The following is a 141,315-nucleotide window of genomic DNA, read 5'->3' as shown; positions in this document are numbered from 1 at the left end:
ACGAGACCACATGAGACCATTGTGGCGTGTTTTTAATCGGCCAATGGGATCCTTTGGTTTTTCTTCACAGTGCATTATGTAATCTTGAGAGTTTTGGTCATCCGTCGTTCTGCGACGACCAACTAGCTACTAACTATAGCATGTGATTACTGAACTACATCTGAGTGGGTTTTTAAAGCGATATGCGAACAAAAGTATTTTCATTCAGAGACATGTGCCGAACCGTGAAACACTCACTTCATTAAGCAAATAATGACAAAGGAAATGTAGACTGAATCTATTTCATATTGTTTTCAGATCTAATATGTTTCAAGTCTAGCTGAAAAGTTGATCAGAAGCACGCATTCGACACCGACCACGACAGGAGTTTTGTTTTCCACCATGAGTTTGATATATACACTGTTGATGGCAGCCCTTGATTTGGCAGGAATCATTTTCAACATGCGAATGCTACGGAGCTGCTTCAAGGACAAAACAAAGTACACGTTTCTTCAAAAATACAGAGCATTAGCAATTTGTCAGTGTGCTTGCCAAGTTGTCATTCTCGTGGCGGATGCTGTAGAGTCGTGGAAAGGATTGGAAACTCAACCCAGAGAATCCTGCAATATCTTCAGAGTTCTATCAAGTTCTGCGCTGTTTTTCCAGGGCTGCAACTTAATAGCGATTTTGATCATTTATTTTGATCAACCCACAGCGCATGGAGCTTCCGAGTTATGCTTTAAACTCAAGATTTCAGTAGCGTTGTCTCTGGGATTCACTGGCTCCGCAATGATTTGGTGGTACACTTGTTCTTCTCAAGAGTTCCTTTTCCAAATGGCGCTCAGAGTTATCTTTGTTGTGAGCGTAACGTTTGTCGTTCTCCTGTTCGCGTGGGACGCGAGGAATAACATTCAAGACCAACTCGACGATGACACGCAGCAAGCTTCAATGAATACATGTTCATTGTTGTGGAAAGTTTTGAAAGAACATCGCAGATCTGTCCTTTTCATAACTTTGTTACTTGTGTGTTTATTGGTAATCTTGAGCGGTTACCCTCGTTCTGCCGAAAACGAGGCCCTAAAGGATGCTCTTTATTCTGTAATCACCAGGTTTGTTGTTGGAATCGTTCTACCAGTAACGTTCACTGACTTGATTGAATCAAGCAAGCAGGACGAAAACGGAATGAAAACTGCATATATTTAGAGTAGGACTGAATTGACTTTCTTCGTATTGTTATGTTCCTTTAATTTGATGTTAAAGCGTTTGTTCCAAAATCAATTTGTTCGCATACTGTAGAAATTCAAAACTTTATTTGTGGGAAATTGTACATTGTAAAGTTTAGAAAACTTGAACCAACCCTAGTTTACAAACATGATAAGTTAAACAAAAAACCAACCATTGAGTGGTACAGTCGAACCAGCTACCTCGATCTCTTAACGCTGGTTTTCACTTCACGCATATAAACATAATAATCAGCAACATATCAAAAGCAGTAACGTGCTGCTAAGTAACACCTCCTGTTAGGAAAGTTTCTGAACAAAAGGCGCCATTAATTATCAGCATGTATTTTTACTGAGCCAAGTGTGTTGCTTGTGCTTTTACATGCGTTGGTGAAACGAAAAATTGTTCGATATGAGGGGAGCTACTTCGAGATAGCCGATAGCAACTGAAAAAACACAACCAAGAGGAAATGATTTGTGTTCGAGATAGCTAGTGAGCTTCTGTCATGGCCAAACGTGAGGTATATTAGATATTGGCCGATTAATGCTCAAATCTGGTTTTTCTTGTTTAAAGAAGCTCAGTCAAGGCATTTTGAGTTATTTTGGCCACGTACATTAGTACCTTTAAATTGAAGGAAAACTGAAAATAGTGGTTTACTAAGATAGAAAAACACCAAAGAGCTATATAATAATAAACCATAAAGGAACAACGATAGTTACCCATGGAGAAGATTAACAGGCGTTAAAACGACGAACTTACAAAATTTAAGCTGAACTTTTTAAGATGCGCAAACCACATCGCCGCTCCTTTTATGGAGCGAGAAAAGAGTCGAGCGCCACATGAAACATGCAAAAAGGGATTAACGACAACACACATATAAGTGTGTTCGTGTATTACATGTATTGTGGTACTGGTTGCTTAACTAGGGTAGATCCAGAAGTGTTTAGCACTGCCGTATATTTATTTAAGACACTGAAATAAGCGAACAAATACAGTAAATTGAACAGAAACTCTTTGAATATTAAATCTACAGTTTAGTTGCAAAACTGACCTGCTGGCTATTTACAAAGCGTGTAGGAGTTAAATTTGGAATGGTTCTTCATTGAAAAATTTTCAGAAGCGAATGCAACAGCATTTCCCAGACTGACTTCTCGAAAAAGAGGGTGGCCTCGCGAGGTATACCTGAAGTTTCGAAAATGTCTCTCCGGGAATTTCCATTCGATTTCATTTTCCTCTCGGAGTTTGGGGAAGTTTTGGATCATCGGAAAACTTCCCAAGGTAATTTCCATACCATTTGTCATTTGGTTGAAAAGAAAGCGCCCAGTGGTACCACCAAACACAAATCAACCTAGGGGCAGGGAGGAGGATTTCAACCTGAGATCTCCAGACCCGGTCTCCAGATTACAAATCCCCTGTCCTAATTTTTGGCACTGGTGGAGTGGGCAGTGAAGCTGTTCTTGCAGCTGGCAGCAGAGGGAAGGGGCGGGGGGGGGGGGAGGGGGAGGGGGAGGGAAGGTGGCTGGGACATGAGTAGCAGCTGGACCAGGTGCTGGTGGAGTGGGGACTGAATAGTGCTGGGTTTTCTACTGACTTTTCGACTAAGATCATCCAACAACGAAAAAATAGTACTGTAATGCTATTGGTAGTTCTTCTTAGCTTGCTTATAAGCAAAACTGATTTGCCAGGAATTGAAAGGTTTGGGCTAGTTTTATAGTACAGGAACAGGTATATTAACCGTGCTAAGTTTCTCGACAGTTTCGAAGGGAAGCTGCATTCTAATTTTATGACATCACTTTTAGCGGACGCGAAGGTATCAGTCGCATCACGTAGAAACTAAACTTTTCGCAAGGAGCTGAATATATACAGTAAAAATCTGCGTGGAAGGACCTAGTGGTTTAAGAACCTCCTGGGAAATTTGCCATTTTAAAAATCCCAAAATATAAGAACTTGTTTAGCCAAGAAAGATCAAGCAGGTTCTTATATGTGGGTTACAGTTAAATTTTGATTAAGATTTTAACCTAGGAGTGTGACATTGAGATTGCAAATTTACATTACGTACAGGAAATAAAAATACAGTTGTGATTAAATAAGTGTATCAGTTCAAGAACCAAACGGTGTGAAACCCAAGTTTATTCATTTTTCTGGTAACAGGAACTATATCTCCTTCATAGAAATAAAAAACCTAGTTAAGAACCTACTTAGCCTAAATTGCCAATAACTACCCCAAAATACAAGAACCTATTTTGCAAAGACTTCAATAAATGTAATTTCTTTCGCGCGGATTTTAATGTATTATTTATTAGTTATTCAGAAGATATCACAGATCTTCTACAGGTGTAACAATTAGGTTGAAAGAAATATCTGATGCGTGGATTCGTATTTGATCATCGCTTGAGCAATGAACGAAGGAAATTGACATGCCGTGACTTCTGGCTGGTTCGTTTGATGTTTTTACTAGTCATAGCTGCTAGGTTGAGTGGTTAGTTCCTAGTTATGGTCATTCCATCACACTGTGCGTGATCAAATTTGCCATTCGAAGCGAAAACGGGTACATTGAAAGGGTTGTAACTTGAAATCGGAGAAGAAGCCAGCGCCATCTTGTTGCTATCATAGCTACTTACCGTCCACGATAATACCAGTCAAACCAATTCGGATTAAAACGGGCTAGTGCAGAATTGACCGACAAATGATAGAGGAAACACCACAAATTTTCTTTATTTTAGGAAAAATTCGCTAACAAAAACAACAAGTGGCTCAAAACAGTTTCCAGTAGTAAGATTTTGATGGGTCATTATAACCACTCTTTATCACATAACGGTATCAAAAAACTGCCTAATCATTAGTGAACACGTTGTCATCATTTTCGTGACGCAAAAAAGGCTACCATAGCAACAGTATAACCTGCAAAAACACCCTTAATTACAGCTTTAAGCGGTTATAATTCAAAAAAAGGTACGGTGTAATGTTTTGATATTATCAAGTTTTGATCAACATGATAAGACGCAACTTTTGGCAAAGTTTAAAAAGATCAGTTCATAGGGTTCAGAGCCACCTTAATTGAAGGTTTGAAAATTGAAGGTGGCTCTGTATAACTTGTCAGCCCAGGAACTTGACCCTGCCTGCTAAACCATTAACCAAGGACATCCAAAACAGAAACGGCGCACAATATTTCAATTCTTACAAGCTAGGCGCACATACCTTTTGTCTTATGGTTATCTGTGTGCTCTTACAGCCTTCGATGTTGCTGAGTCGTCATCCCTAACCTCCCAGCGATTTCAATCCATTTTCGATTGAGAGTTTGTGCATTGTTGTGACGCCTTTCAAAGAAAGAAGTTATTTTTGGTACTTAGGCTTCTGGAAAGTTAGCCTCCTGCTTACATGCCGTTTAGACCCGTCATGCAATCTTCCTCTTCATCTGAAGAGAGGAAGATTGCGTGACGGGCCCAAAGAGCGTCTGCGTATAAGGCTACTAGAAAGTCAGCGTTGTGAGAGCACAAGCGTTAAAGACGTTCAATAAAAGCGTGAAAACTGACTGGGGGAGGGGCGGGGTAAGCTTTCGTTGCCATGACCGAAGATGTAATGAATGGTGATGTAGGTCGTTTTGGGTATCGGTGGCTTTGTAGTGAATGCACAGTACGAGCGGCAGTCCAAACCGAGCTTTCTTTCCAAAACGACACGATAACAGTCTTTTTCTTCGCAGCTAACAAACCTAAAGATAATGCTTGTTATGCTTAATTGGAGCTTTCTGGGATTAATTTGACGAGGAACAACATATTTTGTTCAGAAAAACAAAACTGTTATCCTACTATACCTGGCAACACTCGACGAACTCAGAGCGAGATGCCGAACGTCGGTGAACCATTTTTGTCGCTAAAACACAAAATATTAACAATAACAATAATAATAACATTTATTATTTGTATTGCGCCTTTTCTATAAAATATTCAAAAGCGCATCACAACAGTAATTAATAACTAAAATTTTACAAATCTTTCTATCAAAATCATAAAAAAATATTTACATTAAATGGGTAAAAGATAATTACAAATAAAGATATAGATATGCTAAGATAACAGAAATGATTCCTTAAATAAAAATGTCTTAATTAAAGTCTTAAAAAATTCTAAGTTCGTTGCTTCGCGCGCGGACCTTGGCAGCTTATTCCATAGGAAAGGAGCAGCTATCTGGAAAGCTCTGTCTCCCAATGTTTTCTTGGCTTTCACACTTGGTCTTTCCAACAAACGACCATTGTCGTTGCGCCTCAAATGGTAGGACGAAGGCTGTTGAATACTAATTAAATCTGAAAGGTACTTAGGTGATAGGCCATGCAAAATTTTAAAAGTTATCAAGAGTATCTTATAATGTATCCTGGCGCGCACTGGTAACCAATGTAATTCTGCGAGTAGAGGTGTTATATGACAGAACTTGTGCGCACGATATAGAAGTCTTGCACTCGCATTCATAACACGTTGCAATTTCATAGTCTGATATTCCGGGATTCCATACAGAAGGCTATTACAATAATCCAATCTACTACTGATAAAAGTATGAACTAATTTCTCAGTTGATTCTCTGGATAAATATTTCCTAATATGACGTATATTGTATAAATAATAGAAAGCGCTGCTACAAGTCTTTGTAATGTGAGTTCCCATATCTAGATGCGTATCGAACCATGTGCCTAAATTGCGCGCAGAGGCTACAGGAGAGACTTCAGTCTGCCCAATCTTGATGCTTTGGATTGAAACTTTTGAGAGCTGCTGACGAGTACCTATAATCAGGAACTCAGTCTTGTCATCATTGAGCATCAACTGATCCTCCCTCATCCATGCTCGGAGATCGCAGATGCACTTCTGCATGGCTGATACAGCTTCCACTTCACTGGAAGAGTCAGAGGGCTTAAATGACAAATACAACTGAGTATCGTCAGCATAAGTATGAACGGAGGGCAGATGGTGTTTTAGAATCTGGAACAGCTTACTCACGTAGATGGTAAATAAAAGCGGGCCCAGGCACGATCCTTGAGGAACTCCACACTTCAAATCAAACGGCTTTGAGAGAGTTCCGTTGATAGACACTTGCTGCGATCTGCCCTTAAGGTAACTCTCAAACCATGAAAGTACTTTCCCCCGCAATCCAATTGTTGACCTCAATCGTTCCAGAAGGATCTCATGTTCGACGGTGTCGAATGCAGAGCTTAAGTGGAGAAGCACCAGCAGCGTAACTTGACCTTTATCCATCGCCATTAGGAGATCGTTCTTCACCTTGAGTAGTGCGGTCTCAGTGCTATTATGTTGGCGGTAAGCACTTTGCAATTCTGGAAACAAGCCATCGACTAGCATGTGCTCTTGTAATTGTACTGCAACCGCTTTCTCTGTGAGTTTGGACGTGAACTGTAAATTACTCATAGGCCGAAAGTTCTTGTTTATCAATTGAAGACCAGATTTTTTGAGCAGAGGATGTACTACTGCCCTTTTCCAGTCATCTGCAAAGTAGCCATACTCTAGTGATACGTTCACCATCCTACTAATCACTGGAAGTAACTCCTCTATGCAAACCAACAAGATGGATGATGGAAGAGGGTCCAGAGTACATGTCTTCATAGAAACCACAGCCATCTTCCTTACAGCCTCTTCGGAGAGAGGCTGAAACTCTGATAGCGTGACAAGGTCATCACTATTCGATGAACCGTGAGGCGCCCGCTCAGTAACCGCAGGAGAGACCGTGTCACCAGCTAGCTTTGATCTAATAGCCACTATTTTATGGATGAAGTATTCACCCATCTCATTTGCAAGAACAGATGCGTCAGTGTGAGGTGGGAGAGACTTCTCCGCTTGCGGATTTAGTAGGCTCTTGCTAGCCCGGAACAGCTTTGATTGGTCCGAACTGTTCTCGTCAATGAATTCCTTGTAATAAGTACATCTAGCTTCATTCATCAAATGTATGACATAATTTCGCTTAGCTTTAAATACTACAAGATCTGCTTGTAGACCACTTGCCCTCCATCTTCTCTCGGCCTTCCTCCTGTCCCTACGAGCCTGAATGATGTCTTCATTGAACCATGGGGGCCTGGGTTGAGTGGAGACATGACGAGAACAAACGGGCGCGTGATCATCTAATAGCGATCTTAAAGTCGTGTTATAACAGTCGAGCAGCATGTTCAAATCATTAGGCGGGTCTTGATATAGCTGAGAATTGCGGATATCTTCTTTCAGTTTAGTTATATCAATTGATTTGAGTTTCCTGTATTCAGCATGTTTAATTCTTAGCGGAGGCTTCGCCACACTTAGCTTAAAATATTTTATACCTTTTACTTTTTGCAATGAATTTGCGGGAGATATGGTGTCCTCTTAATTTTTGGCCTAAATATCTCGTATTCCGTTAATTCCAATTTCAAAACTTAATTATTTTCCTACTCGATATCCCAGAATATCTGTTCTTAATGTGTCATATACCATGTCGCATTAATTTCCCCCCAAATATCCCGTATCACGTTCATTTTTTTTAACCTAAATATCCCGAATCCGGCAAAACCTTGACAGAGCCTCTCGCGTTAAAATTAGGAATTGAATTTGAAACATTTTTTTTACTTCCACTTGGGATGGCCTATAGATGAAGTAATTCTTTCTGTATAAGGTGCAGCCATGGTTATGAAGCTCGGTAAACATCAAAGGAGCAAAGAAAGATGCCAAGATTTATGATTGCGTTCATACACTATGTATATGAATTACGTGAACAGCACGTCTCCATTGATTGGTTTCTCAGTACGGAGTAAACAACTATTGTGTTTTGTGCGCGGTCAAGGCCAAAAAAGCGATCAAAAACGTACAAGTAAGTTTGTCAGGTTTCAGAGCTATTCCCCTCTATTAATTATGGTACAACTCAGACTGTTTTCTTTGTGTGTCAAAAGAGACGGACTCGTCAATCAAATGTCCAGTTCACCTTATTTATATGCAACTTCCAAGTATAATACCCATGACATCAAGGTCAACAACGCTGCTGTCTGAATGAATAAATTAATTCGCCACTTGTTTCGAGAGAGTTCAGTTGACGTCATTTTACATTGGCCGGTACGAGTGCAATACACCTCTCTTTGAATATCGGCTTGCGGCAGCACCACAGTGCTATATTCGGCAGTCAATAGCAGTCAGGTAAGTCAGTTGAGGTGTTCTTAAGCTTACAGTGGCTTTTTGAAATCACTATCCTACCGGAGTGGTTGAGTTCTTTACATACAGCGTTAAATCTCCACGCACGAGGTTGTCCAGTCATATCAACTACTCTTTAAACACGTTAAATACGGTCGATAGAAATTGTACTATTGACTTAAGTGCTTCTTACACTATCAAAAATGCAATTTTGATTTTCAGTTGATAGCCACGAGTGACCTCTTTCTGGCGTTTGGAACGTCCATGCAGATATGGCTCATATCTCTCAGATATACGATCTATATATGATCAGTCATATATAGCTCGCTCGCTGGTCTTATTTTCCAATTGAAGACTTACTGAACCACCATAATATATATACGCAAGGCCGCACAGTTCCACTTAGCTACATTTTCATTTTTATTAACTCAAAGAAGCGAAAATTTCATTGAAAATTTCAGAGAAACGAGCCAAAAGAAGCTTTCTCGCTCAAACGAGACCACATGAGACCATTGTGGCGTGTTTTTAATCGGCCAGTAGGATCCTTTGTTTTTTCTTCACCGTGCATTATGGGAAGTACTTTAGCAGAGTAATATAAGGCCAACATAATACACATAATATAATATTTTATTTAAAGACGGAGGTATGAACTTTTTACAGTTATAGTGTTTCAAAGAATAACTAATTTCCCACCTAAAAATAAATTTTCTATCGTAAACTAAGAAGCAAAAGATACAAGGAATAATATCCAGTTGAAATGGCAGAAGACAATCTTCGCAGGAATTTTCACATACTATCTCCGAGACGCAGCTTTCAATCCCCGTGGTAGGTGAAGTTGTTCTACGAGTCATACCCGAGAAACTCGAGTAATACTCTTTAACACGTTAAACACAGTCGATGTAAATTGTTCAGACTGACCGAAGTGCGGCAGAATTCAGGAAAATAGTCGATCAAGTGCGACAGCAAGTTACTGAGGCCCTATTAGGGGTTTTCGGGATGCAGATACTTAGAACCCCTCCCTCCCCCAGTGGGACTGGCTAGTTATTGCAAAATATCGTAAGTCCTTATATTGATCGCTAAAATCTCATATAGTGCGGCATAATTTTTTGCACCAAAACATCCAAAATTTCAGTGGCTTTTTTGCGGGAAATTCTTCTAGCAGAACTTACCTAAAGGCATCAGTTTTCTCGCATAGATAAATGATAATTTACGTTATTATAATCAAATTTTTTTCTTTCGTAGCAATTATTAAAGCTCAAGCCAGCTTTGTAAACAATAAGGTTACGTTGTCATCTAAGCTTCGTGGCAAGACTTCATCTCTACGTGTGTCTTCACTGTCACGCAATAAAAAAATAAATCGAAAACCATCCAGTGGAAAAAGCTAAGAAATTTTGATGTTCAGAGAAGACAGCTAAATAAGATACTTCTCCAAGGCTTAGGCCTCTGCGTTTCCCGCGGCAAACTTCAGAAAACGCCATGTTGGTGTACATCCGTGGACACCAATGTGACGGCCGGAAAATAGCGTAAACATCTGGAACTTACTTTGGCTATCTAGGCGACTGATTATTAGTACTTAAAAAACAAGTATTTACATAAGCTGTTTTCCTAATGCTCTAACTTTTAAAAAGGCTCAAAATCATGAGCCTTGTGTCACGCAACCTCTGGTTTCCAAACGAAGCACGCTATTGAGCTGTAAAATTGTAAACAAATATGAATATATCGCCTCTTATGCCTGATGAGGATAAAAACTTTGGTGGCTCTTTAGTTTTGGATATTAGACAGTGATGGCGTGATGTGAAAACCATCTATAGTGAGCGTCATGGAATTCTCAAATGGAACTACCTGCATTCGTCTTTGCAGATTTTTCTCATCAAGCCTAGCTCAAATTTAAGTTTGTTATCTCCATTTTTTCATGTTCTCAAATTGTGTCGTAAATTCTGTTTGTTGATGAAACCATTCTGTTCAATTAAAGAGAGAAATTACTGCACTAGTTTTGTTTGTTTCTATAATTTACTTGTGTCGACATCGGCAACATTTCTACCGGAATTTAAAATGGTTTCCTATGACAAAGTGTTGCATCTTTAGTGCTTTTCGGTATCGTATTCTCTTTGTCATGACATTTATTCTAGTTAAATTGTATTTTAATTTTAAAGTTATATCAACGCAGAACTTATAAGCGATAATCAAGATTTAGTTTATTTTCTTTACTATTAATTGGTGGAAGACAAACTTCTAAAGCAATTGAACACATTACAGGAAATCCGAGGGGTACAGTGAACAGCCGCATATAAGAACAGACGATTTCGGAGGTCAGGCTGATTGAGTTCTTATTTATCGGGTGCTTAGTGACAAATCAGGTTCAAAATGTTCTTAAAGTGTTTCTAAATTTTTATTTAGTAATATTATCCAAACAATGGTGCTAGAGGTACAATTAGCATATTTTAGGAAAATGAAATAAATAATTATTCTGTAATTTTATTATATGGCTGTGTCTCACAAGGACTGGGAACTACCGAATTCACGAATTTGATTGCCTGAAATCGATATTGACCGCGGTCTAGATTTTCCCATCTAGACCGGCATCTGTAGACCGGTTTCATTTTGCGTTGAAAAAGTAGCAAACTAAAATACAAAAATGTTCAACATTTTCTTTTATTTTCTTCTCAATCATTTATGGAAGTGCCAAAAAGCCTGATGACAAAAAAAGAAGTAAAGAGGATGAGCAAATTTCGGTAGGTTTAAGTTAAGCTCAACGCCGTTCGCTAGCAAAATGTCAGCAAACCAGTTACATTAAAAGAATTAAAGTTTTCTTCTTTGCCATATAATAAACATCTTATTAACCGAGCTAAGGCGGTCTGTATGGGAGAATCTTGACCTCGGTCGTGTGTACAGACCTCACTGCGTTCGGTCTGTACTCACGACCTCGGTCAAGATTCTCCCATACAGACCCCCTGCTCGGTTAATAAGAGCTAAATATTAACAAATGAACGCAATCAATAGATGTATTGTATGTAGTTATCTGACAGCAAACATAAACTTACATGTTTTGTAATTATGACACTTTTTCCATTTTATAAGAACATGTTACAATTTTCAGGCTGATCTTGTTCTTATAAAAATGGGGCTTTATTGGCCAAATTTCAGCCTGGTGTTCTTAATCCATTTGTTCTTATATGCAGGTGTTCACTGTACTCCCCTATATTGGCTATATAGGTATGTGTGGCCCCAAAGAGTATGGTATTTTAGCCTTTTTTGGTCAGAAATAGGGTCGATTTTGACCATTTCGGTCTCAAATAGATAATGGGTTTTGCACTCCAGTCTTGAATTGGTTATGTGTAATAGAAAAAGCTATCCTACCTAAAAAAAGCCTATAAACATTGCTGAACTGGGGAAGTAATTATAAAGCAGGCCTTAAACAGGGTATGAATTTAAGGGTCAGGTCTTAAATAGGGCAGGAAAAATCGACGATTTTTGTCTTCAATAAGTTATAGGTTTTGGGAAGCCTGCCGCACACCCCTACACGATTTTTCTTGGAGTATCCCCTCTGGAAATGAAGAAACAACCCTGAGTATGGTGAACAAGTATACATCTATCTGAACATAACCTTTCCCTGTGTATTTCCGCTGGTGAAGAGCCGAGAAAAACGCAGAAACTGGTGAAAGATTGACACGGCAGTCTTAAATACAACAAGCCGGTTTTCCAAAACATCCACTCACATGGTTAGCAATATCCACTATGATATTTGAACGAAATATTAAATTCTTTTGTAACGCGCGTGTAATTTTATTCTTGTCGATCGCGCATAAGTAACTAAGCAACCATCAAGCGCATACACATTGTCTTCTGCAAAAGATGATTGACAGAATATTCGTTTCTGAAGAATACTGCAAACATCGTGAAAACCGGCGTACCATTTAACAGATCTCATGTCTATCAATCTCTCTTATGATGCCTCATATCAATAAATCTAGAATTTGAAAAAAATCATGTTGAGGTGCAGCACAATATCAGAAAAAAAGAAATATCGTTAAACTATTTTTGGCTTCGTTGTCACAATATTATGTGTCCTCACGCGAGCTATGAAAAGTGGATTTATTATATGGCTAGCTCCGTAAGCGGGCAAGACTCTGAATCAAATCCTGCGCTGTGATTGGCTACCCGAACGGGCAAGATGGAGCTATCTTGCCCGCTCTGGACTCGTAAGAAAAACGTCCCGCAAGAAAAATGTCCGCGAAAGCCATATAATAAATCCTTTATTGACCAAGCTTGCTCAAGATGGCTTGATATTGGCCTCGTTCTTTTTTGTGCGAGCTTATGAACCTCGACTCCGTCTCGGTCCGTACTGACACGCAAAAGAAGAACTTGGCCAATATCCAGCCATCTTGACCTTACACTTGGTCAATAACCCATACTTATCTCACTGATTTCAAGATGGTACGTTTTATGCACAAAAAGTGTTTCAGACTGGCAGTTTTGATGAAATGCTTGCGACGTCAGGTCGTTACTGATGCTTGAAATATTTCATTGTTATGCATCATGCACACAATTAAGCTTAATTAGCTAGCCAGGTGTGTATACTGAATATATTTGATTTTGTTTTTTGTCAGATTTAATGTTTCAAGTTTAGCTGAAACCTTGGACAGAAGCAAGGATTCTACACCGATTACGACACGAGTTTTGTTTTCCACCATGAGTTTGATATATACACTGTTGATGGCAGCCCTTGATTTGGCAGGAATCATCTTCAACATGCAAATGCTACGGAGCTGCTTCAAGGACAAAACAAAGTACACGTTTCTTCAAAAATGCAGAGCATTAACAATTTGTCAGTGTGCTTGCCAAGTTACCATTCTCGTGGCGGATGCTGCAGAGTCGTGGAAAGGATTGGAAACTCAACCCAGAGAATCCTGCAATGTCTTCAGAGCTCTGTCAAGTTCTACGCTGTTTTTCCAGGGCTGCAACTTAATAGCGATTTTGATCATTTATTTCGACCAACCTACATCGCATGGAACCTCCGAGTTATGCTCTAAACTCAAGATTTCAGCAGCATTGTCTCTGGGTTTGATTGGCTCTGCGATCATTTGGTGGAACAGCTATTTTTGCCAAGACTTACATATTTTTCAAATGGCCGCATTGCCGGTTCTGTTTGTTGTAAGCGTAGCGTTTACTCTTCTCCTGTGGGATGCGAAGAATTTTATTCACGAACAAGCGGAGCCGGATGACCCGCAGGAAGCGTCAATGGAAACATGTTCTCTGCTGTGGAAAGTTCTCCAAGAATACCGCAGACCGGTGCTTTTCATATTCTTATTACTGGTGTGTTTATTAGTAATCTTAAGCGGTTCACCTCGTTCTGCCGAATACGAGGCCCTGAAGGATGCTCTTTATTCAATCATAAGCAGGTTTGTTGTTGGAATCGTTCTACCAGTAACGTTCACTGACTTGATTGAATCAAGCAAGCAAGACGAAAACGGATTAAAAACTGTAGTCATTTAGAGTAGGACTGAATCCTGAAATGGGAAAACAAAATTCCTCGATCGATTATTTTCCGGGTTAGGTTTTGGGATCGATTTCAGTGAGATGCATGCAGCTCCTTTAATTTGAATAATAAGCACTTAATGACGGGCCCCAAGGGAAACAGTGAGTTTTGTTTCTCGAGACTTCGCATTGAGGTCGAGGAAAACAAAACTCACTGTTTCCCTTGAGCCAGTTATTAAGTGTTTTGTTACGTTATACCTCCCAACTCAAAAATAGAAAAAAACTGCGAAGAAATCGATTGCTTGACGCGGGCTGGTTCACAAATTTGCCGCGGTTTCAACATAGTTAGTAGAGTTACATAGTTACTAACTATGGTTTCAAGGAGCATGTCCTGATCACGTGCGAGTCGAAAGTTCATATTGTTGTTTCCCTAGGGAGTTAGTGAGTTTTGTTCGCGCTAGGGAGTCAGTGAGTTTTGACTCACGACACGTGACATGTTCTCCTCTAATCGGAAAACGTATTTGAGTTGGGAGGCATAACAATACTATTTGAAAATACCCATTTTGCTAATGCCAGCTCCAGTCCCTTGTGGGGACAAAATTTGATCTATTTAATGAATTAATGAGACCATTTTTGGCCGAGTGATCACTTCTTGTCCCCCGGCAAGGGAATGGAACTGGGAAATATTTACATTAGCAAAATGGCCTCTATTTGAAAGCGAGAATTATTCTCAAGAGTATCGGCACATGGTCAGCAACAAACCGCCCAAGCCAAAAAGGTCGATATCTAAAGTAAGTCAGTTAACAGGAAATCAACCATTCGGTTGTTATTAGGCTCTGGTATTGGCTAAGTTTACCTATTGTTATTGTTTTTGACCAAGTGTGACTCAGTTAAATGTTGGCTGGATTTGTTGGCGGATCAAGATCTTACGTCTACACTACGCCAGAGAAATTTGATAACGGCGTTTTTCACTCCAAAAACGCATCAAATGTTTTCTATCCACTACGCCGGAGAAATGTGAAAACGCAGCCATCACCGTCGGCAGCCGGAAAAGCTTGAGTGCACTCTTGAGGGTGAGGATGATTATCAAGACGTCATCGCTTTGGAAAACCTCCGTTTTTAAAATGGTTTCTGCGGTCTGCACTAAAACACAAGGCTGGCATTTTCAAATTCCTCCGGTTTGAAGAGTTTTTTCGAAATGCTCCGTTTTCTGTCCGGATTAGTGTGGACTGTTGGCCTAACCGTAGAAATAAAGTGGCATTTTCGAATTTCTCCGGCGTAGTGTGGACAAGACCTCAGTGTTTTTGCTCGGACCGAGAAAACAGTCGAGGCCCGGTATACAAGTTCACGGACGGAGAGCGAGTCCAGTATTTTCCGAAACGGAAATGGAGAAAGTTTATTTATCATTTGATGGGTCTTTTAAAAGTCTGTTGATAAATTGTATAGTTCGAACTCGCGATCCATTCTCAGTAAACGGGCGCGCCAAATTTTAGAATCAATTTTCGAAATCGTTCTCTAAAATGAAATTGCCCGCCAAACACGGAGAAAAAAGATTTTTACTTAACAACATTTTTTCTTGTTCAAGTTATAGGTCAGTTATAGATACAAGTTTAGGTAGATAAATTCAAGTTTCTCACGGCTTGTGTAAATACGCTTAGCTATAAGACAGTGAGCTGCCAAACCCGAGACTTGAGGTGTCAGTCTGTGACAGCTCGCTGCTTGTTTGCAGATATTACACATATAAAAACACAAATATTATACAGCAAAACCCTCGTGTAAGAGCCTACATTTTATGAAGTCTGGCAAAGTAGGTTCTTGTATTTTGAGGTAGTTAGTGGCAATTTGGGCTAAGCGGGATAACTTTACGAAATAAATTACATTGAAAAACTACAAAATAGAGCAGCCCGTGTTTTGACCTACTCAAACTAGTAGATGCTGGTCACCTGTTCAAACTTTTCGGGTGGAGAAATCTAACAAGCCAGCCGCAAATTCAGAACGCTACGATGGCCTATAAGTCTCTGCTCGGGTTGGCTTCAGAAGATCTAAGTTCTAAATTCGAGAGGCGAGAAACCACATATAATCCGAGGGACTCTGAGAATAAACTAAATGTTCCATTGCCGCGCACAAACTATTATAAAAATAGCTTTAGCTATGGTGGCGCCATTCTTTGGAACAGTCTTCCCTGTGACTTAAGGGAAGAAGAGTCCCTGAGGCAGTTTAAACGCCTACTCAAAAGAGATGTACAAGGCGCGGCATTCGTGGAAAGCAGCTTTTTTCAGGATTTAATTTTTTTTATTTTTATTATTAGCTATTAGTAGTTTTAGCTGACGAAATTTTAACCGTGTTTAAGTAAAGATTAACTATCTTATCTGGTAGGTGCTTATTAGGTTCAATCCTCGGCTATAAAGGAGATATAGTCGCTGATTACCAGAAAAATAAATGAACTTGAGTACGGTCCTCAAATATACAGTGTTTGTTAACAACTGTCAGATTATGATAAGCCTAACACCAACTGACTACAGAATGCGGTCTATGTAGCGTTGCCTCTATAACAAGAGTTCAGAATTTAATTGTACCCCGCATGTAAAAACCTGCCTTATCTTACTTTTTGGGGTGTCAAATTGGCAAATTTCTGCCAGCAGGTTCTTAAACCACTAGGTTTTTACAAGCGGGTTTTTACTGCATAGGTAAATTAACATCATATCAGTGTGAAAATTTTATGAATAATAAACTCCTGTGCTGTCGTGAAAAGTAATTGTGAGTTACAAGGACAGAATATAGCAGGCCAAAAATCCAAGTAATCACATGCGTAGAGCAGTGCGTAGTGTTAAAACGAACTCGACAAGAACTTCTGACTACGATGTAAACAGAGTATAATTGACGGATACAAACTCAAATGAAACGAATCACGTGCCAAGACGAAGGTAGAATTAAACCACGTGCCGTAAGCTTAGCCGTAAGTCGTATGATGTAAACCGTATGCCGGTTCGAACTGAAATACAATAACGAAAATAGAAGCTAACGTAACTAATATACCGAAGTATAAAGATAAAATAACACAAATGAAGAAACTATTGCTAACATTCTCAATAACGTCCGTAACATGGAAGTGTAACATAATCGGCACTTATACTGATCGTACGAAGGCTGGAAAACGATTAATAGGCTACACGGTGTGTAACTTGGACGGTACTTTTATGGCAAAATAACCCTATATTGGAGATATGGACCTAATCAAGCGCGATTCCGAGCATACAGAACTAACTAACCGATTTAGTAACGATAAAAGGAAACTCAACCGAAACAAATAACAATAGAAAACCTAAGAACTAACCCTAAAGAACAAGGAATAGATTACTCACTTTGGTTTGCACACGCACTGAACTTGACTTGATAGAATAGACGAGTAACAGTGTATAGAGAAACTATGGCCCAATGCCGAGTAGAAGTTGACGCAGTGAAATCTGCACTTGAACTGACCTAACCGAGGAAAACCTCGTGGATATATCTAACCGGAGAACACGTACGCAAAACCTAGCGGTTATGACTATTTCCCTAACGGACATAGCAGCTGAAGGCTGGTCAACCACAGTAGATTAAGTAAGTAAGTAAGGCCTTGTTTGAAAGTGACAATTACTTGATAACATCTACGGTAAAGTAAGTTCCTGCGACCAAAAAACGAATTAACATCACGTTTCAAAACCAACAGTAATAACGTCGTGACTTGCAATAACTGTTGTGAATTTTAACCTGACGTGTCGCGTATTGTAACAACTCACCTATTGTAAATGGCTATAACAAGTTGTCGTAATTTGTAATAATCCGAGCTGTCGTAAGCTGTAATAACCCATTGCCGTGTTTCGTAAAAAAGTCTTTTAAATGACAACGAGTAGTTATCCAAATGTTGCATTTACCCTTAACTGGGAAAAACAGTATGCTATTTTTCAAGCTGTAGGTGTTGGGCGAAATTCACTCCTTCACGGCAGCCTCGCATTCTGTAAAACATTTCGTACATCTGCTGACCAGTGTATAAGGTTCGGCACGCTAGCTTGCGCTCTGAGCCGTCAGTCCTGAAGATTAGGGTGTTCGAGATGGTTTCGAGGTTTCGAGGCAGCGGTGAAATGATTCCCTCTGCGAGTGTTGGCAATGTTTCTCATTTGCTCTTTGCTTTTCTGAGGCAAGTACCCAATATCAGACCACAGAAATAATCCACATGAAAACATTTACAGACGGACGTCTCAATAGAGCATCCTGAAGTTGTCAGCTTACAGGTTAGTCTCCACACTGACTGTACTCGATTTCCAAAACAGAAGAGATTAATAATGAATATAATAGTGACCGCCTTAATCACGAGACGTTTTAGAGGCCATAAAGGGGTGTTAAGGCCGTTGTTGTACTTTGTGCTGTGTGTGGGTTACCACCAAGAGGAAAAGGACTTAAACAAATGCTCATGCCCCAATCTTCAAAAAGGCCCAATTCGCAAGGTAGTCCGTCTCAAGTTATTCTTATGGTATGCAGAACTCCGACAAATATTGTTAATTGCCATTCGCGTTGCATTAAAGTTTTCGCGGAGGATGAAAGTGCTTGTAAAGCCGACATCGGGCTGTGTACATGTGTGTCAGGATCAGTTATTTCTAGACCCGTCTGGGATTTCTGAGGGCAGCAGTGGGTATTTAGACACCCATATCTTAGCGAGTTTGTGAAATAACTTAGTAAATTAAGAGATGACGCTGGCTTCTTCTCCGATTTCAAATTACGACCTTTTCAATGTACCCGCTTTTGCTTCGAATGGCTTATTGGAGCACGCACAGTGTGATAGAATGACCATAACTAGGAACTAACCACTCAAACTAGCAGATTTGACTAGAAAAAATATCAAACGAACCAGCCAGAAGTCACGGCATGTCAATTTCCTTCGCTCATTGCTCACGCGATGATTCAGTAAGAAACCACCCATCACATGTTTATTTCAACCTAATTTTTACGCTTGCCTTAAAAATTGTACAAGATATGTGCAAATCCATTGTTGCCAATATATCTTGTGAATAAATAATAAATGATATAAATTCAGCTCCTTGCGAAAATTTTAGTTTCTACGTAATGGGACTGATACCTTCGCGTCCGCTAAAGGTGATGTAAAGAAATTAGAATGAAGCTTCCCCTCGAAACTGTCGAGAAACTTAGCCTTAAAACTAGCCAAAACCTTGCAGGCTTCTGGAAAGTTAGCCTCCTGCTTACACGCTGTTTAGACCCGTCATGCAATCTTCCTCTTCAACTGGGGAGAGCAAGATTGCGTGACGGGCCCAAAGAGCGTCTGCGTATAAGGCTACTAGAAAGTCAGCATTGTGAGAGCACAAGCGTTAAAGACGTTAATTTAAAGGCGTGAAAACTGACTGGGGTAGGGGACGGGGTAAGCTTTCGTTGCCATGATCGAGGATGTAATGAATAGTGATGTAGGTCGTTTTGGGTATCGGTGACTTTGTAGTGAATGCACAGTACGAGCGGCAGTCCAAACCGAGCTTTCTTTCCAAAACGACACGATAACAGTCTTTTTCTTCGCAGCCAACAAACCTAAAGATAATGCTTGTTATGCTTAATTGGAGAATTGTGGGATTAATTTGACGAGGAACAACATATTTTGTTCAGGAGAACAAAACTGTTATCCTACTATACCTGGCGACACTCGACGAACTCAGAGCGAGATGCAGAACGTCAGTGAACCATTTTTGTCGCTAAAACACAAAATATTTTATACAGTTCACTTTTTGCAATGAATCTGCAGGAGATATGGTGTCCTGTTAATTTTTGGCCTAAATATCTCGTATTCCGTTTATTCCAATTTCAAAACTTAATTATTTTCCTACTCGATATCCCAGAATATCTGTTCTTAATGTGTCATATACCATGTCGCATTAATTTCCCCCCAAAAATCCCATATCCCGTTGATTTTTTTTACCTAAATATCCCGAAGCCCGCAAAACCTTGACAGAGCCTCTCGCGTTAAAATTAGGAAGTGAATGTGAAATATTTTTTTTACTTCCACTTGGGATGGCCTATAGATGAAGTAATTCTTTCTGTATAAGGTGCAGCCATGGTTACGAAGCCCGGTAAACATCAAAGGAGCAAGGAAAGATGCCAAGATTTATGATTGCGTTCATACACTATGTATATGAATTACGTAAACAGCACGTCTCCATTGGTTGGTTTCTCAGTACGGAGTAAACAACTATTGTGTTTTGTGCGCGGTCAAGGCCAAAAAAGCGAACAAAAACGTACAACAAGTAAGTTTGTCAGGTTTCAGAACTATTCCCCTCTATTAATTATGGTACAACTCAGACTGTTTTCTTTGTGTGTCAAAAGAGGCGGACTCGTCAATCAAATGTCCACTTCCACCTTATTTATACGCAATTTCCAAGTATAACGCCTATGACATCAAGGTCAACAACACTGCTGTCTGAATGAATGAATTAATTCGCCGCTTGTTTCAAGAGAGTTCAGTTGCCGTCATTTTACATTGGCCGGTACGAGTGCGATACACCTCTCTCTGAATATCGGCTTGCGGCAGCACCACAGTGCTATATTCGGCAGTCAATAGCAGTCAGGTAAGTCAGTTGAGGTGTTCTTAAGCTTGCAGTGGCTTTTTGAGATCAATGTCCTACCGGCATGGTTGAGTTCTTTACATACAGCGTTAAATCTCCACGCATGAGGTTGTCCAGTCATATCAACTACTCTTTAAACACGTTAAATACGGTCGATAGAAATTGTACTATTGACTTAAGTGCTTCTTACACTATCAAAAATGCAATTTTGATTTTTCAGTTGATAGCCACGAGTGACCTCTTTCTGGCGTTTGGAACGTCCATGCAGATATGGCTCATATCTGTCAGATAAACGATCTATATATGATCATATATAGCTCGCTCGCTGGTCTTATTTTCCAATTGAAGACTTACCGAACCACCATAATATATATACGCTAGGCCGTACAGTTGCACTTAGCTACATTTTCATTTTTATTAACGCAAAGAAGCGAAAATTTCATTGAAAATTTCAGAGAAACGAGCCAAAAGAAGCTTTCTCGCTCAAACGAGACCACATGAGACCATTGTGGTGTGTTTTTAATCGGCCAATAGGATCCTTTGTTTTTTCTTCACCGTGCATTATGGGAAGTACTTTAGCAGAGCAATATAAGGCCAACATAATACACATAATATAATATTTTATTTAAAGACGGAGGTATGAGTGTTTCAAAGAATAACTAATTTCCCACCTAAAAAATAAATTTTTTATCGTAAACTAAGAAGCAAAAGATACAAGGAATAATATCCAGTTGAAATGGCAGAAGACAATCTTCGCAGGAATTTTCACATACTATTTCCGAGACGCAGCTTTCAATCCCCATGGTAGGTGAAGTTGTTCTACGAGTCATACCCGAGAAACTCAAGTAATACTCTTTAACACGTTAAACACAGTCGATGTAAATTGTTCAGACTGACCGAAGTGCGGCAGAATTCAGGAAAATCGTCGATCAAGTACGACAGCAAGTTATTGAGGCCCTATTAGGGGTTTTCGGGATGCAGATACTTAGAACCCCTCCCTCCCCCAGTGGGACTGGCTGGTTACTGCAAAATATCGTAAGTCCTTATATTGATCGCTAAAATCTCATATAGTGCGGCATAATTTTTTGCACCAAAACATCCAAAATTTCAGTGGCTTTTTTGCGGGAAATTCTTCTAGCAGAACTTACCTAAAGGCATCAGTTTTCTCGCATAGATAAATGATAATTTACGTTATTATAATCAAATTTTTTTCTTTCGTAGCAATTATTAAAGCTCAAGCCAGCTTTGTAAACAATAAGGTTACGTTGTCATCTAAGCTTCGTGGCAAGACTTCATCTCCATGTGTGTCTTCACTGTCACGCAATAAAAAAATAAATCGAAAACCATCCAGTGGAAAAAGCTAAGAAATTTTGATGTTCAGAGAAGACAGCTAAATAAGATACTTCTCCAAGGCTTAGGCCTCTGCGTTTCCCGCGGCAAACTTCAGAAAACGCCATGTTGGTGTACATCCGTGGACACCAATGTGACGGCCGGAAAATAGCGTAAACATCTGGAACTTACTTTGGCTATCTAGGCGACTGATTATTAGTACTTAAAAAACAAGTATTTACATAAGCTGTTTTCCTAATGCTCTAACTTTTAAAAAGGCTCAAAATCATGAGATAAGTATATTTTTCAACAAACTCGATCGTAGCCTCGTGTCACGCAACCTCTGGTTTCCAAACGAAGCACGCTAATGAGCTGTAAAATTGTAAACAAATATGAATATATCGCCTCTTATACCTGATGAGGATAAAAACTTTGGTGGCTCTTTAGTTTTGGATATTAGAGAGTGATGGCGTGATGTGAAAACGATCTATAGTGAGCGTCATGGAATTCTCAAATGGAACTACCTACATTCGTCTTTGCAGATTTTTCTCATCAAGCCTAGCTCAAATTTAAGTTTGTTATCTCGATTTTTTCATGTTCTCAAATTGTGTCGTAAATTCTGTTTGTTGATGAAACCATTCTGTTCAATTAAAGAGAGAAATTACTGCACTAGTTTTGTTTGTTTCTATAATTTACTCGTGTCGACATCGGCAACATTTCTACCGGAATTTAAAATGGTTTCCTATGACAAAGTGTTGCATCTTTAGTGCTTTTCGGTATCGTATTCTCTTTGTCATGACATTTATTTTAGTTAAATTGTATTTTAATTTTAAAGTTATATCAACGCAGAACTTATAAGCGATAATCAAGATTTAGTTTACTTTCTTTACTATTAATTGGTGGAAGACAAACTTCTAAAGCAATTGAACACATTACAGGAAATCCGAGGGGTACAGTAAACAGCCGCATATAAGAACAGACGATTTCGGAGGTCAGGCTGATTGAGTTCTTATTTATCGGGTGCTTAGTGACAAATCAGGTTCAAAATGTTCTTAAAATGTTCCTAAATTTTTATTTAGTAATACTATCCAAAACATGGAGCTAGAGGTATAATTAGCATATTTTAGGAAAATGAAATAAATAATTATTCTGTAATTTTATTATATGGCTGTGTCTCACAAGGACTGGGAACTACCGAATTCACGAATTTGATTGCCTGAAATCGATATTGACCGCGGTCTAGATTTTCCCATCTAGACCGGCATCTGTAGACCGGTTTCATTTTGCGTTGAAAAAGTAGCAAACTAAAATACAAAAATGTTCAACATTTTCTTTTATTTTCTTCTCAATCATTTATGGAAGTGCCAAAAAGCCTGATGACAAAAAAAGAAGTAAAGAGGATGAGCAAATTTCGGTAGGTTTAAGTTAAGCTCAACGCCGTTCGCTAGCAAAATGTCAGCAAACCAGTTACATTAAAAGAATTAAAGTTTTCTTCTTTGCCATATAATAAACATCTTATTAACCGAGCTAAGGCGGTCTGTATGGGAGAATCTTGACCTCGGTCGTGTGTACAGACCTCACTGCGTTCGGTCTGTACTCACGACCTCGGTCAAGATTCTCCCATACAGACCCCCTGCTCGGTTAATAAGAGCTAAATATTAACAAATGAACGCAATCAATAGATGTATTGTATGTAGTTATCTGACAGCAAACATAAACTTACATGTTTTGTAATTATGACACTTTTTCCATTTTATAAGAACATGTTACAATTTTCAGGCTGATCTTGTTCTTATAAAAATGGGGCTTTATTGACCAAATTTCAGCCTGGTGTTCTTAATCCATTTGTTTTTATATGCAGGTGTTCACTGTACTCCCCTATATTGGCTATATAGGTATGTGTGGCCCCAAAGAGTATGGTATTTTAGCCTTTTTTGGTCAGAAATAGGGTCGATTTTGACCATTTCGGTCTCAAATAGATAATGGGTTTTGCACTCCAGTCTTGAATTGGTTATGTGTAATAGAAAAAGCTATCCTACCTAAAAAAAGCCTATAAACATTGCTGAACTGGGGAAGTAATTATAAAGCAGGCCTTAAACAGGGTATGAATTTAAGGGTCAGGTCTTAAATAGGGCAGGAAAAATCGACGATTTTTGTCTTCAATAAGTTATAGGTTTTGGGAAGCCTGCCGCACACCCCTACACGATTTTTCTTGGAGTATCCCCTCTGGAAATGAAGAAACAACCCTGAGTATGGTGAACAAGTATACATCTATCTGAACATAACCTTTCCCTGTGTATTTCCGCTGGTGAAGAGCTGAGAAAAACGCAGAAACTGGTGAAAGATTGACACGGCAGTCTTAAATACAACAAGCCGGTTTTCCAAAACATCCACTCACATGGTTAGCAATATCCACTATGATATTTGAACGAAATATTAAATTCTTTTGTAACGCGCGTGTAATTTTATTCTTGTCGATCGCGCATAAGTAACTAAGCAACCATCAAGCGCATACACATTGTCTTCTGCAAAAGATGATTGACAGAATATTCGTTTCTGAAGAATACTGCAAACATCGTGAAAACCGGCGTACCATTTAACAGATCTCATGTCTATCAATCTCTCTTATGATGCCTCATATCAATAAATCTAGAATTTGAAAAAAATCATGTTGAGGTGCAGCACAATATCAGAAAAAAAGAAATATCGTTAAACTATTTTTGGCTTCGTTGTCACAATATTATGTGTCCTCACGCGAGCTATGAAAAGTGGATTTATTATATGGCTAGCTCCGTAAGCGGGCAAGACTCTGAATCAAATCCTGCGCTGTGATTGGCTACCCGAACGGGCAGGATGGAGCTATCTTGCCCGCTCTGGACTCGTAAGAAAAACGTCCCGCAAGAAAAATGTCCGCGAAAGCCATATAATAAATCCTTTATTGACCAAGCTTGCTCAAGATGGCTTGATATTGGCCTCGTTCTTTTTTGTGCGAGCTTATGAACCTCGACTCCGTCTCGGTCCGTACTGACACGCAAAAGAAGAACTTGGCCAATATCCAGCCATCTTGACCTTACACTTGGTCAATAACCCATACTTATCTCACTGATTTCAAGATGGTACGTTTTATGCACAAAAAGTGTTTCAGACTGGCAGTTTTGATGAAATGCTTGCGACGTCAGGTCGTTACTGATGCTTGAAATATTTCATTGTTATGCATCATGCACACAATTAAGCTTAATTAGCTAGCCAGGTGTGTATACTGAATATATTTGATTTTGTTTTTTGTCAGATTTAATGTTTCAAGTTTAGCTGAAACCTTGGACAGAAGCAAGGATTCTACACCGATTACGACACGAGTTTTGTTTTCCACCATGAGTTTGATATATACACTGTTGATGGCAGCCCTTGATTTGGCAGGAATCATCTTCAACATGCAAATGCTACGGAGCTGCTTCAAGGACAAAACAAAGTACACGTTTCTTCAAAAATGCAGAGCATTAACAATTTGTCAGTGTGCTTGCCAAGTTACCATTCTCGTGGCGGATGCTGCAGAGTCGTGGAAAGGATTGGAAACTCAACCCAGAGAATCCTGCAATGTCTTCAGAGCTCTGTCAAGTTCTACGCTGTTTTTCCAGGGCTGCAACTTAATAGCGATTTTGATCATTTATTTCGACCAACCTACATCGCATGGAACCTCCGAGTTATGCTCTAAACTCAAGATTTCAGCAGCATTGTCTCTGGGTTTGATTGGCTCTGCGATCATTTGGTGGAACAGCTATTTTTGCCAAGACTTACATATTTTTCAAATGGCCGCATTGCCGGTTCTGTTTGTTGTAAGCGTAGCGTTTACTCTTCTCCTGTGGGATGCGAAGAATTTTATTCACGAACAAGCGGAGCCGGATGACCCGCAGGAAGCGTCAATGGAAACATGTTCTCTGCTGTGGAAAGTTCTCCAAGAATACCGCAGACCGGTGCTTTTCATATTCTTATTACTGGTGTGTTTATTAGTAATCTTAAGCGGTTCACCTCGTTCTGCCGAATACGAGGCCCTGAAGGATGCTCTTTATTCAATCATAAGCAGGTTTGTTGTTGGAATCGTTCTACCAGTAACGTTCACTGACTTGATTGAATCAAGCAAGCAAGACGAAAACGGATTAAAAACTGTAGTCATTTAGAGTAGGACTGAATCCTGAAATGGGAAAACAAAATTCCTCGATCGATTATTTTCCGGGTTAGGTTTTGGGATCGATTTCAGTGAGATGCATGCAGCTCCTTTAATTTGAATAATAAGCACTTAATGACGGGCCCCAAGGGAAACAGTGAGTTTTGTTTCTCGAGGCTTCGCATTGAGGTCGAGGAAAACAAAACTCACTGTTTCCCTTGGAGCCAGTTATTAAGTGTTTTGTTACGTTATACCTCCCAACTCAAAAATAGAAAAAAACTGCGAAGAAATCGATTGCTTGACGCGGGCTGGTTCACAAATTTGCCGCGGTTTCAACATAGTTAGTAGAGTTACATAGTTACTAACTATGGTTTCAAGGAGCATGTCCTGATCACGTGCGAGTCGAAAGTTCATATTGTTGTTTCCCGAGGGAGTTAGTGAGTTTTGTTCGCGCTAGGGAGTCAGTGAGTTTTGACTCACGACACGGACATGTTCTCCTCTAATCGGAAAACGTATTTGAGTTGGGAGGCATAACAATACTATTTGAAAATACCCATTTTGCTAATGCCAGCTCCAGTCCCTTGTGGGGACAAAATTTGATCTATTTAATGAATTAATGAGACCATTTTTGGCCGAGTGATCACTTCTTGTCCCCCGGCAAGGGAATGGAACTGGGAAATATTTACATTAGCAAAATGGCCTCTATTTGAAAGCGAGAATTATTCTCAAGAGTATCGGCACATGGTCAGCAACAAACCGCCCAAGCCAAAAAGGTCGATATCTAAAGTAAGTCAGTTAACAGGAAATCAACCATTCGGTTGTTATTAGGCTCTGGTATTGGCTAAGTTTACCTATTGTTATTGTTTTTGACCAAGTGTGACTCAGTTAAATGTTGGCTGGATTTGTTGGCGGATCAAGATCTTACGTCTACACTACGCCAGAGAAATTTGAAAATGGCGTTTTTCACTCCAAAAACGCATCAAATGTTTTCCATCCACTACGCCGGAGAAATGTGAAAACGCAGCCATCACCGTCGGCAGCCGGAAAAGCTTGAGTGCACTCTTGAGGGTAAGGATGATTATCAAGACGTCATCGCTTTGGAAAACCTCCGTTTTTAAAATGGTTTCTGCGGTCTGCACTAAAACACAGGGCCGGCATTTTCAAATCCCTCCGGTTTGAAGAGTTTTTTCGAAATGCTCCGTTTTCTGTCCGGATTAGTGTGGACTGTTGGCCTAACCGTAGAAATAAAGTGGCATTTTCGAATTTCTCCGGCGTAGTGTGGACAAGACCTCAGTGTTTTTGCTCGGACCGAGAAAACAGTCGAGGCCCGGTATACAAGTTCACGGACGGAGAGCGAGTCCAGTATTTTCTGAAACGGAAATGGAGAAAGTTTATTTATCATTTGATGGGTCTTTTAAAAGTCTGTTGATAAATTGTATAGTTCGAACTCGCGATCCATTCTCAGTAAACGGGCGCACCAAATTTTAGAATCAATTTTCAAAATCGTTCCCTAAAATGAAATTGCCCGCCAAACACGGAGAAAAAAGATTTTTACTTAACAACATTTTTTCTTGTTCAAGTTATAGGTCAGTTATAGATACAAGTTTAGGTAGATAAATTCAAGTTTCTCACGGCTTGTGTAAATACGCTTAGCTATAAGACAGTGAACTGCCAAACCCGAGACTTGAGGTGTCACAGTCTGTGACAGCTCGCTGCTTGTTTGCAGATATTACACATATAAAAATACAAATATTATACAGCAAAACCCTCGTGTAAGAGCCTACATTTTATGAAGTTTGGCAAAGTAGGTTCTTATATGTTGAGGTAGTTAGTGGCAATTTAGGCTAAGCGGGATAACTTTACGAAATAAATTACATTGAAAAACTACAAAATAGAGCAGCCCGTGTTTTGACCTACTCAAACTAGTAGATGCTGGTCACCTGTTCAAACTTCTCGGGTGGAGAAATCTAACAAGCCAGCCGCAAATTCAGAACGCTACGATGGTCTATAAGTCTCTGCTCGGGTTGGCTTCAGAAGATCTAAGTTCTAAATTTGAGAGGCGAGAAACCACATATAATCCGAGGGACTCTGAGAATAAACTAAATGTTCCATTGCCGCGCACAAACTATTATAAAAATAGCTTTAGCTATAGTGGCGCCATTCTTTGGAACAGTCTTCCCTGTGACTTAAAGGAAGAAGAGTCCCTGAGGCAGTTTAAACGCCTACTCAAAAGAGATGTACAAGGCGCGGCATTCGTGGAAAGCAGCCTTTTTCAGGATTTAATTTTTTTTATTTTTATTATTAGCTATTAGTAGTTTAAGCTGACGAAATTTTAACCGTGTTTAAGTAAAGATTAACTATCTTATCTAGTAGGTGCTTATTAGGTTCAATCCTCGGCTATAAAGGAGATATAGTCGCTGATTACCAGAAAAAATAAATAAACTTGAGTACGGTCCTTAAATATACAGTGTTTGTTAACAACTGTCAGATTATGATAAGCCTAACACCGACTGACTACAGAATGCGGTCTATGTAGCGTTGCCTCTATAACAAGAGTTCAGAATTTAATTGTACCCCGCATGTAAAAACCTGCCTTATCTTATTGTTTGGGGTGTTAAATTGGCAAATTTCTGCCAGCAGGTTCTCAAACCACTAGGTTTTTACACGCTGGTTTTTACTGCATAGCTAAATCAACATCATATCAGTGTGAAAATTTTATGAATAATAAACTCCTGTGCTGTCGTGAAAAGTAATAACGTCGTGACTTGCAATAACTGTTGTGAATTTTAATCTGACGTGTCGCGTAATGTAACAACTCACCTATTGTAAATGGCTATAACAAGTTGTCGTAATTTGTAATAATCCGAGCTGTCGTAAGCTGTAATAACCCGTTGTCGTGTTTTGTAAAAAAGTCTTTTAAATGACAAAGAGTAGTTATCCAAATGTTGCATTTATCCTTAACTGGGAAAAACAGTATGCTATTTTTCGAGCTGTAGTTGTTGGGCGAAATTCACTCCTTCACGGCACCCTCACCTTCTGTAAAACATTTCGTACATCTGCTGACCAGTGTATAAGGTTCCGCACGCTAGCTTGCGCTCTGAGCCGTCCTGAAGATTAGGGTGTTCGAGATGGTTTCGAGGCAGCGGTGAAATGATTCCCTCTGCGAGTGTTGGCAATGTTTCTCATTTTTTCTTTGCTTTTCGGAAGCAAGTACCGAATATCAGACCACAGAAATTATCCACATGAAAAAATCTACAGACAGACGTCTCAACAGAGCATTCTCCTGAAGGTGTCAACTTAGATATACAGATTAGTCTCTACACTGACTGTACTCGAGGTCCGAAAAGGAAGAGGTTAATAATGAGTATGATACTGACCACCTTAATCACGAGACGTTTTAGAGGCCACAAAGGGGTGTTAAGGCCGTTGTTGTACTTTGTGCTGTGTGTGGGTTACCACCAAGACGAAAAGGACTTAAACAAATGCTCATGCCCCAATCTTCAAAAAGGCCCAATTCGCAAGGTAGTCCGTCTCAAGTTATTCTTATGGTATGCAGAACTCCGATGAATATTGTTAATTGCCATTCGCGTTGCATTGAAGTTTTCGCGGAGGATGAAAGCGCTTGTAAAGCCGACATCGGACTGTGTGCATGTGTGTCAGGATCAGTTATTTCTAGACCCGTCTGGGGTTTCTGAGGGCAGCAGTGGGTATTTAGACACCCATATCTTAGCGAGTTTGTGAAATAACTTGGTAAATTAAGAGATGACGCTGGCTTCTTCTCCGATTTCAAATTACGACCCTTTCAATGTACCCGTTTTTGCTTCGAATGGTAAATTTGAGCACGCACAGTGTGATAGAATGACCATAACTAGGAACTAACCACTCAAACTAGCAGATTTGCCTAGAAAAAATATCAAACGAACCAGCCAGAAGTCACGGCATGTCAATTTCCTTCGCACATTGCTCACGCGATGATTCAGTAAGAAACCACCCATCACATGTTTATTTCAACCCAGCTAATTTTTACGCTTGCCTTGAAAGTTGTACAAGATATGTACAAATCCATTGTTGCCAATATATCTTGTGAATAAATAATAAATGATATAAATTCAGCGCCTTGCGAAAATTTTAGTTTCTACGTAATGGGACTGATACCTTCGCGTCCGCTAAAGGTGATGTAAAGAAATTAGAATGAAGCTTCCCCTCGAAACTGTCGAGAAACTTAGCCTTAAAACTAGCCAAAACCTTGCAGGCTTCTGGAAAGTTAGCCTCCTGGTTAGACGCTGTTTAGACCCGTCATGCAATCTTCCTCTTCAACTGGGGAGAGCAAGATTGCGTGACGGGCCCAAAGAGCGTCTGCGTATAAGGCTACTAGAAAGTCAGCGTTGTGAGAGCACAAGCGTTAAAGACGTAAAAGGCGTGATAACTGACTCGGGGAGGGGGCGGGGTAAGCTTTCGTTGCCATGACCGAAGATGTAATGAATGGTGATGTAGGTCGTTTTGGGTATCGGTGGCTTTGTAGTGAGTGCACAGTACGAGCGGCAGTCCAAACCGAGCTTTCTTTCCAAAACGACACGATAACAGTCTTTTTCTTCGCAGCCAAGAAACCTAAAGATAATGCTTGTTATGCTTAATTGGAGCTTTCTGGGATTAATTTGACGAGGAACAACATATTTTGTTCAGAAGAACAAAACTGTTATCCTACTATACCTGGCAACACTCGACGAACTCAGAGCGAGATGCAGAACGTCGGTGAACCATTTTTGTCGCTAAAACACAAAATATTTTATACCTTTTACTTTTTGCAATGAATTTGCGGGAGATATGGTGTCCTGTTAATTTTTGGCCTAAATATCTCGTATTCCGTTAATTCCAGTTTCAGAACTTAATTATTTTCCTACTCGATATCCCAGAATATCTGTTCTTAATGTGTCATATACCATGTCGCATTAATTTCCCCCCAAATATCCCGTATCCCGTTCATTTTTTTTTTACCTAAATATCCCGAATCCGGCAAAACCTTGACAGAGCCTCTCGCATTAAAATTAGGAATTGAATGTGAAACATTTTTTTTACTTCCACTTGGGATGGCCTATAGATGAAGTAATTCTTTCTGTATAAGGTGTAGCCATGGTTACGAAGCCCGGTAAACATCAAAGGAGCAAAGAAAGATGCCAAGATTTATGATTGCGTTCATACACTATGTATATGAATTACGTAAACAGCGCGTCTCCATTGGTTGGTTCCTCAGTACGGAGTAAACAATTATTGTGTTTTGTGCGCGGTCAAGGCCAAAAAAGCGAACGAAAACGTACAACAGGTAAGTTTGTCAGGTTTCAGAACTACTCCCCTCTATTAATTATGGTACAACTCAGACTGTTTTCTTTGTGTGTCAAAAGAGGCGGACTCGTCAATCAAATGTCCACTTCCACCTTATTTATAAGCAATTTCCAAGTATAATACCTATGACATCAAGGTCAACAACGCTGCTGTCTGAATGAATAAATTAATTCGCCGCCTGTTTCGAGAGAGTTCATTTGCCGGCATTTTACATTGGCCGGTACGAGTGCCATACACCTCTCTCTGAATATCGGCTTGCGGCAGCACCACAGTGCTATATTCGACAGTCAATGGCAGTCAGGTAAGTCAGTTGAGGTGTTCTTAAGCTTGCAGTGGCTTTTTGAGATCAGTATCCTACCGGCATGGTTGAGTTCTTTACACACAGCGTTAAGTCTCCACGCATGAGGCTGTCCAGTCATATCAACTACTCTTTAAACACGTTAAATACGGTCGATAGAAATTGTACTGTTGACTTAAGTGCTTCTTACACTATCAAAAATGCAATTTTGATTTTCAGTTGATAGCCACGAGTGACCTCTTTCTGGCGTTTGGAACGTCCATGCAGATATGGCTCATATCTCTCAGATATACGATCTATATATGGTCAGTCATATATAGCTCGCCCGCTGGTCTTATTTTCCAATTGAAGACTTACCGAACCACCATAATATATATACGCTAGGCCGTACAGTTGCACTTAGCTACATTTTCATTTTTATTAACGCAAAGAAGCGAAAATTTCATTGAAAATTTCAGAGAAACGAGCCAAAAGAAGCTTTCTCGCTCAAACGAGACCACATGAGACCATTGTGGCGTGTTTTTAATCGGCCAATAGGATCCTTTGTTTTTTCTTCATCGTGCATTATGGGAAGTACTTTAGCAGAGTAATATAAGGCCAACATATACACATAATATAATATTTTATTTAAAGACGGAAGTATGAACTTTTTACAGTTATAGTGCTTCAAAGAATAAATAATTTCCCACCTAAAAATAACTTTTTTATCGTAAACTAAGAAGCAAAGGATACAAGGAATAATATCCAGTTGAAATGGCAGAAGACAATCTTCGCAGCAATTTTCAAATACTATCCCCGAGACGCAGCCTTCAATCCCCATGGTAGGTGAAGTTGTTTTACGAGTTATACCGAGAAACTCGAGTAATACTCTTTAACACGTTAAACACAGTCGGTATAAATTGTTCTGACTGACCGAAGTGCGGCAGAATTCAGGAAAATCGTCGATCAAGTACGACAGCAAGTTATTGAGGCCAAAATTTCAGTGGCTTTTTTGCCGGAAATTCTTCTAGAAGAACTTGCCTAAAGGCATCAGTTTTATCACATAGATAAATGATAATTTACGTTATTATAATCAATTTTTTTTCTTTCGTAGCAATTATTAAAGCTCAAGCCAGCTTTGTAAACAATAAGGTTACGTTGTCATCTAAGCTTCGTGGCAAGACTTCATCTCCATGTTTCTTCACTGTGACGCAATGAAAAAATAAATCGAAAACCATCCAGTGGAAAAAGCTAAGAAATTTTGATGTTCAGAGAAGACAGCTAAATAAGATACTTCTCCAAGGCTTAGGCCTCTGCGTTTCCCGCGGCAAACTTCAGAAAACGCCATGTTGGTGTACATCCGTGGACACCAATATGACGGCCGGAAAATAGCGTAAACATCTGGAAATCTGGAACTTACTTTGGCTATCTAGGCGACTAATTTCTAGTACTTAAAAAACAAGTATTTACATAAGCTTTTTTCCTAATGCTCTGACTTTTAAAAAGGCTTAAAATCATGAGATAAGTATATTTTTCAACAAACTTGATCGTAGCCTTGTGTCACGCAACCTCAGTCCATAGCCCTGAAATTCAAAATGCGCTGGTTTCCAAACGAAGCACGCTATTGAGCTGTAAAATTGTAAACAAATATGAATATATCGCCTCTTATACCTGATGAGGATAAAAACTTTGGTGGCTCTCTAGTTTTGGATTTTAGACAGTGATGGCGTGACGTGGAAACGATCTATAGTGAGCGTCATGGAATTCTCAAATGGAACTACCTACATTCGTCTTTGCAGATTTTTCTCATCAAGCCTAGCTCAAATTTAGTTTGTTATCTCGATTTTTTCATGTTGTCAAGTTCTGTTGTAAATTCTGTTTGTTGTTGAAACCATTCTGTTCAATTAACGAGAGAAATTACTGCACTAGTTTTGTTTGTTTCTATAATTTACTTGTGTCGACATCGGCAACATTTCTACCGGAATTTAAAATGGTTTCCTATGACAAAGTGTTGCATCTTTAGTGCTTTTCAGTATTGTATTCTCTTTGTCATGACATTTATTTTAGTTAAATTGTATTTAATTTTAAAGTGCCCTAACCCCACCAAATTTTTTTCGCTAATATAAATTTCCTTTTTCTCCTGATCACCACTGCGAAAAAATTATTGTTGTAGCTATTTTCGTTAATTTTCTATGAATTTTTGAAGTTTGTAAATTTGCCCTTGTCCATGTTCACGACCGAGGAATAGCGGAGAATGGGACGAGTTGGCTTTTGACGTCACTTCGGGAATAACAATATTTTGTTTCTAAGAAGAATGTATGCGCACATGCGATAGTGTGTGTCAAAATCGTTGCAGAATGCAAGGAAGATATGTTGTTGGAGGCTGTAGCAATACAGGATGCGTAGAATAGAGTATTCCTCTTCATTTAATACCTCTATGTCGATGAAACTCTACCAGAAACGAGAAAAAGACCAAAGAAGTGGGCTGCTCTGTGCGAAGCTAAAGGCGAGGAGCCATTGAGGATTTCTTCGATCTCGGGTTCGCCGCTACTGTAAAAACGTAGAGATTTTCATGGCCTGTATATTCTTCTCTACCTCTAGTGGAAAGCTTGAAATTGTCAAGGTACTGCATAAGATATGAATTTGGGATAAGCTGGAAGCCATCTGACTATTTCGAGCGCAAACGATCCTCCGACGCGAGTCCCAGACGAAACTATATATAGGTGACGAAATTACACTCTAAATTAAACGCATCGCGTTTCGAAATAGAGACTTGTCTAAACGAATAGTAAACTAGACCTACGTTCTACAACGACGCGAAGAAGATTGTCGACGCTTCGAACTGGTGAACTAGCTATGTATTTGTGGATTTTGATGAAAACACACGCACGCCGGATCGCCGGAGGTCGCCTGTCATGTAATCTGGCCGTGTTTCTCAATGGCCATTCCGAATACAAACTTGTTTTGTTCTTTGAGTTTCGTCTTTGAGGAACGAAATACATCTAAATTACAAACTTAGAATGGATCAAGCATTTATAAATATATGAGGAAAGTGAAACAAACGATTAAGATTCGACCTTATCGCTACCGACGGAGATTGTTGTGCTGAAAGAAGAATGCGCTTGTCCACCGAAACGCAAACAATTAAGTCGAGGACTCCCAGGTTATTAGCGTGCGTAAAATGGACATTTCATTCAAAATAACAGTGAAGTAGAAATGTATTCATTTAACTGAAAGTATACTGAACCTCTTTTCAAGATCTTGTCAAAGGATTTTCCATGATTTCACTAGTACGGAAAATGCAAATTTGCGTAGCTTCTGTTCGTACACAGTACAGTGGAACCTCGATTTAACGAACCTCTATTTAACGAAGTCCTCGATATAACGAACGATATTCTATGTCCCGGCCAAAGTTACAGTAAAATGTATGGAATAGAACCTCGATATAACGACCCTCGATATAACGAATTCTTCGATATAACGAATATAATCCGGAAGCCCAAACGTAAAATCTACCTCGATATAACGAATTACAATGTCAACACGCGACAGAAGATAAACGCTGAACAGATCAACAGTCAACAAATCCGTGTAATCCTTATGGTAAAGAGACAGCAATCTTTCAGTCAACGGCTTATTATATGTCATAGACATTGGCACTATAGTATTTCGATATCAATTAACTTCTGCTCTATCTTCTTTGAAATCCGGAAATGTTGGGTAGTGCAACCTAACAACACTAAAGCCCGTTTCCTTGTTTACATAGACAATTTTCTGTATAACCTCTATGTTGCAACATTTTAAATCGCTACTCTGAAAGTGTCGTTTTTTTGTAAACAAAAGCTGCGCGCCTGCTCAAAAGTGAAAATAATTGATACTGAAAGCCACCATGCTTAATGAATTGCATCTCAAAACGCGGCACTTCTGGATGACGAAAATTGCTTTGAATTGCGTGACAGAAGTCACCTGTGTTACAAATCAATCATTAACTATGACCTCGATATAACGAACATTTTGATCGTTTCCCCTGAAATTCGTTATATCGAGGTTTTCGATATAACGAACCCTCGATTTAACGAACAAATTTGGCCGGTCCCCAGCGACTTCGTTAAATCGAGGTTCCACTGTAATTGAATATGCATATACTACGGTCGGTCGACAATAACGAAGCGAAAAGTTATCTCACCTTCGAATATTGTTTGCCAACATCTCTGCCTATCTCTTATGTTAAAACTATTTTCAATCATTGATCTGGAGAAGTAGGCAGGAGTGGAGTGCGACTGCATCGCATTTTAACTTGTATTTCGGGGGGAAATTAATATTTGAATGTAAAAGTGTTTTGTCACTCCGAAATTTGCACGTTCCGTAAAGTCAAATTACCAACTCTTCGTGTTCATTGACATCCTTATAACTCTTTAAGAGCTGTAAGCTAACTCTTCAGTCATTGTTTGTACCTTTATAACCCAAATGGATCGGCAAATCGTCGATCCCGGCCTAAATAAAATATAATTATACAACGCGACGATCTCGACTGGCGACCGGCACTTCGAAATGGAAAAAAAATATGTACTTCGCAGCTGTCGAAATCGTAGCTAGACTCCGAATTGTAATGCTAGATGATACAGTTCTTTCACTTAAAGTTCTTGTCCAGTTTTGATAAAATATGAATCACAAATAACCCGAAAATGTTTTGACTACCCTCGAAACTCAGTCAAAAGTCTCTTGAGTGCTTTAGCCCGGTTCCCGAAGTGACGTCACTAGTAGCCCGACCCAGATCCCACTTTGCGCGGTCGTCAACATAGAAATTACATGTTTAAACGCCTGTAGAAACGCAGGCATTTTATCAATCGAGATAATTTTTTCGCTGAAATAATCAGGGAAACTAGTAGATTTTATTAAATGAAAAACTTTTGGGGTTAGTGGCACTTTAAAGTTATATCAACGCAGAACTTATAAGCGATAATCAAGATTTAGTTTACTTTCTTTACTATTAATTGGTGGAAGACAAACTTCCAAAGGGAATTGAACACATTACAGGAAATCCGAGGGGTACAGTAAACACCTGCATATAAGAACAGACGATTTCGGAGGTCAGGCTGATTGAGTTCTTATTTATCGGGTGCTTAGTGACAAATCAGGTTCAAAATGTTCTTAAAGTGTTCTTAAATTTTTATTTAGTAATACTATCCAAAACATGGTGCTAGAGGTATAATTAGCATATTTTAGGAAAATAAAATAAATAATTATTCCGTAATTATATTAACAAATGAACACAGTCAATAGATGTATTGTATGTGGTTATCTGACAGCAAACATTAACTTACATGTTTTGTAATTATGACACTTTTTCCATTTTATAAGAACATGTTACAATTTTCAGGCTGATCTTGTTCTTATAAAAATGGGGCTTTATTGGCCAAATTTCAGCCTGGTGTTCTTAATCCATTTGTTCTTATATGCAGGTGTTCACTGTACTCCCCTATATTGGCTATATAGGTACGTGTGGCCCCAAAGAGTATGGTATTTTAGCCTTTTTTGGTCAGAAATAAGATCGATTTTGACCATTTCGGTCTCAAATAGCTAATGGGTTTTGCACTCCAGTCTTGAATTGGTTATAGTGTAATAGAAGAAGCTATCCTACCTAAAAAAAGCCTATAAACATTGCTGAACTGGGGAAGTAATTATAAAGCAGGCCTTAAACAGGGTATGGATTCAAGGGTCAGGTCTTAAGTAGGGCAGGGAAAATCGACGACTTTTGTCTTCAATAAGTTATAGGTTTTGGGAAGCCTGCCGCACACCCTTACACGATTTTTCTTGGAGTATCCCCTCTGGAAATCAAGAAACAACCCTGAGTATGGTGAACAAGTATACATGTATCTCAACATAACCTTTCCCTCTGCATTTCCGCTAATGAAGAGCCGAGAAAAAAGCAGAAACTGGTGAAAGATTGACACAGCAGTTTTAAATACAACAACCCGGTTTTCCAAAACATTCACTCACATGGTTAGCAATTTCCACTATGTTTGAAAGAAATATTAAATTCTTTTGTAACGCGCGTGTAATTTTATTCTTGTCGATCGCGCATAAGTAACTAAGCAACCATCAAGCGCATATATATTGCCTTCTGCAAAAGATGATTGACAGAATATTCGTTTCTGAAGAATACTGCAAACATCGTGAAAACCATTTAATAGATCTCATGTCTATCAATCTCTTTTATGATGCCTCATATCAGTAAATCTAGAATTTTGATGTTGTCACGTGAAAATGATCATGTTGAGGCGCAGCACAAAATCAAAATAAATAAATAAAGAAACAAATCGTTAAAATATTTTTGGCTTCGTTGTCACATGTTCAATATTATGTGTCCTCACGCGAGCTATAAAAAGTGGATTTATCTCACTGATTTCAAGATGGTACGTTTTTTGCACAAAAAGTGTTTCAGACTGGCAGTTTTGATGAAATGCTTGCGACTTCAGGTCGTTACTAATGCTTGAAATATTTCATTGTCATGATCATGCACACAATTAAGCTTAATTAGCTAGCCAGATGTGTATACTGAATATATTTCGTTTTATGTTTTGTCAGATTTAATATTTCAAGTTTAGCTGAAACCTTGGTCAGAAGCAAGGATTCTACACTGATCACGACACGAGTTTTGTTTTCCACCATGAGTTTGATATATACACTGTTGATGGCAGCCCTTGATTTGGCAGGAATCATCTTCAACCTGCAAATGCTACGTAGCTGCTTCAAGGACAAAACAAAGTACACGTTTCTTCAAAAGTGCAGAGCATTAGCAATTTGCCAGTGTGCTTGCCAAGTTACCATTCTCGTGGCGGATGCTGTAGAGTCGTGGAAAGGATTGGAAACTCAACCCAGAGAATCCTGCAATGTCTTCAGAGCTCTGTCAAGTTCTACGCTGTTTTTCCAGGGCTGCAACTTAATAGCGATTTTGATCATTTATTTGGACCAACCCACAGCGCATGGAACCCTCGAGTTATGCTCTAAACTCAAGATTTCAGCAGCGTCGACTCTGGGTTTGATTGGCTCTGCGATCATTTGGTGGAACAGCTATTTTTCCCAAGACTTCCATATTTTTCAAATGGCCCCATTGCCGGTTCTGTTTGTTGTAAGCGTAGCGTTTACCCTTCTCCTGTTCGCGTGGGATGCGAAGAATTTCATTCACGAACAAGTCGAGGATGACACGCAGGAAACATGTTCTTTGCTGTGGAAAGTTCTCCAAGAATACCGCACTCCGGTGCTTTTCATCTTCTTATTACTTGTGTGTTTATTAGTAATCTTAAGCTGGTCACTTCGTTCAGCCGAAAACGAGGCCCTGAAGGATGCTCTTTATTCAGTCATCACCAGGTTTGTTGTTGGAATCGTTTTACCAGTAACGTTCACTGATTTGATTAAATCGAGCAAGCAAGACGAAAGCGGATTAAAAACTGTAGTCATTTAGAGTGGGACTGAATCCTGAAATGGGAAAACAAAATTCCTCGATCGATTATTTTCCGGGTTAGTTTTTGGGATCGATTTCAGTGAGATGCATGCAGCTCCTTTAATTTGAATAATAAGCACTTAATGACGGGCCCCAAGGGAAACAGTGAGTTTTGTTTCCCCGAGGCTTCGCATTGAGGGTCTCGGGGAAACAAAACTCACCGTTTCCCTTGGGGCCCGTCATTAAGTGTTTTGTTATACCTCCCAAATCAAAACTAGAAAAAAACTGCGAAGAAATCGTTTGCTTGCCGCGGGCTGGCTCACAAATTTGCCGCGGTTTCAAGGAGCATGTCCTGATCACGTGCGAGTCGAAAGTTCATGTTGTTGTTTCCCGAGGGAGTTAGTGAGTTTTGTTCGCGCTAGGGAGTCAGTGAGTTTTGACTCACGACAAGTGACATGTTCTCCTCTAATCGGAAAACGTATTTGAGTTGGGAGGCATAACAATACTATTTGAAAATACCCATTTTGCTAATGCCAGCTCCAGTCCCTTGTGGGGACAAAATTTGATCTATTTAATGAATTAATGAGACCATTTTTGGCCGAGTGATCACTTCTTGTCCCCCGGCAAGGGAATGGAACTGGGAAATATTTACATTAGCAAAATGGCCTCTATTTGAAAGCAAGAATTATTCTCAAGAGTATCGGCACATGGTCAGCAACAAACCGCCCAAGCCAAAAAGGTCGATATCTAAAGTAAGTCTGTTAACAGGAAATCAACCATTCGGTTGTTGTTAGGCTTAGGCCGAAACGGAAATGGAGAAAGTTTATTTATCATTTGATGGGTCTTTTAAAAGTCTGTTGATAAATTGTATAGTTCGAACTCGCGATCCATTCTCAGTAAACGGGCCCACCAAATTTTAGAATCAATTTTCAAAATCTTTCCCTAAAATGAAATTGCCCGCCAAACACGGAGAAAAAAGATTGTTACTTAACAACATTTTTGCTTGTTCAAGTTATAGGTCAGTTATAGATACAAGTTTAGGTAGATAAATTCAAGTTTCTCACGGCTTGTGTAAATACGCTTAGCTATAAGACAGTGAGCTGCCAAACCCGAGACTTGAGATGCTTGTTTGCAGATATTACACATATAAAAATACAAATATTATACAGCAAAACCGTCGTGTAAGAGCCTACATTTTATGAAGTCTGGCAAAGTAGGTTCTTGTATTTTGAGGTAGTTAGTGGCAATTTAGGCTAAGCGGGATAACTTTACGAAATAAATTACATTGAAAAACTACAAAATAGAGCAGCCCGTGTTTTGACCTACTCAAACTAGTAGATGCTGGTCACCTGTTCAAACTTCTCGGGTGGAAAAATCTAACAAGCCAGCCGCAAATTCAGAACGCTACGATGGTCTATAAGTCTCTGCTCGGGTTGGCTTCGGAATGTCTAAGTTCTAAATTCGAGAGGCGAGAAACCACATATAATCCGAGGGACTCTGACAATAAGCTAAATGCTCCATTGCCGCGCACAAACTATTTAACAATTAGACCCGTAGCCCGCAAGGGCTACAGGTAAGTAGCCCATGAGGCGAAGCCGAATGGGCTATTGACCCGTGGTCCTTGAGGGCGAAGGGTCTAATTGGTTTAGTATCACCCAACTAGTCGGACAGAAAAGGTAATGATAAAGTTAGCAAATGCAAGTTGAAGAAATATTTATTTGGGAAGAAAACGAAAGAAAGCGTCACGCTCGATGGCGCCAATTTCGCTACTCGATAACTATTACTAATAGTCCCCTAGTAGCGTAGCCAATCAAAATGCAGGATTTGCATTAGTCCACTAATTGGGTGATACTAATATAAAAATAGCTTTAGCTATAGTGGCGCCATTCTTTGGAACAGTCTTCCTTGTGACTTAAGGGAAGTGGATTATGATAAGCCTAACACAACTGAATACAGAATGTATATTTAGTGTTGCCTCTATAACAAGAGTTCAGAATTTCATTGTAACCCGCATGTAAAAACCTGCCTTATCTTACTTTTTGGGGTGTCAAATTGGCAAATTTCTGCCAGCAGGTTCTCAAACCACTAGGTTTTTACAAGCGGGTTTTTACTGCATAGCTAAATTAACATCATATCAGTGTGAGAATTTTATGAATAATAAACTCCTGTGCTGTCGTGAAAAGTAATAACGTCGTGACTTGCAATAACTGTTGTGAATTTTAACCTGACGTGTCGCGTATTGTAACAACTCACCTATTGTAAATGGCTATAACAAGCTGTCGTAATTTGTAATAATCCGAGCTTTCGTAAGCTGTAATAACCCATTGTCGTGTTTTGTAAAAAAGTCTTTTAAATGACAAAGAGTAGTTATCCAAATGTTGCATTTATCCTTAACTGGGAAAAACAGTATGCTATTTTTCAAGCTGTAGTTGTTGGGCGAAATTCACTCCTTCACGGCACCCTCACCTTCTGTAAAACATTTCGTACATCTGCTGACCAGTGTACAAGGTTCCGCACGTTAGCTTGCGCTCTGAGCCGTCCTGAAGATTAGGGTGTTCGAGATGGTTTCGAGGCACCGGTGAAATGATTCCCTCTGCGAGTGTTGGCAATGTTTCTCATTTGTTCTTTGCTTTTCTGAGGCAAGTACCCAATATCAGACCACAGAAATAATCCACATGAAAAAATCTACAGACAGACATCTCAACAGAGCGTTCTCCTGAAGGTGTCAGCTTAGATATACAGGTTAGTCTCTACACTGACTGTACTCGAGGTCCGAAAAAGAAGAGATTAATAATGAGTATAATAGTGACCGCCTTAATCACGAGACGTTTTAGAGGCCACAAAGGGGTGTTAAGGCCGTTGTTGTACTTTGTGCTGTGTGTGGGTTACCACCAAGACGAAAAGGACTTAAACAAATGCTCATGCCCCAATCTTCAAAAAGGCCCAATTCGCAAGGTAGTCCGTCTCAAGTTATTCTTATGGTATGCAGAACTCCGATGAATATTGTTAATTGCCATTCGCGTTGCATTGAAGTTTTCGCGGAGGATGAAAGTGCTTGTAAAGCCGACATCGGACTGTGTGCATGTGTGTCAGGATCAGTTATTTCTAGACCGGTCTGGGGTTTCTGAGGGCAGCAGTGGGTATTTAGACACCCATATCTTAGCGAGTTTGTGAAATAACTTGGTAAATTAAGAGATGACGCTGGCTTCTTCTCCGATTTCAAATTACGACCCTTTCAATGTACCCGTTTTTGCTTCGAATGGCAAATTTGAGCACGCACAGTGTGACAGAATGACCATAACTAGGAACTAACCACTCAAACTAGCAGATTTGACTAGAAAAAATATCAAACGAACCAGCCAGAAGTCGCGGCATGTCAGTTTCCTTCGCTCATTGCTCACGCGATGATTCAGTAAGAAACCACCCATCACATGTTTATTTCAACCTAATTTTTACGCTTGCCTTAAAAATTGTACAAGATATGTGCAAATCCATTGTTGCCAATATATCTTGTAAATAAATAATAAATGATATAAATTCAGCTCCTTTCGAAAATTTTACTTTCTACGTGATGCAACTGATACCTTCGCGTCCGCTAAAGGTGATGTAAAGAAATTAGATCATTTTCCCAAAACTGACTAGTTTGTTGAAGATTTTATCTAGACTAAGGAAACCAGGAATTGCCACTCAAAAATATAAAAAAATCAAATAGGCGAGTTTAAATTTACGCAGATCAGCCGCAATAGTGTCGATAGATGGGGGGATTTGGGGAGTTTACTCTAGTATAGGGTAGCAAAATTCAGCTGAACTAGCTCTGGTGTAGGCTAAGGGTTCCAGGGTCCCAGCGGCACATCCCCACCCAGAAATTCCCAAAGTACCCCCCCCGGGCTTCCCCTCGAAACTGTCGAGAAACTTAGCCTTAAAACTAGTCAAAACCTTGCAATTTCCGACAAATAAGTTTTGCTCATGGGCAAGCTAAGAAGAACTACTAATACAGTGGTAACTACAGTACTTTTAAAGGAGCTACGTCACGACCCGCGCATGTGCGAAATTTGGCTCCGTTCTCATTGAGATTCAAATGCATCCGCCATCTTGAATTTATCGGAATTGGTAAATTTTGCGCGAATTTAGCCGTGCTTGGTTAAAATTGTTACGTCTTTTTGTCGTGTGTGTGGATTTCTTCTCGTCGATCTACTTATTTTATCGCAAAGGTAAAATTATGGACGCAGAAGAGGCAAGAAAGGCTATGGTGGTGAGTTTCCTTCGACTCATTACGTGACAGATTTGAATGTGTGAACTGTTTCGTAGTTTCTGGGAATATGCTCCAACGCAACGTTAATTTTCTCTTTCTTCTGTTCTTATCCTGTTAGGAAAATCGCATCTCCTGTCCGTGCGAAAGCGCTTGTTCCACGAAACAGAAAACAAATGCAAATCGTGGCTGCCCTTGCAAGATGTGGAAGTGAGTGCACGTGTGGTTCGACAGCAAATCCGTGTCCAAAACACGGTGAGATTCCTTGTTTATGCACTTAGCTTTGATGTAACATTGTTTGTAAGTAGGTATTGAAAGCTGCACGTGAATGGATCAACTAGATTTCTGGCTATTTTTGGTTCTGTTAGTGTTCAAGACTTCATATGTACTTAAATATAGTCATGTGTACAGCAGGTCTTTTTCATTTAGGCCAAACATTTCACCAAGCATAGAGCAGTTTCGAGTTTTTGCAGTTTGAATTGTCTTTCCCTTGAGCTGAGAAGGTTTCTAGGAGAGTTTGATTTTTCATATACAAAGTACAACAGCTTTGACATGACTCTTTTTTCCTTATCAAGGCTGGTGCAAGGACAACTTCATTTGTGGCTGAAGAACACAGCCATACCAGAATGACAGCAGGCAAAGTGAAGAGCAGGAGAGGATAAAATAAAATAGAGATGTGAGGGTCTGCTTGTATAGAAATATATTTTTATTTATTTTTTTGTTATTATTCCAAGAACAAAACTATGCCTAAAAGACCACAAAAATCAAACCTTGAATACCAGTTCAAATGCATAAAGTTTAGCAAGGCAAGATTTGTTTTGTTCCTACACTTGATTTTTCAGATTTCTAGGCCCACTTGGCAAAAACTCTGTGCTTGCTAGCAAACTGTCAAACTTGGATCTTTGACACAGTTGTTGGCTCTACCTAAAATAAACTTTAAAATACTTTAAAATACAGTACTGTAAAATACTTTACAGTACTGTACTTTATTGGTGATTACCTCTATAATGTTCTTTTAGGAATTCATTCAAATGCTTGATGAAGCAATGTGTGCAAGCTGTGTGCCAGAAGCCTGCCTAGAAGAATTGACAATTTAGATGAGACCATCGGTGAAAGCGACATTTCTCAACCCACCACTGGCACATCCACAGGGGGACAGATGACAAGTGTGGATGGAATGCCTAACCCTGCACCTCCTTCTAGCAACTCGGCAATGCCATGGTGCAAGTGTGGCATGTACCAAATTATGCCACAAGAAATATACTGCAATGACAATAGCACGCATGTCTTCATGAAGGCAGCCTATTGGCAAAATGTTCTCCATAGATACGGTTATCTGGGGAAAGGAAATCAGGTGTGCCCTTCCTGTGTAGTAACATTGGCAATATCCCTCACACTAGAGTTTATATTGGACCAGGGCTGATTAAACCAAAACAAGTGAAACTAACAAGTTCTTTTCCCCTGAAGAAAAGCCCACAAAGAAAGCATTTATAGTAATAGTGGAAGAGGCATTTGTTTTGTTAATTTAAATCACCTCCATACCTGGTTTTCATCTTCATCATTGCACATTCAGGATGGGTGTTGGTTCATTATTCCGAAATAAAATTCATGCTCAATACATGGTTCTGAGTTGAAAATTCACCAACAGCTAGTTCATAAATTTGTTACTTTTATAACAAGGCCAATGTTTATTACTGGAAAAAAAAACAATACAGAAAAAAGATCAATAAGTTCAAGATATAGACAAGAAAACAATCAATAAAAACAAGGTATAGACTAGAAGAGCACACTGGGATTTTTAATGAACCAGATTTTCAAGCTACATCTCTAGGCAGGCTTGTGCAATTTTAACAATATTTCCCTGCAACTGATGGCAGTGCCAAAACCAAAAACGAAACCACTGAAATGAAACTCCTCACAACTGTCAACAGCCAACTGTAACCTGAGTGTTATTCAGGCTAACCAGAGTTTTATAGGGCTAACCTGAGTGCTATCTTGTTGTTTCATTTTGTTTGCAGGGCTGCAAATGACAGTCGGTCATTGGTCATTGGCCTACCAAAATTTGCTCATGTCCAATGAAATCCCAACTGTGGGTGGACATGATGTCTAGACAATTTTTTATCGTAAATTACTTTGTGGTAAGGGTGAAAAAAGATCTACTGTGAGTAAATCTTCCTTTTTTTGGTGATGCCCGACCACAATTTGTTTTGTCTGACCAAGATGGTGTTTTAGTAGGACATATGTCCTGTAGAGAGAAAAATATTATTTGCAGCCCTGGTTGGTTATTTTGTTTCTGGTTTTGGTACCTGACCTATACAATTTTTCCATTTTTGCTGGCAATGTCTCATAATATCCAGTAGTTCCAAAAGACTTTGCTTTCATCAAACACCCTGGGACATACTGTATTCAATAACTAGTCATGGTCAGCACAGTCACCAAATGGTAATCAATAAATTTTATTGACTATGTACATGTACTTTAGTGGAAATGCAATTTATTTTAGTGTGGGAGAGAAGTAAAAATTAGCTTGATCATGTCATTGAAATGAAAGAATATTGGTACACATTGTAAAAAAATAAACACTTTGTATGTTTGAGGACAATTTGGATACACTTTGTATGTTTGAGGACAATTTGGATTTGAAGCATCTACACTGTATTAGAAAAATAATTTATTTGACAGTATTGCAAGACAACTGTTCCCATGGAGATGCTCTAAAGGAGGCCATATCTTGTAAACAGGACTTCCTTATTAATTTCAATAAGATGCTGATATACCTGTAATATCAACATTGGTAGAACTCGCTGTAACATCAATATCCTCTCTGCAACAAAGACATTGAACACAACACATATTAATCGCACATTCAGGACATATATGCATAAGTGAAGCCATGGAGCTGATGGCTCAAAACTGCCGGAGCTTATCCCGGTTTCTGTAGCATGAAGCAGCTAGGAGTATTTCTACTTCCCCTGGACGGGATGCTAGTCCATCGCAGGTCACTCCCCCGCAATATGTTAGGTTTCCCCAAAAATTCGCCAGTACCCATTTACACTCCTGGGATGAGAGAGGCACTGTGAGAGTTAAGTGTCTTGCCCAAGAACACAACACCGTGTCCCTGGCCAGGGCTCGAACCTGGACCGCTTGCTCCAGGGACGAGCACACTAACCATACATGCATACATATACTCTATTGGCTCAGCCACCTTTAGTCAATGTTTGAATGCAACAAACAAAATAGTACAAATATAAACAAAAAAAATATCAAAATAAATGCAAAGTCACGCCAAATAAAATTTTGAGTATTGCTGACAAGGATGCAGAGCACAAAGGGAATTTTGTATATTTGGATAATAAATGTAACATGTGGAGGGCAGGATGACTGAAAAAACATCAGTTACTTGACTGGGCCTTTATGATCATGACTGATCATCCACCCACTAAATAACACACTTGTAAACTATACAGGATAGCAAGGCATACTAAATGTAAGTGACAAACTATTTGTTTTGAAAGGGGAAATTTCACTTGTAGAAAAATCTAGTTCATATGCCCAGTTAGACTACATTAAAATAAGTAAACAGGTTGTATCGACTACGAAGGAAAAATATAAGAAGAAAATGGCGAAATGAATTAAATGAAACGACTACACATAGTTATTCCTCCTGTAATAAAAGTCAAAGTTGCGAGTGGTAACCTGTTTACAGTTGTACATATCAGCTCACCTTCGACATGGCGCCGTCATTTTGGGGAAGGGCTATCTTTCCGTATCTTCTCTCGTCTCGTATTTTCCTCTACTGACTTACTTTCCTTTATTTGAGAGGCAAAATACTAGGAAACATGTAAAATGACCAGATAAACGGTACAAGCAAAGTGGCAAACTACACGTGAAAGATAAGCGAAAGGTACTTGCCTTCGTCGTTCCAGGGAAAGAAGGTGGCCGGCAAACGCTGAATCACTTCGATATTCGCCATAAATCATTGCAGATACTGACGAAGAATAAAAGCGGCAGTCTAGCAAAATCCTTCGAAGGCCTTTTTACCAAAACGTTACTCCCTCAGAAACTGAAGTGTAAATCCTCTTTCGACCACTTGCAGATGACTGACCGCCGTGAGAAGACATCACACTACATCACAACATCCACGAAAATTCACTCACAAAACATCGAACACGAACCAAAATCTACATGTAAATACTCTACAACAATCAATTGACTTATAACCGCTATCAAAAGAATAGACCACTCAAGGATGGCAAAGATATTTTCCGATAAAGTTACGAATACGTCCTCGCCGACGATTTTGAAAGTTTGAGGCTAAAACTTTCAAACTGTTTCGTGACCGCACGCGCATGCGCGACCGTGACACAGCTCCTTTAAGGAATATTCTGATGGCCAACTCAAATACTCTTACTCATTGACTCCCTTGCCGCCCGTAACCGGCCGTGACGAGCGTTGGCCTTTGTTCCACTTCTGGCGTCGTCACCTTTGACCAAAATTGGTATCATCTGTACTCAAGTTCTGCAGGAGGAAAAGATCTTTCCAATGAAATATACACGAAAATGCTCAGAAATGCGAGTGAAAAACTCGCAGCAAAATTTCGTGCGACTACGCTGAGCTGACTCCATGGTTAAAATTGCCGACGACCGTTTCTCACAAATGCTTCAACTGGAAACAATTAAGCCCAGTTGAAGGTCAATCACCGCAGCAAAAAGATGAGAAAAGGAGAAAAACGGAAGGCGAAAAAAAAAAAAATCAAAAAAACGAAACTCTAAAGACGTAGGTCACTTTCTCGTCCAAATCGTCCTCCCTGCCGCTAGATGGATTTGTGTTTGGTGGTACCACAGGGCGCTTTTTATTCAACCAAATGACAAATGGTGTGGAAATTACCTTGGAAAGTTTTCGGATGATCCGAAAATGAATCAATTTCCAAAACTTCCCCAGAATCCAAGAGGAAAATGAAATCAAATGGAAAGTCCCGGAGAGACATTTTCTACATATATACCGCCATTAAGGGTCTTTTTACCAATATTTTTAACATTTACCTGTAGACATTTTCTACAACCTAGGTATCCTCTCGAGGTCACCCTTTTTTCTGAGAATTCTGGGAAATGCTGTTCCATTCTGAAGTGGAAATTTTCCAATGGAAAGCCATTCCAAACTTAAGTCCTCAATGCATTGTAAATAGCCAACTGGTCAGCCTCACAACTAAACTGTAGATTTAATACGCAACAAGTTTCTGTTCAATTTACAATCATATTTCTTTGCGTATTTCAGTGTCCTCAATAAATACGACAGTGCTAAACACTTTTGGTTCGACCCTAGCTAAGCAACCAGTACCACAATTCATGTGGTACACGAACGCACGGATTTGTAGGGGTATCGAATGGTCTTTGCGAGCATTTGCGAGCATGCGGGCAGTGCGATAGATTTGCGAGCACGAGCAGTGATCAAATTTGTCTTGCGAGCATCGAGCACTTTAGAAAATGCAGATGGCGAGCAACGAGCACTTCGTAAATTTTCCGCTAGCTGGAATCTCTCTTTTATTGAAAGGAAACGTTGTTTTGCCTCCAAAACAGGACACGTTAAGATCTTATCGCGGTTCAACCGATCCCAGCAGCTTACAGACAATTATTATGTAATTATGCATTGTTTTATGCCACGTAGCTTCACGTGAGTCAGTGGCTTTCTAACCCGACGTTGTGAACACACCACGAGAAGAAATTAAAAGCTACTAGATCCCAACTCTTACTTAAGGATTCACCTTAATTTCCAACGATCGAGCACATTTTAGCGAGAATGCGAGCGTCCTAGCAGTTGCAAAAATTTTGCGAGAACGAGCAAGCGAGCACTCATCTAATTTTTGGGAGCAATTCGAGCAAAGGCCAAATTTTGCGAGTAATTTTAAATTAAATGAGACCAATCAATACCCCTATATGTGTGTTGGCATTAATCCTTTTTTGCGTGTTTTATGTGGCCCTCGACTGTTTCAGTTCTCGCTCCAAAAACAGATCTCGGCCAATATCATATCTAGCTTTCTTACAACCTGACGCTTGGTCAATAACTCATGATAAATTTCCACCTATGAATATCCTTATCAAAGAGAATTACAGTAGAAACTCCCTATCTCGAACTCCCTGCATATCGAACTACTTTTCGTTTCACGAACGCATATTTAACAGATTTTAAAAGCACAAGCAACATACTCGGCTCAGTAAAAATACATGCCGATAATTAATCGCGCCTTTTCAGTGTTCAGAAACTTTCCGAGAGGTGTTACTTAGCAGCACGTTACTGCTTTAAGATATGTTGCTGATTATTATGTTTATGCGCTAAGTGAAAACCAGCGCACGGTTAAGAGATCGAGTTAGCTGGTTCGACTGTATCATTAAATGGTTGGCTTTCTGTTTAACTTATTTTGTAAACTAGAGTTGGTTCAACTTTTCTAAACTCAACAATGTATAATTTCCTCAAATACATTTTTGACATTCTACAGTATGCGAACAAATTGATATTGCAACACGTTCTAACATCAAATTAACATCATCCCGATATTTTTGAAGGAACAAAACAATACGAAGAAGGTCAGTTCAGTCCTACTCTAAATGTATGCAGTTTTCAATCCGTTTTCGTCGTGCTTGCTTGATTCAATCAAGTCAGTGAACGTTACTGGTAGAACGATTCCAACAACAAACCTGGTGATGACTGAATAAAAAGCATCCTTCAGGACCTCGTTTTCGGCTGAACGAAGTGACCAGCTTAAGATTACTATTAAACACACAAGTAATAAGAAAATGATAAGCACTGGTCTGCGGTATTCTTGGAGAACTTTCCACAGCAAAGAACATGTTTCCATCGACGCTTCCCCCGTGTCATCCTCGACTTGTCCGTGAATAAAATTCTTCGCATCCCAAGCGAACAGGAGAAGAGTAAACGCTACGCTTATAACAAACAGAACCGGCAATGCGGCCATTTGAAAAATATGCATGTCTTGGGAAAAATAGCTGTTCCACCAAATGATCGCAGAGCCAATCAAACCCAGAGTCGACGCTGCTGAAATCTTGAGTTTAGAGCATAACTCGGAGGTTCCATGCGATGTAGGTTGGTCTGACTCAATATAAATGATAAAAATCGCTATTAAGTTGCAGCCCTGGAAAAACAGCGTAGAACTTGACAGAGCTCTGAAGACATTGCAGGATTCTCTGGGTTGAGTTTCCAATCCTTTCCACGACTCTACAGCATTCGCCACGAGAATGGTAACTTGGCAAGCACACTGACAAATTGTTAATGTTCTGCATTTTTGAAGAAACGTGTACTTTGTTTTGTCCTTGAAGCAGCTCCGTAACATTCGCATGTTGAAGATGATTCCTGCCAAATCAAGGGCTGCCATCAACATCGTATATATCAAACTCATGGTGGAAAACAAAACTCCTGTCGTGACCGATGTAGAATCCGTGCTTCTGAGCAAGTGCTCAGCTAGACTCGAAACACATAAATTTTTCAAACAATGGAATTAATTCAAAATAAAAGGTTGCCATGCCATCATACGCCTAATTAAGCATAATTGATACGCAAGAATTTGTTTTGATCATTATTTAGCGACGGAAATAACGAACATTTCATCAAAACAATCAGTTCAAATAGCGTTTTTGCCAAAAAAATGTATCATCCAGAAAAGAGGTCGGACAAATCCACTTTTTAGAGCTACTCGAGATATTTTACCAATTACAAATTTTACGATATTGTGCAACGGCCCCTTAGGCACTCAGCTGTATCAGGTAATTTCTCGTGATGTGATATCAGGCGACTCGGACTCCATTGATGAAAGTGACAGCGCGGAACTATTAAAATCATGCAAATTACTTATCAGGTTTTTCAAATTACACGCGAACCTCCACAACGGCCACCAGTCGACAACGGCCTCTTTTTTAGTCCCGACGGACAGTCCATACAGTCGAAAGTGACGTCAATAATTTTAATCTGGTGTGCTTGCTATTGTAAAAGGTCCAGCCTCGTACCCAGAGTCCTCGTTCCCCTTGATCAGTGGTCTGGAAACGAGCTATATCCAACAAAAAGGTCCGAATTTTGAAGTCCGAAAATAGCGCACTTCCGAGTCACCAAACTTGATCCATACCGGGCAACGTTAGTCTGTTTCTGGTTTTATTCTTATTTATTTTTTTATTTTATTGCGAATATATATGCTACAATGAGCATTTCTTTAAATAAAAATGTTAAACTCTTCCCTCGAAAAACAGGTGCCATGGTGCCATATTACACCCCTACCTGCCCGCCATAACGGTCACCTCTGTTCAACAGCCACTTTCCTCCGTCCCCAAGGTGGCCGTTGTGAGGAGGTTCGACTGTATCGTGCTGGTCCCTGTGTGGAGGGGGTGGCTCCCATGTGAGAAGGAAGAAGTTGCTTATCGGAACATTTAATTTCAATCTCTAAAGGAGAACAATCTGGCCGCGGGTAGAGCTTTATTTGATACCACCAGGAGCCATAATCGGGGACAGAGACCGTAAATCTTAGGATCCGCGCGCACCTATGATATGGGACAATTTTTCTATTTTTAGAACAAATTGCGCCATCCTGACGTCATATATCCGCGCGGATCCACGCACATGTCGGGGGCTCTCGCGTGGATGCTGTCACGTTGCGTGATCAAATGGTGAGAGTTGCGAGATTCTCTTGCGTATTTTTCACCGTGATGCCAGGGAATAAGGCAGGGAATACGAATCAGGGCGCTTATATGTAGTTTTATGCTCTGAGCTAACGGAAAGGTGGGTTTCTCAGGGTCGAAAACAAGACTTCAATCTCGCGCTGGGAATGAATAATAAGGTCTGCTCGCGCTTGTTGTAAGCTTACGCGTATGTTTTTGCGTTTGTTCTGACTTAAGAATATAGCAAGAAAACTCTATACTCTGGTATCGAGTTAATTTGTGAGTTTCTCAGACAATGGTCAATCATAACCAAAACCTGTTTTGATGGTTTCTTATTGCTTCTGCTTGTTTGGTGAGTTTCAGGGTGAGTTCGTAAAAGTTTTTGAAAGGAAAGTCTGACGCGTACAATTAGCTCAGTCCGAGTCGGTGTTTTCAATTGTCAACAAATCTTGACAAAGATTTCTTTCGTTATGTTTTCTGCTGAGATGCTGCAACAAATTTCACGAACGCAGAAAAGGCTACTAACATCATGTGTGTTTCTTCAACATAAGCATAGTAAAGTTTTACACTGCGAAAATGAAAATAGACAAGGAATTTTGATAACTCGATCAACAAAATCGAAATCGTTATTCGAAGTTGATTAAAGAAAGTGTAATTGTAACTTTGCTGATTATTTCTGTTTTATTCACATATTTCCAGCTTAGCTTTTAATATGTTCTCAAATATTTATCAATCTTAAACATATTTAAAAAACTATAGAGTTATTGCTTGAGTTCGATGTACGCTTTCACACGAAAGTGCGGCGGAAGTCCAATTTATCATGTTTACTGACTGTACAAAACACGCATCGGCGGGCGCTCTCATTCATCGACAACAGAGAATTTACTGGATTTTTACACAAATAAAACTGAGCAGTATCTACGGACGTAAAGTTATTGGGCCTTGATGAAACATCAAGCGTTGCTTATAATTCAGGCGAAACAAAAACTAGCAATTATTTTGTTTTACTTTTCGGTCGCGATAGACTGGCAAATTCCTCGCAAGCGTGTGGCAAGAGGAGCTAGGAAACCATGAAGTCCTGAAGCTCTGCTATATCTAAATATATCCAGCTAGTTTTTTGCTGTGTAATGGAAAAGCTGTGAATCTTCAACATATGTGAAATTTAAAGTGGGGTAATGTATAGCTCATGTAAAAAAGCATCCGTCGGAGCACAACTTGGTCAGCGATATATATATAAGCTTAAAGCGGAACATACCTAAATTCGACACGGTCTTACTTCACTCAAACTGGACCAACTTACGACGAAAATACTTAATTAAGCAAAATTCCAACAGACGTAAACGCGTTGAGTTGTGGGCCAAAAACATGAAAAATTTCGGGAATTTCGGACGCCATTTCCCCCGCGCGACATCCGCAGAAATCCTCGCAGCAGGCGCAATTTGGCGCAATTTTTGGCGCAATGGCGCAATTTGTTCTAAAAATAGAATTATTGTCCCATATCATGGGGACAGCCCCAATACTTGAAATGGCGCGCGCTTACGGTCTCCGTCCCCGATTATGGCTCCTGATACCACTCGTTTTTGTATATTATTTCTTTGAGTAAGTTCTTGATGATACTTTCATGGTTACATTGAGTAACAGCGACCTTTCGACTGAGCACACGTAAAACCAAAATCCGTGATTTACAGCCCTAATTGAGACGACGTACGTATGGGAGTCTTCCTCTCCCCCGCCCCCCCTCCCCCCCGGGGGAAGGATGTACGATCAGACGTCATCGTCTATAAGTCCCCAGGTGTCACCAGGACTTTGCCGCCCACTTCGGTGGACAGCTTCTGCACCTTCTCCCAACTCTTCCATCCCAACACTTCTCCTACTCATTGAAGCCAGTTCAATGCATCCTCAAAACAAGGCTAATATATTCATTGCCTCTTCTTTACTTCCTTGCTGACTGAGGGAACTCCAGACCTCCCGTATAGCCCTTCCTTTGTGAAACACTCTGGCCACATCACTTCCAAGATCCATATCAGACACCTGTTCTGAAATATGTCCAAGATCGTTTTCTCCTTCTCGTTTATTTCCTAGAATACTTACAAAAAATTTCAAACGGTTTATTTTCGGACACTTCTTATCGCCTGATTTCGGACAAGTTTCAGAATAAAAATTTCGGACACATTGCTAGACTAAATTTACGCCTATACAAAACACGAATTAGACTGAAACAACATCTGTGATAATGATAGTTTTACTGCACCCTCAAGGTTTTTCAGATACATGCACCGACGAGAAAATAACACGTACAAACAACAAGTCATTAAGTACCTCAAGCAGTGCCTCAAATGGAGTTCGCTTCTTTAAGGAAACTAAGAACTTTTGAGCTACGCAAAAGTTCTATGCTATACTAGTATGTTCATAGTTGTTCCTCTGATAGCTAGTTAATTGTTCTTTGTAATTTTACATTACGCCATCTTGTGCAATAGGAAATTCTATTAAAATAGATAATTAAAACCCAGCTAAAACTCACCTTTTCCGTCATGCATTTTTATCATAGTTGTTTTTATCATTGTAAGTTTACTTTTAGTTGTAATTTAATCTTTTTAAAATCATTGTAAGTTTACTTTTAATTGTAATTTTAGCTTTTTAGCCTTTTTATTCTGTTTTTAATCTTGTCATACGCCTCTGAACATTTTATGAAATTTGCGCATTATAAATGCTATTATTATTGTTATTATTACTATTATTATTATTATTATTATTATTAAACACCATGCCACAACATGATGTTAAATTTGTTTTCTTTTCTAGATGCATTGTAATATTTTCTATTTAACAATTTGATTATGAGCTCGAGATTTCTCGCCCTCGTCAACTATTACGCATAAAAATCGAGAGCGAATAATCTAATTGTTTTAGTATAAATCTAGTAGGCGTTCAAAACTTTATCTAAATCCTCTTTACAGACACCTCGAAAACGCAAAGAAGCGGCCGTCATTTTCGTTAACAGGCAGACACTGCTACGCTACTCACTATCTACAACAGAATAGATAGTGAGTGGTGTAGCCAATCAGAGAACGGAGTTCGGGATAGATCGCTAAGTAGATTTATACTAATTAATATTTTCAGCAGATTTCTAAAGAACAGTCTTAGCCAATCTCAGGAACTATACTACTTCTACACAGAAACCGAGCTTATGTGACCTTCATTTGAAGGCTCTCTTCTAATTAAACAACTACCTTTTCTTGTAATTCTCTTTCGTTTTCATAGCTCGAGTCAATCAAATCACTGAAGGTTACAGGTAAAACGATTCCAAAGACAAACCTCGAGATAAATGAATAAATAACCTCCTTAAAGACCTCGGTTAATGAGCAGCTTAAAATGACTAAACACATTAGTAATAAAGTTATAAAGAATGCAAGTTTCTTATTTTGTATGAAAACTTCGCGCAGCAAAGAAAATTTGTTCGTCGAAGCTTCTGCAATAGTGTCCTCGAGTTCGACTTGATTGTTGTTCCACGCGTCGGCGGCAAACATGAGAACAACAAACGCTACGGTCACGATAAACATAACCATAACGATAATTATGAGCGCTATATAGTGAGAATACAACTCCTGTGAAAAACAAGTGTACCACCAAATCATAGCGGAACCAATGAATCCCAGAGATAATGCTGCTGAAACCTTGAGTTTAGAAAACAACCCGCGAGTTCCACGCGAAGTAGGTTGGTCAAAATAAGTCATCAAAATCGCCACCAAGTTGCAGCCCTGGAAAAACAGCGTAGAATTTGACAGAATTCTGAAAACATTGCAGGATTCTCTGGGTTGAGTTTCCAATCCTTTGCACGATTCTACAGCATCTACCACGAGAATGGTAACTTGGCAAACACACTGACAAACGGTTAATGTTCTGCATTTTTGAAGAAACGTGTTCTTCGTTTTGTCTTTGAAGCAGCTTCGCAGCATTCGCAAGTTAAATAGGAACCCTGCCATCAAAAGCACAAATATCCAACTCATGATAAAAGATAGGGTTGATTTAAATATTTTTTCGTTGTAACGAGACCGTTAGCAAAGCTTGGTGTATCTTACTCTTTGCGCTTTTGATGGTTTTGTGTGTGAGAAAACCCCACCTGTTCAGCTGGTGTAACTCGCCCAGTTTCTGTTTGATGTATAAATTGACTTCAACTGAATAGAAACTTCAGAAACAGAAGTTTATTTACGTGCACAAAGACAAGAGACGATGACAAAGACAACACATAGAGACTATACTAAAATAAAACACATGTAGTTACGCGTTAGCCGTTGAAAAGGAGAATGTCATTAAAAATTGAATGCTGGCTTAAAATTGTAAAGAATTTGTTAATTAGCTCTTATTGGCGCTTCCATTTTTTTTTAGCGGGGGGTTGGTAAGTGGATAGAGTAGCTGTAAAGTGACCGAGACAGGTTTGGGTGCGTTTGTTTGAGATCCGGGTCAGGATCAGTGATCCAAGATCACTCGGATCATGGTACATCAAAGGAACCGATGGTCATGGATTTATCGGTTTCTTTGATGCACCATGATCTGAGTGATCTTGGATCACTGAACCTGATTCAGATCATCCCAAAGAAACGCACCGTAGGTGTCAAACAGATGATAATTACAATATTTTTAGCTTATATACTCAAAGCCTGCTCAAAGACGCCTTGCAAACAATTTTTTTCTGGAGCCTTACGTAATAAGAAAGTCACGCAAATCTATGAGAAGAGACTGGACAACTGAATAGTCAGCAATAAATAAGTTCAGTGGAAATATGCTCCATCAGTGACCGGATTTAGACGCTATACCTTTCTCGCATGGGCAAAGTTTAGTCTAGTTCGTCATGAAGTGTTTTGTGTCTCAGTTCAACCTACATCTTACTACTTGCTTCGTAGGTCACGTGTTATTCACAGAAAATACTTGCGGGCTCTTTCCCCGAACTCGACCAATATTTCATAATCCGTATTGTTTTTTCTCCGTTTGGGAATTATACCCACGGGGGCACAAGCACTTTCCCTATAGACCCATTGCATAAATTTAAATAACAATACTTTGTGCATCGTTAGCCTCGTACTCATGTTTCCAGACAAAGGATTTTTAACGTGAATGTGAGTCTTAGGACGTATAAGTATTGTTATTCAACTATCGGCGCATTTATGCAAAGGATCTATTGTTGGATTTTATTTATTTCTAGTTGTCATTCCTACTTTTGACTTGATAAGGACTTGATAAAGACCCTGCTGAAACGTAGCTGAAGTAAATTTACGGCCTACAAAACACAAATTTCTATCTCTCAAGCAGAGTCTCATCTAGAGTTGGCTCCATAACGGAGACTAACAAGAAGTTAGGGTAACCCTAGTACTATAGGGTTGCCCTCGAAAGAGGGTCAAAGACAGCCCGCGTTTACTAGTAAAATTTTTCAGGTAGGGTTACCCTACTACCCGGGACAACTCTGGCCAGTCACGCTTTATTTAACCTGATAAATAAAACACGCAATGGATAATAATTTTATTACCAAAACCTATTTTCACTTGAATTACAAACATTATTTCGAAACTTTCCTCACTAAAACGCTAAAAATCGTCACAAATTGTCACGATGTTAATACGATGTTTCTTAATAAGTCACAATTCGTTTGTTTTAGCGGGATTTTTTTTTAATCATATTTTGATTCTTGAAGCCAAAATAAAGTTTCCTGGGTAGGCGCGAAGGTGAGTTGTCCCTAGCAGAGCGTTTACAAGTCGGGTAGGGTAACCCTGGCCCTTGGATAACCCTGGTGCTCAGCTAGGGTTACCCTAGTGTCAGGGTAACCCTAACTACTTTGTAAATACGTCTGTGAAAAGAAGAATTTCGGAAGTGCCCCTGAGGGTAACCCTATAAATAAGAAAAAAAAAAGAGGAAATGTGGGAGTGCTAGGATAACCCTGATCATGAGGGCTAGGGAAACCCTAGCACTAGGGTAACTCTACTTACACAGGGCCTAAGAGTTTTAGAGCTACTTAAAAATTTTTGCACTGTTAATGTTCTGTAAATATTTTGGACAGTTTGATTTTCGGATGCGTCCGCGTACCCTGTCGGCCCTGGGAACGAGAAAAGTTTGTGACGTCACGGATTTTGCTTCCTTCGACCTTTGTCGGAGAGTTCAAGGAAAAGTCATTGTACGAGGTCATGAGTCTGACATATTGGCTTGTCATAGCAGCTCTTGATTTGGCAGGGGTCATCTTCAGTGCTCGAATGTTACGGAGATGCTTCCAAGACAAAATGAAGAACACGTTTCTTTACAAATATAGAACATTAGCCATTTGTCAGTGTGCTTGCCAAGCTACGTTTGTCGTTACTGATGCTGTGCAATCATGGAAAGGATTTGAAATTCAAGCCAGGGAATCTTGCAATGTGTTTAGAGTACTGTCGATTTCTACGCTGTTTTTTCAAGCTTGCAACATAACGGCTATGATGATAGTCTATTCTGATCACGGTAGCCCGGCGAATCAAGATACATCCTCTAAACGTAAAATAACAGCAGCTTTGTCTCTAGGATTGATTGGTTCAGCAGTGATTTGGTGGTACAGTTGTTTTTCTCAAGAGCTTCTCTCTCAGATGACTCTCGTAATTTTGTTAGTTGCCGCGGCAGCTCTTGTTGTTCTTTTTGCTATTGATATTCGTCACCGACTGGTGAACACCATTCCAGACCTTCCAGAAGCACCGATAAAGACACCTTCTTTGGCTTGGAACGTTTGTAAAGAAAATAAGAGAGCGGTGGCTTTCATCATTTTGTTGCTAATGTGTTTGGTAGTGGTTTTAAGCAACGTGCCTCGTTCAACGCTTCATTTTAATGCGAGTGTGTATTTGATAATAATGATCTTTCAGAGATCTGGTGTTGGAATCGGTCTGCCATTAACTATCACTGATTTCATCGATTCAAGTAATGAACAAGACCGTGAACAAGAGAAATTTATGGTTATTTAGTGAAGAATATTCAAATCAGGACTTACACTTTTGTGTGACATGCCATCACTAAAGATTAGAACGTTTTTTAACATTCGCATATGACTTGCAGACCATTCAATGTACATGTGTCGGTGTGCAGACCATTCATGTACATGTGTCAATAGTTGCTATTGTCCTTCAATAGGCATGAGATGCAAATGGCTGGGCCGGGAATTCTGCAGTTAAGCCCTAATAATGATGCATATTTCCACATTCACGTTCAACGTGGTTTGGACTGAAAGTCACTGAATAAAAAGACATTACTTATAATGCCGTAGTTCTTCATTTTGTCTTTTCGTTTCAGCCGTATGACTCTTGGAGTAGTTTTTTGATGGTTACGAAGAAAGTTCTGCAAAAAAAAAAAAAAGCCAAAAAAAAAAAAAAAAAACCCAACAACACAGGTTATTCACGCTCGAATTGCTCGCAGGAATCAATCAGACTAATAAGGCCCTCTTTACACGACCCCGGGTTGCTTTTTACCCCGGGTTGAATCACGGCGGGTAACCTTTTTGCAGTCGAATGTTATAAGCGTTTACATGAAAACAGTTGTCAAGCCGGGTCAGCCCCCCCCCCCCCCCCCCCTGCCGGGTAACCCTTGTCGAGACGCGGGTTGATCCGGCGGGAAGGATTGAAATTTCTTCAATTCTTACATGTAAACAGTAGGCCAAAAGCTAACCTGGGTTGGTACTTTTAGTCAAATAACCATGTTGTTTGTTTTTTTTTGGGTTTGTGCATCAGGACCTCCCACCATTCCGTTATACTTTGTAGGTTTTTTGTTTGTCCTCTTTCTAGCCCATGATTTCAGTTTTTGATCGGTAGAAAGGCTGGCCCGGGTGAGGCTCGAAGCAAACCACACGCTATGGCAAACTGACAACCCAGGTTGGTGTGAAGTGTTTATTTTTAGCACTCTCTGCGGTGATTCAACCCCGTCGTGTAAAGAGGGTCTAGGTTTACACTTGAGGAGATTTTTCCGCATTCGTAAATGTTTTCGGATTCATCAATATTAGAGTACACGGATTCGTAGGCGTTAACACTGTAAGGATATTCGGATTCCTAACCGTTTACACACGACGACAACTCCGGGAATATTCTAATCTCCTTCGCAGCCGTTATTAGGGTCGTCACGCAACGCTTCTCCCGCAAGTGTTGCGTGACGATCCTAATAACGGCTGCGAACGAGCACAGGAACATTCATGATGGAGTGGTTAACAAGCTGTTTTTTGCCTCGACAACGAGAAGCAAACTGCCGCCAAAATGTACCCGTCTAGATTTTGTTCCAACCAGCTTTGCTGGGGCAAAAAGTCTGGTTTCATTATATTCAACATTACAACTAAATACATTCAAAGGCTAAGCAAGAAATACAAATAATTTACTAATAATCTACATGGCGTTCACACTAATAGGTAAGCGTACTGAAAGTTTTGTCAATTCCACCTCGAGACTGTTCAGTACATTTGCTTTTTACTTCAGTTTTGTCTGTCTTTATTCTTAACTCCAACTCTTTCTTTACTTTCCTTTGTAACTAGCTACGTGTTTTCCTTTTCTTTAGTTGTTTCATTTTTTCCAGTTTTTGTTTTGTTTTCTTCTTGGGTGTCTGGTTTTTTTTTCTTCTTTGTGTCAGTGGTTTGTTTGTTGTCGTCTTCGAATGTGTTTCATGTTTTAAACTTTTGCCTTTTCTTGTCTTGCTAACTTCGCTTCGTTTCTTTTTGGTTTCATCCTTCCTAAATTTTTGTTTTCTTTTCTTCTTTGTCTTTGCTTCATCTTTAGAGGAGTTTTCTTTTCGTTTCTTCTTTGTCTTTGCTTCATCTTTACTAGAGATTTCTTTTCTTTTCTTCCCTGTCTTTGCTTCATCTTTACTAGAGTTTTCTTTTCTTTTCTTCTTTGTCGTCATTTCATCTTTACAAGGTTTTTCTCTCCTTTTCTTATTTGTTTTTGTAGCAAATTTACCACTTTCTTTAATTTTCTTTGGTTTGTTTGTTAAATCTCTACTAGTTTCTTCCTTTCGTTTCTTCTTTGCGGGTATCTCATCTTTATCAGCTTTTCTGAGTTTTCTTTTCTCTTTTGTGCATGTTTCACCAGTTTTAGGTTTTTCCTTCCTTGTCTTCTTTGCGTGGGTGGAATCTCTACTTTTCTCTTCCTTTCTCTTCTTCTTTGTCTTTGCTGCATCTCTGCTACTTTTCTTTATTGCCTTCTTCTTTGAGTGTGTTTTCTCGTCACCAGTTGCTATTCTTTTCTTCTTTGTGAATACACTCTCTCTGCTGAACATTTTCCTTTGTTTCTTCTTTGTGAATGAAGCGTCTATGCTTGCTTCTTGCCTTCTTTGTGTTTTCTTCAGCGCTCGTTGTGCGAGCTTCTTACGCAATTTTCTTTCAATGGAAAGCTTCCATGTCTTATTGCCGAAAATGTGTATTGTTGTACACGAATGTCTGCAAAGGCCGCCCCTGATCAGAAACCGTTTTAACTCCGTAACTAATTTCTTTGTGGGTGTACTCGAAAGCTCACCATCTAAGACCTTTGTCGCTTTTCTCTTCTTTGGGCTCGTGGAATCATTGCTGTTAACTTGTGGAGAACGCTCTTGATTGTGCAGCTCTACAGGATTCTCTGCAAACAATTTCGTTTTGAAGTTGGAGATGTCGTCTGCAATCAGCGCACCCGAGGACTTGAGGAAAGAGAGAAAAATTGAATGTCAATGAAATTCTGTCTCGGTTAACTATGATTTACAAGCCTCTGCTTTCCCTATATTTGCCTTAATGTTTTCACCATGCATGACCTATGATCATGCATTCATACAGAGAAATATGCTACCAAAGCAAGAACTCAATATACCACCGGAAGGTTGTAAAGAAAGCAGTGCGGATGATGCTATCAAAACGTTTAAGAACAACCATCCGCATCTTACGAGGGGCCTGATAATCAGTCACCAGCAACCTAGTTTGTACATGCTCTAAGTAAAAAAAAATTCCCTGTTTACTTCGAAAATCGTTTACAGTCACTATAGTAAAGTCCTTTTAGTTCCCTGAGCGGTCCGAATTTTGCAATTTTTTCTTTTACGGACCGCTAAGATGGACCGCTCACGAATTGATTTCGACAAATTGCCTTTTCAATTCATCGCATATTACAAACAGGTTTTTCGAGTCTGGAGTAGAAATCTTTTTACCTTCATGTTTGGAGGACAATTTCAGTTAAATGTTCACAAAAGTGAAGTGAGAAACATAAATAAATGCGTTTAACGAGAATGGCTCGCGGAGACTTAGCAGATCAAAAGCAGATCAAAAAGAGCCATTATAATAAATACTTTATTGAACTAACTTGTTCGGTCCGTATTGGAGAATATTGGTCGAGCTGCATTTTTTTCAGGCTGATGGACCTCGCCTGAGGCCAGGTCCATAAACCTGAAAAACTAGAACCCGACCAATATTCTCCAAAACGGACCGAACGAGCTTGTTCAATAACATACATATATCTCACCTGCGATGGTCTGTTGATATCATCACGCACAAACGATTCTCCAAGGTCACAAGGTTCCGTCAAAGATTCGGCGTTTGTTGGTAAAAACCTTGGTGAAGTGTCTGAAAAATTATGAGTAAAGAAACCTTTAGTCACTCAGACAGGCAGCCTAGCTGTCTGAAACTACAACTCTACCATAGAACTTAGTGCAAACCCCCAAACTAGTCTTGAAAGTCAGGGATATTGTCTGCATGTAGCACTTAGTTCTACTTGTTCAACAAAAGGTAATGTCGAACTTCAGACGCAATAACATTGAGATATTTAACGTTCCATCTTTGAAACAAACGCTACAGTACCTTCAGGTTTTTGTCTTGGTGTGGATGCAAACAATTTATCCAAAGTTCCCGGTGTTAACGTCCTTGCAGGAGTCACAGATGCGCTGCACAGACACAGGAGAAATGTTAGGATGTCCTTAAACCCTATCCTTTTCCAGAGTGGTTTGTTTTGGTAGTGGCTGCACAATTGCATTGATCTGATAGAGGGCCGGGAATGGACCACTCCTGTGTAAGGAGACGCTTACCAAGGGAAAGGCCCTTAAACCGGTCTGGCGTCAGGCTAGATCCATTTCGGGCCAGTGCGATCAAAAACTATCATAGGGGTGAAAGTTACATGCAAATGGAAATCTAAAACCGATGAACAACCAATCAAATAACTCTACTCAAATTTCTGTGCAGTGACTGTAATGACATCATTATGAACCAGTTCAGTCCAGTCTCTTGGGGAGGCTGTGAATTGTGAGGAGAAACGTCCGTTCACTCCTTAACAAACCTAAGAAACCAATGAATAAGTATTTATTTCAGCACTGATCAACTGTACCTGTTAGAGGTTTTGTTAAAGTCTTCATTATTTAATGGTTTAAGCCAAATTTGGAGACTTTTAGGAAGATCCTTTGCCTCAGTATTTTCCATCTGAAAAACAATTAAAGCAATGATTACTACAATGTAATGTTGGCAGCGAAAAGTGCGTTGTGAGGCAGGTCACTTATTCAACATGCATGGCTCATTTTTGTTTTCCTTTCCCACACTACAAGTACAAACTTGAAATTTAGTTTGAAATTTTATCTTTGCAAACGAAACTGAGGTTTTGCAATTGTGTTCGGAAAAAATCTTAAGACCATAAGGCCCATGAAATTTGACACAAATCCTGAGAGACACACCATTTGCTACTTCTAATTCATTCTCAAATCCAAACTAAACTTCACTTAATTCCTTGTTCTGTTCTTGAAAATGTGTGAAAGGCATTAGCAACACTCCAAGTTGGGCCATAATTTGGACACTGGAATTAGACACTGGCTTGAGGAACCTGTAATAAAAAGAGTAATAGTAACCTTCTGCGTATCCTCTAATAGATTCAACCATGGAAAAATGATGTCATAGCATTCTCCTACAGCGTACAAAAAGTCCTTTAAAAACACCCTGAAATGTAGAAATGAAATGACAAAAATTACATTGCAGGTGATGGTATAGACCTTCCAGCTGGTAGAGAGTGTATAGCTTCTCATTATCGTAGAGTATTGCATTGATACACTACTTACTACTTTTACTCTATTATTTTGGTTGGCCTTGACTTACAACATGCACTCAGAATATCAACGGAACTGTCTGTATGTGCATGTTGAACAAAGTGACCCAGCATGTTCATGTGGTAGCAGACAATTAAAAGCCCACAGTTAATAATGGCAGTTATGTCAACATGCAGCAATAATGGACAATCAATACATCATGATGACTGGTAATGTAGTTTACAGAATTTACTACTCCAGATAACATATATGTAACCATCAACAAATTAAACCCGCGATATATGGTTTATTTCTGTCACTAATACTTTGAGACATGAGTCAAGCAACAAGCTTCTTATTTTTTGTCTCAGGAGTGCAGTTTTGATAGTGTTGAGAAGAGTGTTGTAACAAGGATGATGCAAGGCAACTTAACAATCAAACTGAGGGGTTCAACTCAAGAGACAATTTTAAGTGCCAGTGAAAGTTTGCACTTGGCTCTAATATACCGTGGAGTCCGCCTTATTGCTATCCCGTTAATAAGGCCACCCCGTTAATATGGCCACCCCGTTAATATGGCCACCCCGTTAATATGGCCACCCCGTTAATATGGCCACCCCGTTAATATGGCCACCCCGTTAATATGGCCACCCCGTTAATATGGCCACCCCGTTAATATGGCCACCCCGTTAATATGGCCACCCCGTTAATATGGCCACCCCGTTAATATGGCCACCCTGTTAATATGGCCACCTCCTTATTACGGCCACTTTATTCTGGTGCATACAAATGCTAAGTTGGTTATGTTCTTATTTAAAGCACCCGTTCAATACAGCCAACCATTAATACAACCAGATTTTTATGGCTTATTGGTGACCGGATTGACGGGTTCCACTGTGCTCAAATGACTGATAGATGATGACGATCATGTGATGTGTAATGATGATTATGATGATGATGATGAATAAATATTATAATAAATAATAGTAATAAGTCTGTATGTGAGTGTTCTCCACTGAGCCAGGTCTTTTAAAAAGAAATTTATGTAAGAAATTTCTCCTCTTGTAATTGACATCATACTTACCACACCCTGCTCAAACTTGACACAAGAGTCAAATGAAATGTCAAGAAATATCCACTAACCAACTCTGAACATGAAAATCTGAGAACAGTTAAGGGCTTGTTTGTTTACAGCTGCTGGTATGGTGCATGACTAACATGCTATATTACTACATGTAGGTAAGGATTACCAGATGTCAGCTACATGTACATTCATGAATGATCAACTGTAGGAGATGATGATGAGCTGAGTGAGACAGTAGGAGTGAAGAGCACGTACTAGACAGATCAACCACTTGTAAATGATTCAAGTTGAAAAGGATACTTAAATGTTTCTTGGCAAAAAGATAACACCTGTGGAAGGAGACCAGTTACAATAATTGTACAATCCATATTTTGAAAATAAAAAAGCATGCAACATACAGTGTAATTTACTGTGAAATATTGTCTATAACTTATTGTCTGTCACAGTAAGGGGTCTACAATACCTGTAGTATAATCTGAGCTGCTACTGTCAGACATCCAAGAATATTGACAATCAGTCCAACTGAAGGATAGTTTGGTGGTATTTCAGCAATGAGTCCATGCTTGGGCAAGCTGCCAAAAATAAGCGGAATTAAGTCAATCTAATGAAAGACATTCTGTGTTTGCACCTTACATGTGTTTATTGGTCATTTCCATTCTGTTGCTGGTTTTCAGTGTCACACCATTCAAAATAGATCAAAATAAAAATCAAAACCGTTCAATAGATAAAGTCCAGAATCTAGAAAATAAAAGAAGGTAAATATGCAAAGACTCTCGCCAAGATTCTGGTCACAGCAATAATATTTTTCTTATGCAAGATATGCGAAAATTTTTTTTACCCAAATTTAGAGATTTGTAGAGCTTTGTATGGAGACGCCCTGCTGGTGCCCATCCGTATGGGCACCAACATGGCGGCCAGAAACCAACAGAAACAAAACTGAGTTTTGCTACAAAAGTGTGAATTTATCCCTCGAGGAACTCTAAAACATTAAAATAATACTTTTTTTGAACTGTTCAGATAGCCAAATTCCCCAAATAAGTCACTTTTTTAATCATCATGTACATGCCACGTCACACAAAAGCTTAGAAATTCAAGCGTAGTGTATCACAAAACCAAGAACCCATTCGGAACAAAAATTTGTATGAATATTAGTTTTCAGCTGCTCTTATATATCATTAAAGTAAAATCTCAAGATCAATAGTTTTGTAGTTTGCATTTTAGTGACGTCATGTGGAAACCAGCTATATCGTTCTAATAATTATAAAGACATTACTGTTCATTGGGTTTCTTGACCATGGTTTTTGGCAGGATTTGAAAAGTGGCCAGATCTCTCAGCTGGAATCAGCAGACACAAGACCACATGTACATACCTGGGAAAGCTATTTCTTACATCAGCCAACTTTTTAGAAATTCCTATTTCTTGTAGTCTATTTAGATTCTTGACAATCTGAAAAAAATTACACGCATTTACATGTACCATTTACAAGGGGTAAAAAGTAAAAACCTTCTTAAAGTCACAACATTATATTTTGTATGAAATGTTTATCTCTAAAATCTATTAGTAAAATTTCTTGTTACTACATTTACAATGTAGGAAAGTTTGGCTAAAGAAGGAAATTTTGGTACTCATTTAACAGTGTCTGATCTAGAGCGCGCCATTGTGGGATTGGCGCAGTTCGATGGAAGATGTCCCCCAAATATTCGTCACATGGGTCACTTGGCGCAGCAAACATCTGCAGCTACTGACTTGTAATTTTCCTTCATTTCCTAAGTTTTTTTTTTAAAAAACAACAACATAGAATTGACAATATAAAACAGCGTAAGTTTTACAAATGTTTACGACACAGACGAATAAAAATGGCTGCCAGAAGCTGAGATGAGATTCCTGGGAACAAGTAGAATAATTCTTATGGACGGGTCAATTTATAAAAATGCACGTGCTCATTGCAAACCCCTTTCTTTTCACGCTTGATTGATGAAACACGACGTGTTATTTCGGTTATTTTCTTTGTCATTCTGCTATATTATTGTCATGTCAAAGCAGAAACGAATATTATCATTCTTTGGTCGAGAAAAGAAAAGAGAACAACACAGACCGCAAATGGAAACCAGCAGAATCGACAACGTTGATGAAGATAAATTGAGTGATACTAATGCACATGAACCTTTTGTCGAACCGAAAGCCAAAGCAGCAAGGAGAAACTTGGTTGCTATACAAAAAGCAGTGTGTCCCCCAAAAAACTGGAATGTCCGCTAGAAAATTGTTGACTGGGACAGAATGTCCCCCTAAAGTGAAATCCTAGATCAGACACTGTTTAATCAGCACTTTGTTCCATGAGAAGAACATGTTAAAATGTTCAGTGCCTACCTTGGGTAAATAAGCATTTCTCTTTTATTGTCACTAACAATAGCGGAAATTTTTAGGCTTTTGTTTTAAAAACCTTTTCAGACATTATGAAACCTTTTCACACATATACCAGAAATTAATAACATAATGTCATCGAGTCTGAAGAGTAGAGCTTTGATTTGAAGTTAGAGCTAGTGACTTTCAAGGTCAAATTTGTAGTTTTTGGATGTCGTTTATGCAAGCAAACGGGTTTTGTGACATTCATGAAAACCACCAAGAATTCTGCTCTATTTTGAAAACCATCAATGGTTATGATTGATTTAACGCGTCATACCCTTCTTAGTCCATGAAAATAAAACTGCTTTCTGTGCTGATTTCCATTTTTGTAGATAATTCTCTTGATGATGGCAATTTCTGACCAAAGTTGAGTCTGTCTCAGTTTAATGTGAAGTAAGGCAAGGCTGTTAACGGTGTCTTTTAGGACATCTGCAAATGAAAACCGTGCAAGAAAATCGATTTAATACCTTAATTTTTAAGTAGCCTGTTCGGGACAAAATCATTTCAATCAAAGCAGAATGAGAGAGAATACCTTCATCCACTCTCTGTTTATAAATATCTGTCTTTGGACATGCCTGCCACGATGTCAAAAGTCCTCTGTGATTCCAAAATCCAAAAGCAGCCTCCGCAGACGCCATCTTGTTTTGATTCTTCTTCATCAAGTTACCGCTGGTCAACGGCAGACCCTAGTGGTCCCCAGTCTCCGGTCGTTTCCGCGGTCTCAGTGTAAGAAACGCAGTACTCGCACTGTACACGACCACGGAGAGTAGAAGTGAAGCGCGAGTCTAGAGAGGGCGTTAGAAATCGAGAGCTCTAAAACGTTTTTCATTACCCAATGGGGAATCTATTTTGAGATGCTACTTCTTCCCAAAGCCGCGCACGCGCTCTTCAAAGTCTATCTGTTCTTCCAAGGAGACCACATATTGCGGGATTGCCAAAGCCAGTTAGTTGTTTTTACCAAAACTCCATAGAATATTATACAATCGAAACACAGAAGATCTTTTTACATATTTGCTGTTGGTGTTACAGGTTCGAATGTTTAATTTGCTCTCGCGGAATGACGACATTCTCTGGAGCCGGATTGATGACTCTTTAATTTGACGTCACGTGTCACAAACACGCGTGCTGAGCAGCTCCTGGCATAATAAACCAGCTGATGTTTTGATAAATTTCCGGGGAATGCCAAGATACCGAATTTTGCTGCGTTAAAAGTTTTCAATGGTGAAGGCAGAGCTCTGCCCTAATGGTGAGCGGTGGATGTGATTCTTAATTCAGAGATAAATTACATGAATAGGCCGATTACTGATAATATTCTTGTTTACGCATATGTTTTGCAGTTTAACTTCCGAGGGATTCAACTCCACAGAAAAGAACTTTACCCTTTGTTATCACTACTTTTGGGCACATTTCTTTTCGGTGCATTAGTTAACGACTTTGTTTCAATTATCAACGTGGAGATGCCTGAGAATTCGACTCACGAATTCACGTTTACCGTCCTGGTTAGTACAATATATGCTATATGTATCTGATAGAATGCGCACAAATAGCGATATTTTGATGGCTGTTGCTATTTCATTTGAGAACGGAAAATATGTCAGTTACTGTGTTAGCTTAAGTTCCTATTCACCAGTGGTGTGACACGCTCCGCTCTCGAAATCGATTTCGAGAAATGTTTTCGAGAAACTTTTCGACCAGGGAAAGAAAATCGATTGCTTCCAGTACAAAACCTGATGAATAAGAGAAGCCGTAACTATTCCCAACAGCTGGGACTTTGCAACAGATAGATCCAATTTAGTTTCTTTTCAGTGACTATTTTCCCGTTGTCTGGGACATACACTTTGTGGTTTTCTCGTTTGCGTTCTTTTTTTCGGCCCTTCTCAAACTCCAGTGTCAACTGCACTGAATTATGTTATGACAAGAGAATAGGATCACAATCTCTTGGTTATGATTTAGATGGAAAGAAAGATCACATCGGTCGCAATAAAATAATTGATTTAAATCGCAAATTTTGTCTGTTGTCTTTCTAGTTACTCCACTGTGCATCCTTCGTACTGGCTATCCTTGGATTTATATACAACAGTCTGGCAGAAAAGGAAATTGGGACTGGATTAGGAAAAGTTTCAGCAGGTAAGTGCGACTTGTCATTCAAAGATGGCATCACTATGGAAACAACACTTGATATCGCTTCATTCAGTTCTTTGTGCGAAACGTTTTCTTTCTCCGTTTCTTTTCAGCTTTTAACATGGGTTTATTTATTTCACGAATAATTCTCGAATTAGCCTTCATCGAATTCCGACCAGAAGAAATGCCAACAACAACGTGATGTGGACAGCAATGAATAATCATCGTTAGGTATGAAGAGTCACCTATTTTTTGTTGTTGGTTTTTTGTGGTTTTGGCATCTGTCACACCTATTGAATACACTGAAGCAAGCGCTGCTCAACTGCTTTCAGAAGAAGGGAAAAACTGATCGAAGCCATTTTTTAGTACACCTTCCATCCTCGGCAAAATCTGCACAAGGAGAACTTTTCTGTCAACTTAATTGGCGTGCTCATTTTGCTGCTCTGTTAACTCCCTCTCGAACCGTGCACAGGGACTTCTCGATGCTACAGGCGGTACCTCATCACCCGCCTTTTAGATTTTTTTTTGTTTTTTTGCTGAAATTTCTTGAGCCAGTACACTTACCTGTACTGTTCAAAGAGTGTTTCAAAGTGGGTACTGTCGCATTCGTCGTTTCCCATTAAAACGTGGACAATGATAATCATGTATTTTGAAAACTCTAACGTCGCGATGATCACGTGTATCGCGGACTTGAAAACTCTGTGCATATCAAATACGGACGCATTATATGCGTTTATCTTTCGTTTTAGAGGTTTCGCGCGGGACAGTATTAAAAAAAAAATTGAAAATCTAAGACCTAAGTGTAGACGGAGGGACAATGAATTGGCACTTAGCTTCCAAGTGCTATTATTTAATGAGAAAAATATTCCCTTGAACTTTTAACAACTTCTGTGGTTATAATTTTGCCAGGTTCAGTGCTAAGCTCTTTGAGCTTCCTGTTTAAAACCCAGCAAATCGCGAGTGTATGTAATTAATAACCTATGCTTCTTTCCCTACAGGTTAAAACAAGTAGTTAGCAATTATTTTAAGTGGTAAAAAATGTCAATCAACACAAGAACCCCCTGGTTGCAGGAATTTGAAGGAGATTAACATGACAATATGTCTGGTTCACCGTGATTCAAGTGGACGACTCAAACGCAACATAGCAAATGTCAATGAGTGCGTTTATTATGAATGATTTATCATCACGTGATCATGCTCAAGCGAAATTACGACGCAATGTGTCTGAGAAAGTAAAAGCCCAGATAAAATTTATGGTTTACTGAGGACGCGAATTCATTCTTTGCTACTGCTTGTTCACATGAATGTTGTCTTGTATTTGAGTTTTATGAGTAGAAATAGTTAGAAATTAAAGATTTATACAACCATTAAAGGAAAAAAAAAACTGGAATTGGTCCACAGAATCAAGTGCGTGTTGACTGATAGTTTAAACTAATCTCGTTCAGTATCACTTGGCGAGTTCACTGTCATGCAGATCTCACCAAACAAAAGCTGACGTGAAGCTAGAGGTGTGAAAGCTGGTGCGCCTGATTCCCTAAAGGAGCTCAGTCAACTTATTTTGAGTTATTTTGGCCACGTACAAAAGGAAAACTGAAAATAGTAGTTTACTAAGATAAAAAGACACCAAAGAGATAATAATAACCATAAAGGAACAAGGATGGCTAAGGATGGAAAAGATTGACACGGATTGCAAACAACACCTTGATAAATTTAGGCTAAACTTTTCAAAATGTGCAAACCGTGACGCAGCTTTGACCACGTAAGGTCGGTAACAACGGCGTCATCAATGATGACAACCTAGAGACGGCCGTTCACACTGGTGCACCATGATCGCCAGTAGTCACTAGTGTGAACGCAGAAATTGCTTAATATTTGAAAGCGAAAATTTGCTATGCAATCCTGAGGGAGCAGAGGGTGCATTGGCTTGATGGTCAGTGCGCAGGACTCCGAATCAAGGGGTCTTGGATCGAGTCCTGGCCGGGATCATTGTGTTCGCGGGCAACTGCACTTTAGAGCCTCTCTCCACCACCCAAGAATATAAATGGGTACCAGCGAATTGGCCACAGTTGGGGTAACAGCTACTGTTTTTAGAAACTTCGTCGAAGACCTCGTCGTCAACGAGTTGGGTGGAAGTAAGTTGCTAACCAACTGAAGTTTGGAAAGTGAGTTTGGAAACTCCAGTTTAACAACTTCGATGCCAAAACCTTGGGATGTCGGAGACAGGAATTCCCTAATTTAATCGAGTATAGCTTAGACTAAAAATGATAAAAAAGGCAACTCTTGTACTTGTTTTTAATCTTGGGGGTGTGGAGGGGGGTGCTATACAACTGCCCAAAACAGGCCTTTGAAAGACTATCAGGAGCCCTCCTGAGACTATCCATCTTTCCAGTTGAAAAAACTTAAGAACATTTTCCGCCACCTCTCAATGTTAAAAACGTAAGGCTTTCCGTTAATATTGAGAACCAATCAATGTTTTTAGTAGAGCTTGGAGCCTTTCAATGTACAGTTGAACCCCGCTATTTCGAACAGGGGAGGCGAAAAATAGTTCGAAATATATAGCGGGTATTCCAAATAGCCGATAGTAACTTACTGAAGGGAAATGGTATTGAGTTCGGAATAACGGGGAATTCGAAATAACCGAGTTCGAATTAGCGGGGTCCAATTGTATAAAGTTCATCGCAGTTACGTTCCTACCTTAAAAAGTACATCTATGAAAACAAGTTTTAAAATTCACAATATTAAGGTGGCCTCCAATGGTTTCCAGCAGGTAAATTTTGACGCATCAATTCTACCACTCTTAATCAAGTGATGTTTACAATATTATCATCACACAAAAGCCCAATCATTGGTCAACAAGTTGTGGTCGTTATGGCATAATAGGTTACCATAGAAACAATACAACCTGGTAAAAAAGCCCATAATTTTGACGATGATTGATGATGGTACAGATGGAAACAGATCACAATTGGGGATCACATTGGGGATGGGAACGGATATGTATAAGTTCCACCCTATGGAAAAATCCTGTCTGCAAACAACATCAGCCGGATCACACGGTTTCGGCAACAACGGCGATTTCCTAAAAGCAGCACCTGTTTCCAGACTAAATAGCAAAAGTAAAAATACTGAAAACGCTGGGCTGCGATACGTTTCCAAGCTTGGCTAAGATTCCTTAATTTTTTCAATTTGGTAGCCTGCACGCCGATCGTCTGACTACTTGCTGTTTCACTCGTAGACGAAGACATTTCTTTAGAGTTACACCACGTGACATTTCTTCCGGCCTTTAATGTTATGTATTGCTTTTGTTTTACATGTAAATCTTACACTATATCCGAGGGATAGTTCATCTGTTCATTTCTAGTTCTTTAAAAGATTCTCATTTTCCTAAAAGGGAGGGGAATGGGAGGAGGGGAGGGGTGAGTGAGGGGGGGGGGGGTGAGTGAGCAGGAGGTTTTTAAAATAAGTTCTAAATCCCTGCGAAACTCTCTTCAACAAGGACCGTACGACATACGAAGTTACAATATTTACGGATCGCAATTTCCTCTTGCGCAAATATACAAAATCAAAAGTAGTCTGAGTATTCTATTGTGAAGAGACGGAAAGCGAAATAAAACTCTTCCATTTCTGGGTGTGCTGGTTTTTGTTCATTCTTGAAGTCCTTTGATATCGATTCAAGCGTTAGCGATGCTGTAGATTCACGCGTTGTCCATTTTTCCACCTCTGACTCTTATATTGGGATTCGCCATGGGATCCAGAAAAGGGTCTTTATCGGCGATTCCTCGTCCAACACGCGTAAATAGAACGACTATGGTGGTAAAGGCGAGGACGAGCAGAATCAACATGACGGTTGTCCGTTTTAAGGAGGCGTTGGGATCCTCGGGTCCAGGCTTTTTTGGTCTTCGAGACCTGAAGCAAAAATAATAACAATCCATGATGGTGTTAATTACAGTCTCTATCCAAAGAAAACAACTACTAGGGTTGGGCAGGACAGCGCAGAGTAGGGCAGCGTAGGAGAGGGTAGGGTAGGGTGGGGCAAGGTAGGTAAAGTCTGCATACCAGCCAAGTGGCCATCAGGTCGGTGCTTTCCCGGTTTTTGAATCATGAAGCGACTAGGAGTATTTCTACTCCACCCTGGATGGGATGCTAGTAGCAGAGTTACCCCTCGTCATTAAATTCGCTGGTACCCATTTATACACCTGGGTGGAGAGAGGCACTGTGAGAGTAAAGTGCCTTGCCCAAGAACACAACACAATGCCCCCAGTCAAGGCTTGAGCCCGGACCGCTCGCTCCTGAGGCGAGCGTACTAACCATGAGGCCAGTGCGCCTCCACATATCTATTGTGAAGATTGTCAATTGAACCACAACCAGTCAGTTTGCCTGGTTCCTGGTCCTTAACTGCTGAGAATATAAAGCACTTGGTAGAGCTGGGTAGGGTTAGTTAGGAGTGTCCCAAAGCATGCCACTGTAACCTCAGCCTGTGCTGTTGAACTGAATTCTAGTTCTTTTAACAGTACACCAAGATCTAATCTTGTGTTAAAAGATCCAATTAACAAAGTCAGCCATACCGATTATCAACATTTTTTGACGCTGATCAATAAGGCATGCCCTAAAAGTCTCCAAGCCAGTTCAACAGGCCCAAATAAGAATACCAGTAAGGAGTAAATGTGTGTTGCTCACCAGAACCATCTTGTGAACCAGTCTATAGCACCTCTTCTTTGGTATTTATTCTCATCATGGTCATAAGGAATACTGTCCACAGCCTCCCGAGTGTTGAATATCTTCCTTGAAACTGTGCCTGGATGATAAACAAACAAACAAATGAATGACACATGTAAAAACAAAAAAATTCCCATTTAGATAAAAAACAGCAACAAAACAAATACAAAGTGCTAACAATCTATGCTCAACAGACCAGCAAAACCATTTGCTTTCATTTTGTATTGACTTTGAAAGTCGGCTTGGGGCTTTAACCCCTAATAAAAACCTGGACCAACTATTACTCTGGCCCTAGTTGTTCAAAGGCTGGATAACACTATCCACTGGATAAATTCCTTTCCAGTGGACAAGTGTTAACAAAACAAACCACGCTATCAGTTGGATAATGATTTATCCAGTGGATAGAGTTATCCACCTTTCAAACAACCCCGGCCTGAATCACATTGTTAAATGTCACTGATATCTTGAAGGTCTCAAACTTACTTGGTTTGTCTGAGCGAGCATGAGCCTGCTGCGGGGGTGGTACCACCGTATTCTGTTGTCGCACGTCCACTACGTGGTCTCTGGCTGATCTGAGCTCTGTTTTGGTACTTAGTGGGGTGGACATATAAGGAGGGGGTTGACTAGAAGCCTGGGTGACTGAGTATGAGTCACTGTGTCCGTTTGTAGCTGTTTTCCTGTGACTGTCTGCCACTTGAGAGACTGATGAGAAAACATACGTGTAACAATAATTGAAAATTTCTCGAGGAAAAATGCAGCTGACCATTTTTCACCTGCTAGTTTCTGACAGGTGCAGTGGTCAATGGTTAGCGTGTTTGCCTCTAGATTAAGGAGCCTGGGTGTTCAAGCCTTGGTTTGCTTTGTGTTGTGTTTTAGGCAATAAATATACAGTACAAATGTACATGTACGCTTCAGAGCCTGCAATAAGCCCTGCCTCATTGGTAGACTTAAATTGTTAGGTAACTTTTGCATATTTTGTAACCCAAGGTTTAAAATCAATACTTGCATACCTGTATACACGAGGCAACTTGCGTACATACACTTGCAACTTGTGTAAAACATTTTCATGCGGAGTTGTATGATACCAATACTTCAGTTTCAACAGCTTACAAAATGCAGTAATTTTATGTTCACATGCTTACCAACATCAGCTTCATGTCTAGACACACTGCTTTCAGATACTGCTGAGCTGGACGAGCTTGAGGCTGACACCTGACAAATGAAAACTGAATTTAATCACAATTCCTAGTCAGCAGTGATCCAAAACACTTTTTGCAAGACCTTCTTTAAACAACAACAACCATTTTATTTTGTATAATACAGAGAAAATCATACAGCAAAAGAATACATTAAACTTAAATAAGCAAAAAAACTACTCTTTAAAGCATTTTTACAACATAGCAGACAAAGTCATGCTATCAATCTCAGTATCAGGGTTGTCTCTAAGTGCCAGCTGAAGCTGGATTTTGGTTGACAATCACATTACTACTGTGGGTCAATAAGCTGCAAATACTCCCCTTCTTTAAGATAGCTAAATGAAAATCTCAGACACATAGCATTTTCTTAGCTACCACCCAGCAGTATACATACGCACACATCATAATCCAATTATTTCCAGGCCTGTGGCAAGAGCAAAGATCAATTCGAAACTTCCTTTTGCCATGTCTATTGGCAATGTTATAAAACAATTATTGACTCAGACTTTTAGCAGTGCATCATCAAGTTATGATGTCCTTGGAAAGCTTGGAGAGCACTACAGAAGCTACATGTAGAGTTGCTCTTGGCTGAACCTCAAACAATTCCTACGATTCCCTCCCTTCTTTTATGCTCCCTTTGTGCATCATAACTTGATGGTGGATTCTAAAGTATGAATAAATTGTTAAGTAGCAGCTGTAACATACTCACCACTGGGAGCCCAAGACCCACACGGGCCCATGGTGCACTGGCTAGCATCTGTCTCAATTGGTCTGCAACAGGAGAAACTTGCTTCTCTGGAGGAAACACTGGTGACTAAAAATACCAACAAATTGAAGTTAACCCCATTTCCAAATCACTAACTTCACCAGTTTTCTTACATTCTAAGTAGCCCAAGACAAAATAAGATGGCTCTTGTGAAACCAGTTACATGTACATCCATCCAGTCTCAATTTTCCCTTTTAGGGAACGTGAAGTTCACCAAAGGAAGTTGATGAAATTAGAGTTGAGAAAAAGATAAGAAAGACCTGTACTACTCAATATATTATTTCTATTTTAACTTTGTACATGTATGTCACACTACATTGCAACTCCTTTACAAGAGGAAGCTCTCAGGATGGTCACAGAGCAAATTGACCAGTTGTGAGCATGACTTTGTTTCTTGCTTCAAGCACATCAACATGTACCACAGGGATTTTTTTCAGTATAAAGCTGTATTCAAAATTATTGCCTGTCTTTGGGAACTAATATTGCCTTCCTGCTCAGTGACAACCTAAATAAACTGATCCCATTACATCTAAAGACAAATAAGATTTAATCACACACCTTGCAGTTGGGACAAGTGTAACCTGCAGGAGCTGTGTTAGTTGGAAGACTTGCTGCATAACTGTTTAGACAACCCCAATGAAATACATCTGAAAAAAAAAAAAAAAAAAAAAAAAAAAACGGAAAAAAGATAATATATTCTTTGCACAGGATTTTTGCAAAAACAGTGGGACTTGAGTTATTGTTAGTCCAACTGACATGATCCTGGGTAGAAATAACCTGCCATTGACTAAATGGGGAGTATGGGGAGTGCCTGCTGACTCAGCAAGCCGTTTAATAAACTACAGTATCATTTGATCAATTTTTTCCTTCCTTTTCATTGGCCGAGAGCCCACATGTGACCTGCAAATAACTGCCCACAAATAATGGTCAGTTCACCTGTAGCACCATTTAAGGTAATTCCCCTGAAATAAAACTGCCAATAGATTTTTGTTCAAACTTTGTCCACTGAATATTTATCATATGAGAACTTTAATTATAAAATAAAAAAGGGGGTGCCCATGCTTGTTAAGGAGCAGTGAGGCATTAAAAATGTCCCATTTTAGCATTATTTAATGCTTATTACAAGAACATTTTCCAAGTTATTGTAATGCAAATGTGAGGAATCACCTTAAATGTGTTTCGCTCCAAATACTATTCTCCTCATGCGTAATTGTAACCATGCTCTTGTATGGAAAATAACAGATCGATTCCCTGAGCTGACAGAGAGTGATTTAAATACTTATGAAAACTAACTTGGCTATCGAATGAAAACAGAAATGTCATGATTTGTCAGTATTTCACAGATCAATTATTTGCCACAGCATTTGACTTCGACAGATAATTGATCTCCTCACCACTAACAAATCACAATAATTTGCTCAACCTTGTCCACTAATTGTTAATTATTCGACCACAAATTATTCCACAAAGACGCACATATCAATGTTACAAGAAATTTTAGCAAATTAATGCACAGAAAACTGGTACCTTACCGAAGCAAATTAGCCTGACAACATCTCCTTCAGCTAAACTTCCATTACATAAAGTACAAACTGGATTGTAGTCACTGTCTTGAAGCCAGTGTAGATAAGATTTAACTATACACTAAAGAAAAGAATGAAAGTTATTAATATTATTATACTTACATCAGTATACTTACAGCATGTAACCAAGGATTTACAAAATGCAGTTACCTGCACAATGTGTTGCTTGTGCCTGCATTTAGCAAAACATTGTCATGAACAGCTCTTGCATGAACTCTTAGATCTCATAATGTACTCAACTAATACATGAAGAAAAGTATATGTAGAAAGAATTATTTTTCAAAATTTAAACTTTTACTTTCTCCTCCACAACATGTCAATTTCAATACCTGAATTAGGTTTCTTTTTGGTTTTACTTTTTTGTCTTCCTTCAACTAAACTGTAAACTGTATATATCTTCCCTGTCCTTCAAATTAACATAACTAGGCTGGAGGCTAACTCGAAAACCTAATGGTACATTGAACCTCCAGACAGATTAAAATTCAGCCTAAAACAATAGACCTCAGTGCAAGGCTCTAACTACAGAGTTTGTGGGGTTTATTCCCCAGAGCCTCGTGCTGAGGGCTATTGTGTTAGGCTGAATTTTAATATATCGAAATTGGTCTATTGTCACCTAACTGTAACGTGCTAAATTCATTAAATGCTAAATATAAAAAAAAATATATATATATAAATAAATGAATGAAGATAAATAAAGATGAATAAAGATGTTGTTGTCGTTCGGAGAGCAGACCAGATGAGCAGGTTTTGTTTAACATTCCCTGTGGTTTTTTAAAATTCTTCGATTTGCTGCAGTGTTTACATGTTTGTAATGTTTACTTAAAGGGAATCTACGCCTCCATTCTTGAACACTGATCTCCCGGTTTGGATTGAAAATTTCTAGGCCTTAACTTTGTGCAGGATTACAGGTCTACAGCCAATACCATTTAAAAACACCAATATTTAAAAACGATTCTAACCGCCTCACAAACAAGTACATGTACATGTAATCTTTCAAAACGCAAATAGCCTGGACAGTTTATCATTAAAAGTAAAATCATTGGTTTATAAACCAGTTTCATGAACATTTCATTCCAAAGAGATTAAAGAGTAAAATATAACGAAGTAATAGTTTCAGATCACTTACTTTTGGGTGGTTTGAAACCAGGCAGTGTTCACAAACATTCACACGATGTTCGAAGCAAAACTGTGTAGTGACCTTCTTCTTAGGACATTTACACAATCCCATGATTGTTCTCCTTCAATGAAACGCTTACATGTACCCTGAAAAAGATCAGAATCGGACAAATTTTTCATTCGATTTCCTTCTGTCTTCTTGCCACGTCGCCATAGTTTACGACCGACTCGGTACTCGGTCAGATAGTATAGCTTTGTAACCTGGCCTTTCAAACTTTACTCTTTTCAGTCTTAAATTTAATTAGTCGCAGGTCCTGGAATTCTCGCGATATTCTGTGTGCCCTGAACGCAACGTATTTATTTATTTATTTATTTATTTATTTATTTAAAAATCGTGATGCATGAAAATTATTCCAGGCTTTAATTGAATAAATAGTTCTTTCAGAGGGTAGTAATAGCGCTCCGCACCCGATAAATTAATTTTAACACTGGTAGTGAGTACGTAGTCAAAAAATGTAATGCTTCAGGATTAACTACACCACAGCCAGAGGACACAATCTTGTTGAGTAGGAAGGGAGTAAATAAAGGAATGAAAAGAATGAATAGTTTACCTTTGTCTCCTGTCATCTATTACGCGACGTTACAGGCAAAACCGCTACCTAAAATTCCTGTGAAACACTGTAGCGCTAAACTCGTACCTAGTCCTTTTCGCGCTGTGAAATGTTTTTTTTTTGGGTTTACATGAAGTTTACCAAGAGAATTTGATAATAATCTCTTGGGTTACCATATAATATTGACAAGGGAGGCAACTCTTTACCCAAAAATTTTGAACGCAATCTGAAAATTCACTCGAATCTCTAAATTTCGTTGCTTCCACGAAACCAATCAAACACAACACAATGTCGCAACTGATTTTTTACAACTTAACCGAATTTGTTTTCGAATGCTTTTACGACAGTTGGAGAATTTTAGCGTCTTTTCGGCAAAATTTTTCCTTAAATTGTTTTTCGCAACATGATCGTTCCGCTATACTGGTATCAAACGCGTCATCCAGCGCGCACTCGAGCTCCCCTCCATTTCCCACACATGTTTTTTGACACGACAAATCTTCACAAAATCCTTCCCCAGCTCCCAAATTGTAATCGTGGAATCTCGCTAAAACACTTCAGGTATTAACTCGCGACATCTTGTTTCTGTGCGGAGATCGGGCGACTTCGGACGCGCAAAAAGTTAAACTGCGAACCGGGGGATTGTAAAATATTGTAAAGTGTAAGCAAACATAATAACTATGTTAACAAAAGTCATCTTGGACTCGGTATTTGTTTTTAATTTATTGAATACAACTAGGATACCATGATTCACTGCTGGCGTGTCTCGTAGAGGGAATTGAGATCTACTAACCATGAGACGCGATGGACTCATGGTTAGTGCACTCGTCTCCGGATCAAGCGGTTCGGGTTGGAGCCCTGGCCAGCGACATTGTTTTGTGTTCCTGGGCAAGACACTTTGCTCTTAGAGTGTCTCTTTCCATCAAGGTGTATAAATCGGTACCGGCAAATTTAATGCGATGGACTAGCATCCCATCCAGGTGGGAGTAGAAATACTCCTATTGTCGCTTCATGCTAGGCAAACCCGGCGGGTAAGCTCCGGCCTTATGGGCCACTTGGCTGGTATTCAGACTTACTTTACTTTACCAGCTACAAACCCATGCCGTCAATTAGCAGGAAAAAGACTTTGGTCCCGCTCAGAAAGTGCATGTCTATAGATCAACCTCGTTCCAGGGCGCTTTTCTCATCAAGTCGTTTGAGATCGAGGGTTAAGATCCCTAGTTAGAATTCAGGTTTTCACTGAGCTGAAGTTTGCTAAGTCTTGATGAGAGCTCTATCATGAAGAGAAATTAATGGCTTTAGGGGTTCCGAGAGACATAACTATAAGGATCCAGCAGGAGTTAATTCGGCATCTGAAAACGAGAATTTACTTTTTTGTCTGAGTCACGGTTCAATAAGGCAAAAATTAGGATCCAAGATCCAAAGTAACAATATCAAGGTCACAGGACTCCACTGAAATATATCTGTGGGTCTTGCACCTTTTTGCTCCCCGTTACAAATGCACAAACTGCAGTTCGGCTTAAAACTTCTCACCATGCTAATTCACCAATCCCACATTCAGACAAAACACCACATGAAATTGTATTTTTGAAAGATAATAAATATTTATTTTCTTTGAGCTGTGACAGCCCTTTCGAGCATTCGCCTCGATATTAATAATATTTGCAATGTAATAAGTTATTAATATTCACATCAATAAATAAATATTTTATATATAACTGTACAATATAATTGTTCCACTGGGAACTGACTCGACTGTGTACACGGCACTTTAATTTATACACTTCATGTTTGTGTCCACAAAGCGTTCTTGTTCGTGCTTTATAAGCTGCAATTTAAAACTTAATTCCGTCTGTGGCAATATATATAAGTGTTTCAGGCTAATCTGTCCTTTTAGCTACAGGCGTTTAAAACAGCCACGTGATAAAGAAACATGCAATGAAGACGAGCAGGTTTGGTAGTAAGCCATAAGCTGATCCCACCGGCTTTATCTCAACATCTGGGTTGGAACAGCCCATCCAGTAGGATGCTACATCTCTTGGGTATGGATTCACACTGTCTTCAAGGACCTTCACGTTGTCATCATCGAAAGCGTAGTATTTGCTTCCCTTGAAGAAGTAAGACCTGCCATTTTTCCATTGAAACACTGCATCGATATCATTGGGAATTCCCTTCCAAACTGATATAGACCTGGGATATCCATCATCGATCTTGCCCCGCGTTCTGTCGTACCGCCAATAATAGGAACCTTTAAAGAAGTAAGTTTTTCCATTTCGTTTCCATTCCAGCGCAGCGTCAATATTGGCGAGCTCCTCGGGCAGTCCGAGTTGCGAGATGTCAGCGGGACCATACTGTTTTTCTTTGTTGTGGTACACCCAGAACCTGATCAACAAAAAGAAAAGTTCGATTAGAAACGTCGACGTGCAATGATCTTTAACTTTTGAGGATGCGATTTCGTTTGCGATTTAATTACAAGTCCTGTAAAACTGGATAGTATCTTACCTATTTCCTTTATGGAATAACGTCTGTCCAAAGGACCTGATTGTGTATGCAGCATCCATGTTCTCTTCTAAGTCAGGCCAGTAATCTTTGATCTCATATGGACCTGAGGCGCCGCCCGTGTCCTTGATTTCCCAGAAATGCTTGCCACTAAAGGCGTATGTTTTCTGGTCGGCGGTTGTGACCACTGCGTCCGGTTTGACGTCACTGCAAGTCTTGGGGGTGGGGTTGGGCGATGGAGTCTCTGGTTCGACACCTGGAAGACCTGTGTAATTAAAGACGAAAATTGTTTATTAGTCATTGATGGATGAACTGAGAAAGAAATGCAGCTTATTATAATTAAAAAGTAAAGTGGTTGCAACGAATGGAAATTCGGTACACATGCAAAATTAATGACAAGATCCTTTCTACAGAAGCTGATATTTTTGTGATCATGATAGAGGCAAGACTTGGGACTCCGTTTACCCAAGCGTGTCTATTCAGTCGGGTGTAAGGATACTAATAGGAATGCTAATCTTACCGTATAAGCGTTGCACTCCTTGTATATCGTCACTATCCAGCTTCAAGTCGGGTTTATATCCCGTGTAATAAGCAAACATAACCGAATCAGGGTGATATGTGTGGTCAAGACCAAGACTGTGTCCCAGTTCATGCACGGCCAGCCACAGCAGGTCAATACCACTCCCGCCATTAACAGCAAACGTGTCGTCATCGTCAATATGTACGTCACCAGCTAGGTCTTCATCATCGGCCCCAGGGAAGAAAGCATGTGCTAGTTCGGCGCCAGGACCGTCCGCTGGTCTGGTGTCGCCATGGAAACCTCTCACGAAGTGAATTCTGATGTCCGCGTGCATGTCTGGGTTGTCCTCCCGCTTGATAGTGAGACCGCTGGCGCTCGACCACATATCAATGGCTTTTGCGATTGTATTGTCCACTTCTTCCGCTGGGATATCGTGTGTGTAGTTTTCGATTCTGTAAGTGAGTTCCTGCGAAAATTGAAAGTAGAAATCATTGTTAATTGGTTCGTATATGACTGAAAGTTCCCTGAGTAGAATTTACGGAATTCCCCTCAGATCTTAGTGAGGAAGAGAGCAGATACGAAAGTTAAAAGACCAACAAAGGCCAAGCAACTTTGTAACTTTATCTGAGAACTAAATTAAATGGAACGAAGCACACACAAACCAGGTGACTTACATTTTTCCTCCAGTATGTTCCTTGCAAGGCGTATCTTCGCTTACGTCGTGCATTATCAGATGGTCCTAAGTCAGACACTCCACATCTGTTCGCTTTCACTAGCGCTAATGTTCTGGGATCAGAAAAGTCTCCCGTCTCATTTAAACCCGCGTAGCGTTGCATTCTTCTAACAGCGGCTTTGAATTCCTCCATTGTGGTGACTTTTCCGATTCTGTGATTGGGGTTACCGAGATAGCCGTACTTGATGAGGTAATCCTGTTGGCAAAAATTAAATACCCTTGAGCTCCTCTCTCCTAGCTTTGTCGAAGTTATACCAGCAATAATCGATTAAATTGGGAGGGAATATAATCTTTGATTATTATTATGCTTAAAATCGAGGAGAACATGAAGATCAGTGACATCCGAAGGAAATTGAACTTGAAGTTCTTCTGACAATCAAGTGAAACACACCCATCGTCTCGTAGCGGTGTCATGTAAGTCATTGCACGTAAATTAACGAATCACCCTCGTATGTTCCGGAATGACGACACCTTCAGTCCGTCACGCTTAAACAGAAACGTAATCGTTGTAATCCTCAACTTCCCGTATTTGTTAACATTTTGGATTAATAAGATTTCTTAACCAAAAGCTCGTATCCATATCCTGAACTTGATATGTAAGAAACGTACAGCGATGAAGACGCAATATGTGATAAATGATGATCACTGCCGCGAACACTGAGTTCAATGACCGCGCACTTTTTGGGGTCAAAGTCCCGCTACATACGTTTTTTTTTTTTTTTTTTGACTCAAGAGAAGCTGTTTTTGACACATGCAACGAACAAAGTGCGCATTGACCATCTGTTTACAGTCGGAACACCCTACTGTTCAAAGAACCATGTCGTGATCTGCCGTGCCTGACTCAGTGCGTGATCACCTCAAGTGCGTGAATAATTACTACAACTTCATAAGTTATTGCATTGAAAGACTTATCACTTATGCATTTACTCACCATAAGCTCAGATTCCCTTGCTGGTTCCACGTCAGGGTCAACGGGCACTTGAAAAATCGGTTTTCCGTTTGCAAAGTTTACAGCGACGACTGTTAGTAACAGCATAATAATTCTTACTTCCATGCTTGAGGCTTTTAAATAGGTTAAGAAGTTCCAGTCAGTTAACTTTCTCCTTTCTGTTCAGTTAGTTGTTCTAACTGTGGATCTTGGAAGAACTGTTGAAGTCGCGTTGATCGCACTCGTTTTATACCTTAAAACCTGGTGTTGATTAGATCTTCTGACGTCAGCAATGACGGCACAGGGCTTGTCTCAGGAATTCCGTAAACACGTTGTTCCGACCCATTTCCTCTGCAACACAATTCACAACTTGCAAATTAAGCCATGAAAATTCACCGCAAATGTGTTCCTTTATTTTACATTCATTTTGAAAAGTACTTTTTTGGTAAGAATCACAGCTCTCCAGAAAATGCGATAATTTCTGGACCTCCGAGTAAGCAACAAACACTTGTGTGCACGGCCAACATATGGAGATTAGTTGCTAGGGTACAAAAACACTCCGATTATATAGATAGTGCGTCAAAAGTCTTGGTTATGGAAATTAGCCGTCACTCAGTGGCAAGTGTCGCCAGTTTTCTATCATCAAAACAGCCCATCCAGTCAAAACAAACTGTTAAAGGGCAGCCGGTGTTTATCTAGTAAAATCGTTTAATAATACGGTAAAATACTCAAAGCAATCCTTGTTTCTCTTATTCAAATGTGTGGGTGAACGTGACATATTTGAAATGTGGGAAATGTAGTTGTCTTTATTGTCAAAGGTGTTACGGGCTTGGCTTTCTATTCCATGATAATCAATTTGTACAGTCTTGAGTCTAAGACTGCTTCAAAGGGAAGTAGTAAGCATCGGTTTTGCAGAACAGTTGGGGCGAAAGACGTGCTTAGTTGCGCTAAGACTGCCCTCGTGCGGTTGCAAACTGGTTACGCAACAATTAGTGAGTCACGACTTCTCTAACCCCGCCAGCTGCTCAATCCGGTTGTCCTGTTAAGGGATTTTAGGAACTATTTGGTTTGTTTAATAGATCGCTGCATCATTTCCTGATTTGCTTTTCACTACAAATGCAAAGCAGCAAAAGATACCACTTTAATTGTAATTTCACCCAGCAGCTTCTCGATATTTCGACGTTGATTATGCGAATCATAACTACATATGAACAAACTTTTGTCTTATGGTCAATCAGCCGTCAAAAGAATTCCACGCGGTCTGAAAGAATAGCTGCTTACAGTTCAATACGTGACATGACATCGATCTTATAACATACGATATATTTTATCCCTTTTTTCCAGTCATATGCCAACTTGCAATGGCTGGGCCACAAAAATGCAAATATCTACAGTAAAACACAACAACAAAAGGAGCGGATTTGTTGTTTTTGTCGGCTTCAAGTTTTCAGCTAGATCAGTTCTGCACGTTAGATAGATTTCGCAAGATAAACCTCTACTTTGAGAGCCAACCTCTTTAATTCCATTTCGAGCTGAGCATAAAAAAAAAAACAACAACATGGAAAGGAAAAAATGTGCTTCAGATACCCTATGATATTAGGTTGGCGGGAAAGATTATTAGAACGTACGTGTCTCTAGAGTAGCCACAGCGTATTAAATCTGTCAGGTGACTGGTCGCGACAATGAAACCACGTAAGAGGCAAATAACAAATTAACCTTTCTACTTGATCTTTTTGGGCAAAGACAACTACCTTATTAACACCACACCGAACCATAACTGGCTCATTAAAACCGATCAAATTTACGTCGAGATGTGTTTAGTACCTTGGTTTTTCCCTTACGCGGGACGCAGGTTTACAAAATTACTTGATTATCGCATCACTCGATATCTAGAAATCACTTGGTCACGTTCTCTGGATGTACATGTCCTTTTGGCGTGAACAACATTCTTGTAAATTCAAAGTATTAGGTCTCAACACGTTTCACTGAGGCCAGTGACACGAAAGGAAAGTGATACTGTGCAGTCACGCTTGAGGCCTGCACCATTTAATTTTTCAAAGAGTTCCATTTCCTAGCGACCAATATTTCGGAAACAGTCTACTTGTCTCTCAAATGACAGGTTTTGGCAAAGTGAGTTTGAAAATACAGCGTAAACTTCCGTAGAATGAATGGAATTCTTCAGATGAAATTGTAGGGCTGTCGGTTTTAATAGATTTTCAAACTTGCTTACGAGAAATCTTTACGCATTTTTGAGGGTGTGTTCGGGTATAAAACCTCCACGAAATGTAAAAGCGATACTTATAAAAGCAAGACACCTCATCATGTAAACTTGTCTAGCCATGTTTGGTCACCATTACAATGAAAATCGCACGAACATTTGAACATTGTTTTCAACTGGTAAAGGAGTGGTACAGTCGCTAAGCTGCTATGGTGGCTTAGTTAATTTTTTATTTTCAGATTTTCATTAACTTGCCAAAGAGTTGAACAATTATATTTGATCTCCTGGTTTCCAACAGTGGCACACCCAGTTCAGTTCATGATAGCGTGAGGGAGCCTTCGGACTATCTTGTATTCACAGATAGCCTTAATTGCATTAATCCAGTTGCGTTTTAATCCTGTTTGTTTACCACGAAGTAATGCGATTTAAATTTGCCATTCTATTCTATCTGTTACTGATATGCCGTGACAAAGCATGAGCTTCTAATCCCATTCCCAAAGTGATTGATGGGCCGATCAACCGTTTTCAAGTTTTGGCAGTTACGTTCTTAATGCGGAATTCCTGGTTTTTCAAATTAACAGAGAAACTGGCTCATTAATTTCAAGCCATCTAGCATTTTTTCTATGTATTGAAAATTTTTTTGTGTGGTAATATTCGCCTCAAGACTTTGCACACGTAAGCCTCTCGTGCTTCGGAGTTCAAGTACTAGGTACTTTAGACGGGTTTATCATATCTGACAGATTTTGTCAACAGATTTATATATTGGCTACTGCGACCAGGTGGCTCAATTCCACGTAGGCAATATTGGTACAAACTTATGCTTGCTGAGTTTCACTGATAACCAGGACGAAATACCAATATGCGTGGGTCGTGTAGCAACGGCTACACGAAAATAAGCCTCATGAGGTGGAAGCCACTGACTCAAGAAACACTGAACGTTGTTAGAAGAATCAGTCTGAAGCGTACATCGGCCTTTCTTGGTAGACACCTTAACCGCCTTAAAATTTCCTTTTGTTGGTTTCTGTGGCACATTTCGCAAAATGATTAACCCAAGGCTGAGGAGTGAATCGAGAAGAACTCGATACGTTCTCTGTCCACTTCCCAAGAATGCACCCTGTGATTATGTTCAACTGAACACTTCTACACGATTATAAAGGCGTTTCTTGGATGAGCTAATTAATTTAGTAAGCTGGCTAATACAAAGATATCACGGTTACTGCTGTCGCAAAAAAGTAGCCGAAAACCTTTAAAGGGTACGGCATGTTATTGTGAAGGAGTTCCAATTCCCAGTTATATAAAATGATTATTACACGAACGATACGCAATTACAACAAGGACATCACTTTAATGTTAGGTCAAGAGTTTCGTGCAGGGGCGATACTGATTTAAGAATTGATTACACTTCTTGTTAAGACTAGCTTTAGATTAAAATATATCAGACCTTTCTTTCCAGATACATCCTATTTGCCGAAAATGATATCATAATTTAATATAGATGCAGGTTTTTCGGTTCTTCGCGAATCTTTTGACAGCGAGTAATTTTGTGTGGGTGAACCATCTGAACCAAGATTAAGTTTAATTACTTTCGAGGCCGTTCACGGCCGGGTAAAAGTTGCCAAATGAATGTGCCAGAAAAAATAAATTATGACTCATACGAGTATCTAGTAAACAGCCTACTTTGTCATGCACCATCAGTTTAGGCTTAATCACGAAAATTCGGCGTTGACTATGTCAAGCCTATAACTGCCTCGGCGAAATGTCTCGACAATTCGTAGCTATACGAATATTAGTGATGTATGCAGTAATCAAAATCAAAATTTTCTGGACCTTGAAACTAATTCTTTCACAATATTTACAACGTCTGTGTTATTGGTAATGCATGTAATGTAGGCGACATCTGAGCTGATTTCCGCCGTTCTGCGATTTCATCCCGACTTTCACAACAAAACCTCTTGAAGTGAAGTTGGTGATTACAGCCGACAAAGATTCACTCCGCGCTGAAATTAAAATTACAGTTTAAGAAATCGGGCTGAAATTTTCAGCCTAGTCAAACGAGTTTTTCTACTGAACTGGAATGAGATTTTAGCCTGGGTTGAAAGACGATCAGGGCATGATATGTGTATATTGTGATTGTGTTTTCACGAAACTCGGAGATATAGCGTGAATTTTGAAATTCATCATGTAATGGCAACAAAATTCCTGTCCCCTTTTCGGGCTGAAATAACAACAGTTCTCGATCATCAAGCATGTCCCTACACAAGGCCACGTTGATTTTAATCACCCTATAAAATGCCATTATTGCCACTACAACTGAATTCCCTTCACGTGCACTGAAATGAGAAACCAAATGAGTTATTATTTTTGGTCCATATTAGTTCAAAGTTTATTAGCAGTCGACCTCTGACGGACAGAATCAACAACTACTGCTTTCTTACACAACAGACTGAAGCACATTTTCTTTTCCTGTATTCACAAGGTTTCAAAGAGAGGTCACTGATGATGAAACTGACGTGTAATGCCCACTCGCTTTTAACTTTCACTTTGTAGACTTCGTAAGATACTTACAACAGAAAGAATCTCGCAAATTTCAGTTCTGATTTAAAATTACATTGGGTGACCAATATCAGGCGAATGATATCAGTTCTGCAGAAATACTGAGCGGGCTGCCTGTGAGAGCAGGGTGTATCTCCTAAAAAAGATCCGAATGATCAAGAAAATTCTATGAGCTGGACTTTCAGCCTGTTGTCTTTATTGGCTGGAAAGAGAATACTTTTCTTTGCTAGATAAACAATTTACAGAATTCAACGTCGATGATGTAAGTATTACTCAACTGATTTTTCACTGCGTCATACCAACAGAACAAAACAGAATGTACCTATTTCGCGATGACAGATCATCGTCCAATGATCGAGTGACTACATTGCGTCAATCCGAAATTGTTTTTATTTCATTGTTCCTGCGTCAAACACATTCCTAGTTTTGAGTGAAGACCTGAAGCTGATATTGATCGACCATCCGGTCTCTTGGTGTTGAAATAAGGATTAGAACAACTTCTGCAGTTGTTGTCCGTTGAAATTGACGTCAAAGAAGACATAGTTACAATGAGTTTTCCTTTCTGGCGGGATGACAACATTCCTTTACGAAATTTCATTCGAATTCTTTATTCAATAATGCAGTATGACAAACAGAGCAGAAGATACCTATTTATTTATTTATTTATTTTTTTGAAAAACGTTGAAACTCGAGGTTAGACAATCAGGTTGCCCAGGCAACCGGGATGGCAGTGTTGAAAAGCTGGTTTCGGCCAACGGTAAAAGTAACAAAAGCAATATAATGGGCGTGAAGATCTAAAGCGGAGCATGTTGTAATGGGATTAATATAATAACGCCGATGGCCCTTTTTGTTTTCAGTCATACTATTTACTGACATCTGACGACCAACAAATTGGTCCATAATCTGTCGCCAAATAAATACCGAAACTCATCAACTATTTCCTTTACCCTGTGGTTAGTTCCTGTAGACCTTTCGTCCCGAATGTCAAATAACTAGAGATAATTGTGATGAATTCGGCCTGACTCGGGATCGGAATGCGAGAATATGGCGCATTTTTGAACACTAAAGAATAGCGTTTGTTTTTCAAGCTGATTGTAGTTCTTCCTTCGCATCAAGTCTCCTAAGGTTAGCTAACACTGCACTGGTGAAGGAATCAAGGAAAACTGAGATGCGCCCGGTAACAGAGGGCAAACACTCTACGAGCAAAACGGTCTCTAGTCCACAAGTTCCGCCCTTTCTTAACCAGATTCTCTGCTTGCGTCGTTGCATGATCTGCGTCCTCACTATAAGCTGAAGAAATTTGAAATCACTGACAGCTTTATTTCTACGGTTAGGCCTACCGTCCACACTAATCCGGACCGAAAACGGAGCTTTTCGAAAACGTTCTTCAAATCGGAAGAACTTGAAAACGCTGGCTATGCGTTATGTTTTAGTTTGGACGGAAAACATTTTGAAAACCGCGGCGAAGCTTTTCGATCACAATGACGCCACGATAATCATGCGATTTTCCTGCACGAAGTTCTCTCAAACTTACATCCAAAATGACCAGCGATTATTGTGTTTTCAAATTTCTCCGGCATAGTGTGGACGGGGCCAAAGTGAATGCAAGTGTACAAACTGAAAATGGCGAGAAAAGTTTCCGCTGAACGAAGTCTTGCCCGTGTGAAAGGAAAAATAATAACGTTAAACTGAATAGCAATTGCCAGTTTGTTATCTTTAGAGGAATGCGGTGGTCAAAAAGGAACCTAATTTTAGACGCCATACACTAAAATTAAACATTGCATTTAAAAATTGCTCTGCCCAAGCTTACAATGAAAACAAACCACAAAAAAAGTTTAAATTTAGCCTTGCACATTGTTAAGTTGCCAGAGAAATGAGATGCTGGGAACAATTACGAAGATCTTATGATGAACCAAACCTCTCTTCTCTGTCTTTTTGCGTCGACAGAGTTCAGTAGATATGACATTTAAATATTATCTTGAAAAGAAGTTTATACACAAATCTCTGAAACATTTCGAAGATCCATTTTCCTTTCGCAATCGTTTTCATCCCATTAAAAGCCAGCCAAAAGCGCATTCAGCAGATCCAGCACATTTTACAGTGAAGGAATTTCGATGTTTTCCGCTAAGCTAATAAAAATAGACATTAATGAAAATTTCAATTCGTTACTGATTAAACAACAAAACAGTGACATATCTTTCTTTAATTTTACACAACAGCAAATTTACATATTGTTATTCATCACTTTAATATCTCTCTTCTCAGTTGCGGTTTTCAAAAGATGTTCACACACAAGAGTTAATAATAGTGGCATTAAAATTCTTTTGGGTAGACATATGCTCCCGGAAAAGATTTCTAATTCTATTTTATGCCACAAACAATCAAAGAAATTATCTTTAAATGTTTATTCAGCTCCTCCTTATATTCTTTGGTGCCAGAGGGATGAAATGAGTTTAAGAGCATTGTAAACAGGAAGCTGGCAATAATGGAAAAAAAAAAGAGGCGTGCTTTCGGTTTTGACCAAAGTAGAACGGAATTACACTGGAATTTCGGAAAAACCCAAATTCCTTCATCAAGAATTCGTACAAACTGAAAATCTACTTTCAGCTCATCTCGTAAATTGAATTTTTTTGAAGGTATGTCCTCAAGGATTTCGTTCTCTCATGACGATGAAAACTGACAGCAGTATATAAATGTACGCAAGAGATGCTTCTACGAGTGGAAGTAAATCAAAACCCTTTTCCCTGCAGAATTTTAAGGAAGCGAGGAATTGACGCGGGGAACCCATCTGGCAAAACGCTAATTTTCATGGGACAAAATGTATTAATTTTCTGCTACAGCGAACAAAAATAACTTTCAGTTCATTCATCATTGTCAATCCAGCTGTCCATTAGTCCAGTCCACTTTTATTCCATGACCAGCACTCGACGCCCAAGAGGCTCTAAGACAGGAAACTTATGAGCCTCAAATAGATAAGCAAAGCACACAAGGGAAAAATGGATGGCACGATGGTCAGTTGTTATGAAATTGCCCGCTCTTTAGTCGAAAGAATTGCACTTCCGGGTAAACAATGTTCAACATATCTAATGATGCGACAGTTAATGGTGTCCGCACCAAAATGAGTCCAATGGCTCGAATATCATCCGATTTCCGAAATGTCGTTGGTTTCCACAAATGTTTAACTCTCTTCCTTTTAGGTTAATGCTCCTACTAAAGCCTATTAGACAATCGATGTCCCTTCACCCTGCGCCAGAGGGGCTCATAAGGCCAGAGACAACCGATGTGTCATCGTTTAAATGCTTCAGCAAACATTTCCTTATTGTTTTGCTCTAAGAATGTGCGGGCTGCCGGAACTGAAGGTTTGATCGCAAATGTGTTTCAAAACAGGAAATGTGTGGTAAAGATTTCTTTGTGTAAATGGTATTTTGATTTAACCGAGATTAAATAGGCAAAAGAATCCGGTTTTGGATTCTGTAGATTTTTTCTCTCAAAAATACTTGACCCGTACTTGACTAAAGCTACTTTGCATCAGCGTCCATTTTTGACTCTGTATTCAGTGTGTATGACAAGACAACAATTAAGAGTCAGCATTCTACTCTTCAATAAGAAGGAAAGCACAATTCTCAGTTTGAAACTAACTCCTACGCATTGTCCGAGTTAATTTCGTTGAAGTGCGTTGTCTAAATGTTATTCTCACCAATTCAAGCTGGGGAACACACGGGAAGGTGACAGGGGGCGGGTGGAAAATTTCCCGCCTCTTCCCACACTTTAATTTCCGGGTTTTTGCTCCTTACGTAATAGTATTCGGTCACATTTGGTGCTTTTTTTGTGCTTTGCTTTTCAGAAGTCCTGTCTTTTTTCTATGGCAAATACTAAAGAATATTGCAAGATGTTTTTGTAGTGGTCCCGGCTCCTGTCTCCTAGGGAATCCCGCTTTCCACCCCCTCTCCCACCACCAGTAGAGTTCCCAACCCCTTTTCTCCCAGGTTCCCTCCTCCACGTCTTGCCCCACAATGAATTGAGAAACACTGTTGTTCTAATAATAGTTAAAGGTTGAAAATTCAGAGAAAAATGTATCATATAGAGCGGCCTCCAGCTCATTAAATGGAAGTTACGATTTCTTGAGCTTGTGGTTTCATTTATCTTTCACAATCGTGCAAAAAAAAAAAACAAAAACAAAAACAAAACAAACAAAAAACAATAAAAATAAAAATAAAATAAAAAGGGCCAGAGGTCAGTGCTCAACAACAATCAGAACAACTGAAAGGAAGGCAGGCAATTCGTGCCAAAAATAACAGATAAAACACGCCCTGGACTTCTTTTGTTCTATTTCAAAGGTTTTGTGTCGCCTAAAAATAACAGAACGTATATAAATGGTAGTGAAACAGCTCCACTTAAACTTATGAGGACTAGAGGTCTTCGCTCTTTACGGGTAAAGCAGCACCGTCCACAAGGCTTTTGACTGCATCCTTTCTCCTGCCATCAGACCTGAGGCGCCTTAAAGAGATTAGTCGTGAGAAATAACGAACAAATTTTACAAGATGTTAGGCTTCCCTCAGAAAATCTGTCTTATTTTTACAATAGTTCTTTCAACGAATGTCGAATTCATTATGGGAAAGCCAGTGAACAACGCCAAGTTGAACCCCTTGTTGGAGGTAGGTTGAATTTCAGTGAAGGAGTTGTGTTCTCAGTTGCTGCAAGACCATTTACAATCGCGGATGATGTAGTAATCGGCCACTTTGAAAGGCTGTTTTTCAAGAATCAAGCTTAAAGGACGTTTTTTCAACATCAAACAGATCGATTATAAATGCTTAATTCAAAGTATACTTCTTTCAAAAGGGAATATTCCACTCATCAGTTTGTTTATCAATCCAAAACATGGTTGTTGACTTTTCATGCGGAGTTAAATAGAATTATTATACATTGAACTCGCTATCTCTTTTCTGATTGGCCGAAAGCGTACGGTGAATTTTCGAAATCAGCGCCTTTGACGTTATCTAGCTGCAGATTATACAATATCATGCATGTCAAGGTCATGTATGACCGCGGTGCATGGGTAATCATGCCAAGTTCGCGCGCTTTGTGTTGCGTGTCGTCAGTGAGGAAGCAAAAACATGACTCCCATTTTGTTTCTTGTTCAATGTATAATAAAACAATCATTAGATTCAGTTTTTGTGATATCCAGAGTAATCAAGGTCTCGGTAAGGGTTGAGCCTCAGCCTTCGGCTTCGGCTAATAACCCCAACCTTGATTATTCTGGATATCAAATAAACCTCATCCACTAATTGTTTATAACCAAGCTGCAGTAAAAATATATTTGGTATGGGAATCTTTTTTCATTCACTCGAAATGATGTTTAAGTAGACATGCACAGGTTGAACACTGATTTGGCACCATTCACAATGAACTTCGTTGACTACCTTAATTATTTGCAAAAAATTTCGGACGTTTTACTTCGGAGTTTAATTTTCGGACACATTTCTGACAAATTTGGGACAAAAATTCGGACACTTTGCTGAAACACAGCTTAAGTAAGTTTACGCCTACAAAACGCGAATAAGACCGAAACAACAACTGTGAAAATGACAGTTTTACTGCAGCCTCAAGGTTTTACAGATACATTGACGTGAAAATAGCAAAAATTGTGTACGAAAATAGCACAAATTGCATTGTGTCACCAAGAACTCGTTCCATTAAGGAAACTTAGAGCTATAGGGTTACTTAAATGTTTTATACAGTACTGTGAATATTTCGGACGGTTAAAAGGTTCGGACGGTTTTATTTCAGTTCGAACACTTTTTTTGTCCGAAATTTATTTGCAAGTGGTGTAGCTCAGCATCTGACAATATTCCGCAATAACATAATTAATCCTTTTCCTTAATTTTTGCTCTTCACACAGAAATATCTGAGACGTTATGGTTACTTAAAACCGGCTACAAAGGTCTTCCCTCATTGGCGAGCTTCATGGGATCAAGAAATAACTCAGCCTTCGATGGAAGGTGAACAAGAAATCGAACAAGCAATTCGAAAACTACAAAACGTTGCTGGTCTTCCCGTGACAGGAAAAATAACAGATGAAGAGGCTGTTAAGATAATAAACCAAAGGCGATGTGGGATGAAAGATTTTCATACCGGAAAAAGAACTAAAAGATTCGCACTGGAAGGCACGTTTTGGCATTCAAAGGTACGTAATATTACTTAATATCCGATAATTCTTGAACAATTTAATGTTAAGAGTATATCTATTTTAAACACTCATGATGATATGCAAAGTGGAATTACTCTTACATAACCTCCTATTCATGATTAAACAATTGGATTACTTAAGATTGCGCGCCTGGAATGCAATAAATACTAGAAACCCGTCAAACAACTCCACATTCTAGCTCAGTTTTCAGCGCATGAGCTGGCGGACGGCCCACCCACCCACCCGGATTCGCGTGGGTCGCAATTTTGGTACCTCCCCTAAGCCAAGCTACCAGCTTGGCTTAGCCCTCTGAACAATATTTTCTCCACTCCTTAATATCACTGAGCATGAGTGTGAGCGTTGTTGAATAGAATACTAATTAAAATCACCAATCTCCAAGTAATATATTACATTAAATATTTCAAAGAGATCATTTGAAGATTAACTTTCTGTCGATGTATACTTCTGTACTTTCTGATAAACCCTGACAATTTGGCAAGAAAAGAAGATGATGGGTTCATTCAGAACGTTTTACCATGTGCTCTTTGCTTCTAGTCACTCTGAAAAGATTCCGCTTGCAATTTGCCCTAAGCAGACCTTGATCGACCACCATGTACCTTGAATAAGCACGAAATAAGAGGGTGGCTCGCTCGGAATACGTTTAATGAACACAGGTTTTGATACCTGTGTTTCATTAGCCATTTGTTCTGAAATCCTAGATCCTTTGGTCGCCAAAATTGAAGACACACAAGTTTACAACACAGACCTTTTTTTTTGGGCAGTTTAGCTGACGTATGTGCCGTTGCCTTTCAGTAACCAATAAGAATCTGAGAATTGTGGGGTACTTTGAATCGTTACGTTATCTCACATACCTTTCTGAAAAAAGACTAAAACCTTCAACACTCTGTGTCACTTATTAAGAAAAAATCAGCACAGATAGCCTAGCATTAAGCAAATAAAATGATCGCTGTATCGACGCCATGTTTGTTTATTTGTAACTTGACCTTTCGCGCGCGCTGAACCGCATTAGCAAGAGCGTGCGCGGAAATTGTGTTCGGCCACCTTAACTATAGATACTACTGGTATAACAAGTTATATACATGGCTTCATCTAAACTTGGTACCTCGTCCCACTCAGAGAACGAAAACATGCCTGGATCACTCACATCTTGTCTCATTACATTACAGGACTTGACTTACAAAATTCAAAGCTTTTCATCGGACTTAAGCAGAGAAGATATCGCTAACACGACAGAGAAAGCACTGCAGATGTGGTCCAACGTTAGCCAGTTGACCTTCACTCGAGTCACAACACCGGGCGTCAAAGCTGACTTAAACGTCAAGTTCGTCTCTGGTTTCCATGGTGACAACCACCCAACAGACGGGCCTGGAAAGCAGTTAGCGCATTCTTTCTACCCGTCAAACAACAGGGGACTCGCTGGTGATATGCATTTTGATGACGATGAAACCTTTTCCATTAATGGCGGGCGTGGTGTGGATTTTCTTTGGCTGGCCGTGCATGAACTGGGGCACAGTCTCGGTCTTGAACATTCATATAATCATCCTAACTCAGTCATGTTCCCGTATTATAAGGGATACAGGCCGAAATTACGGCTGAGCAGTGACGATAGAAATGGCATACAACATCTTTACGGTAAGTTTGCATACACTGTGACGTAATACAAAAGGAGAGCTCTGTATGGTTTGTCAGTGTTTTTGGTTCAAACACAAAGATGTGATACACTTTTGAAAAGCTCTGATGAAAAAAGCTTTGTATGTATTTCTTATATATATCTTTTTATTTATTTATTTATTTATTTACTTTTTGTGCACTTGTTCCTCCAAACCATACAGAGCTCTCTTAATCACAACTTTTGAAAAGTGTATTACCTCTTTGTGTTTGAACCAAAAACACTGGTACATTTGGTAAACTTACTAACTTTTAGATGCTTTTTTGGCTACCAGGCTCAGTTTTAAATTAATCAATTTTAAATATTCGTACCATGTCCCTTGAATGTTTAGAACATGGCTAATTCTCTCTTCTGTTCCTCTGCCAGGTTCTAAGACCGATCCTACTGCGACAATCCCGACGTCGCCAGCCGTCTTATCTGAGTCCGCACCACACATCTGTTCTTTGCAGAAGATAGATACCGCAGTAAGGACCAAGAATGACAACACGTATGTCTTCAGTGGTGCCTACTTTTGGCAGCTTCAAAGGTCAGGGCTTGTCTCAAACGTTTTGAAGATTAGAGAGAAATGGGTGGGGCTGGAAGATAACATCGATGCAGCACTAACACGTCGCGAAAACGGAAAGACCTACTTCTTCAAAGGATCAAAGTATGTAAAATAAGTTATGCATTGCTTGAACAGTACGTAAGCGATTTGCGTTGGTCTAATGAGCAAGACTTGGGAAATGATTTCTGTCGAGGGGCACATCATATCCAGGATTTTTCACGGGGAGAGAAGGGTGGGGTGGCTAATACCTTGGGGTTGCAGAATCAATAGGGCGTACCCACAAAATGTTGCAAGTTGAAAATTTGAACCTAATTGAAAACTTTTCCACCAGAAACACTAGCAAAAGCACAAAGGAAAACGTACAATGAGGTAACTTTCCATAAGTACTTGCCCTTTAATTTTGTCATAATATTCAGAATCTTTTTCAATTTTCTGATTTTTTGCTTCTCCAAGAGGGGGTGGCTAGCCAGCCACTCCACCCTTCCCCCGTAAAGCCGCCCCTGCAGTCCTAAGGCTTGAGCTGATTGATAAAAGCATTTTTCGAAATACCTCTGATGTACCTAACACTGATGAACCAAGAAAAGGGCAAAAAAGAAAATTATTTTTCACGTATCAGTAGGAAAGCTGTCACTCAACTGATTTAATTTCGAAGCTAACATACTGCTTGCTTTGTTGATGTCGCGCAGATAGACACTGTACTGTACTTTCATGTTGTAACGGTTTTGTATCTGCGCATTAATTGCCTTCATTAGTTGTTGAGTGGAATTTTCTGATTTACCAACGGAACATACAAGTTCCCCGTCACTTACTGCGAAACTAAACTGTTTTGCCCTCCTAACCGTCCAAGAAACATGATTTTTTAACAGCTTAATATAATCTTCTGCCTTAGATACTGGATTTTCAATAATACAGCTGCATTGGAAGGTTCACTTGACATCACAAACCTCAGTCTACCAATTGAACTTCAAAGCATGGACGCAGCCTTGGAACTTCCAAGAGATGACCACGCCTACTTCTTCAAGGGTGATAAATTCTGGCGATACAACTGGTCCACAGCATCAGTTGATCAGGGATATCCACAGACAATAAGTTCATTCTGGAAGGGGCTCCCAAATGACGTCGACGCTACCTTTCAGTGGAAGAGAGGAAGAGTGATGATTCTAAAAGGCGGTGAATACTACTCTTTAAAACACAAGGGTAAAATGGGAGTAAAGAAAGGTTTCCCAAAAATGTTTGCTAGCAATTGGCTAGGCTGCCCTGTAAAGAATCTCGGAGAACACTGAAGGCGCGGGTCGTAAATAGTGAGCTAGCTTGCGTTTATGCGAGAACTGTACAACGGCCGGCCGTGTTCCAGCTGTCAAGAGACGAACCTAACTTTACAAATTGTGAAGGCTTTTTTCAAGCTTTGGTACAGTGTGCGATATATTTATAACAACTGTGTATGATACTGTGAGATAAATAAGAATTAAAAAAATACCGTTTTGCGCTGTGAGGAAAATGTCCATCTCATCAACCACTCCCTAAATTCCTGACAGTGCCTCTCACTGTACTTAGGAACTAGTCACTAAGCATTGGGCTAGGAGGGTGGACCGGGGGAGAGAGGGGGTGGGTCATCAGTTTTTGAGCCCTTGGTAGGGGGTGGGTCGTTCAATTTTCTGCTTTCCATGGGGCTGCGTCATCCTTTTTCATAACAGAAATTGCCATAATTGTATTTAATAGTCTTATACTACTGGAACAGTCGACCACACATTTTGTACACATCGAGGCAAAATTGTTACAGTTCAACCCCTGTTAAACCGCTCTCCCCGGGGAAATGGATAGTGGCCGCTGTAATATTTAAATAAAATCGAAGATCAGTTACATGGCTGATACCGAACTGAAAAAATAGTGTTTTGTAGAATATTGTTTCTTACCTATACAAATTTCTTTGTTATTCCATATTATATTGTGCCACAGTTTCTCTGTAGAAAACGGGTCTCTAAAATCTGCCCGCCATTGAAGTAGCTCGGTATAAAATTGAGAAGAGATTGTGAAATCCTTTAGTTATAATTGCAATGAAATAAGAAAGGACCGCCAAAACGTTTTAGAACTTGATGTATGTAATTTTTCCATATGCCGTCATTTTCGCCGAGGATTCTTTTTAGCCAGGCCAGTCGTAAGGATTTAACCATTGTTTCTAAATCAATCATTTTCAGTCCACTCTTTTCATAATCATTTATTGCTGACAAAAGTGTGACTTTTCTACTCGTTTCCATAGAAATTTAAAAATCAATCGGTTCAGTTCTTGGATAACTCCCTTGGGGGTAGTTAATAATGACGATACATGAACAAATTTCTGGACGATCAGAGATTTTATTATTGTTACCTTCCCATAGAGAGTGAGAGACCTCTTGCAGACCAAACATTTACATTGTCTAGTTTTTCTATGAAATTTTTTTCGTGTGAGTAATTTTCGATCGTAAGAGTCATAAACCCCTAGGGCTTTAATTGGTTCATTTGCTCATTGATACCAAAGGGTTTTGTTTTATTTTCTCTTAAAGATCCAATCCACATTCCTTCAGTTTTAGTGAGATTAAATTAAACTGAAAGTTTCTTAAAATCGTCAAGCAGCCTGAAAAGAGTTTAAGCTGAGTTAGTGCACGAGAGCCAGTCACCGATATAACGATCTTCTATAAAACCAGTTTGATTGTGATGGATAATGTTCGGCAGGACATTTTTTAATTCTAGTGGCTATTAGCTACAGACTTAATTTTTGCGTCCACGTTTGTAAGGCGAAGATTGCTCACCTGTTGTCCACAAAAGATTGGTCTTTTCCTCTCTTTTCAATACGTGCAATGACTGCTTGTTTTTACGAGCATGACATTTCGCCGTTTTCGAAGCATTCGTTTGTACATCGAATAAAAGTTCACTAATTAATGGCCAGAATTATTTGTAGAATTCGACGGGAATTCCATTGTTCCCAGGGTTTTTGGTATTTTGAGAACTTTCTAAAAGCAAAGCACATTCTTCTAAAGTGATTTTACCTTCACATGAAGCTACATGACATCTTTTTTTTCTTCCGAAAGTTTTTGGAATTAACAAGATCTTTTAAAAAAAGATTAGATCGCTTCATTGTTTCTACTCGTGTATAACTCCTGATAAAAGCGTCGCGTTGTTCGAACAAGATATTAATATTTAAGATGATTTCCGCAGAACATTCGAGCAATAACGGCAAAAATTAAGTTACCAAGAAAACCTCATAACATTTGACACTTAAATAAAGTTTTTATTATTACATTATTATTATCATTATCATTATTGTTGTTATTATTATTATTATTATTATTATTATTATTACGGTAATATCTGGAACACAGTAAAGAAGAACTTATCGAGACTAAAGCTCTCAAGATGACCCCGCGAGGGAAAATTGAACTTGAAGTTATCCATATTTCAACTAAAACAGACGTTTCGCGTTAGTTAAAAAACTCGAGAACACATTCTTACGAGGTTTGGCTTTAACTTTGTTGAGAATGCTCGAGAAATTAATCACGGGGTCACTTAGAGAAATTAACTAAACTGAGTTGTTTCAAATAGTATTCCAAAAGTTACCTTGCTATGAGTAGATTTTTAGTAAATAATTTTTTCACTTGTTGCTCGAACTTTGAGCGGAATCCGTCTTAATTTTCTCATATGCTTTCAGTACGTTTACTGAAACTGAACAATGAAACCCAGACAATGAAAACCAATCAGATGGCAGAACTGAAACAAGAGATTCCAACATTTTCAAATCCAGCCGTGCCGACTGGTCTGCTATAAACGCAGGCAGACCACGCTATGTGTTCGTGGTTAATAGTTGTTTATATGAAACGAACAGAATCCATGAGGGTTATGAATAAAGCTCTGAAAATTGCATATCTAAATTACATCTCGGTCTGAATATCCCAATAAAGTTAAATGAAACGTTAATCGACTCGTGTGGTGTTTTTTCGCCTTCCTGGACCGTCTGAAGGGTCTTTTTACGAAATTTCTTTTGGCCGCAGACCGGTAAGACAAAAGAGGGAGACAAGGCTTGCAACTTGGCGGCCGCCAACCGGACCTCCTTCACTTCAAACTGGAATTAACGCCAAAATACTGAAAATCTCACCTGGATGGCGACGGTTGTTGATTGATGAGATTTTTCTCTATCTCTTCGCCGAATTTGAGCTTCATTCTTCGAACATTTTCCGAGAAAATCGATGCTGAAATCAGGAATACAGCTTTCTCAATATGACTCAGCGACCACAGGAATTCAAGGCGTGCAGGCAGTCTGCATGCCGGACACGTTAACCCCAAAAACTCTTATTAGGAAAAGTAGGGACTGTATACCCCAGACCAAATGCAGTGGCACCTCCTTTGGGGTTTTAAGGTTGATATCTAAACAACAGAACGAAAGATAAATAAGATAACGTTATTTACACAATAAAAATAAACTTTATGCGAAATTGCTAGTGGCAAGGCTGCCGTAGAATGTCACAAGTTTCTCAACCGTTTCGTTTTACAAACGTACTTATCAGGAACCTTTGCGTACTACGCTAGCACCTAGTTCTCTGTAGCATAAGCATAAAAGAAGCTTCTGCGCTAGTGAGGACGGCCACGACATAAGCGTAAGCATAAGCATAAGAATATCAAAACCTTGCGTTCTTCTTATGCTTATTCTTATGCTTATGCTTAAGTTTACGCTTATGTCGCTATGATGTCCAGTGAGGACATGTTGGCATAAACATAAACATAAGCATAAGCGTAAGACTATCAGCCAATCAGCGAGCACTTTATGCTTATGTCAACGATGTCCTCACTGAACATAAGCATAAGCATAAGCATTAAATTAAGAAGAAAGATTATGCTTATGCATGTGTCGCGGCTGTCCTCACTAGCGCATAAGCTTCTTATGATTATGTTTATGCTTATGCTTGGGTCGCAAGTGAGGACCGGCCTTCCGTGTCGGCAAAATATTGATTCATATTAATACCGATTATCACAAATACCATTTTGCTTTAACGTATTCCTGTTGAAGCATTTTTTCTCTTTCATTACCCCCCGTGCTCTTCTTTTCGAATACCGAATACAGGTGAGTTGGTTGCTAAGGAGCCACGTGCGTGAGAGATGAGTTGAGTAGTATAGCGTGAGCGGTATAGTTGTGCGTGTAAAACCCGCGGATAAAGTTGTCCAAAAAGAACCAGCAGAGTTTGAACTTCGTCAATCACCGACAAGGATGTTAAGCTTCCCTCAGAAAATCTGTCTCATTTTTGCAACTATTCTTTCAACGGATGTCGAAATCATCATGGGAAAGTCCGTGAACAACGCCAGGTTGAAGGTAGGCTGTATTTCAGCGAAGGAGTTGTGTTCTCAGTTACTGCAAGGACTGTGAGCCATTTACAATCATGATCATGTGTTAGTAAATGGACATTTAGTTTGAAAGGCTGTTTTTCAAGAATCAAGCTTACGGTTATTTTAAAACATCAAACAGATCGATTATAAATGCAATATTCAAATAATAATTCTTTTCCACAGGGAATTTCATTAATTTGCTTGTTCATCAATCCCATGCAGTATGATTCTTGACTTTTCATGCAGAGCTTAATGGAATAATCAAGCGTGCAGTAAAAAATAATCCGTATGGGAATCATTTTTCATTCACTCGAAATGATGTTTAAGTTAGACAGTTTGTGCAATTTGTCACCGTTCACATTGAATTTCTTCGACTAGTTCAGAATCTGACTTTATTATCCAACTGCAGCGAATACCGTCCAAATAACAGGACATATGTACAGCGATATTGTACAGTTATTTGTAGAAAACCTGTTTGCCGGACAGGTCGGCGCGCACACGCAACACTGTCACACTGTCCCTCTTTCACTGATAAATTTATAGACTACAGCAGTCGGATAATAAATCTCTTATTAGATGTTTTGGTATGTAGTATCGCTTTATATTTTTACTCGGTGTTTGTATTTTGACTCGCCCTACGGGCTCGGCAAAATACGGCACAACTCGTAAAAATATTCAGCGACTGCTACACACCAAAACATCTGATAAGATATACATATTCCGCAATAAGATTCATCCTTTTCGTTTGTCAAGACAACTTTTGCTCTTCACACAGAAATATCTGAGACGTTATGGCTACTTAAAACCGGCTACGAAGGTCCTCCCTCATTGGCGAGCCTCATGGGATCAAGAGCTAGCTCAGTCTTCGATGGAAGGTGACAGAGAAATCGAGCAAGTAATTCGAAAACCACAACGCGTTATTGGTCTTCCCGTAACAAGAAAAATAACAGATGAAGACTCTGTTAAGATAATAAACCGAAGGCGATGTGGGATGAAAGATTTTCACACCGGGAAAATAACTAAAAGATACAGACTGCAAGGCTCGTTTTGGCATTCAAAGGTACGTAATGTTACTTAAGATATAATTCTTGAATAATCGGTATATCTAAAATTGTCTCCAAGTAATAAATTACTTTAAATATTTGAAGAAAATATTTTAGGATTTATTTCTGCCGATGTATATTATCTGATACACCCTGACAATCAGTTCCAAGATAAAACTTCAAAAAGAAAATTATGGGTTATTTCTTATAAACTAAATGCGATTTTGAGACGGCAACACCGCATTATATATTTTATCGGCCTAACGTCAGTATAATGCGTGACAGTACTTTTGATTAAAATATACCGCATTCCAGTACGTGCGAAGAATTGCCATGGATACTGGAATCTACTGGCATAAAATGAAGTTTTCTGTTTGCCGGCGAGTTACTTGAATATTTCGACTTTTAAGCCGTAAATTCCATTTACAATCTAAAAGTATTCATTTAGATTTTGCTTGTGAAGCTTTCCAAAGTATAGAGTAAAGAAAAAGCTGAAGAATTTAGACAAATCATAAAGAATTGGTCCATGCTTAGCGTGCGTATATCGACTTTTGTTAAATGGATGCACGCGGGAAGTTTGGAGAGCACGAGAGAAGCGTAAAGCCCCGGCCAAACGATTGCAACATATCAACACAACATATCCCAGCATTGTTGGCCCAACATTTGCAAGCTCTGATCAAACGCGTACGATCGCAACATTTCAGCACAACATATCGCAACATTGTTGGGCGCGACATGTTGCGTGCGTTTAGCCACCCTGTTGCGACGTGTTGCGACATTTTGGGTATTGAAAATCGAACTAGTGCGCATGCTCGGGCGCAACATTGTCGCGCGAACCCGGCTAAACGAGTACAACATCATGCAACATCCACAAATGAAAATGTATGTTGCGTAGCATACGAAACGTCAAGTTATTAAAATGCGTAAGTTTAATATGTTTATCACCACTATTTGTGTTTTATTCCTCGTTAAACTACGATGGCCCAAGAACAAAAGCCTTTATGTTGCATTAAAAATTTGACCATTTTCAAATTTGAGCCAACAACACCCAACATGTCGCAACACGTCGCAACAGGGTGGCCAAACGCGCGCAACATGGCCGGACCCCAACTATGCTAGGTATCCTGCCTGCAGCAGGAACTTAACCCCTAGCTGAAGAATTTGGTTGATAAATATAGCTGAACCTCCAGCTGTAATCAATTAAAAAGAAGCAATGTCAGCTTTTTTTAGGCTTTGTTTATTTCTACTTGAATATGAGTGTTGTGATGACAACATCTATAATAGTGCAAAAGATCTGCCAGAGTGCCTAAATAACGTTCCTGAAGTTCTGAACATTAAATTTTTCCTGAGGGAGCATGACCCGGACTTCCCTACTTTGAACCCTGTCAATATGTTTAAACCTTCACTAACGACCATGCAACACGCTTTCATCAAACAGTCAAGACAATGCCAGCTCTGATTTATGCACTCTTTTCAGCCTGCAACAATTTTACTTTTTAATGTTCTCATTGGGGGGGGGGGGGGGGGGGTCATCCCAAAGATTTAGGGGTACAAGTGGGGGGGGGGGCAGCAAAAAAATCTCTGAAGAGCAGGGGGTCATTAAATATAGCGGAGAGTATCTATCAATAAGCACGAAGTATAAAGGTTGTGGTTTGCTTGGAATAAGTTAATTTTTAAAATACGTTTTTAAAACGTCTTCTTTACTTGGTTCCTGGTCTCAGGGAGAACGGAAAGATGCCTGGATCACTCATATCTTGACTCATTACATTACAGAACTTGACTTACAAAATTCAAAGCTTTTCATCGAACTTAAGCAGAGAAGATATCGCTCACACGATAGAGAAAGCGCTGCAGATGTGGTCCAACGTTAGCCAGTTGACATTCACTCGAGTCACAACACCGGGTGTCAAAGCTGACTTAAACATCAGGTTCGTCTCTGGTTACCATGGTGATGACCATCCAACAGACGGGCCTGGAAGAGAGTTAGCGCATTCGTTCTACCCGTCAGACAACAGGGGACTCGCCGGTGAAGTGCATTTTGACGACGATGAAACCTTTTCCATTAATGGCGGGAATGGTGTGGATTTGCTTTGGCTGGCCGTGCATGAACTGGGGCACAGTCTCGGTCTTGAAGACTCTAATAATCATAACTCCGTCATGTATCAGTTTTATACGGGATATAGGCCGAATTTGCGGCTGAGCCGTGACGATATAAAAGGCATACAACAGCTTTATGGTAAGCTGCATTAAATACACTGTAATGTTGATCGACACACGACGCCTAGATTTGCTTTCAGTCTCACAGAGGTCAAGCCACTAGCCAGCTGTATGCAGAGCTCACAACTTCGAGCGCACTAGGAATATGCAACTGGGGCAATTCCAAGACCTGGAACCAAAAAGAGATATTTAGACTCTTTAAGTTGTCTCAGTGTAGCGAGCACTGATATTTCATTTTAACTCCTTTAGTAGCAATCTGTAGTTTATTACCCTTCGGAAATATTACTCTTAAGATTTTTTTACTAATAATATAACAAAGCAGAATAACAATTGTCAACATGTGTGGCCAGACCAACGACTACAACTTTAATTTGCACGCTTTTGTGAACAGAATTGTCATATAAACAACATTGCAGAGACAAAGGAGTAAAGCAAAGAGGATATGCCTGGTTTGCAGCGCGTTACAGATAGGAACTGCCTCACTGTTACTTATTCTACTAATACGTTGCCCCCATTTTAGTAGTCAATCGAACTGTATGCGGTTTGTTGATTAGTGCATGGAAAAGACGTAACAGCGCTTATGTACATTCTCTCTTTTGTTCCTCTGTCAGGTGCTAAAGCCGATCCTGCTACGACAAGGAGCAAAGTAGGAGTGAGGAAAGGGGTTCCCTAAAAATGCTTTCCAGGAATTGGTTAGGCTGCTCTGCAAAGAATCTCGGAGAACACTGAAATCACGAGTCGTGAAGCTAAGCGCATTGACCTTTTATAAACAGATAACCAGTCAACAAAAACAACAACAAATCGGGTTTGGGTACTTTTACTTTTTCACACTGAAATACGGTATATACATCTCTTTGTCCAGTTCTACTGCTACATCAGAATTTATCTGTGTAGTTACATAACTTACAGCCATAATTTCGCACTAATTGCTATTCCCGAAGAATTAAAAGCTCTTCCTGGGCATATGTCCAACTCGGAAGGACCTTAGTACCAAGAATAATTTCTACAGAAGAGCTCTCGTTATTTGTCGTAGTTAAAATAAAGCGGAATTAATATTAAAGATTTATAATATTTGCTCGGGTAAAACTGTTTCTCTATCTTACAAGCTATATACAATTTGATATCATAATTTATTGGTGTGCTTTTACTGTTTGTTCTCTGATGAGAATGTCCTATGAGTTCTTATGTTTCTTCTCAAAAAACATTGACACGTGGCATGTGGATTTCTTGTTCTCACAAGAAGAGTTAAAATGTCCGGCTTTCTCCTTTCTCGACCAAGCAGGTGTGACTTTCAGAAACAAAGGCAAAGGAAGTTGAATTAAATATAAAATCTTAAATATGCCAACACGCTTCCAAATAACACGAGACAACTCGGAAGATTGGTTAAAGAGGACGATTTCCCAGGGGAAATCTTTCCCTTCTTTAGTCCCTCCTGACTGCATCCCATCCAATACGTAGAAATATCCTTGGGGTAACCAGAAGCCACTCGGGGTCTCCCACGACGCCTGAGAGCGTAATACTGCTGTCCTTTCAAGAAATACGTCTTTCCGTTTTTCCATTGCAGAGCAGCGTTCAAATCATCAGGTACATTCAACCAAGCTGCGCTGATTTTCTTAGGGTATCCAGGGTCAACTTTTTTGCGATACCAACTCCCGTAACGCCAGTATCTGTCTCCCTTGAAGAAATATGTGCGCCCGTTCCCAGGCCACTCCACGGCCGCGTCCATACCAATGAGGTCGTCGGGAAGGTTCAGATAGCTGATGTGGGTGGGACCTTTCAATTTGCGCATGTTTCTGAAGATCCAAAAACTGTGGAAAGAAAATAATTGTTAGAATCGAAAAAATATATTACTGTTGTTGACAATTATGGCTCGTTGGCTCAACCTAATTCCCAAATACGGAACTATTCAACAATTACACTATATGAGCTGGAGATTTCTATAGCTAATTGACGAGGTTGCAGCTCGAGTCAACTATCCCTCATAAGAATCGAGATCGAATGACCTAATTGTTTTAGTATAGATTTACTGGTCGTTCAAAACTATATCTAAATGTTCTTCACAGACACGTCGAAAACGCAAAGAAGCGGCCACCAGTTTGCTAACAGCCACACACTGCTAAGTTACTCAATAGCAGAATAGTTAGTGAGTAGCGTAGCCAATCAGAAAAAGGCACTCGTCATAGAAAGCTAGTAGAGTTGTACTAAAAAATTAGTCCAATCTCTGCCCGATTGAAGTTGATTTAGGCTAATCAATTCGAGGCCAGGATTAAAATTAAAATGTTTCCATCGCTATCGTTTTGAGAAGTTTGAGTTAGGACAAGGTGGAAACTGAGGGACAAAAAAATTAACATGAAACCCCACCGAAAAGTTACAAAACTGAGATCAAATCCATTGAACTAAGTTGAAGAAAACTGTTAACAATCAAGGAGAAAAGTGCCGATTGGCAAGTATAAAATAACGCAATGTACAGAGTTGTGAAGAGATCATGCTCTGACTGGTATTTGTGTATGTGTTAAGGGAGCTACGTCACGGTTTGTCGTTTGTAATCCGTGTCAATCCCTTCCTTCCGTTACCATCCTTGTTCCTTTAGGATTTATTATGATCTCTTTGATGTTTCTCTATCTTAGTAAACTACTATTTACGGGTTTCCTACAATTTAAAGGTAGTTTTGTACACGACCTGAATATCTCGTAATACCGTAACTGAGCTTCCGACCGAGGTTTTGTTTCGAAACAAGACTGTGCTAGTTAGTTTGGTTGGGTCCACAGTAACATAAACATGTATAATCAAACTGATTGTTCATAGACTTACTTGCTGCCCTTGAAAAAGTACGTCATTCCATCGGACCCTCTGGTTACTGCAGCGTCAATGTCATCTTCCAGTCCCTTCCAGTGGTCCTTAATTTTCATCACTTTCCCAGCCCCTTCGTCGCCGATCTCCGTGAAGAAAGCGCCACTAAATGCGTAAGTTTTCTTGTCCTTAGTCATCACCATGGCGTCCACTTTCTGCAGCTGACATATATCGGGCACCCCAGGGGCGGGTGTGGGTCTTGTGTGCGGTGTTGGTGTAGCGAGCTCGATGAGTGGTTTACCTGTGAAAAGACAGACACACCAATATTCATCAAAAAGCATATGCCTAAACAAATGGTCAGTTCTACATTATAGCACAGTTTGGCAAACCATTATAGCGAGTCTGCTACATGTACTTGTATACTAGTCTTAAAATTAGTTTGAGTTTTAAATCATAGATTCAAATACACAAGAAATACTAAGACGAGTTAAAGAGTTAATTTTCGACAGTTACTAGCCTGCGAGCAGGCTCACCTTTGAGTCACAGGCGCGAGCGGCGAAGAGCAAAGCGATCCGAATGGAAGGAGTCTGGTAAAGAGGCGCCAATTTCGCGCGTGCGCTTGTGCTCCAACGTGAGCATGCTCGCGGGCTACACAGTTACCGGTCATTTAGCCTCCAAGGCGATTAGACCCTGGCCGGTTAGTTCTCAACCAGAAGTCGACTAATCGACTCAGTTCTGGTTGGGGGCTAACTGGCTAGGGGCTAAACGACTTGGGACCTAATTAACGACCGGTTATCATTTCGACGAGATCGACGTGGTTTCCAGATTGATAGATATTTGAATTGAAAACTATCGCCACATAGCTTCTTTAATGCTCTTCAAAAGAAGTCTGCGTTTATGAAATCTTACCATAGAGTTGTTGAATGCCATCCACGTCATCTTTATTAAGTGTTAGCCCGGGGATATATCCAAGATAAAATGGAAACATCACGGAGTCTGGGTTCCAGGAATGGTCTAGTCCCAAGCTATGTCCGAGTTCATGGAGAGAAAGCCAATTGAGATCTACCTTGACATGGCTGCCATTTATGTCAAAATCTTCATCGTTATCGAAGTGCAAATCGCCGGCAAGGCCTACATCAAGGTAAAAAATATACGGTTTATTATAATGAAGATTTTATCTTCGATATGATCAAAGTATTATTTATCATTAAAATATTGATGTGTGGTCACGAAAATAGAGAGAAGAAGATCATCAAGTAGGAAGAACTTGTATTTTGATTTTGTTAACTCCCCGAGTTTCCCTTCTCAGGGGTCGAGCTAGGTGTCTCCCGCTGAGCACTACAAAGTCGCTAGGCTGGTAGAGACATTGTGTCTGATAAAGAGCCAAAAACAAACTATTTCCTCAGCTTGCGGGTAAAACAAGCTCCCGCGGGCAAGTAAGCCCTGTTTAATCCCACTTTACTTAACGAAACACACCTTTGTTATCAAGCGGAAAGAATGCATGAGCCAACTCTTTCCCAGGGCCGTCCGCTGGCCTGCTGTCTCCATGGTAACCAGACACGAACTTGATCAAGATATCGGCTTCTGTGTTGGAGTCAATGACGCGCTCGAACTTAATTTGACTCGCCGCTGACCACATATCCAGAGATTTCTTGATCGTGTCGTCGACGTCTTTCGTTGAAAGCTTTCGTGGGTAGTTGACGATTTTGTATGTCAGGTCCTGGTAAAGAAAAAAAAATGCAATTAAGAGAGAGTTAGCTTTAAAAAGGTTCACTGGGTACGGTGTATGAGGAAGCCTGGCGTAAGTATAATACATGTTTTTCGTATTGAACATCTGTTTTATTTTTCGGACAGAAGGATTTATTCCAGATACAAGGACGAGCTATTTACTCGGATCTGATTGGTTCAGTTAAAAAACAGAAATGAATGGTACTTGCTGAAAGCCGAAACATACAAAAGGAGTTCTAATACAAACATCACTCTCTTCTGTTAACGAGCTGCAAAACCACTCCTTTAAATTAGGCACCGTCTACACTACGCGGGAGAAATTTGAAAAGGTAGCTTCACTGCTTATACATACGGTTAGGCCTCCGTCCACACTAATCCGTCACGAAAACGCCGGCTTTTCGTTTTCGTGTACACAAAAAACGTTTTGATAACGGAGCTTTTCGGAAACGATGACGTCACGATCATCACGTGATTTCACCGACCAAGTTTCCTCAAACACAAGTCCAAAATGACCGGTGATTGTTTCGTTTTTAAATTCCTCTGGCGTAGTGTGCAACGAAAACATTTGACGCGTTTTCAGAGTGAAAAAGCCTTTTTTAAATTGCTTTGCCTTAGAGTGGACGAGGCCTTTGTCTGCAAGCCGCGAGGCCTATAATACCGGTGCTTTGTTCTAGTTTTTCTAACTCACATGAAGCGCTAAGGACAGGCGTGGACTAAAGAATACTTATACTCTCCTTGAACGGGATGTTAATTTACTTCGACAGCTCACCGTTTTGTTCCACACAGTTCCGTGGACTGCATATCTTCGTTTTCTCCTGGCACTATCCCCTGGCCCAAAATCCGGTACCGCACATCGCTTAGCGTCGACAAGAGCCACAGTGTCAGGATCTTGAAGACTTCCAGTCTCCTTGAAACCTCGCACGTGCTGCAGGCTTTTCACGGCAAGTGTGACGTCGTCACCGCTGAGCATTGCTCCTATTCGGAGATCGGGTTGATGAAGGTATCCATATCTTGTCATGTAGTCCTGGTATATGGTCAGGGCAAAAAGTAAAACGTAGTCTTTTAATTTAGACACACACAGACAGTCAGATAAAAAAAAGATCAAGAACAACTTCCTACTAATCTCAATAATGATTTTTCTTGGTTCACACTAGCGAAGGTGTAGATGATACAAAGTAAGTGAGAAGTACAGTGTAAGGGAAATAAACCGAATTGACGACAAATCATCGCTGTAAAAATGTGTAAATTCTGTTTTTTATGTCACTACACAAACTGAATTAGTTCACTGATGTCCACTATAAGATGAAACTATGCTAGAAAGTACTCAAGCGCGATGTTAAGTTATACATTTATACATTTTCCCCAAACTTTAGAAAGAAAGGTTCAGTAAGCCCGTGTAGCGTACGCGCGCCATGTTGGCTCCCGCAAAGGTTCCTAACGTCTCCTACAGATAAATCTTACGTATAGCGGAAATTGAACCTTAATTTAATACAAACAGCTGAAAGGCGATGCACACCGAGCTGAATGTGCTTTACATCAAAATATGTTACCAGCAGGAATTTCACTACTGCTGATTACCCATGTGTGATATGGTGTGATATCATAACAAGAGCTTTTCTCGGGAAGTGGAAAATAATCAATCGTATTCTATCTTCAATATTTCTTTTGTGTTACTATAAATGTGGTTTCCGCCTCTACAAAGCGAAACAATTGCTTAGCTTACAATACGACAGTATTTTATCGGTATTTTTCTCTGTACATGATACCCTTATAGCAGTCATAATTTAATCTCTAAACAAGTTTTGCGTTTGAATCGTCCGCCGCGAAATAGCCGACATATTTTCGCCACGCTTGTCCGCATTGGAATAATTGCGATAAAATTTCTTCTTTGAGTTGTACAGGGACGGGAGGATATCTCTATTGAAAATTGTCGTTTCCAAGAAGGGTGCTAGGTTGAGAGAATCGTAACATGGCCATCAGGGTTACAATTGAATTACTTTCAAGAAAGTTAATTAATGTTGCGTAACAACTTGATGAATTATTATTCGCATGTCCCGCGCGCTTATCTCATACCATCACAGTAGTACTGTAGGTATTCTTTAAAAGCAGACGATCCAGCGTTAGGTTTATGAACATATAGCAGCGTAATGGTCAAGAGACTCACGTGGCTAAGTTTTTAAATAATACAGCCAAGATACAGCATCACCAATGACTAAACTTACCATAAGCTCCGCTTGTTTTCTTGGACTTACGATTGCTCTTCCACGCACCAGCGCACCAAGGGAGCAAAGCAACAAGACCGTCTGCACATGCATAACCATTGGATAAATATTCAGGTTAAGATAACTTTAACTTCGCTGCTTTCTAAGACGACCCAAAGTGTGACTTTGACTTGACAGAGCTTGGAGTATATATATGTAACAAACGACCCACACACAACAACTAAAACAGTTCCTGTTGTATCGTCGGCGTGATGTTTACGTCACTCAAGGTGTGTCAGTGACTCTGACAACAGATGCAGCACGAGCGGAAGTGAGTTTCAGAGGGGTGTCGATGCGAGGTCAATTATTTTATTTTTAATAACAAACCACGACGCGGTGCAGATTTGTCGATTTCCCCGTGCCAGTATCAAAGTTTGTTCTTTATTTTACTCAGAAATTTCAATAGAATCGCGTTTTAACATAGCAGCGAGCCTAACGTTTTTTTTTTGTTGTTGTTGCGGTTTTCACGGCAACGGATCTGTGATGATTATTTTGCGGACGATTAGTTATTCATTATCATAAGGTCAGAGATAAAAGCCATTAGTCTGAAGTTTAAAATGCCATATTAGGAATCGATTTGAGACGGTGACGTCGTTCACCCAACCATTCAGTGTAAATTTATGTTGTGTACTGCTTTCGCAATTCGGGTTGACGCATGTCTCTCTTTATTTCGGGACAACCTTGTGCGATCGATTTCCGACTTTTCAAAATTAATTACGTGATTAACGCGCTGCGTTTAGTTTCGCGGAAAACAACCACTTTAAATAGTGGCCTTTCTTTCAAGTCAAGCTGATATCTCACTTATTACTGTACGATACAAGACAAGGGAACAGATTGACCGTAACAATATTCAGCAATATTTGAGCTACGGGATCTGGTATTGACGGTGTTGTGTTTGTTTGGATTGCGTGAATTTTGTTTTCATAATTATTGGAATATCAAAGGTCAAGTCCGTTTAGCCTTTGTTTATATAACTTTTGGGATGGTCTCAAGTAGACATACTGTATGCCCTGAATCCGCTGAAACTGCCTTACTCATAAGCTGATTTCTTAGCATTAAAATTAAAGCGGGTTTACGATGACTTGGGTAACATTTCTCAAGTTACATGTATCGAACGCGAGACACCCTCATCTAGTTTTTATCACCCAACTAATAATCAATATTATAACTAATACTAGTTAGTAATTATGATTTATACTGGTAGGCTCTCCCGTGTCAAAAGCTGGGAAAAGAGTGGAACCTACTAGATATTCCCTGGTCTAAATTGCCGGTCCATAAATGGTAACCTGATATGGGGCCCACGTCACTTTTCAACTTGTGCCCTTGAGCAACCCTTTGATAAAACACCCTCGTCGCATCCCCCGCCTACGTTTCCAAGAGATCTGGGGTGGGCCAGGGACAGTCCCGTAGAAAAGCTACTTTTTTATAGAATGGGCTTCCCATTGTTTTACGCAGTTCTGATCTATTTCCTGTGTATAGTAAATACTGTGCAACAATTGCAAGTAACTGTTAAATCTATAAGCTTCAAAAAAGTCGATAAAATTTTGTGGTTTCCGCGATCCGGTTATCATTGTCAGCTAGCCTGCAAGCAAGCTCTTGAAAGTTACTGGAATAGTGTTCGCAGGTTGTCATTGTGTTTTAATACGCTGTCCAGCCGGTGATTTTCCGGTCCTCTATCAAGCTAATCTTGTAGGACAGGTCTTATTTTGACATTGCTTTTTAAAACTTGTGCCTCCCCGCCCCCCAAAAAGGCACGTCTACAGAGCTATACCCTGGATAGATAGCAAAACAAAGTGCTCAGAATATTGCTGAAGAAAATGTACAAGCAAAAACTAACTATGAAAATACTTTATTTAAAGACCGGACTCGTTAAGAAAAATACGCCAAACATTATTGTGAGAAATTTATACAAATCTCTACCTCTTGTTTCTGCTCTCCCGGTATAAGATATTGCTTTCCCCCCAGTCTCCAAACATGGGAAGTTCTATACCAGAGGGGAAAAAATCGTTTGGGGCTAAGCGCTTGTCAGATTAGAATAGCCTATAGCTTTCGAATCGCTAAGCAAACAGACAAACATAGTCATTGCTAAACAAATAAATTTACCAATCACTTCATCCTCTTATTGTTTCCGCTTGCCCGGTATAAAGATATACCTTTTTTTCCAAACATGGATTTTTTATTCAAGGGGGTAGAAGTCTTTCGTTTTGTGGTTAAGCGGTTGTCAGATTCAAGAGCCTATAGCTTTCAAATTGCTCAGCAAAAACAGGCAAACACTCGGTTATACAAATATTAATTTACCATCTTAAGTTCCTCTTATTGTTTCAGCTTACCCAGTGTAACGTTATGCCTTTCTCCTAAAAAGGGACGTTTTATACAGGGAGATAAAGTTTTTGGTTTGCGGTAAAAGCGATTGCCAGATCAAAAGAGGCTCTGGTCGGGCTTTCACAATAAACCATGCTTGTCAATGAATAATAATTTAGTATTCCTATTACTCCTTCCCGAGTTAGTGAAACTTTCGTGGGAGAACAATTAATCACACATACACTATTAATTAACAAGAAAGGCGAGCAGCATCTAAACCCTACGGTTAACTTAGAGGGCGGTAAAAGGTATCGGGGTTCAGGTGTGATACACGAATGCAAGTAACTATGACCGAATGGCTTACTATTTTTTCCCGTGAAATGTTGAATGGCTAGTATTTTTTTTTTTTTTATGAAATTGTGATTTCTTCAGCAACCGTAAGCAATGATTTTTCGAAATAGTTTTCAATACGTCGTCAACTAGTATTTTGATTATGCTTTTTTTCAGTTATTATTTTTGACACGTGATCACGTAATAAACCGAAAGGAAATCCGTTCAATTCCTCGGCTAAACGTTATATCCTTCCGCATAAGTCTTCAGTAGACCGTGGTTTTCCTTTTGCCTCTTGTGGAATAAATTAAAGAAAAGGACAAATTGTGAGGATGCTAAGCGAGGTTATTCTTTGGACATTTACTCAAAAAAAATCTCAATAATTTTGCAAGTTCCAGTGAAAAATTTCTCTTTTTTTTTCGGGATAAGTGTAATTTCTATTTCATTTTCCGTGGATCGTGAAAATACCTTTATAATTTCTCATGAAACGGGATTTAGACTGCGCCTTTAACACCCTCAACTTAGGCTGTTACTTGTATTTTCATAACCTCCCACGCTGACATCTTTTGCCTTGAAAGCTAGATGGTGTGACGACCCAGCCAAACGGCATCTGCGAAGGACGCTAGTATTTTCCGAGACACGTCCCTTTCTGCGTCTAATTGTTTTGCCCTACATCTAAGATATTCTACCTGAGATGGTTGGGTTCTTGAATTTTTTGGCTAAAATCAGAAGTTATAAATCAGCGCTCGTGGAGGATTGAGAGTTATTTTCTTATTTTGGGAGAAAATGCAGAAGACATCCTGCTTAGTAAAGGTTTCTGGTGGTCTTATGGGTATACGAGAGAGTAACGACACAAGTTTTATTTCAAGAAATTAAACATTTTTAATAAAACTTCAAGGCAAATCATCTATACATAAAGATAACCTTTGTCATAAGTGAGATCAGCCTCGCGATTATTGGAACTAATTCTAGTGTAAACCTAAATCTCCGTAGATTTTCTAAACAGGAAATTGAAGATCCACTGAATCTATGAATGGACATTTAGCATTTCATCCAAATGGAGGCGATGCTACGTGGATATCCTTTCTCAAGCTCAAACCAGCCGTCATCAAACCTCCAGTATTCGCCATCTTTGAAGAAATAGGTTCTCTTGTTCCCACTCCAGGTCATGGCAGAATCCATGTGATGCGGGAGACCTAGAACACCAAGTTGAAAGACAAAACAGGCAAATATCTATGTGACCTCCTATATCTACTAACAGAAGTCTATACTTCATCTGACAGTTTTCGGTCTACTCTTTTTTAAAAAAGCTTGCCCTATTAGTTGTAGTTTTCGAAACCTTAAATCTTGTTACCGATCGATATTTCTTACTGATGAATGTGTCCCGCTGGGACCCGACCTGTGGTAAACGTATGACCCCTTGGTCTTAGCAGATTCTAACAAATTCCTTGGTCGTTTTTATTCCTCCTTGTGTGTCTCCCGGATTCGACGAGAAATGTTAACTGATGGAAGAATGGGAAGCATTTGTTTTACTGGTGGTTTTAATGGTCACTGGCGTGTTTCGTGATCGAGAAAGACCTCGATGAATTTTTTCAGCTAGTGGCGAACATCGACGTTTCACATGCTACTCAAGCTCTTTTATCGAGGGTTGTATGAGCCTATATGAATTTGTCACCTTGAGATAAAAAAAAAGGCACCGAACGTGGCAGATAAATCTCTGTTTCAATAGCAGCGTCTGAACAGGCTTTAACTGATATCTGACATTTGGTCACAAGTGAAACTGACAGCCGAGAAATGAGGCGCTTTTTAACAAGTAGTTGAGATCTGAGAAAGTTTAATTTCATCACCCCAAGCTAATAGTTTTGTTGAACTTGGTCCTCACTCTTACTTAATTATAATAAGCACCAATAGAGAAAATAGCCGTACGGTTGCCAAAGAAACTTGAAACTGAAAGATTTATAAATTAGGTAATTCCTTACCCCACACAGCGATCGGCTTTGGGTAATTGTCGTCAACAGCTCCCTTGAACTCGTTGTAACGCCAATAGTTATTTCCTTTGAAGAAATACGTCTTTTTATTGCCTCCCCAAACAAAAGCGACTTCAGGGTGACGCAGTGAGGATGGTAGGCCGTATTGACTGATGTCGCCGGGTCCTTTCTCAAGTTTGTAGCCATTATACTTCCAATATCTGAGAAATACAATATTTGTCAAATAAATTAAGAACTGCCAAAATACAGTGAGATAATTCTGTTCTCTTAAATTATCTCAAACTAAAGTAATATATATATATATACTATACTCAGTGAAAATGATATGAAGTAACGTTACAATGTATCTAAATTAGGTGAAAGTACAATCTTTATATGACCTGCAATGAAGAAAGATCACTACATCTAGAAGAAGAAACTGCACGTATTTCTGTCTAATCCAGTAGCTAGACTTACTCGTTTCCTTTAAAGAACACAGTCTTTCCGTCGCGGTTTGTATATGCGCTGTCTATGGGTGTTTTGAGTTCCTTCCACTTTGAAGTTATCTTTATAGGGCCGCTTTCCACGGTGAGCGTAACAGAGAGCACCCAGAAATAATCCCCACTGAACACGTACGTTCTGCCATCCATACCCATCAGGAATGAGTCGAACTTCTTCATTTTACAAACATCCAAAATCGGAGGAGATGTAGCTGGCTTCTTGGTGAGTGGAGTCGTGACTTTTGGTGTCGCTTTTGTTGTTGTATCAGGGTCTGTTGTTGGTTTTTCTGTGGTTTAAATCAAATTTAACTGATAGTACAGTCGAACCTCTAATAAGCGGCCACATATTAAGCGCCCACCCCTTATTGAGCGGCCGAAATTATTGTCAGTACAGTCAACACTGTAAATAAAACCCCTATTAACCGGCCACCTCTATTAAGCGGCCGCGGCTACCTTTTGGTCATCTCGATGAGGGTTTTTCTATTGTCTATACCCCTTTCAAACGGCCACCCAAAATTTAAAAACTTTGTTTTGGAAAAGGCGATGGCAGATAAGAGTCCGAAATAGAGGGTGACGAGAGATAAAAACATTCAAACACACGTTTATCATGATATGTCTTGAGGTGATTCCATGTTCACTGAGAAATTAACCCGATGGTGAAAAATATTCAAGGTACACCAACCTCTATTAAGCGGTTAACCCCTATTAAGCAGCCACCTCGCATTTCCGGTATCCCCGAGCGTGCCGGCCGCCTAATAGGGGTTTGACTGTATTAAAAAGACAGACTTCTTGAGGGCTTTACCTAAACTTCTCAAACTCAATGTTTAATCAAAGGAAATCATGACCGCGACGGTGTTTGGATATCCTCTCTTAATCAACATAGATTTTTACGATTTCATTACTCCGTTTTTTTATCAGTCGAGAAGATTTATTAAACTCCAGAGAGTGTTTTGCCACGTTTCCAAATTCCTTGAAGTTTGTCAAGAATACTCCGCTGCGCGTCACATTTGCAACTCTCTTTTCGGCGTTTGGAAATGCAATGAAACACTGTCTCTCGTGTTTGGTATGTTACTCAACAGAGTTTACGAGAACGAAGTTAGAGCCGCATCCGATGCTGATTTGTAACAACTGCGGGGTGTTACCTAAGAATATCTGATTCTAAGTATACGCGACGTGAGCTGAGCCATATTCGGCAAATTCGTACCAGAATATCAGTTTAGTTTTGGCACATTGTCCTCCTTCATCGGTTACCCACTGATACTGTACTTAGCTCTATTGGCTCACCATAAAGCGCCTGAAGGTTTTGAATGTCATGACTGGTAAGCTTGATGTCCTTGATATAACCTTTGTACCAAGGGTACATGACGGACTCGCGTACGTTGGAATGTTTCATACCGAAACCGTGAGCAAATTCATGTAACGACAGCCATTCTAAGTTGATGCCGCCTCTTGTTCCATTGGTGAATGTTTCATCGTCATCAAAATGAACTTCGGCAAACCATCTGCCTGAAACAGAATGAGAAGGGATTAAATTCCAAGTTGTTCTAGACTACAGCTGTTTATTGTGCTTAATTAGCAAGTTAAAATCAATGTAGCTCGCGAAATGATTAAACACCCACGTCCAAGTCGGCGTGCAGAGAACCGAATCGTTTAACCTGTTATCAGGCGTTTTTTTTTTTAAACACCCCGTTCGCCAAAACAAAAGAACGCCTGATCGCGGGTTACGAATCGTTGAGACTGGGGTGAAAACTGGGGTGAAAGCTCATGTGTCTTACTGTATACAGTCCTCGATATCAGTTAAAACGTTAACACCCTCAGTAGTTTTTTTGTAAAAGTTATATTTGAATTTAACAGAGAATTTGATTTCTTGGATGTTGGCGTTATACTGACACTTCACGAAAACCTGAAATTGATTGAATTCTGTTGAAACTCTGCATTGGGAAAAACATATTATTAATTGATGTTGATATTACACACAACAACATGAACTTTTCAGAAATATGCCCGTTTGAAAGAGTTTAGCACGAGGACTGAAGTATATTAATTATATATATAAGAGATTATCAATCACAGATTATCTCCAGAGAGGTATGCGCTGACACATTTGTGTACAGTACTTACTTGTGTTGCTGCGTGGGAATATAACATGACCAATTAATCCCCCTGCTCCATCAAATGGCAACGGATCCCCGTGCTCTCCCTTTACAAAACTAACTGATATATTTTTCACTTCTTTTTTGACCGGATCAGACGAGCGTCGTTGTCTGCATCCTGCCGCCTGAGGAACAGCGCTGAACCATTGGCCCAAGCTTTCACTAAGAATCTGTTCTTGGACACCTTGTGGCATATCAGCTGTGTAGGACATAATCGTGAAGATATATTCCTAAAGGAGAGAAGATTGTTTTCTGCTGTGGCAATGAAACATTAGCCTTCGAGTAGGCTCATATTTGGGCCAACCGACTCGCTCTTCGCCGCTCGCGCGTGTGACTCAAAAGTGGGCCCGCTCACTGGTTAAAACTTGCCCGCATCTGTTGAGAACCAAGGATGCTGAAAGAGAGAACGCCTATTCACCAGACTCCTCTCACCAGATCGCTTCCTTAGCCGACTCGCTCATCGTCGTTTGCACGTGTGGTGAGCTTGCTCGCAGGTTAATGAACCATAACCAGTTCCACGTGTTATCTTAATATTGCAAGAAAATATGATCTGGATCATAATCTCTTGAAAATTAACATCGTCAATCCACAAACCTCAGAGTGACGACCCACTCGTAATATTAGGGAGCTTAAGCAACGATTACGGCGACGCCACGCCGAGGACGACGCCTAGTCAAAACTGAATTTATATTTTACCAGCAAAATTTGCAATTGTCTAGATTTGTTCAGTACGCCAATGGCTCTGGCTAAATATGCAACAGACAGCGTTCAGTTACAAATGCAGAACTTAGCCATTTCACGTTCTTGTTTTACAGAGGACTGCAAAGAAATATACAGAGATTTATAACGCTCGTGCACAGCTATCGTTTTGCTCAATAAACCTTTTTTTTGGTGACGTTCTCGGTCTTGTCGTCGTCGTGGTTTACTTAAGCTCCCTAACAACATCTGAACAGTAACAATGGTGATACCCCTCTTCGTTTATGTTGAAAGTTACTGAAAACTTTTTTGTGACAGACATAGGACCAGAAAAGACACAACTTGTTTTTCAAGTATGCTTACACTCGAGCTCAGGGAAATATAAGAATTAGTGGTGCAGTCTTAACACCACATAGCTAATCCGGAAAAACCCAAATAAACATGGGCGTTAGGGCACCTTGGCGTACATGTACTTGGGGAGGAGGGAAGGGGGATGAGAAGTGACCTTCTTGCAGGAAATAAATCACACAATATACCCGAATTGGTTAGCGTTAGAATCGGGATACAAACCCACCCAAATTGCAGATGAAATAAGGAAATTCGCAATTTTCACGTTTAATGAAACTGTTAATAATCCAAAATCCTTATCTTTGAAGCCTCCCATATTCTATAACCTCGATCGCAGCCTACTCTATATCTAGTAAAATCAGAAACTTATGAAGGAAAAAGTTATTTCAAGTCTTCCTAGTTCGAAATCCACAAGGAAATTTTTTGTGGGTGGGGAAGGGAAGACTTAGGCAGAAAAATTGGCCATTATATTATTAATGAAATCAGAATTGAAAACCTTTTTCTCGAGCCTACCACAAAGCAAACTGCAGGTAGCAGTACGTATGGGAAAACGTGATGTACGTTTTGTAGACTGCGTACAATAGCACCGCAGTGCGATGCTTACCTATCCTCCCCCACAGAACCCTACACCGTGCATTAGCCCGTGCCTCGACCCAAGAGAGACCCATCTCTTACAGCTTCTTCAACAACGTCCTCTGCCAGGTAGTTTATGTGCAGCACATATTACTTAATCTGCTCCCATAATGGCCAATTCTCATTATGAGATGCGCCCGCAGGGAATCATGTTAGCTGTATTTATCAAAAGAGCTCCTATTCAAAACTTCAGACTGACCTGTACTTGATCACAAATACCGCCAAGGTACGACCTCAGCTGACGTTTGGCTCTTCTCGATCGTCCTTCGATTGGGTGTGGTTCTTCTTCTTCATCATCGTCATCTGTATTTCCGCATCGAGGAATAACAAGGAGCTTTTTAGTCTCAAAATCTAACTCCCCAGTTACAGTTATTCCTCCCTTGCGTTGAATAACAGAGATATTTTCAGTGAAATTAACGCCGGCGTTAGATCCCTTTTTGATTATGTTATATTTGAGCATCCATGCCTATAAACAAAAACAAATTTAGACAATAATAGTTTGATGGTTCAGCTCATCTAAAGTCAATAAATTTACTTGACTTTAAATGTTTTTGTGCTAACAAGGACGAGGAAAAAACAAAGAGTTTTAATTTAACCCGTTGAATACCAACTACGCACATATGCGTAATTAATGGTCGTGCTCTTTGTACCACTTGTGACGTCATCAATTTAAATGTCATCGGATATTCTTGATAAGCAGATGGTAGTGCTAGGCTAGCCCTTTCCGCACAATGGTCAGGTTTAGATATCGACGACATTCCGACGTCGCAAATCGAAAAACAACGTTATCAGTTTTGGTACAAAAACGGTGGTAAAATGATCCACAACGCGTATGATTGATCAAGGTCCATTTCTAGGCTTCGCCCGTAATTAACATCCAACTTTTCACTGCAGCCAGAAAGAACATACAATCCAAAAGGTAGCCAGTGTAAAAGGGCCGAGAAAAACAGAAAGGAAACGGCCAACAAACGAAATTGAGAACGGTTAATGGCAAAAAAAAAAAAAAGAAGTCCAAATTTTGGCTTATGCATGCCCGGAATTGAAGTTTTGCTCAGTTTTGTACCTAATCCTCCAAAAATCTCTCCTTTTAGTAAAAAAAAAGCTTTTTTTTAGCAAAACTTAAGCTTATTTAGCGTCATGGCAGCTAAAAAACCTGACTAAGCGGTTAAAAACGGTATTTTTTGGTGGAAGTTTCGTATTCAAAGGGTTAAAGGATATTGTCCTTTAGACCGGTCGACTAATCGTAATAAGAAAATAGCCGTATGAATGACAGGACAAGACAAAAGCGATACCAACTTTAAAAAAAAGGATTTTCTCAGCCTCAAAATCGATTAGAGAGACTAGCAAGAGTTCCTCAGTTCAAAAGTTATCATTTTTAGAGTAACAGCTAACTGTACCCATTAAAAAGTTCTACCTATTGAGGTTTTGGTTTGTAAATCACACAATGCGCTAATCAGGATCAAATGAAAACTAAATGACAATTACTCACAATTGCATCCTCATAAGTGACTGAATTAATGACTTCTGGAGAAGGATTGCTCGGGTCACTTAACGTAATAGCTACCGCTGTCGCCTCGCTAGTTTGGTCCTCGGTTGAAATCTCAATGGTTGTATCCTCAACGGTTGTTGCCTTGGTGGTTAAATCAGCGATAAATGTCGCCTCAGTTGTTGTTTCCACCGTGCTTATCGTTTTAGTGGTTGTCACATCGGTAGTCGACGTCTTGGTCGTGGATACTTCAGTGGTGGTCGCGACTCCGGTTGGTGCCTCGTTAGTTCTAGTGTAGGTGGTTGACGCCTCAGTGGTTGCTGCCTTGGTGGTTGTAGCCTCTGTGCTTGACGCCTTGGTGGTTGCAGTTTCGGTGGTTGACACTTTTGTGGTTGTAGCCTCGGTGACGGGCGCCTTGGTGGCTGTAGCCTCGGTGGCGGACGCCTTGGTGGTTGTAGCCTCGGTGGTTGACGCCTTGGTGGCTGTAGCCCCAGTAGGTGCCGTCTCTGTGGTTGACGTCCGTGTCTCGTCCTTCAGATCACTGCCTCTGTCTTAAGTGTTGGTAAATTAGATATTTCAGCACACGATAAAATATTGCTTGCCGCTATCAAACAACATTATTTCTCTTAAACCTTCTCCCATACATAAATGATTATTAAATTCATTTTTACCATGGACGAAAACTAAAGGCGTCGGAGCCATTAAGAAGCAACACCAGATGTAACCTCTGTCTTTTTCCTGCATGGATTACTCACCATACAGCGCATGTAATTGGTTGATATCGTCTTTGCTAAGCTCGATGTTAGGGATATAACCTTTGTACCATGGGTACATGGCGGATTCTCGCACATTAGAATGTTGCAGACCCAAATTGTGTCCAAATTCATGAAGCGCCGCCCAGTCCAAGTTGATGCCGCCGCTTGTTCCTATGGTGAATATTTCATCGTCATCAAAATGGACTTCAGTTGGAAAACCTGAGGCAAATGATGAAAGATTCAGCCATAGTTAGTCTCGGTTGTCCAGGAATATGGGTTTTATCAAAAAAGACAAAGAATGATTTTTGTTTAAACATTGCCATTTCCTAGCAGCGTGTTCAGATCCATCTAGACGTTGCAAAACTGCGCTAGTTCTATTTCCCACCAAGAGTTCTCAAAGGGAGAATATTTCAGATACACGAAAGGCACTATACAGAGGGGAGATAATTTAGCTCCAATAGGTTGCGGGAAGAAGCGTGATAAACTAGTGGATGAGAAGAAGTAGTCCTAGCCAACTTATGCTACCGCAATCGGGGAATGAGGGACCCTTGGTTCGAAAAACGTTTGCCAGGTTGCACTGGATCTGATTACTTGTTGAAGCCAATCATATTGTCTGATCCCAAATCAGTGAGTTCACTTGGACCTCAGGCTTAAGGGTTGCCACTTGATTCGTACCTGTAATGGAGTCTGGATGTACCGCATGACCTATGGTCCCTCCGTTTCCATCAAATGGGTATGAGTCACTGTGGTTTCCTTTTACAAATCGAACTAACACGCCGACCTTTTCGTCGGAATTGAACGAACTTTGTCTCCTAATTCTGGCTGCCTGCGGAATTGCGTTCGCCCATTTGCCCATTATTTTGCTGAGAGTCTTATCTTGGACACTCTTAGAAAGACCAGATGTGCTGTAATTCAAGATCCGGGATGTCAAAGCCTAAAGAAAAGAAGATTGTTTACTGATTATATAACGCAAGCGATTTGCATTTTTCTCCTGGACCGTCAAGAGATAGGAAAGTGAACCAAAAATGATCCTCAGGTCAGTGTCAGGTACCCATTTTTGTGATATTACAGTGTCCTATGATCCACAGCAAGAAATAGAGGGACTGTTGGGGTAGTATTGAAGATTCATCTAGTAGGAGAGTTAACAGTGGTATGATCAGTATCACTTGTGATAATGGCCTGATACAGTTACACTCTTTTTGATGTAAGAATATTGTTTTCTCTGCCCTGGCTAAATATTCTCATTTTTCTGTCGATTACTCTTGCGAAGATTGTTAGATTATAGTAAAACAAAGTGGACTATGAGTATCATGACTTCATGTGATGGCGTTCAAGTTCTCTTGAAGCCAGACTGCAGGTAGTAAATCCTGATGAGTCACAAAACATCTTTTGTTGTTCGTTTTTTCTAAATGTGCCCTTTAGAGAAAGGAAGACTTATATATGGCTAAGATAAAAACATTGTATTTAAAACTTTCAACCCACAAAATAGACTAATATTCTTTTCATAATCTCAGCCTTGGGTTTATTCTAAAATTATTCTTAAAATTTCGCAAATTTCAGCTTCGATAGTCTTTTAAAAGGTATTCTTATAAAAAAAAGAGTGTAGTTGGTCTTTACTGGAGAGAAAACCACTATGTTAAAATGCGATCAGGGCTGATCCAGGATTTTTCAATGGGGAAGGGCTAGTACTTTGGGGTTCCAGATTTACTGATGGAGCATATCTAAAAAATGTTGCAATTTGAGAATTGGAGCCTAACTTAAATCTGTTCAATACACCAGAAATAGTAGAAACGCCACAAACTTGCTTTTGTCTCCGCCAAAATATTTACGATCTTTTTCAATTTTTCTTTTCTTTTTTTCTTTTTTGCTTTCCCAAGAGGAGGGTGGCTAGCCACCCAATCCACCCTCCCATTCTCCCCTAAATGCGCCCCTGGGGTCCGTGGGTCATTCGTCCATTCAATTTTCGTTTAAAATCAAAAATTTAAAATTGATTTCAATTTTTGATTTTCATGATTTTTTTATCATAAAAAATTAGAAAGTGCCAAAGAGAAAATATTTGACTTTTTTTCTTTCAGTAGAACATTGAAACAGAACTTATATTTTGACTTTAATCCTGTCAAATTTGAAGAGAATAAAACAGAGCGGCTATTTTGTTTCTCCGACAATGTTGCAGTCTGTGGCATGGCTTAGTTTTTCTGTTTTCGACGGAAGTCTAAAAATTGAAAATTGAAAATTGAAATCAATTTTCAGGTTTTGTTTTTCGGCCAAAACATTCCAAATCATTGACAGAACTGCCCCACAGGGAAGGGGAGGGGTCTATTCACATGGTAAATTTTCGCCCCCAGGCCTTTTCCCACAGCCCCACTTCCTTCCCTGGTTAAGTGCGGTCGCGCTCTCGTCGACTGTCGCTTCGCGGTCTTTCGCGACGTTTGGGAACGTTTTGTGAATGTTGTGTCTTTTCGTCGCTCAGTTCTGTCCATTCGGCGAGCAGGGAGACCTTCGACGTCAGCCAAGAAGGAGAAAAGTCTTAGTTTTCGTAACTGGAGCGGCTGATGTGACCATTCGAGACTTCCTCCAGCTTTTCAAGCGCCATACTGTAAGATATGGATTGGACTGGACTGGACTGGACTGGATTGGATTTGTTAAAGGAAGGATTGGACTTGTCAAAGCGAAGACGCCATGTATAGTTTTAAGAATTCTCATGGAACTTGGAAGCGGGACGTTTGAGTCTGTTTATTTGGCAGATTTCAAATTAACGGATGCGCAGTACAGTGTTGTTTTCGAGAAGTCGAGAACTGAGCTAAACTACCTACCTAATCCAAGCGACAGTAAAGTAACAATTAAAGAAAAGTCGCTTCTGGCATTGGGTTCATAAAACCAATAAGACATCTTGTCCCTCAAGCGACCTTACATCTAAAATATCAAGCTCTGATACAGCCACACTTCGACTCAGTTGAAACATTGTCTGGGGAAACTGTGGGATAGCTTTGCGAAATAAATTACAAAAACTACAAAACAGAGCAGCCCGTGTACTCAAACTATGACGAAGATGCTGGTCACCTGTTCAAACTTCTCGGGTGGAAAAATCTGGCACGCCAGCAGCAAATTCAAAGAGTACGATGGTTTATAAGTCTCTGCACGGGTTGAGAAACCGCATATAACCTAAGGGACTCTGAGAATAAACGCGATGTTCCATTGCCGCGCACAAACTATTATAAAAATAGTTTTAGCTATAATGGCGCCGTTCTTTCGAAAAGTCTTCCTTGTGACTTAAGGAAAGCAGGGTCCCTGAGGCAGTTTGAACGCCCACTCAAACGAGATGTATAAGGCACGGCATTCGTGGAAAGCAGCTTTTTTTTTCGGAATTAAGTATATCATGATTAGGTTTTTAAGCTGACGAGTTTTTGAACCGTGTTTAAATAAAGATTAAATAATTAAATAAATAAAAAATTAATTACACCATCGGCATAGTCAAAGTCCTCTAGAACCGATGTAAACTTCCACCTCAAGCCTCGTCTTCTATCGATTGTGTGCCGCATAACCAAGTCCATGATCAAGACAAAGATAAAGCCAGACATTACACACCCTTGCCGCACGCCGCTCTTCACTTCAAACCAGATAGAATTCCTTCGCGCTCTGTAACAGAGCTTGAGCTCTGATGATATAGTGCCTTGAAAGCCCTGATGAAGAAGTTAGGGATGCCATACTGCCTCATAATGACCCAAAGTCTCTCGCTGATGATGCAGTCAAAGGTCTTCAAAAAGCCAACGATGTTGATGTACATCCAATACACTATTTTTCCCGACGGTTTTATCCTCGACCTAAATCTTGTGTTACCTACTCACATCTGATTGGTTTATAAACAATGAAACTGATGGGATTTAGCTCAGCTCAACAAGTTTTGTTTGATGGAAATTGTAGAGGTTTAATTCGCCCCTGAATTTTGTTCTCTATTACATTTTTTCCCAAATCCACGTGTTACAAATCCAGTTCAATCCAGTCAAATCTATATTTTACAATATGGCGCTTGAAAAGCTCGAGGAAGTCTCCATGTGGTTACATCAGCCACTCTAGTTACGAAAACTAAGACTTTTTTTCCTTCTTGGCTCACGTCGAAGGTCTCGCTGCTCGTCGTAGTGGACAGAACTGAGCGACAAAAAGGCACGAAATTTACAAAACGTTCCCAAACGTCGCGAAAGTCCGTGAAGAGAGAGCGTGACTTCCAAGACTACTTAATTAAACAGGTAAGGAAGCGAGGACTGTGGGAAGGGGGCTGGGGGCAAAAAAACTACCGTGGTAATGGACCCCTCCCCCTCCCTCTGGGGTAGCTCTGTCAATGATTTTGATTGTTTTGGTCGAAAAACAAAAATTGAAAATTGATTTCAATTTTCAATTTTCAATTTTTAGACTTCCGTCGAAAACAGAAAAACTAAGCCATGCAACAGACAGCAACATTGTCGGACAAACAAGATAGCCCCTCATCAGTTCCATTTTTCTCTTCATTGTTGACAGGATTAAAGTCAAAATATAAGTTCTGTTTCAATGTTCTACCGAAAGGAGAAAAGTCAAATATTTTCAATTTGGCACTTTCTTATTTTTTACGATAAAAAGTCATGATAATCAAAAATTGAAATCAATTTTCAATTTTTGATTTTAGAAAAAAATTGAATGGACGAATGACCCACGGACCCCCTGATCACACTGACCTGTTTAATCCTACGTATTCTCTCAAGATAGTCAGGTTTGTTTCTTCTCGATCGTCCTCCGTACGGGAAAGGATCGTCTTCGGGTTCTGTGTTTCCACATCGAGGAATTAAAAAAAGCTTTTTCGTCTCAAAGTCTAACACTCCAGTTACATTTATTCCTGCCCGGTGCTGAACCAAGGAGATCTTGTCCGTGAAATTAATGGATTGTCCGGGTAAGATTATCTTATACTTGAGCATCCATTTCTGAAAATAGAGATATTAATCTTATTGACGAAAATTATACAATTGACCGTAAAGTTAAATGAGGCGTTTAGGTTAAGAGACTGGGTTGGTCAAAGGCCAGTGAAAGCCGCGTCCACACTGCGCCAGAGGAATTTGAAAACGGAGGTCACGTTTTCCGTCCATACTATACTGCAGGAATTTAAAAACGTAACAATCACCGGTCATTTTGGAGTTGTGTTTGGAGTGCGAGCTTCATTTTCCTTTCATCGTTACAGATTACACAAAACCGTCAATAGATCAGTTTCATCTTTATTTTGTGTTCGTCCATCACAACATCCGTTGGCAATCTTAAACTTGATTTTTGTACTCTTATGATCACTCTTGTCATGCATACAATTCTTTGAACGCTCATGTTCGGTCACGCTCATCGCCGCAATATTTTAAACAAGAGCCACGATTGGTCAAAAATGGAAATTAGTGAGCTTTCAATGGAGGTAACACCCCGCAGTTCACAAGGCGTATATTTAAAATCACATGTTCTGAGGTAACACCCCGCAGTTGTTACAAATCAGCATCGGATGCGGCTCTAACTTCGCTCTCGTAAACTTTATTAAGTAACATACCAAACACGAGAGACAGTGTTTCATCGCATTTCCAAACACCAAAAAAAAAAAAAAAAAAGACGGTAGAAAACTAAATGACAATTACTCACAATTGCGTCCTCATAACTGACTGAATTAATGACTTCTGGAGAAGGATTGCTCGGGTCACTTAACGTAATAGCTACCGCTGTCCCCTCCCTAGTTTGGTCCTCGGTTGAAGTCTCAATGGTTGTATCCTCGACGGTTGTTGCCTTGGTGGTTAAATCATCGATAAATGTCGCCTCAGTTGTTGTTTCCACCGTGCTTATCGTTTTAGTGGTTGTCACACCGGTGCTCGACGTCTCGGTCACGGATACTTCGGTGGTAGTCGCGTCGGGGCTTGATGCCTCGTTAGTTCTAGTGCAGGTGGTTGACGTCTTGGTAGTTGACGCCTCAGTGGGTGCAGCCTTGGTGGTTGTGACCTTTGTGTTTGACACTTTTGTGGTTGTAGCCTCGGTGACGGACGCGTTGGTGGGTGTAGCCTCGGTGGTTGACGCCTTGGTGGTTGTACCCTCAGTAGGTGTCGTCTCTGTGGTTGACGTCTGTGTCTCGTCCTTCAGATCACTGCCTCTGCCTTTAGTGTTGGTAAATTAGATATGTCAGTATGCGACAGAAAATATACTTGCCGCTATCAAACAACATTATTTCTCTAAACCTTCTCCTATACATAAGTGATTATTAAATTCATTTTTTACAGTGGACGAAAACTAAAGGCGTCGGAGCCATTAAGAGGCAACACCAAATGCAACCTCTGTCTTTTTCCTGCATGGATTACTCACCATACAGCGCATGTAATTGGTTGATATCGTCTTTGCTAAGCTCGATGTTAGGGATATAACCTTTGTACCATGGGTACATGGCGGATTCCCGTATATTAGAATGTTTCAGACCCAAATTGTGTCCAAATTCATGAAGCGCCGCCCAGTCCAAGTTGATGCCGCCGCTTGTTCCTATGGTGAATATTTCATCGTCATCAAAATGGACTTCAGTTGGAAAACCTGAGGCAAATGATAAAAGATTCAGCCATAGTTAGTCTCGGTTGTCCAGGACTATGGGTTTTATCATAAAGACAAAGAATGATTTTTGTTTAAAACATTGCCGTTTCCTAGCAGCGTGTTCAGATCCATCTAAACGTTGCAAAACTGCGCTAGTTCTATTTCCTACTAAGAGTTCTCAAAGGGAGAATATTTCAGATACACGAAAGGCACTATACAGAGGGGGGATAATTTAACTCCAATAGGTTGCGGGAAGAAGCGTGATAAACCAGTGGATGAGAAGAAGTAGTCCTAGCCAACTTATGCTACCGCAATCGGGGAATGAGGGACCCTTGGTTCGAAAAACGTTTGCCAGGTTGCACTGGATCTAATTACTTGTTGAAGCCAATCAGATTGTCTGATCCGAAATCAGTGAGTTCACTTGGACCTCAGGCTTAAGGGTTGCCACTTGATTCGTACCTGTAATGGGGTCTGGATGTACCGCATGACCTATGGTGCCTCCGTTTCCATCAAATGGGTACGGGTCACTGTGGTTTCCTTTTACAAATCGAACTAACACGCCGACCTTTTCGTCGGAATCGAACGAACTTTGTCTCCTAAATCTGGCTGCCTGTGAAATTGCATTGGCCCATTTGCCCATTGTTTTACTAAGAGTCTTATCTTGGACACTCTTAGAAAGACCAGACGTGCTGTAATTCAAGATCCGGGATATCAAAGCCTAAAGAAAAGAAAATTGTTTACTGATTATATAACGCAAGCGATTTGCATTTTTCTCCTGGATCGTCAAGAGAAAGGAAAGTGAACCAAAAATGATCCTAAGTTTAGTGTCAGGTATCCATTTTTGCGATACTACAGCCCCTATGATCCCAAGCAAGAAATAGAGGGACTACTGGGGTAGTATTGAAGATTCATCTAGTAGGAAAGTTAACAGTGGTATGATCAGTATCACTCGTGATAATGGCCTGATAACAGTTACACTCTTTTTGACTTAAGAATATTATTTTCTCTGCCCTGGCTGAATATTCTTATTTTTCTGTCGATTATTCTTGTGAAAATTGTTAGATTATAGTAAAACAAAATGGACTATGAGTATCATGACTTCATGTGATGGCGTTCAAGTTCTCTTGAAGCCAGACTGCAGGTAGTAAATCCTGATGAGTCACAAAACATCTTTTGTTGTTCGTTTTTTCTAAATGTGCCCTTTAGAGAAAGGAAGACTTATATATGGCTAAGATAAAAACATTGTATTTAAAACTTTCAACCCACAAAATAGACTAATATTCTTTTCATAATCTCAGCCTTGAGTTTATTCTAAAATTATTCTTAAAATTTCGCAAATTTCAGCCTCGATATTCTTTTAAAACATATTCTTATAAAAAAAAGAGTGTAGTTGGTCTTTACTGGAGAGAAAACCACTATGTTAAAATGTCATCAGGGTTGATCCAGGATTTTTCAATGGGGAAGGGCTAGTACTTTGGGGTTGCAGATTTACTGATGGAGCATATCTCAAAAATGTTGCAATTTGAGAATTGGAGCCTAACTTAAATCTGTTCAATACATTAGAAATAGTAGGAACGCCACAAACTTGCTTTTGTCTCCGCCAAAATATTTACGATCTTTTCAATTTTTCTTTTCTTTTTTTCTTTTTTGCTTTCCCAAGAGGAGCGTGGCTAGCCACCCAATCCACCCTCCCCCTCTCCCCTAAATGCGCCCCTAGTCACACTGACCTGTTTAATCCTACGTATTCTCTCAAGATAATCAGGTTTGTTTCTTCTCGATCGTCCTCCGTACGAGAAAGGATCGTCTTCGGGCTCTGTGTTTCCACATCGAGGAATTAAAAAAAGCTTTTTCGTCTCAACGTCTAACACTCCAGTTACATTTATTCCTGCCCGGTGCTGAACCAAGGAGATCTTGTCCGTGAAATTAATGGATTGTCCGGGTAAGATTATCTTATACTTGAGCATCCATTTCTGAAAATAGAGATGTTAATCTTATTGACGAAAATTATACAATTGACCGTAAAGTTAAATGAGGCGTTTAGGTTAAGAGACTGGGTTGGTCAAAGGCCAGTGAAAGCCGCGTCCACACTGCGCCAGAGGAATTTGAAAACGGAGGTCACGTTTTCCGTTCAAACTATACTGCAGGAATTTAAAAACGTAACAATCACCGGTCATTTTGGAGTTGTGTTTGGAGTGCGAGCTTCATTTTCCTTTCATCGTTACAGATTACACAAAACCGTCAATAGATCAGTTTCATCTTTATTTTGTGTTCGTCCATCACAACATCCGTTGGCAATCTTAAACTTGATTTTTGCACTCTTATGATCACTCTTGTCATGCATACAATTCTTTGAACGCTCATGTTCGGCCACGCTCATCGCCGCAATATTTTAAACAAGAGCCACGATTGGTCAAAAATGGAAATTAGTGAGCTTTCAATGGAGGTAACACCCCGCAGCTCAATTGGCGTATACTTAAAATCACATGTTCCGAGGTAATACCCCGCAGTTGTTACAAATCAGCATCGGATGCGGCTCTAACTTCGCTCTCGTAAACTTTATTAAGTAACATACCAAACACGAGAGACAGTGTTTCATCGCATTTCCAAACACCGAAAAAGAAAAAAAGACGGTAGAAAACTAAATGACAATTACTCACAATCGCGTCCTCATAACTGACTGAATTAATGACTCCTGGAGAAGGATTGCTCGGGTCATTTAACGTAATAGCTACCGCTGTCGCCTCGCTAGTTTGGTCCTCGGTTGAAGTCTCAATGGTTGTATCCTCGACGGTTGTTGCCTTGGTGGTTAAATCATCGATAAATGTCGCCTCAGTTGTTGTTTCCACCGTGCTTATCGTTTTAGTGGTTGTCACATGGGTGCTCAACGTCTCGGTCACGGATACTTCGGTGGTAGTCGCGTCGGGGCTTGATGCCTCGTTAGTTCTAGTGCAGGTGGTTGACGTCTTGGTAGTTGACGCCTCAGTGGGTGCAGCCTTGGTGGTTGTGACCTTTGTGTTTGACACTTTTGTGGTTGTAGCCTCGGTGACGGACGCGTTGGTGGGTGTAGCCTCGGTGGTTGACGCCTTGGTGGTTGTACCCTCAGTAGGTGTCGTCTCTGTGGTTGACGTCTGTATCTCGTCCTTCAGATCACTGCCTCTGCCTTTAGTGTTGGTAAATTAGATATGTCAGTATGCGACAGAAAATATACTTGCCGCTATCAAACAACATTATTTCTCTAAACCTTCTCCTATACATAAGTGATTATTAAATTCATTTTTTACAGTGGACGAAAACTAAAGGCGTCGGAGCCATGAAGAGGCAACACCAAATGCAACCTCTGTCTTTTTCCTGCATGGATTACTCACCATACAGCGTATGTAATTGGTTGATATCGTCTTTGCTAAGCTCGATGTTAGGGATATAACCTTTGTACCATGGGTACATGGCAGATTCCCGCACATTAGAATGTTTCAGACCCAAATTGTGTCCAAATTCATGAAGCGCCGCCCAGTCCAAGTTGATGCCGCCGCTTGTTCCTATGGTGAATATTTCATCGTCATCAAAATGGACTTCAGTTGGAAAACCTGAGGCAAATGATAAAAGATTCAGCCATAGTTAGGCTCGGTTGTCCAGGAATATGGGTTTTATCAAAAAAGACAAAGAATGATTTTTGTTTAAACATTGCCGTTTCCTAGCAGCGTGTTCAGATCCATCTAAACGTTGCAAAACTGCGCTAGTTCTATTTCCCACCAAGAGTTCTCAAAGGGAGAATATTTCAGATACACGGAAGGCACTATACGGAGGGGAGATAATTTAGCTCCAAAAGGTTGCGGGAAGAAGCGTGATAAACCAGTGGATGAGAAGAAGTAGTCCTAGCCAACTTATGCTACCGCAATCGGGGAATGAGGGACCCTTAGCTTGGTTCGAAAAACGTTCGCCAGGTTCCACTGGATCTGATTACTTGTTGAAGCCAAGCACATTGTCTGATCCGAAATCAGTGAGTTCACTTGGACCTCAGGCTTAAGGGTTGCCACTTGATTCGTACCTGTAATGGGGTCTGGATGTACCGCATGACCTATGGTGCCTCCGTTTCCATCAAATGGGTACGAGTCACTGTGGTTTCCTTTTACAAATCGAACTAACACGCCGACCTTTTCGTCGGAATCGAACGAACTTTGTCTCCTAATTCTGGCTGCCTGTGGAATTGCATTGGCCCATTTGCCCATTATTTTGCTAAGAGTCTTATCTTGGACACTCTTAGAAAGACCAGACGTGCTGTAATTCAAGATCCGGAATGTCAAAGCCTAAAGAAAAGAAGATTGTTTACTGATTATATAACGCAAGCGATTTGCATTTTTCTCCTGGATCGTCAAGAGAAAGGAAAGTGAACCAAAAATGATCCTAAGGTTAGTGTCAGGTATCCATTTTTGCGACATTACAGCCCCTATGATCCCAAGCAAGAAATAGAGGGACTACTGGGGTAGTATTGAAGATTCATCTAGTAGGAAAGTTAACAGTGGTATGATCAGTATCACTCGTGATAATGGCCTGATAACAGTTACACTCTTTTTGACATAAGAATATTATTTTCTCTGCCCTGGCTGAATATTCTTATTTTTCTGTCGATTATTCTTGTGAAAATTGTTAGATTATAGTAAAACAAAGTGGACTATGAGTATCATGACTTCATGTGATGGCGTTCAAGTTCTCTTGAAGCCAGACTGCAGGTAGTAAATCCTGATGAGTCACAAAACATCTTTTGTTGTTCGTTTTTTCTAAATGTGCCCTTTAGAGAAAGGAAGACTTATATATGGCTAAGATAAAAACATTGTATTTAAAACTTTCAACCCACAAAATAGACTAATATTCTTTTCGTAATCTCAGCCTTGAGTTTATTCTAAAATTATTCTTAAAATTTCGCAAATTTTAGCCTCGATATTCTTTTAAAACATATTCTTATAAAAAAAAGAGTGTAGTTGGTCTTTACTGGAGAGAAAACCACTATGTTAAAATGTCATCAGGGCTGATCCAGGACTTTTCAATGGGGAAGGGCTAGTACTTTGGGGTTGCAGATTTAATGGAGCATATCTCAAAAATGTTGCAATTTGAGAATTGGAGCCTAACTTAAATCTGTTCAATACACCAGAAATAGTAGGAACGCCACAAACTTGCTTTTGTCTCCGCCAAAATATTTACGATCTTTTTCAATTTTTCTTTCCTTTTTCTTTTTTGCTTTCCCAAGAGGAGGGTGGCTAGCCACCCAATCCACCCTCCCCCTCTCCCCTAAATGCGCCCCTAGTCACACTGACCTGTTTAATCCTACGTATTCTCTCAAGATAATCAGGTTTGTTTCTTCTCGATCGTCCTCCGTACGGGAAAGGATCGTCTTCGGGTTCTGTGTTTCCACATCGAGGAATTAAAAAAAGCTTTTTCGTCTCAAAGTCTAACACTCCAGTTACATTTATTCCTGCCCGGTGCTGAACCAAGGAGATCTTGTCCGTGAAATTAATGGATTGTCCGGGTAAGATTATCTTATACTTGAGCATCCATTTCTGAAAATAGAGATATTAATCTTATTGACGAAAATTATACAATTGACCGTAAAGTTAAATGAGGCGTTTAGGTTAAGAGACTGGGTTGGTCAAAGGCCAGTGAAAGCCGCGTCCACACTGCGCCAGAGGAATTTGAAAACGGAGGTCACGTTTTCCGTTGTAACTATGCCGGAGGAATTTAAAAACATAACAATCACCGGTCATTTTGGAGTTGTGTTTGGAGTGCAAGCTTCATTTTCCTTTCGTCGTTACAGATTATACAAAACCGTCAATAGGTCAGTTTCATCTTTATTTTGTGTTTTAGATGAACAGCCACTAAGTGGTGCTGAAACATTAAGATGGATAATTATCGGAATAGATGGCTCGGAATTTCGTCCATTACAATATACGTTGCAATCTCAAACTTGATTTTTGTACTCTTATTATCATTCTTGTCATACGCGAGCACAATCAATTCTTCGAACGTTTATGTTTGGCCACACCCATTGCCGTAAACGAGTTTATATTACATGTACTGTCAACAAGAACCACGATGGTCAAAAATGGAAATTAGTGGAAGTGAACTTTGAATAAAAAATCATTTTAGAGTAAGAGGTAACAATCTCTCGGGAGACTCGCTGTAACTGACCAACGATCTCTGCGTTTTTCAACTGAAGGAAGTTTGGACCTGTGAAAGACTACTTTTGGTTTCGACAGTGACTGACGCAATGTTGATATGCGTGAACACTAGTCGTGATCGCGTGCACAGTGACTGGCATCTAGAAAGATCGGTAATTCAATTTACTCCACAGCACTGTTTCGTTTAGCCGGTTCAAAGCGTGGCAAAGGCTTGCAACATAATCCCGTTGGAGGTGAGCCATCTACTCTTGAGTCAAAACGTGCTATTTAAGGACCCAGGGTGACAATTCTCCTTAATTCCCTTATAGAACAGATAGCCACATATCAAGGCTTGGTGTTATCGATAAATTACACTATATAATTTTCACTATGCGTGGAGAGCAGAGACTATTAATTTGACATTATAAAACCATCAAGTATCACGGGTGCAAATACAGCAATAGTTAAATGACATTTTGTCTAATTAACATGGCAATATTTGTGTTTTTTGACTCTCACACCCGATTTTACAATGCATGCCATAGTGTATTCGGAATCAAACAGCAGGTTTACAATTATCATCTGGTATATACCTACACCATATGTACCTACAAGTCTTACAACGATTCCTTTGATAATGCCCACTGCTGGAGACGAACTCCCAACATTTTTACGCAATGTGTTTTTGATCATTTTAACACTGATTAAGAACTCGTCGAGAATCAAGCTGAGAAAACAGATAATTTTGGACAAGGGGTTGTTTTTTTTTTTTAGAAGATATTAAAACTGGTAGGCCTGTGAGTAAATGCTATAGCTTAGTTGCAACCCTAAATACAATGGATATGTGTATGTTAGAAACTAGTAATTAACAACTACAAAAGATTGTCTCACCAGAACGTCTTTTTCAGAGACTGAATCGATGAGTTCTGCGGACGGCATGCTACGGTCTGGTAGCGGCCGGATAGGTGCTGCTAAGCTGAACTCAAGACACCATAAGAAGAGTAAAGTAGATATGGTGATGACAAGCCACTTTGAATTCCAACCTCGACTTTTTGGCATCATCCTCGCGGAATTCATCGTTGCATTTGAAAAACCAAGTGCGTGTGATGAGATACACAGTTTCAAAACTGTCTCGATACAGTTACAAAACTTGAAACATTAAAAGCAACTTCAATCAGCATATGTACAGTTGGCTACGACCTGAAAATCACGGAATGAACAGATCACTGAGGGTTTGAAGATCTCCGTGTGATTACGTCAAACAAAATTATCATTTCGGATTTGACATGACTAGACAGGATACTTTATATATCTTATCAGATTAGCTAATAAAAATATATATTTCTTTCCGAGCGATTTTGTCACCTTGAACTCCGTGTAATATTACGGGTTTTAGATGACAAAGTGATAGAATGTGCTTTGTTCGTTCACCCTAGTACAGTCACTTTATTTATACGCGCAAAATGACATATCTATTGCACCCGGCCTTTACGCCGGCTGTTACCATAACCCCTCCCCCTTCCAACAAGTTAAGCACAAGTAAAAGTAGATGTTCCAGCTTGTATAAAGTTTCATTGAGGCAAATATTGATTTATCTTTGTTTTTATTCCGGGTTCATCTTCATGCGAAAGCCACGACACGTGGCGCGTTAAGTAAGTGCATTATAGAAACAGTGTGAAAACGGGATAAGACAGAAGAAATAAACTGCAACTCCAAACGAAAGTTTACATTTTATAAATCGCTTTTTTTTTTTTTTTCATTATTGCACTCAGCTTGAGATTTCTCGCAGGTAGATTTAAAATACACCCTTTTTTATAAGAATATATTTTATAAGCATATCGAGACTGAAATTTGCGAAATTTTAAGAATATCTTAAGAATAAACTTTTTGAGTATCATCTTGTGTGTTAAAAATCTACAAAACAATACAATTATATGTTTTTAACTAAACCATATAAAATTCTTCCTTTCTCTAAACAGCACTAGCCAAGTGTACAAGCCAAGTTATGTGCGTTATGTGCAGGCTTTACTGCCCGTGGGTTGACTCCCAAAAAATTACTATATTTTCAAGGAACACCATCCAGACACCAAATACATTCGAAAACAGAAACGTAATACTCTATAATCTGCGAATATTCCCAAGAATATTTTCAGCCTCGGTCGGAATAACAAAATTCTTACAAAAAAAGAGTATATAGCTTGAAATTTGGAATAAAGAGTCAGATGGCAAAACATGTCGACCTTTAGCTCCGACGAAGGCAAGATCAACAACACATCTACTTTACTATCTTTCCTTTTAAAGAAAATAAAAACCGTCGGAAGGAAAGTATTAATCATCTAATACTCGAAGCAAATTGGGAATAGCCTTACTCCAACTGTGATTCAAAAGAATCGCAGTAGTGGTAAGTACAAGGTCAGTTTCAAACGGTCAGCGCAAACAATTTAACATGTCGTAAACAGATCTTTCCTGACGCCGTTTTCAACATTTTTGCTAATTAGAATCATCTGGTTATAAAAATATATATATTAGAGATCCCATGACTGAAAAGAGCGCATAAAATTTGGTTCTTTCGGCGTACAAGCAGGCATGTCTGAAAAGATATGAATGGAAAGCAAGATTGCAACTTTCGATGACCTTTCTCATGATCCTGACAAGGAGGCGGCGGGGTTTGTCGGGTTTCAAAATGGCGGCACAAGCTAGAAAATCACGTTCCGTCGAATAACTGCAAAACCCGGAGGGAAATCCGGGAGAGCCAGTTTACTAAAATGAAGCTCCTTCCCGAGTTTCAAACTCTTACCTATTCATCTGCCGTTTTAATAGAAAAAGGTTGCTCGATCAGTTAACAAACTTAAACATTACCTAAGTCTAGAACAGAGTGCTTGAAGCGCAGCTTCTCCTATGGTAGCGCTGCTTTAAGGATTCTCTACGCAGGATCTCACACAATGCAACTCTGTATTTTTTAAAAAAGCAAAAATTAGTGTTAGGCTCTCACACTGTAATCATGTGAACGTGTGATTTTTCTAGCCTATTTTATAATAACATACTTATTGCCGCGCTTGATGGGTCAAGTTGCTCGTATCCCAGATGGACGATCAGTCCAAGCAGTCCTATATGGCGAACTAGCAGAGGTGGGTTCTACAAAGACCAGTCCGTCGTTTCTCAGATTCAATGGTATTCGGAAAGATATTCGGAAACGTCTCGTGGAAAGAGATTCTTGCAGACAGGCCAGCAAGGAGGAAGTCCATCTCTGATATCTGTGACAAAATAAACAAGAGCGAACGGAGGAATTCGAACAAGGAGAAAGAAAGCTAAACATCATGAGAAGATAAGGCTGACAGAGAAGAGGAACTTTGAACTAAGCGACATTATTCATCAGAGGTTATTTATTTATTTATGATTTCTGTATCTGCGCAACGTTTTCTAGACAGCTGGTCTCGTTCGATCTAGTTTTTTTTATGTTACTCATGTCGGGCCTCAGGTATATATGATTGTAACTAATGATCTTCCTTGTATTAATAAATAAATAAATAAATAAACTAAAAACCCTTTTATTTACCATCTATTGAAAATGGCACACCCACAGACAGTAGGGACTCTGCTTTGATAAATACGGTGGTCCATATCTGCAAACACAACAAACAATTCTTGAAACACAACACAATATTTTTGAAATACAAGTCAATATTTGTGAAACACAACACAAAATTATCGAAACACAACACAAAATTATCGAAAACACAACACAAAATTATCGAAACACAACACAAAATTATCGAAACACAACACAAAATTATCGAAACACAACACAAAATTATCGAAACACAACACAAAATTATTGAAACACAACACAAAATTATCGGAACGTAACACAAAAATTGAGAGTGAATTGATGGGCTCATCCTGAGCTATACAACGCATAAGCCCATTCTTACTCAACCACTGATACGTTATGCGCCTTACAAACTCCCGCTATTTTTCGTCACCATTTTTGCTTTCGCGAAAGGTTTTGTGCGAACTGTGGAGCTGTTTTAAAACACTGCTCTAAATTTTGTCATGCTTGTGGACAAAAGGTAGAAAATGACATTGTTGGTGGCAATGAAACGGATAAAGACGCAACAAAATGCTTGAGATTCAAAAGCTATGCTGCAAGAGGTCTACCCATTTTCGATCAAGTGGCTCGAAGAAGAAGGGGCAGAAGAGGAAAGAAGAAGATCCCTTCGCATTAATCAATGGATGTTACAAGGATGTTGAAGAAAAGGCAGTTGGAATAACTTTTAGTGATATTCTTTTTTTGTGTGTCATGCCTTTGTGCATGTGCATGTGAGTTGATGCTACCAGTGGTCCATCAACCATATGATGAGTTCAAAAAAGATGTGACATTTACATTTCTAAACACAAGGGGCTATGGATATGCATGAAGTGCCTCAAGTTCCTTAGTCTCTTTTGCAGCTGTAGCTGCCAAGACTTCATGTGTATTTAGTTACAATGTAAGGTTTTAAATTGAGTAAACTATTTCTGATGTCATAGTAGTAGTAATAGTAGTTTTCAAACCATTTCCTCTTCTTTTTTGAAAACTGAGGTCCTGATACATGAAGTTACATGTAAGGTTCATGTTCAAGTGAAATATAGATTTTGGTGTATTGTTTCTCATTTCTTCATGTTGATAAGCAGAGCTTACTGTTACTTACTTACGGCTAGCAAAGGC

At 39.7% G+C, this 141,315-nt stretch overlaps 13 protein-coding genes and 1 long non-coding RNA gene across 16 annotated transcripts; 7 read left to right on the top strand and 7 right to left on the bottom strand.

The window, feature by feature from the left end:
- The first annotated feature begins 12,306 nt into the window (after nt 1-12,306).
- LOC145485357 (uncharacterized) lies at nt 12,307-13,963 on the top strand. The gene is made up of 2 exons (XM_081464036.1): nt 12,307-12,842; nt 12,953-13,963. Exon 2 carries the CDS (start codon nt 13,035-13,037, stop codon nt 13,836-13,838), a length of 804 nt encoding a protein of 267 aa, XP_081320162.1. The 5' UTR covers nt 12,307-12,842; nt 12,953-13,034; the 3' UTR covers nt 13,839-13,963.
- Nucleotides 13,964-24,620: 10,657 nt separating this feature from the next.
- Nucleotides 24,621-26,343, top strand: LOC145485349 (uncharacterized). The gene is made up of 3 exons (XM_081464029.1): nt 24,621-24,927; nt 25,038-26,250; nt 26,292-26,343. Exon 2 carries the CDS (start codon nt 25,120-25,122, stop codon nt 25,921-25,923), a length of 804 nt encoding a protein of 267 aa, XP_081320155.1. The 5' UTR covers nt 24,621-24,927; nt 25,038-25,119; the 3' UTR covers nt 25,924-26,250; nt 26,292-26,343.
- An 11,820-nt stretch (nt 26,344-38,163) lies between these two features.
- Nucleotides 38,164-39,833, top strand: LOC145485738 (uncharacterized). The gene has a single exon (XM_081464357.1). The coding sequence runs from the start codon at nt 38,198-38,200 to the stop codon at nt 38,990-38,992; it is 795 nt and encodes a 264-aa protein (XP_081320483.1). The 5' UTR covers nt 38,164-38,197; the 3' UTR covers nt 38,993-39,833.
- A 2,448-nt stretch (nt 39,834-42,281) lies between these two features.
- LOC145485986 (uncharacterized) lies at nt 42,282-44,329 on the top strand. Of its 2 annotated transcripts, XR_014049243.1 has the most exons (4): nt 42,282-43,223; nt 43,342-43,475; nt 43,796-43,896; nt 44,240-44,329. It is a non-coding gene; the product is annotated as an uncharacterized LOC145485986 (long non-coding RNA). The 2 variants fall into 2 exon arrangements; XR_014049242.1 differs by lacking the exon at nt 44,240-44,329 and having other exon boundaries at nt 43,796-43,970.
- A 1,693-nt stretch (nt 44,330-46,022) lies between these two features.
- LOC145485985 (uncharacterized) lies at nt 46,023-52,226 on the bottom strand. The gene is made up of 3 exons (XM_081464661.1): nt 47,133-52,226; nt 46,945-47,029; nt 46,023-46,044 (listed from the first exon to the last, which is right to left on the bottom strand). Exon 1 carries the CDS (start codon nt 50,629-50,631, stop codon nt 49,819-49,821), a length of 813 nt encoding a protein of 270 aa, XP_081320787.1. The 5' UTR covers nt 50,632-52,226; the 3' UTR covers nt 46,023-46,044; nt 46,945-47,029; nt 47,133-49,818.
- A 7,828-nt stretch (nt 52,227-60,054) lies between these two features.
- LOC145485984 (uncharacterized) lies at nt 60,055-68,015 on the bottom strand. Its single transcript, XM_081464660.1, has 11 exons — nt 67,895-68,015; nt 67,640-67,791; nt 66,329-66,405; nt 65,422-65,530; nt 65,259-65,287; nt 64,959-65,036; nt 63,704-63,791; nt 63,193-63,284; nt 62,673-62,755; nt 62,338-62,438; nt 60,055-61,528 (listed from the first exon to the last, which is right to left on the bottom strand). The coding sequence occupies exons 1-11, from the start codon at nt 67,998-68,000 to the stop codon at nt 60,392-60,394; spliced, it is 2,052 nt and encodes a 683-aa protein (XP_081320786.1). The 5' UTR covers nt 68,001-68,015; the 3' UTR covers nt 60,055-60,391.
- Nucleotides 68,016-68,456: 441 nt separating this feature from the next.
- On the top strand, nt 68,457-71,002 carry LOC145485983 (uncharacterized). 2 transcript variants are annotated; one of them, XM_081464659.1, is made up of 4 exons: nt 68,457-68,861; nt 69,390-69,489; nt 69,642-69,714; nt 70,482-71,002. In XM_081464659.1, exons 1-3 carry the CDS (start codon nt 68,649-68,651, stop codon nt 69,683-69,685), a joined length of 357 nt encoding a protein of 118 aa, XP_081320785.1. In that variant the 5' UTR covers nt 68,457-68,648; the 3' UTR covers nt 69,686-69,714; nt 70,482-71,002. The 2 variants fall into 2 exon arrangements, with proteins under 2 accessions (XP_081320785.1, XP_081320784.1); XM_081464658.1 differs by having other exon boundaries at nt 69,597-69,714.
- A 1,444-nt stretch (nt 71,003-72,446) lies between these two features.
- On the bottom strand, nt 72,447-79,156 carry LOC145485971 (zinc finger protein-like 1 homolog). The gene is made up of 8 exons (XM_081464641.1): nt 78,871-79,156; nt 77,694-77,805; nt 76,720-76,808; nt 76,105-76,209; nt 75,342-75,411; nt 74,683-74,901; nt 74,161-74,278; nt 72,447-73,389 (listed from the first exon to the last, which is right to left on the bottom strand). The coding sequence occupies exons 1-8, from the start codon at nt 78,970-78,972 to the stop codon at nt 73,179-73,181; spliced, it is 1,026 nt and encodes a 341-aa protein (XP_081320767.1). The 5' UTR covers nt 78,973-79,156; the 3' UTR covers nt 72,447-73,178.
- Nucleotides 79,157-79,652: 496 nt separating this feature from the next.
- Nucleotides 79,653-84,540, bottom strand: LOC145485970 (collagenase 3-like). The gene is made up of 5 exons (XM_081464640.1): nt 84,152-84,540; nt 83,162-83,416; nt 82,488-82,953; nt 81,971-82,232; nt 79,653-81,850 (listed from the first exon to the last, which is right to left on the bottom strand). The coding sequence occupies exons 1-5, from the start codon at nt 84,272-84,274 to the stop codon at nt 81,376-81,378; spliced, it is 1,581 nt and encodes a 526-aa protein (XP_081320766.1). The 5' UTR covers nt 84,275-84,540; the 3' UTR covers nt 79,653-81,375.
- An 11,163-nt stretch (nt 84,541-95,703) lies between these two features.
- Nucleotides 95,704-99,327, top strand: LOC145484905 (stromelysin-3-like). The gene is made up of 3 exons (XM_081463524.1): nt 95,704-96,759; nt 97,163-97,442; nt 98,230-99,327. The coding sequence occupies exons 1-3, from the start codon at nt 96,207-96,209 to the stop codon at nt 98,621-98,623; spliced, it is 1,227 nt and encodes a 408-aa protein (XP_081319650.1). The 5' UTR covers nt 95,704-96,206; the 3' UTR covers nt 98,624-99,327.
- A 2,666-nt stretch (nt 99,328-101,993) lies between these two features.
- On the top strand, nt 101,994-106,633 carry LOC145485969 (matrilysin-like). Its single transcript, XM_081464639.1, has 4 exons — nt 101,994-102,675; nt 103,465-103,749; nt 105,506-105,968; nt 106,561-106,633. Exons 1-4 carry the CDS (start codon nt 102,574-102,576, stop codon nt 106,620-106,622), a joined length of 912 nt encoding a protein of 303 aa, XP_081320765.1. The 5' UTR covers nt 101,994-102,573; the 3' UTR covers nt 106,623-106,633.
- Nucleotides 106,300-113,346, bottom strand: LOC145485968 (matrix metalloproteinase-24-like). Its single transcript, XM_081464638.1, has 6 exons — nt 112,690-113,346; nt 111,237-111,491; nt 110,216-110,459; nt 109,649-109,870; nt 108,761-109,040; nt 106,300-107,757 (listed from the first exon to the last, which is right to left on the bottom strand). Exons 1-6 carry the CDS (start codon nt 112,786-112,788, stop codon nt 107,268-107,270), a joined length of 1,590 nt encoding a protein of 529 aa, XP_081320764.1. The 5' UTR covers nt 112,789-113,346; the 3' UTR covers nt 106,300-107,267.
- A 2,875-nt stretch (nt 113,347-116,221) lies between these two features.
- On the bottom strand, nt 116,222-120,401 carry LOC145485967 (stromelysin-1-like). Its single transcript, XM_081464637.1, has 5 exons — nt 119,948-120,401; nt 119,111-119,332; nt 117,804-118,113; nt 117,339-117,547; nt 116,222-116,555 (listed from the first exon to the last, which is right to left on the bottom strand). The coding sequence occupies exons 1-5, from the start codon at nt 120,189-120,191 to the stop codon at nt 116,401-116,403; spliced, it is 1,140 nt and encodes a 379-aa protein (XP_081320763.1). The 5' UTR covers nt 120,192-120,401; the 3' UTR covers nt 116,222-116,400.
- Nucleotides 120,402-130,237: 9,836 nt separating this feature from the next.
- Nucleotides 130,238-131,101, bottom strand: LOC145484570 (matrilysin-like). Its single transcript, XM_081463152.1, has 2 exons — nt 130,921-131,101; nt 130,238-130,464 (listed from the first exon to the last, which is right to left on the bottom strand). The coding sequence occupies exons 1-2, from the start codon at nt 131,099-131,101 to the stop codon at nt 130,238-130,240; spliced, it is 408 nt and encodes a 135-aa protein (XP_081319278.1).
- Nucleotides 131,102-141,315: the final 10,214 nt, after the last annotated feature.

Source organism: Orbicella franksi, chromosome 4 (genome assembly GCF_964199315.1).
Source record: "Orbicella franksi chromosome 4, jaOrbFran1.1, whole genome shotgun sequence".
In the NCBI taxonomy this organism is placed as follows: domain Eukaryota; kingdom Metazoa; phylum Cnidaria; class Anthozoa; order Scleractinia; family Merulinidae; genus Orbicella; species Orbicella franksi.
Note: the sequence above shows the minus strand (reverse complement) of the source record. Positions and strands in the feature narration are given on the sequence as shown.

What these genes read in the sequence shown, in the direction of transcription:
- LOC145485357 (XM_081464036.1), top strand. Translation starts at nt 13,035, where the DNA reads ATGAGTTTGATATATACACTGTTGATGGCAGCCCTTGATTTGGCAGGA.
- LOC145485349 (XM_081464029.1), top strand. Translation starts at nt 25,120, where the DNA reads ATGAGTTTGATATATACACTGTTGATGGCAGCCCTTGATTTGGCAGGA.
- LOC145485738 (XM_081464357.1), top strand. Translation starts at nt 38,198, where the DNA reads ATGAGTTTGATATATACACTGTTGATGGCAGCCCTTGATTTGGCAGGA.
- LOC145485985 (XM_081464661.1), bottom strand. Translation starts at nt 50,631, where the DNA reads ATGAGTTTGATATATACGATGTTGATGGCAGCCCTTGATTTGGCAGGA.
- LOC145485984 (XM_081464660.1), bottom strand. Translation starts at nt 68,000, where the DNA reads ATGGCGTCTGCGGAGGCTGCTTTTGGATTTTGGAATCACAGAGGACTT. An exon ending in ATTTTCATGGACTAAGAAGG is followed by an intron (nt 66,406 to 67,639) that starts GTATGACGCGTT and finishes AATTTTTTTCAG; the next exon opens with ATTGTCAAGAATCTAAATAG. An exon ending in CAGCTCAGATTATACTACAG is followed by an intron (nt 65,288 to 65,421) that starts GTATTGTAGACC and finishes CTCCTTCCACAG; the next exon opens with GTGTTATCTTTTTGCCAAGA.
- LOC145485983 (XM_081464658.1), top strand. Translation starts at nt 68,649, where the DNA reads ATGAATAGGCCGATTACTGATAATATTCTTGTTTACGCATATGTTTTG. An exon ending in AATTCACGTTTACCGTCCTG is followed by an intron (nt 68,862 to 69,389) that starts GTTAGTACAATA and finishes TTGTCTTTCTAG; the next exon opens with TTACTCCACTGTGCATCCTT. An exon ending in ATTAGGAAAAGTTTCAGCAG is followed by an intron (nt 69,490 to 69,596) that starts GTAAGTGCGACT and finishes GTTTCTTTTCAG; the next exon opens with CTTTTAACATGGGTTTATTT.
- LOC145485971 (XM_081464641.1), bottom strand. Translation starts at nt 78,972, where the DNA reads ATGGGATTGTGTAAATGTCCTAAGAAGAAGGTCACTACACAGTTTTGC. An exon ending in TGGTTTCAAACCACCCAAAA is followed by an intron (nt 77,806 to 78,870) that starts GTAAGTGATCTG and finishes TCTTTTCTTTAG; the next exon opens with TGTATAGTTAAATCTTATCT. An exon ending in TGGTTCACAAGATGGTTCTG is followed by an intron (nt 73,390 to 74,160) that starts GTGAGCAACACA and finishes TTTTTGCTTCAG; the next exon opens with GTCTCGAAGACCAAAAAAGC.
- LOC145485970 (XM_081464640.1), bottom strand. Translation starts at nt 84,274, where the DNA reads ATGGAAGTAAGAATTATTATGCTGTTACTAACAGTCGTCGCTGTAAAC. An exon ending in GAACATACTGGAGGAAAAAT is followed by an intron (nt 82,954 to 83,161) that starts GTAAGTCACCTG and finishes CAATTTTCGCAG; the next exon opens with GAACTCACTTACAGAATCGA. An exon ending in AGGAGTGCAACGCTTATACG is followed by an intron (nt 82,233 to 82,487) that starts GTAAGATTAGCA and finishes TTAATTACACAG; the next exon opens with GTCTTCCAGGTGTCGAACCA.
- LOC145484905 (XM_081463524.1), top strand. Translation starts at nt 96,207, where the DNA reads ATGGCTTCATCTAAACTTGGTACCTCGTCCCACTCAGAGAACGAAAAC. An exon ending in TGGCATACAACATCTTTACG is followed by an intron (nt 96,760 to 97,162) that starts GTAAGTTTGCAT and finishes TTCCTCTGCCAG; the next exon opens with GTTCTAAGACCGATCCTACT. An exon ending in TACTTCTTCAAAGGATCAAA is followed by an intron (nt 97,443 to 98,229) that starts GTATGTAAAATA and finishes CTTCTGCCTTAG; the next exon opens with ATACTGGATTTTCAATAATA.
- LOC145485969 (XM_081464639.1), top strand. Translation starts at nt 102,574, where the DNA reads ATGTTAAGCTTCCCTCAGAAAATCTGTCTCATTTTTGCAACTATTCTT. An exon ending in TGAACAACGCCAGGTTGAAG is followed by an intron (nt 102,676 to 103,464) that starts GTAGGCTGTATT and finishes CTCTTCACACAG; the next exon opens with AAATATCTGAGACGTTATGG. An exon ending in GCTCGTTTTGGCATTCAAAG is followed by an intron (nt 103,750 to 105,505) that starts GTACGTAATGTT and finishes ATTACATTACAG; the next exon opens with AACTTGACTTACAAAATTCA.
- LOC145485968 (XM_081464638.1), bottom strand. Translation starts at nt 112,788, where the DNA reads ATGGTTATGCATGTGCAGACGGTCTTGTTGCTTTGCTCCCTTGGTGCG. An exon ending in GAACTGTGTGGAACAAAACG is followed by an intron (nt 110,460 to 111,236) that starts GTGAGCTGTCGA and finishes TTTCTTTACCAG; the next exon opens with GACCTGACATACAAAATCGT. An exon ending in TGGCATTCAACAACTCTATG is followed by an intron (nt 109,041 to 109,648) that starts GTAAGATTTCAT and finishes GTCTTTTCACAG; the next exon opens with GTAAACCACTCATCGAGCTC.
- LOC145485967 (XM_081464637.1), bottom strand. Translation starts at nt 120,191, where the DNA reads ATGTCCTACACAGCTGATATGCCACAAGGTGTCCAAGAACAGATTCTT. An exon ending in ATTCCCACGCAGCAACACAA is followed by an intron (nt 119,333 to 119,947) that starts GTAAGTACTGTA and finishes ATTCTGTTTCAG; the next exon opens with GCAGATGGTTTGCCGAAGTT. An exon ending in AAACCTTCAGGCGCTTTATG is followed by an intron (nt 118,114 to 119,110) that starts GTGAGCCAATAG and finishes TTTAAACCACAG; the next exon opens with AAAAACCAACAACAGACCCT.
- LOC145484570 (XM_081463152.1), bottom strand. Translation starts at nt 131,101, where the DNA reads ATGGGCAAATGGGCCAATGCAATTTCACAGGCAGCCAGATTTAGGAGA. An exon ending in ACATCCAGACCCCATTACAG is followed by an intron (nt 130,465 to 130,920) that starts GTACGAATCAAG and finishes CATTTGCCTCAG; the next exon opens with GTTTTCCAACTGAAGTCCAT.